At 38.0% G+C, this 144,179-nt stretch overlaps 1 protein-coding gene across 4 annotated transcripts; it reads left to right on the forward strand.

The window, feature by feature from the left end:
- The first annotated feature begins 1,157 nt into the window (after nt 1-1,157).
- Nucleotides 1,158-74,284, forward strand: AGFG1 (ArfGAP with FG repeats 1). 4 transcript variants are annotated; one of them, XM_082840942.1, is made up of 13 exons: nt 1,158-1,587; nt 19,683-19,776; nt 44,017-44,132; nt 49,801-49,963; nt 51,004-51,157; nt 56,922-57,041; nt 59,269-59,478; nt 60,572-60,752; nt 63,196-63,275; nt 63,489-63,581; nt 70,192-70,350; nt 71,233-71,324; nt 72,071-74,284. In XM_082840942.1, the coding sequence occupies exons 1-13, from the start codon at nt 1,421-1,423 to the stop codon at nt 72,128-72,130; spliced, it is 1,689 nt and encodes a 562-aa protein (XP_082697068.1). In that variant the 5' UTR covers nt 1,158-1,420; the 3' UTR covers nt 72,131-74,284. The 4 variants fall into 4 exon arrangements, with proteins under 4 accessions (XP_082697068.1, XP_082697069.1, XP_082697070.1 ...); XM_082840943.1 differs by having other exon boundaries at nt 71,239-71,324; XM_082840944.1 differs by having other exon boundaries at nt 60,635-60,752.
- Nucleotides 74,285-144,179: the final 69,895 nt, after the last annotated feature.

Here is a 144,179-nt window from a genome sequence, read left to right on the forward strand (position 1 = left end):
ACTTTGGACTCACTGGGTCTCCCTGTATTCTTTTGGAAAATGAGGGGCAGGGATGATTTTTAACGTCCTGCTGGTTGTGGATTTTTGGAGTGATTAAGAGATTTGAGTCCGACAGTCTGACTATCTGGGCCAACCCACCTGTATCCTAGGGTAAATTACTTAATCCTCCAGAGCTTTGGCTTCCAGATTTGTAAAATGGAAAGAACAATAATGCTCACCTTAACAAGAGATCTTGTTAAGATTAAATGAGGTACTTAATGCATTCATTCCATAAATACTGAGCACCTAGCCTCCAGCTCTGGGAGGGGCAGAGGGTGGAGTAGTGAAGAAGACACTGGGGTGTAGGCTGTTTTTGGAGCCTAAAGGGAGATCCCAGATAAAACATAATAAACACTAAAGGAGTAGGACTTTAAACAGCTAGAACCTTGAAGACAATAAAACACAGCCATTTCATGGAAAGTGACTTTCCAGGAACGTGGAAATATTCACATGGAAATACTGCACTTTCCAGGCTGCATGGATGCATGGATGCCATGGTCTTTCACGTGTAGCAATGGTCCGCAGTCCCGTTGATTTCACTTCCCTCTATCATCGCTCCACATACAGCAATGTCCGGGGAATTTTGGTTGCCACAGCTGTGGGAAGGGTGGGGAGGTCGTTCTGGCATCTAGTGGATAAAGGCCAGGGATGATGCTCAATATCCTAACATCGCACAGGATAGCCTCCACACCAAAAAATTAACTAGTCCAAAACGTCAACAGTAGCATGGTTGAGAAACCCCGCTATAGAGAGAACAGCAAGGGCAAGGGTCCTGAGTCAGGAGGGAGCTTGCTGTGTTCGGATACAAATGGAAATCCATTGTGGCTGAATAACCCAGGATGAAGTGAGAGAGGCAGCCTGGGCTAGATGATGCAGCGCTGTTTAGGGCACACGGTGAGGAACTTGGAATTATCCCCAAAGCAGTGGGCAGCCCTTGGAGAGCTTTAGGCAGCGGGGGAAGGTAACCCAAGTAATGCGCTTAGCCCTGTAAGCGTGGCCGCAGTAACTCCTCCTGGCCAGCAGAAGGCGCCGGCCGACACTTGGCCTCCGGCCGCCCGGGGCGGGCTTCCTCTTGCCGTCCTCCTTCCTCGTCTTTTCCCCTCAGGAGAAGTCGGGAAGGTGGCGGCGGCGGCGGCGGCGGTGGTGGCGGTGGCGGTTGTCCCAGGTGGGCCGGCTGGTGTGGCCCGTCAGCCCGCGCTCCGCAGCGTCCGCGCCGCGCCCAGCCCAGTCGAGTCCCGCCGCGGCGGCCGGGTCCGGCGCGGGCGGCGCGCGCTGACGGAGGGCGGCGGCCGCGGCCAGGGCGGCCGGTGGGACCGCGGGTCCCCGGCGCAGCGCCGCCCGGCTCCCGGCCCTGCCGGCCTCCTCTCTCGGCGCCGCAGCCATGGCGGCCAGCGCGAAGCGGAAGCAGGAGGAGAAGCACCTGAAGATGCTGCGGGACATGACCGGCCTCCCGCACAACCGAAAGTGCTTCGACTGCGACCAGCGCGGCCCCACCTACGTGAACATGACGGTCGGCTCCTTCGTCTGTACCTCCTGTTCCGGCAGCCTGTGAGTGCGGGGCCGCCGGGCGGGCGGGGGGCCCTTCCCCGGGCGTGGGGAGCGGGCGGCTGGGTGGGGGGTCCTGTGGGGGTCCGGCCGGCGGCGGCGGTTGGGGCGCGGGCTCGCGGGGCGGGGCGGTCGAGGCCAGGGGCCGGGATGCGCTGGGCCCGGGCCGCCGGGCTGGGGATGCGCTTTCGATTTCGCCGGGCGAGGGTCCAGGCCCGGGGCAGCCTTTGTGGGTGGGGCGTGGGCGGGGTTGGGGTCCGGAGGGGGCGCCCGGCGTGAGCATCTCTGGTCCTCGCGGAGCCGGCGCCGCCTCCCTCGGGTCTCGGCTCTCCCGGGCGCTGACCCGACGGGACTGCAGGGGAAAGACGGGAGGAGGCTGGGGACGGCCGTGCGGGTCCTTTGTGTGCCCCGCCTCTCCTCCGGGGCGCGGCGGTCCCGAGCAATACACCTGCCGGGCGCCGTTGGGGGGTGGGGGAGAAGCTGGGGTGGGAGAGAGCAGGGACGCTTAGCTTGGGCTTTTTTTCCTCGGGTCGAGAGTACCTAGGTCAGTGGGAGGAAGCCGGCACTTAGGAATAGTAGCGGGATTAAAATGTCGTGATGGCAGAGATGTGATTCCCAAGGGAAAAGTTAGAGAAGATTAATTGCGGGAGAGGGAGGCAGAGAAAGCAGATGTGAGGCTGCGGGGCTTTAGCTCTATCGTCCAAAGAGAGTCTTGAGGAGTTTGGGGGAAGTTTTAGTGGAAATAAGGAATTGACTCGGAGCTGTGTCATTGTAAATAGGGTGGTGGTATCTGTAAGATTTCTCTGTCAATAGCTAAGTGTCCTGGCTGTGTACAGAAATGAGGAGAGATGGAAAGACAGCGTTGTTTCAGAAAAAGGGAGACCACCGTCTTGAATTACTGGGATGGTTTGTATTTCTTCCTCTTTGCTCCATTAAGCTGCGTTTTCATAAGACTTTTGTTGCTGTGATTGAAGGTTTCTTTTGGAGAGTTTGCGGATGATTTTAGAACTGAATAAGTTGCTTTTATATGCTAAATTATTTTGTATTCACTAAGTTATTGACGAAGTGGTAGTTACTAAATGTTCGTAAAACCTTTGGTCTACCAAATATCTACTTAAGTTCTTTCACTGGTACCACTCTTTGATATAAAGTAATTTGGTACCCCACTTCTCCCCCAAAAAACTTTGTAAGAGTAATACTGAGGCAATGGGTATATGAGAAAACTCATTCTTGGAAAATGCAAGGTATGCCTAGTAGAGTATGATTTGTTTTGTTTTCTTCTTAAGTTGGGCAAAGAAGCATTATTACTCTTCCATGACTATTATTTCTTCAACAAACATTTATTGGGTGCCTACTAGGTTCTTTGTAAAGCCTTGGACTGTGCTGATGATTAGAGCAAAATCCTTGTTCTCTTGGTGCTTACATTCTAGTGGAGGAGATGGGAACACATAATAAGTAATCAAATGAGAAAAATGTCGGGCAAGTATGCACTAAAATAGTATGATAGGAGAGACCTTCTCTGAGAGGTCACTTTTATTTATATATATATATTTAAAATTTATTTCATTTTATTTTTGGCTGTGTTGGGTCTTTGTTGCTGCGCGCGGTCTTTCTTTAGTTGCGGCGAGCGGGGTCTACTCTTGGTTGCAACTCATGGGCTTCTCATTGTGGTGGCTTCTCTTGTTGCAGAGCATGGGCTCTAGGCGTGCGGGCTTCAGTAGTTGTGGCCAGAGGGCTCAGTATCTTCCCAGACCAGGGCTTGAACCTGTGTCTCCTGCATTGGCAGGCGGATTCTTAACCACTGTGCCACCAGGGAAGCCCGAGAGGTTAGTTTTAGATTGTAGAGTCAAGAAAGCACTCTGAGAAGTTGATAGTGTTGTTATTGAAGTACAACACAATCCTAGAGCTAGGTAGTATTTAGGAGATAGTCTGGTTCATTCTTTTCATTTACAAATAAAGGCTTAGTTTGTGGGCAACTTTTGGTTTTAAAATGAAGCCAGTAGTCCAATTTGTTTTGAGTATACTTGCATTATGTGCATAATAAGTATGCCAGTGTTTTTACTGAACACAAGGTCCTTTGATACATTTCAAGTATTTAGTTTGGAAAGTATGTATATATTTACTCTTCTGGATTTCTGACATTTCTGTGTAGCCATTTGCAAGTATAAATTTACTTTGTTGCAGCAAATGTGTAATATGAAAAATATTTACAAATTTCTTCCTAGAGGTCACATTTCCGAAACATTATATATGAAAGGATATCTCATTATACATGACAATTTTTTATTTTATTGGAATTTAATCTGTAACAGATAGGACTCCATATCTCTGTTTAGGAGTGATTCTGCAAATATTTATTGCTCACTTGGCTTGTGTCATGTACTGTGGGAGGCACTGGTCCTACTTGGATCCCACTATCCTTAAGAAGCTTGCATTCTAAGTATGTAAACATAGTTATGATACACTGTAATGTTTCATAGCTTTGAGCTATCCCTGAAATACGTAAATGAATAGGGAAAGCTTCACAGAAGATTTGATGCCTGAGCAAAGACCTTTAAAGACAAGATCCACATGGCAGGTGGCTTCATGTAGTTGAAAGAACAAATACTTATGAGCTAGATAAACCTGGTTTTGAATCCTGGCTCCACTTACTGTGTGGTACTGGAGAATGTCAGTCTCTTTGAGTTTGAAGTTTCTCATCTATGAAAAGGTGAGGATAAGGTTTACCTTATACATTTGGGATGTAGATTAGTTTTCAATATTAGAGATAGTGTATGTTTGACATCTCACATGATGCCTGGGATATATAATATCAAAAGCTCCCCAATATATGAGGGGCATTATTAACAAGGGGGACAGGATATTCCATGAGTAGGGAACAATATGTGAAGGATGCTGAAATGAGAAGCAGTTTTATAAAAAAATCTATCAGTTTGGATTCTTTAGATGTAACTCAAAACCTGACTCAAGTTGGTTTAAAAATATGAGCGGAGGGACTTCCCTGGCCATCCAGTGGTTAAGACTTCGCCTTCCGGTGTAGGGGGTGCAGGTTCGATCGCTGCTCAGGGAGCTAAGATCCCACATGCCTCCACACCAAAAAACCAAAACATAAAGCGGAAGCAATATTGTAACAAATTCAATAAAGACTTTAAAAAGTGGTCCACATCAAAAAATCTTTGAAAATATGAGGGGAATTTATTGTGTGTTTTTAAATAAGACTTTATCCAGTGGTTAATGATGTTGCCTCGATTTCCCTCATCCAAAGATGGCTGCTCCCAGCTCCTGGGGCTACATACTGCCTTAATTTATATCATTGTTACAACTTTTCCAGAAGTTGTGATTCAGTCTGGATTAGCTTAGGTCATATGGCTAAGTAGAACCAGTGCCCTCATTGGATGCGTTCTATCATGACATTATTGGAACAACAAGGATTTCCAAGATAGGGTTCCCAACTCAGAAATCTGGGATCCTTGTGAAGGAAAGAATGGATCCTGAATCAAATGTCTGCTGCAGAAATATTGAAAGGACAGTAATTCCTGAGGATTTTTTTCTTTGGAAAGCAATAATATAGGAAAATAAGAATAATATAACTATTGAGTTTAATAATAATGTCTTTGCTATTTAGATGCCATGGTATAATTGAAAGAATATGAATTTTGAAGTCAGATTTTGACACTGCCACTAGCTTTGTGACTTAGGGCAAAGTATTAAGGCCACTATGTGTAGGTTGGCCTGGACCCATCCCCTCAGCCTCAGTTTCTTTATTTGTGATAAAAGATGGTAATATATAGCTTAAGGTTTTTCCTGAGGATTAAATGGTACAATCCATTGAATATTTATTTAACATATATTATTTTTGAGTATGGGGCTAAGCAGTGGATGTACATATATGAACTGAGTCATGTTAGCTGCCGGTCAGAAACCTTGATGTGCCTAAAAAATGCTGATACACAGTAAAGGGTATCTACTATCATGAATTTAAAATTTTGGGATAGTCACATGCCTTTTATCATATATTTAGCAGTATCTTTGTTTAAATAAATCGAACAAGTATCTTATTGTTAATATTACTAGACTCAGAGCTGATCTTTTTTGTTTTTTTTTTGCGGTAAGCGGGCCTCTCACTGCTGTGGCCTCTCCCGCCGCGGAGCACAGGCTCCGGATGCGCAGGCCCAGCGGCCACGGCTCACGGGCCCAGACGCTCCGCGGCATGTGGGATCTTCCCGGACCGGAGCACGAACCCGTGTCCCCTGCATTGGCAGGCGGACCCTCAACCCCTGCGCCACCAGGGAAGCCCAGAGCTGATCTTTTATTTCCTGTTTTTTCTTTCAGATGACTGCACTCTGTGCTTGTATGATGCTTATTTAGAATATGTAACTGAATTCCGATTGTGAAACTTTAAAATAGACTTGAGATAGATGTATTAAACTGTCACTGAGGTAGAATGGGGTTGTTCTAACAGATTGATTTGTCACTCTTTCTGCTTCTGTCTACAGAAATATTTAGAATTATGAATGGCATTCTATTACAGCCAACATAAAATATTACCTTCATGTTAAAGAACTTACAGTTAAAGACTAGCTTTAGACCAAATTATTTATTTTGTGGAGAGTTTTAGCATTTGTGTAATCAGTAAATAATATGAGAGTTGTTTTATCCTTTAAAAATGATTCATAAACTTTTCAGAGAGAGTTTAGATAAAAATAAAAAATAACATTTGAGAAACACCGTGTCCCACTTAATACCAGCCCTTTTATGTGAACAGTGCATTTAAACTTGGAATTTCACAGGAGGATAAATGTAGACAGATAGTAACTTATACTCTATTAATTTTGTGTGCATTTTGAGTCTTTTGGTGAATCTTATAAGAATTTTGACTTTAAAGTTGGACAGATGAAAAGAGGCATTTGTTTTTATACACTCATTAACATTTGAGTGGATTGCAATCAAATACCCTTTTGGAACTGTTTATAATATTCAGTACCACATGAGCTCACAGTTGGCGGTGATTTATATCCTTAATTCCCTTTTCACTTTTTTTAGTACTCTAACATGGCTACATTCAGTGAGATATTTTGACAGTGTAGTACAACTTCAATTTAGTGTGAGTGGGAAAACTGATAACTTTTTCAATTGTGAAGGGCAGAGTTTTTTTTTTCCTTTTTTTCCCCCTTTTTAAACAAATATTCATTAAGTCCAGGCACTAGTACATGTGTTGGGGAAACAAAAATTAAAGAAATGAAAAATAAGGTAATAATAACTACTATTTAGAATTACTGACTGCTCACTCTGTGTCAGGCATTATTCTAGTAACAATCATATAAGGAAAGTACTGTTACCCTCCACAACTTTAAATTGTAAAATGTAGCTTACACTCTTAATGCTTGCTGTAAATTGTTGTGAATTCTATATTTGAGGGATTTAAATGGTAGATTTTACTTCATTGGATTTTAAGAGGCAGGACAGGTAGTTTATGGATGTATCACACATTTTTGTTTTATAGTTATGTCATGCTTTTCTTTAAATAGTTTTAGTTAGCTTCAAATGTCTGTTCATTGACTTATTTAGAAACTGTTGTTGTGTATTGTGAGTGTAATGGGATATGGTGCTGACTGGTTCTGATACTGATTTTTTTGAGTTTGGCACATAGGTACCAAGGCATTTATAACTTGCTACCAAGGCATTTTTGTATCAAGTTCGTATCTGTTCTTCTCTCATTTGTCTGTGAATTTGGATCAGTGTGATTGTAAACACTTTGACCTTTAGTCAGTTTCAAAGTATTGGTTGTACAATTTATCTAGATTAAATCTATATTAAAATTTTGTGAGTTGGATTACAAATAAAAAGAATTAAAACATTCTTTTAAGGAACTTGCTGATCTCTGGACCTCAATTTAAAATTTATTGCCTCTTTAGAAAGCTCTGTATCTAACTTCAGTACACTCTTTGGAAAATAAGCAAATCCTCAGACTGACAATTTTCAGTCTTCTCTATGCAACATGCATAATGCTTACATTCTTGAGAATCTTCTGTGAAGATATTCAGGACTAGGTGCCGTTACCCTTCCTGTTTTTTCCTCCACTCAGTAATGCATTTCCCAATCCACATGGTCAAATCGATGATTATCTAGGAATATAAACCTTTGGTTCTTCTAATGTATATTAAAAAAGTAAATCATTCATAACTTTGGGTACTTCGTTAATAGGTTCCTTGTGACATCCTTTACAGCCTCACACATTAGAGCTGTTGCCCTAAAGACACCTGATTGGACATGATGAGAATGAAATTTATTAACTTATAGGAGGGATAGGAACCTTATTTGAATTGTTCTATGTATGGGGAGTGAGTTTTTGTTTGTTTTTAAGTTAGAACGTATTTTTCCAAAGACTCCTGAGTAAGACATGGTCTCTTTTTGATTGGTACCATAACAGCTTTTTAGAGGGAGGGAAGTCATAGTTAACACTTTGCTTTTATTCTAGTTGCTTATTTTAAGAGATGAATTAACAAACTGGAGCATGGTGTAAGGCAGTTGATTAGGATAAGGAGATTTGAAATTCTGTGTGAGAGGAATATTTGCAGGGACCAGAAGTGTTATTAGCTTAAAGAAGAAAAAACTAGAGAGTGAGGGTGGGGAGCTGTTCACTTAGTCACTGTCTTTGGGTAAATTAAGGCATTTATGTGGAAAAGGTAATAGGTTTATTCTGTAGGGGGAGATACAAGACCAGGTATGGAAGTTACAGAGAAACATACATGTTTAGAAAAGGAAGAGGAATTTTCCTTGTAGTGTCAGATTCTAAAAATTCTTTTCTTCCCCCACTTTTTGGTTAAATTTTGCAAGATCTTTGATGGGAGAAGTATGAAAATCAGCAGAACTAATAATGTGGGAAGATGTGAAAACTTCCTCATTTCTCTCTTCTAATCTTTATCTCTTACTCTGTGAATCTTGGTGGCTCTAACTTGGAACAGCTGTGCTCAGTAGGTACTTCTATAAAAAGATTGCTAGTGTCTAGCAAAGAGACTTGGCATTTTTGAAATAGGAGGGATTTAAAATTTTAAGAATTCCTCATGTTTTCTAGGAATGTTTTTTCATCAAAGAAACCAGCCTACATATATGTCAGTTAAATTTGATTTTGAAGGGAAAGAACCATTTATTTTCCATTCTTTTTTATGTTTAGTTTTTAATTGAATTTTAATTTTTATCGGAAGAATATATGCACATAGTTTTAAAAAGGCCAAGACTTATAACGAGCAGCAGCAGTCGTCTCTTCCCTTTCTCTGTTTCTGATTACCATAGACAGTCGGTTCTTTTTCTCTTTACTTACCTTAGTATTTCTGGCTAGCATGCTTACAGCTATTTTTTTAATTTTTCAATTTTTGCTTTTATCTATTGACTTCTCTACTGTACAAGAGGGAAGATAAGGCTTTGGCCCTCTTAACACTCCTCTCACTCTCCACCTATACTCTGCTTCTACTCCTTCAATATAACATCACAATTTTTGGTTAAATCACTATTTAGTATTTACCTTATTGCATTATATACATACTGTTCTCAGCTAAGTCATACAGTATATTACTACTACATTTTCTTTCTTGTACAACCTTTTCCCCCTGAAGTTTGTAATTGTCTAGGTTACTTCATTTGCATTGTTTTCCATGTGTGTATCATTATTATATCCCCAGATAAATTATCTCTGGCTGAGGTATATAACTGTTTTCAATATGACCAGATATGTCAGGTACTTCTTCTTTTTTTTCTGGGTACTTCTGTCAGCCTCTGGTCTGGAAATGCTGCTCTCCAGGCCTGCTCCGCAGCTGTCATCCTGGGACTTTTCTCCTGCCTTCATTGTGGAAATTCCCGTCATGCCTAACCTGTGTTGCAACCTCTTTTTCCAGGACCCCCGCATTTCCATTAGCCTCCTGATTCAAGGTTAATGGGAGAGCATTTTTGAGAGCTACATGGCTGAAAGTGTTTTATTCTGCCCTCACATTCACAAAGGTGAAAATACTTTACCCTTGGAATTTTTAAGGCATCGCTTAATTGTCTTTAATTAATTAATTAATTTTTGGCTGCGTTGGGTCTTTGTTGCGGTGCGCAGGCTTCTCATTGTAGTGGTTTCTCTTGTTGTGGAGCATGGGCTCTAGCACGCAGGCTCAGTAGTTGAGGCTCACGGGCTTAGTTGCTCCGCGGCATGTGGGATCTTCCCGGACCAGGGCTCGAACCTGTGTCTCCTGCATCAGCAGGTGGATTCTTAACCACTGCTCTTACCAGGGAAGTCCCGCTTAATTGTCTTTAATCCTTCAGTACTGCTATTGAGAAGTTTGATTCTATTCTTATTACTCATTCTTTGTGCCCTATTTTCCACTCCCTCTGTGAGAGTATGTATGATCTTTTTATCCCTACTATTCTGAACCTATAGTGAATTGGTTTTTTTTTGTTTTTTTTTTTTTTTTGCGGTACTCGGGCCTCTCGCCGTCGTGGCCTGTCCCGTTGGCTTCCATTTCTTAGCATAGTACCCAGTAGCGATCCTCAGCTGTGCCTGAGTCCAGAGCCTATTTGGAATAGCCTCTCCAGATCAGATTTTCCTTCAGACTTCTGCCTAGGACTTCTTAGGGGTAGTCTTATGGAAGTAGGGAAACTGGGAATCTATTTTTGACCCTATGTAAATCCCCCAACTTGTGGCTTGATTCCTTTCATGAATCTTCCAGGGGTTCTGTGGTGGGAATCATCTTTAGTTGGCTTCTCCCACCTCTACAGGAGCATCTGTTTTGGCTTTCTTTAGTCTGCACAGTCAGTTCCTGCTGGTAATTTTCTAGATTTTGGTATGCCTTTGGGTTCCTTCTTTGTTCTCTGTTCTTCTCTTTGTGGGTTAATGCTTTTTTATTCCTTTGCTGTCATTTCAGTAGAGCTTAGAGAGGTAGTAAACTCTCTAAAACTTGGGTTTTGTCCACTTTTAGCAAGAATACCTTAATTAGGTTTAAATTGTTACTTGGGTGTTATTTTTTAGGTGCTTGCCCTAAATGTTACAAGGCCCTTACAGTGAGTGTAGTGTTTCTGGCTTTCAAAAACAAAAACCCAAAATAACAATTATAGTTTGCAGTGTGTGTGTGTGTGTGTGTGTGTGTGTGTGTGTGTGTGTATTTTCAGTGTTTTAAAGTTGTGTTCTGGATAAACTAACATTCTGGACTATCTAATACATATCTTGGTATCAAAAGTCTGTAGATTTTTGATAACCTGTTAAAGGCATCTTCCATTTGTTGTAGATTTTAAATGTATAATTTATTTATTAATTTTTTAATTTTTAATTTTTTGCGGTTCGCGGACCTCTCACTGCTGTGGCCTCTCCCGTTGCGGAGCACAGGCTCCAGACGCGCAGGCTCAACGGCCATGGCTCACGGGCCTAGCCGCTCCGCGGCACGTGGGATCCTCCCGGACCCCCCTGCATCGGCAGGCGGACTCTCAACCACTGTGCCACCAGGGAAGCCCTTAAATGTATAATTTTTATAATATGAAACATTGTATATAATATTTTTACTAAATAACTAAGATTGGAATAGATTTAAATGCCAGATTAGCTTTATTACTTTATGCCAACATTAACAACCACCTAAATCTCCACAGCCTAGTAAAATATTTTAACCAGCTTTTCCCCCAGCAGGAGAAAAACAATTAATAAAACTAGCTAAATAAGTTTTCTTACTTATTCATCTAGCACACATTGTAATTTGAGTTGACAAATGGCTATTTGGAAGATTGTTTGCTGCGTAGTTAAGAGTAGCATACTGATGGACATATGGAATGAGTCACACCATCTGGTTGCAGTCATACCTGGGTGGTGGTCGTTAAAACTAAAACTCCTGGGAATCTGCATATGACTTAATTATACTGCAGAAGCATGTTGGGCTCCACCAGTAGATGACTTTGGAACTTCTTGAAACCAATTAAGTGACAAACATGCTTTCAAAATATCAATACTGCTGTTATTAAATGAGTCATTAAAAAAATTTCTTTTGTACTAAACTGGAGACTTAAAACGTGTATTTTAGGATCCAGAATGGGTGGTACTTCAATATTGGCACTGTAAAAATGATGTGGTTTACTTGCCTAACACTTTCATCCAATAGTTATGACTAATGTCATTACAGTAAAGTGTTTTATAAACACTGGTTTCACATGATAGCTAAACTTGGCTTAGCAGAAAAGGGGAAGTGGCAGCAGCTTCCAGGAATATATCTTGTAAATAACTACATAAATGAGTAATTCAGATTTGATTGAGGATTTCATTCATTTAAGTGATCAGATTTGGTAGATGGAGAAGGTAGTCTGCCGATGAAAAAAATTTAGTTTGTGTAAAAATTGTGGTTTCTATAGATAGTAACATGGACTCTTAAGTTGACATACATTAAAACCAACTTTTTTGTTGTGTAATTTTAGGAGTCTTAATATCTGTATAGATTCATGTAACTACCACCACAATCAGAACATGGAATGGACCTGTTCAGTTACCCCTCAAGACTCTCTAACCCTTGTCTTTCCTTAACCCCTGGCCTCTACTGATCCATTCTCCAACAACTATAGTTTTTCTTTCTGAGAATGTCATTTATACAGTATATAACCTTTTTAGATTACCTTCTTCACTCAGCATAATACTTTTAAGATTAATTCAGGTTAGTTGTTATTGGATGGGCCAAAAGGTTTGTTCCGTTTTTTCTGTAAGATGGCTCTAGTAGCACTTAGTTGTCTTTAACTTCATTTGACACAATTTTGTTAGATTGTATGTGGCAGCTGTCATATCAGCATGCATTTAAAAAGACTTATCAAAATTGGCCATTTTAATATTGAAAATGGAAGAAAAACAGCATTTTCGGTATATTATGTTTTATTATTTCAAGAATGGTAAAAATGCAGCTGAAACACACAGAAAGATTTGTGCAGTGTATGGAGTAGGTGCTGTGACTGATTGAACGTGTCAAAAGTGGTTTGCAAAGTTTCGTGCTGGAGATTTCTCCATTGGACAATGCTCCATGGCCAGGTAGACCAGTTGAAGTTGATAGTGATCAAATCAAAACAATAATTGAGAACAGTTGATGTTATACCACGCAGGAGATGGCTGACATACTCAAAATATCCACATCAAGTGTTGAAAATCATATGCACCAGGTTGGTTACTTGAATCACTTTGATGTTTTGGTTGCACATAAGTTAAGTGAAAAAAACCTTCTTGACCATATTTCCGCATGCGATCTTCTACTGAAACGTAATGAAAACATTCCTTTTTTAAAACACATTGTAACTGGTGATGAAAATTGGATACTCTACAACAATGTGGAATGGAAGAGATCGTGGGGCAAGCGAAATGAACCACCAACCACACCAGAGGCCGGTCTTCATTCCAGAGAAGGTGACTTTGTGTATATGGTGGGATTGGAAGGGAGTCCACTATTATGAGCTCCTTCTGGAAAGCCAAACGGTTAATTCCAACAAGTACTGCTCCCAGTTAGACCAACTGAAGCGGCACTCGACAAAAAGGGTCCAGAATTAGTCAACAGAAAACGCGTAATCTTTCATCAGGATAACACAAGACTGCATGTTTCTTTGATGACCAGGCAAAAACTGTTACAGCTTGGCTGGGAAGTTCTTTTTTAAATTTTTATTTATTTATTTATTTGTTTTTGCGGTACGCGGGCCTCTCACTGTTGTGGCCTCTCCCATTGCGGAGCACAGGCTCTGGACGCGCAGGCTCAGCGGCCATGGCTCACGGGCCCAGCCGCTCCGCGGCATGTGGGATCTTCCCGGCCCGGGGCACGAACCCGTGTCCCCTGCATCGGCAGGCGGACTCTCAACCACTACGCCACCAGGGAAGCCCTGGCTGTGAAGTTCTGATTCATCCATCGTACTCAGCAGACATTGCACCTTCAGATTTCCATTTATTTCGGTCTTTACAAAATTCTCTTAATGGAAAAAATTTCAATTCCCTGGAAGACTGTAAAAGGCACCTGGAACAGTTCTTTGCTCAAAAAGATAAAGAGTTTTGGGAAGATGGAATTACGAAGTTGCCTGAAAAATGGCAGAAGGTAGTGGGACAAAAGGGTGAATACGTTGTTCAATAAAGTTCTTGGTGAAAATGAAAAATGTGTCTTTTATTTTTACTTAAAAAACCGAAGGCACTTTTTGGCCCACCCAATACATATTCTAGTAGTCCATTTCTCCTTATTGCTGAGTAGTGTTTCATTGCTTGGGAGTTTACCCGTTCCTCATTTGAGGGACACTTGGGTTGTTTCCAGTTTTTGTTACATATGAAACAACCCAGTTGTTTCATACAGTTATTTATATACAGATTTTTTGGTGAACACAAGTTTTCATTTCACCTGGGTAAATACCTAGGAGTGGAATTGTTAGGTCTTATGGTAAGTGTATGTTTAATTTTTTTTTAAAAAAAGACAGTGTTTTTGGTTGTTTTGATTTGATTTCCCCTTTATACTGGTTAGGAAGCTGTAAATTCTATGTTATTCTATGGTCACCGTTGAAACTTTATTATCCATCCTAACATTCTAGACTTAATCAGTATTTTAACCTTCCCCTAATAATACAAAGTCTTTAAAAATACAGAGTACTCTCACTTAAGTGCTATTTTTGGTAAAATGTTAAATTTGCCCCTTCCTCTCCACCATACATAGGATATTTTGAAATCAGATGCTATTTGTTTAGATTTGCCAATGTGTTTCCCAGTTTTTTTGCTCACCCCTTCGCATCGCACGACCTTCTTGGGGTTATTTTTTTTCTTAAAGTGTATACAGTCATCCGCTAGTATCCTTGGGGGATTGGTTCCAGGATGTCCCACAGATACCAAAATCTGATGATGCTCAAGTCCCTTATTGTAAGATGCATATGACCTATACACATCCTCCTGTTTACTTTAAATCATCTCTAATTACTTATAATACCTAATAAAATGTAAACGCTATGTAAATGGTCATAAGTACAATGTAAATGCTATGTAAATAGGTGTAAATGCTATGTAAATAGGTGTAAATACAATGTGAATACTGTGTAAATAGTTGCTGGGCACATGGCAAATTCCAACTTTACTTTTTGGAACTTTCTGGAATTTTTTTTCCCCAGTGTTTCTGATCTGCAGTTGGTTGAATTCCTGGATGTAGAACCCAGGGACACAGAGAGCCAACTGTATGTTTCTTTAGTGAAGATCTCCTGGGGGTAGACTCTGGTTTTTGTTTATCTGGAAATGTCATTTTGATGTTAGACTTCAAAGATATTTTTGCTGAGTTAACAACTTTTTTTTAACTACTTAAAGATAATATTCCACTATTTTCTGGTTTCCATTGAAAAGTCTTTCAGTCAGATTTTGTTTCCTTTGTCTTTTCTTTTTGAGTGCTTTTTTATTTTGGGGGGGGGGTACGCGGGCTTCTCACTGTTGTGGCCTCTCTCGTTGCGGAGCACAGGCTCCGGACGCACAGGCTCAGCGGCCATGGCTCACGGGCCCAGCCGCTCTGCGGCATGTGGGATCCTCCCGGACCGGGGCACGAACCCCTGTCCCCTGCATTGGCAGGCGGACTCTCAACTACTGTGCCACCAGGGAAGCCCCTGAGTGCTTTTAAGATACTCTGTTTATCTTTGAAGTTTCACCCAAATGTTTCTAAGTATGAATTTTATTTGTCCTGATTTTTTTTTTTTTTTTTTTTTTTTGCGGTATGCGGGCCTCTCACTGTTGTGGCCTCTCCCTTTGCGGAGCACAGGCTCCGGACGCGCAGGCTCAGCGGCCATGGCTCACGGGCCCAGCTGCTCCGCGGCACGTGGGATCTTCCCGGACCGGGGCACGAACCCATGTCCCCTGCATCGGCAGGCGGACTCTCAACCACTGCGCCACCAGGGAAGCCCTGTCCTGATTTTGATAAGCTGTGCTTCCTATATCTGTAGACGCATGACTTTCATTGGATTTTAAAAAATCTCAGCCGTTAGCTCTTCAAATATTGCCTCTCCTTCATTCTTTCAATTCTGTCTCTCAAAAGCAAGAATAGCCACCCCCACCCCTGTTTTGTTTCCTTTTCTAAAAACACTTGCTTTTTTCTGTCTCCTTAAGTATCTGTGCTGCCTTCTGGGTTATTTCTTATTTCTGTTTTCTAATTCACCAAATCTCTCTTTTGGTGTGTCTTATCTGCTCTTTAACTAATTTATTGAATTTTTAATTTCCACATTTATAATTTTTCATTTCTGAAAGTTCTGACTTTTAAATTTAACTGTTATTCTGATAATTACACAATTTCCTGTTCATTTTTAGTCCATCTTTTGTTTGTTTTAACATTTCCTACATGCTATATTTACTTTGTATTTGATAAATCCAATGGCTAAAGTCTTGGGAAGAGGTGGCATAAAGCTTTTGTTTCTACTGACTCAAGCTCAGTGATTTGTTTTTTTGTTGTGTGATGATTTTTATTATAATCTCATCTTTTATTGAAATTAATATTTTCAAATCCTGAGAGCATAATTTATATATTAGAAATGCATGTCTCTTTTTTTTTTTTTTTTTTTGCGGTACGTGGGCCTCTCACTGTTGTGGCCTCTCCCGTTGCGGAGCACAGGCTCCAGACGTGCAGGCTCTGTGGCCATGACTCACGGGCCTAGCCGCTCAGTGGCATGTGGCATCTTCCCGGACCAGGGCATGAACCCGTGTCCCCTGTATCAGCAGGTGGACTCTCAACCACTGCGCCACCAGGGAAGTCCAGAAATGCATTTCTCTTGAGAGGATTTGTATATTCTTCTCCTGTGATCTAGGGATACTACCACCCTGAAGCTAACTTAATTCTCCATCCAGGGTCTTGGGTTTAACAGGGATATCTCAGGTTTACCTCTCATCTTGTCTTAGTTATTGTTGGTATTTGCCTTCTGAGCAACACTGAATTTTTTGTATGACATGGGCCACTCTTCTGGTTTCAGCTCACTCTTTTTTTTTTTTGGTCTTTTTTTTTCTTTTGGGAAGGGGGGATTCTTTGAGAGCCCCCTTACTTTCTAGAAATGTTAACAATGAGGGTTTTTTTATTTTTTAAAATAATTTATGGGGTGTCATATTTTAGCAGAGGAACCTTTCAAAATATCTAGTCTGCTCTACTATTGTAAGTAGAAATTAATGAGATTAGATATGCAAAGTGGCAATCTAGGTTACTTTAAAAATATTAATTTCCTTCTGTCTTATTAAATTATATTTTGCCTACCAATTTGTATAAGTGTGCTTGACATCATATGGTTACTTTTTGTGGACACTTTCTTTAATCTCTTCTAAGGGTTTCTATTTTCTGCTATTCTGGAAATAGTAAATTTATGGGAAAATTTAAGTGTTTTGTTGTATATGAGGTAAATGTGTAGAATGTGCTGTAGAAGATTGAACCTAGGTAGAATTTATATCTCAGTAGTGATCCAAAAGAATTCTGCTTCTTTCTTCACTTGGTAGTTAACATATTTGGTATATTTAGAGCAGTGGTTCTCAAGTAGAAGGACTCTGCTGTCCCATCCCACACCCCTGAGGGACATTTATCACTATCTTGAAACATTTTTCATTATTCCGACTGGGTTGGGCATGCTTCTGGCATTTAGTGGGTAGAGGCCAGGGATGCTGCCCTACCTCCTACAGTGCACAGAACAGCCCCCTCATGGTAAAGAATTCTCTTGCCTAATATGTCGGTAGTGCCTGATTTAGAGAAATGAGGTAAAGATAAATTGTTGATGCTGGTGGCTATATTTGGGAGGAAAGTTTTCCAGGTTTTTTAGAAAAACTGAAAGAAAGCCTTAACAACTGTTCTCTCGTTTACTTTCTGTAATTCTTCAGCACAGACATTCACATCCATAAAGCCAGGACTAAAAGTCCAATTTTTTTGACTACTACTAGTTAATTGAATTGTTTATTATTTCTTGCAGTTTCTTTTTTTTTTTCTGTTACAGAATAAGTAACAAGTTTTCATTGTGGAAAACTTGGAGAGAATAGAAAATTATAAATAGAAAAAAAATCATTCAGTTCCATAATCTATAAGCAAAGACTGTTAACATTTTGGGGTATCTAGTTTGTTTTCTTTGCAGATATTTTTAATATAGCTTTGAGAATACTATATAATTTTCATCTTAAAACCAAGCATAAGTATGCATAGTTGTACAGTTTTATTGTCGCTTAATCACTTCCCCTTTGATAATGAAGTTTTTTTTTTGTTTTTTTTTTTTAGTATGAGTGATGTTTGATGAACATCTTGTACATAGTTAAGTTTCAGATTCCTTCTTTAGAATAGATTCCTAAAAGGTTATTACTGGGTCAAAACGCATGAATAAGGTTATTCACAGGTTGGTGAATTTATCCTACTGTCATCAGTGTATGAGACTACATTTTTTACTACAGCCTCATCAGTCTGCATTCTTCTTAAGAAATTGATAGAGTCAGCCTTCTATTTTTTTACCAAACTATTTTATAGTCATGTTATATCCACATACAAAGCTTTTGGAAGCTAAAAAAGGAAAAATTTTTGCACTGAAGATACAGTTAATCTACCAGAATTAATGGAATATAAAAGAGTAATTAGAGAAACCAATATGAACAAATGTAAAATTTCCTTGGAGTTACTCAATTTATGTAAGTAATCTGCTGACCTGCAAAATTGTGTCTACCAGTTTTGTAAATTGAATCTTATTTTAAGTGCACTGAGAGCGCATTTAAAGAAGCTCTGTAATAGGTCTTCTTGTTAAGTGGGAAAATGTCCTGTCATATTTTGGTTGTGAGTATGTTATGGTTTTGTTTGTTTCATAAGAAAATTTGTTCACTTATTTAAGTAATATGAATACCTTCTTTATGCAAAAATGGGCATTGTGGTATGGTAGCGCCTTGAGATGTATGAGAGAGTAAGCTATACAGTGCAGTGCTTTCATGAGATTACATCTGTATGTAACTTTAGGAGTCAGGGGTTCCCTCATTTGATGATTTGAGAAGTACAGGGATATAATTCATTGCTCCAAACTTTCTTATTTAAACATACACCCTTGTAGCAGTGTTTGACATTTCCTTGTTAGAAAGTTATTCCTTTGCTTTTTTTAATGAAAGGATACTATAAGAGAGATGGAAGGGTAGAGGGTTGGCTGGAACAAGGGTAGAGGCAGTATTAGGGAATAAGGAGAGACAAAGTTGCTAAATGTGAGGGAGGGAGCAGAGGAATCTGAGAGAACAATAATAAGTTAATTCCTTTTCAAATTGTTTTGGAACAAGATAGGACTTGTTAGGATAAATATCATAAATGAATAAGCTGTGAATATGATGAATTTAGTCTTATTCTCATAATACAGATGAATTGGAAAACAAAATGTCCTGCTTTAAAGGAATAATAATGACTTTGCTAAATTTTCACTTTTGGAAATTTAGATGATATCGTTAAAGCCTTAATTTGTGATTGCTAGTTGTAAAGGTACTTGAAAGTAATTCATATGGTAGTTGTTTCTTCATAGTTAAGTTTGGAAGTTTTACTAGGATGAAATTGCTGTGTTCAGTTTCTCCTACTGTGCAATCTTCATAACTGTATTTTATAACTTACCAAGAGCTGGAAGGAAAGTAATTTATTAGTTTAGAACTTAAAGCAAAACAACAAAACCTAACTTAACGTTTCTCCACTTCGAAATGTGAAACAGATAACGTCCAAACCTTACATATCATTGTCACTTTCTTAGGAAATATGAAAATATTTAAGTAATAACTTTGAATTCTTTACCATTGAGCCCCTCATATATATATTATTCTCCTTCCATCAGACATACACTAAAGCAATATTTGTGTTTCCAAGAAGCTCATGTGTTACAGGTACTGTTTGCTTCTAACTAGGTGGTTACTTGAATTTATCTTTAAATATATTATTTAGTGTGGGTCTGACTAAATTTACATTGACATAACTATTGTGGGGATTAATAGTTTAAGATAACTTTTAAATATTTGTAGTTTATGGAATGAAAACACTGTTCCAAGTTTAAATGTGCTAATTAAAAATGTTTTGAATTATCTGATACATAATTTTTAAAATACTATAGTTTGTAATAGTAAATCTGTAAAATATTTTATCTTTCAGGCGAGGGTTAAATCCACCACACAGGGTGAAATCCATCTCCATGACAACATTCACACAACAGGAAATTGAATTCCTTCAAAAACATGGAAATGAAGTAAGTGTTTTTTACAATTTTCAACTTTTTTGTTGGTAGTCATTTTAATAAGATTTAATAAGTTGCTTAGAATGGTGAATTTTCACTGTCTAAAAAGTTATTTTTGTATTCTATATTTAGATGTTGTAGAAAGTACTCATTTAATAATGTGTTTAGAATTAATGTCTACTACATAAATATTTTACCTTAAACCTGAGATGAAACCTGTGTGTAAACTTTGTCAGTATTGAATATAAAAGGCATTTTTGGAGGACATCTAGTATTGGAGTAACTGTTAGTTTTTGCTTTAAAAGACAAAATAAGAGAGGGAGAAAGGGAATTAACATTGTGGTATTGTAGTAAACTTTTGTTAGGCTGTTGTGTGATCAGCTTTCACTTGAGGACCCCTCTTTGCTTTTTACGTTTTTAACTTTAGACGTATGTGATGTTTAATATTGAGCAGTGCTCAGTAGGGAGGAGGTTCGTAGTGCTGAGGGGGCAGCCTAGCGTCATGAGGAACTCAGTAAAGATTAGCAGGGGAGCCTTTTCTTTCTACTCTGCTTTAATGGGCTTTCAGGAATTCCATTTTGTTTGCTTTCTTAGTAAAAGTGGTGGTCCTACTATTTAAAAAAAAAAAACTATAAAATTAACAGCAAAAGCAAGCATATTTTACAATCTTGGGGCAAGGATGAGCCAGTCAACCCAATTGATCAGTAATAGCCATTATTATTTAATATACACTTTAATCACTTCCTAGAAAGGAAATATTACTTTAGTTGTACTACAGTGGTTGCATGTTTTTTTTGGGTTTTTTGGGCATGTTTTTGATATGACACAGAAAAGAATTTAAGTCTTAAGATTTTATTAATTTCAATCTTCTTTTTCACCCTCAGAAGATATATGCAAGCGTTTTGTACTCTGCCTCTTTTTTTCCCTAACACTTTGATAGTAGCATCTTAAACTTGCTTGTCTACTTGTGATTCATGTGTGTATATGGTTCTAAAGTAGTAAAGAAGTATAAATTTAAGATTATGAAATATTTTTAAATACATGATTTAGAGAATTGAGCACACACTTTGAAGTTTCCAGACTTTGCCAATAAAAAATTATCTTGAGTAATCAAGTTCCAGACTGATGTAGGTACATTACAGGAAAATCTAAAGCAAGATAAAGGGCAGAAGGTGTGTAATGACAGTAAGTGTAGAAATGTATTTTTGGATTAAAAGACAATTTGAACTATTTGTATAAAGTTTGGGATTAGCCTAGTAGTGCATATTTTAAATTACTTCCTTAGAATTTTGGCCTTCTATACAAAATTTTGGACATCAGAATGGAGTCAGAAATGAAAAAATATTATCTGTTCTTAGATTAAAAATCAACTGACAGTAGATAAAGTCAGAGTAGTAGAACTGGAAAGGTAACAAACAATGCATTGGAGAAGTAAGTAAAAAACGTTCAAACCTGTCAGTAGATAAGATTAGGTGGAGACTGGTTCCAGAATACTACGATTGAAGGACCTTTTTTTTCTGAAATTGTGGTAAGTACACTTGACATGAGATGTACTCTCTTAAAAAATTTTTAAGTGTAAAATGTAGTATTGTTAACTATAGGCAGTGTTGTAAATGGATCTTTAGAACTTACTCATCTTGCATAACTGAACTTTATACCCATTGAATAGCAACCACCATTCTGTTTTCTGCTTCTGTGAGTTGGACTGTTTTAGATGCCTCATTTAAGTGGAGTCATGTAGTACTGCTCTTCTGTGACTGGCTTATTTCACTTGGCATAATGTTCTCAAGGTTCAGCTGTGCTGTTGCATATGACAGGATTTCTGAAGGAAGTTATTAAGGCTGTAATATCAAAATAAATTTAGAATATATGAAAAGAAATTTTAGGTAACTCATTATATCAAATAGTAGAAACAAAATACAAACAATAGAGATGACTGGAATGGATTTATGAATCTTAAATCCTAAAAAGAGTCATGCAAATTAATAAGCCATTTAAAGCCCTCACCATGGCAGTCACTGTACTAGGTACTTGGATACAGTTACAGAAATGTCACATAGGCTTAGCTGACATAGGGCTCATGGTCTAGTTCGGGAGACAGGTATGTAACAAATAATTACAACAGTGTGTTAGATAATTACTGATAAAGAATAAGAAGTTTCAGAAGTAATGTGGAAGGAGGGACTCAATCTGTTGGTGAAAAGGAGAGGATTGGGAAGATCTCACAGAGGGGGCTGAACATTTGCTGGCTTTTGAGGGTGACTAGGACTTAGGCTGGCAGGAAAAGATATTGCAGGCAGAGCAAACACAGTGCACAAAGAAAAAGAGATATTTGCAATGGTTCTTACTGCTAGAAAGTGTACCAACCATTTAATTACTTGTTAGGGGAGAAAAACATACTTTCTTGTGTCCCTAAGGACATCTTAGAACCAAAGTATTGGACTAGGTATATTTGATTCTTTACAATATTAGCAATATCTGTGTTCTTAAAATTTCAAGAGATGTATAGAAGGTGAAGATTGATATCATGAAATGCAGGATGATTGGTACAACTTAATAAAAAAATATAGACTTGAAGTACAAGTGCTTTATTATCAGTTTATCTTATTTAAACATTTAAATCCTAAGTATAACATGCATAGAGAAAAAATACAGATCTTTATTTTTTGTTTCAAATTATGTTGCCATATTTGCACTGTGTTTTCTCTCTCAGTAGTCTGAAAAGGACCATACTCAATCATATAAATTTTGGATTAAAAAGAAGGTACTGTCATACATCTTGTGCATGAATGGGTTCATGCCTGAAGTTAAAAGATCAAAAAGTATGTTAACTGCCAGAAGTCTTGGATCTTCTACCCCTATGAGGAAGTTTTAACGTTCTGAGGGGCATGTTTGGTTGTTACGATTAGGGACCGTTGCTGGCTTAAGCAGACAAGCACCATGGTTGCTGGATGATTCACAAGGTGTTGAATAGAGTTAACCTATATTCCATATGCTTTGGATGTTCCTCCAGACCTTTATAAGTGGGAAAAACCTTTTTACAGTCGGTCTGCATGTATAACTTAAATCTGTTTTATATGCTTTCATTAATAGCCGTGAACAACTTATTGCCAGAAGTCATGCTGCCAAGTCCAAAATCAAGTGTGGGAGGGGACTACCAAGTTACAGGGCAGAGGGCTTGGATACAGGAAGCCATTAATTGAGACCGTCGATGCAGTGACTTGACACATTTGTATATCTGGGAAAGATTTCACTTTTCATTGAGAACTTTACTAAGAATTGTTCACTGTTTTTGGCAAGTCACAAAACTGATGGCAGCACTACTCACGGCATTTGAGTCATTAATAAAGTACATCTGAATTGGTCTGAGTTGGTGACTGGTAAGCAGATGATGTTATTAGTATTTATAAATATGTATCACGGACACCCTTGATGTTTATAACATATCATTAGTATCTACAGATGTAGTTTACAAGTTACTTGAATATTACTTTAGAATTCTTAGACTCCTACAGTGTGTTCATTGGAGGAGATATGTACATTATCAGGATATAGAACATACTTGCCAGATGTTAGTAAAATATAACAAAGCACTTTGTGTTTATTGGTGTTGACATTTTTTCCAAAAGTCAGATATTTCACAAAAAATTTCCACATATTTATCTTGTAATGCTTTCTTTTGTATCATGATGTTACTTAAAAAAAATCTTTAGTGGTTTGCTCCATATGTCCTCTTTTATGATGTTGTGGGTCAACCATGGTCCTCTAGTTGAAGGAATTTCACTATTGGGTTAACTTCTGATTATCAAACTTAATGGAAGGAAGGCTGGCTAACAGATAATTCAGTAAAAGGAAAATGTAGAAGTAATTTTATTTTGAACCATACAGTTTTTCTTTTCTAGTAATAAATTAATCTTCCTAATTATGTTTCAGGACTGAGAGTAAAAGGGTTACTGCTGATGCTCCACAGGCATAAAATCTACATGTAGAAATAAAATCATGCATTCATTGACAGTATTTGATCATCTTTATGCTAGATAAAAAAAAATAACCCCCAACCCAGAAGCTAAAGCTTTAAAAAAATCCTTCTTAAACAGTAGACCCATAAGGTAAGGTGTGCTTTTTCCCTGGTTAACATTCATAATTGATTCATTCTTCATTCTTTTTTTTTTTAATTTATTTATTTTTTATTTTTGTCTGTGTTGGGTCTTCGTTTCTGTGCGAGGGCTTTCTCTAGTGCAGCGAGCAGGGGCCACTCTTCATCACAGTGCACGGGCCTCTCACTATCGCGGCCTCTCTTGTTTGCGGAGCACAGGCTCCAGACGCTCAGGCTCAGTAGTAGTGGCTCACGGGCCTAGTTGCTCCGCGGCATGTGGGATCTTCCCAGACCAGGGCTCGAACCCGTGTCCCCTGCATTGGCAGGCAGATTCTCAACCACTGCGCCACCAGGGAAGCCCCATTCTTCATTCTTGAAGCAGAGATTTATTAATCATCTACCATGTGCCAGGGATTGTCCTTGGGTGCTAGGGATACTGTCTATGATTCGTGCCCTCAGGTAAAGTTTACAGTCTACTAGGGGAGAGAGACAGTAAAAATCATTTTTTTCAGTTCCATTTGGTATAAGAGTGAGAAAGGGCTTCAGTTTAGAGTTGTAAATGCTTGGGATTATGCAGACAGTTTTTTTCAAGAAGTTATACTTATGGCTTAAATAGGCTTTATTTTATGAGACAGCTCTTTAGGCCTTTTGTGTAGTTAAATTGCATCTTTGGGAAGATTGGAGTTATTTTATAATCAGAAACAAGCATTGCCACAAAGAAAAATATTTTGATACCTAAAAAATTTAGAGTTCCAAATTCACATGCTGTGACAGTTTTGCTGGAATATTCAGGTATCATTTTATGATGTTATACTCAATCTATTATGCTGTTAAATAGGACACTAGTGGTTATTTCCTAAATCATCCTGTCTTATAAACTTATAATAAGTGATGGTCATTCTCAGTACAGAACAGTGGACTCTGTAAAGTAGAAGACCAATATCAGAAAGAGCCCGTAGGCCATTACCATAGTAAAGACAATGAGCTTTTGAATTAATCCTGAATCAGGGCATGGAGCTGTCAGGTAGTTTCAAAGTGTTGTATTCATTTCTTTTAAGTTTGATTAAAAACTAAACAATCTAACCCAACTGCAGCTCTCTAGGGAAATTGATAAAATTTGGGCTGGGCCTATTAAAAGAGTACTTGAAGTGCAGTGGTCTTGTGCAGAAAGGATTGGATTTGGACTTGGAAGGTTGAGAACGATGGACAAGATGCCTCTGAGCCTCAGTTTCTACAAGTGTAAAATAATAACAGTATCTTAATATAGAAAGGCTAGAATAATTTGAGCTCAAGCAACCTGTGAAAGTTCCCAGCATATTTCTTATTTTTTTATTTATTTATTTTTTTGCGGCACGCGGGCCTCTCACTGTTGTGGCCTCTCCCATTGCGGAGCACAGGCTCCGTATGCACAGGCTCAGCGGCCATGGCTCACGGGCCCAGCCGCTCTGCGGCATGTGGGATCTTCCCGGACCGGGGCACGAACCCGTGTCCCCTGCATCGGCAGGCAGACTCTCAACCACTGCGCCACCAGGGAAGCCCTCCCAGCATATTTCTTATAGAATAATATAGATATTCAGATGTTTGTTGAATCAGAATCTAAGATAGTAGAAGGTATAGAAGGATTATCAATATTTTTTTTTGACTTTTTGTTCAGAGTGGTTTCATTAGGGGAATTTTTCAGTTTTCTTAGAATACAGTAGCATCATTTACATTAATTTTAGGTTATGTATTTAAACTCTTGGAGCATTTTAATTATATGCTGAGCTTAAATAATATTAATAAAATTTGGCAGTTATTTTAGTAACAGCATATTAAATGTCATTATTGAGTGGCAGAGTTAAGTTACATACTCATTAATCCAGGGTCTACAGTTACTTTGCTGTCTGTACAGAGGTTGGCAAAACTGTTTCTGTAAATGGCCAGATGGTAAATATTGAAGGCCACCTACGTACAGTCTCTGTTGTATATTCTTGTTAGAAAAAATCTTTAAAAAGTAACCCTTTAAATATGCATAAACCAAATGATCAGGGGCAGTACAAAAATAGGCCAGTGACCCAAATTTGATCTGCAGGTGGTTGATTATAGACTCCTTGGTCTATGGAATTCCAGAGTTTTCAGTTCTCAATATAAATTCTTTTATAACCTTGCTTCTTTTCCTAGTTAATCTTTTTCTTGCTTCATTACCAATAGAAATGTTTGAACGCCAGTGGTTTCTGTATCCCACTTTTCTTGCCATTTTGCTCAAGCTGAATCATTTATCCTGAATCTGTTTTTCAAGACCTATCAAAGTTTTTACCCTTCCATCAAGTCTTTCAGGAGTATTTTAGCCCACAGGGACTAACACCCCCCTGCCCCCCATACTTTAAGCTTTTTTTTTTTTAATATAGCATTGACTCTAAGATTTTACACAATTTTTTTTTTATTGCTCTCATAGTTTCTTCTGTATTGGTCTTATTACCTTCAAAACATTATAGACATTTCCATGGCATAATCTTATATACTTCTTCATTATACCTAGAGCAGTGAGAATGTATGAATGTGTGTGTTTGTGTGTGTGTGTACATATATGTAAATGTGTTTATTTTAAATTTTATTTTAATTTTATTTGTTTTATTATTATTATATTTGTAAAAATTCCTGGGCTTTACTCCTCAGAGATTCTGACCCTGGGTGTGGGGTGGGGCAGAGGAGTGTCTGTCTGCATTTTCAGCCAGAAGCCCCATGTGATTCTGTTGCTGATGGCTACAGACCACCTTTTGAGAGAACCAGTACAGTAACTAAAGGCTCCATCCAGTCTAGACTCAAAATAATCTGTGGTCTAGTTTCGGCACCACTAATTGATAAGCCTTGTTACCTTGGGGAAACTACTTTTCCCTGAGCTTCATTTTCCTTTGTACACTATGGGAAATACCTGTCCTGCCTATTTGATGAGGTTGATTTGAAGGTAGTACGTGTGAAAACATTTTGAAAACTGATGTATTATGTAGATGTAAGATGTCAGTTTTAAGTGCAAATGTACTTTTTCATTGACTTCTAAGCTCAGGGGGAAAAAAGTATATAGGAAAAGGGTGTGCTTTGAACTGAATTTAGTTTAGGGAGATTTTTGCAGAATTACAGTCAATATGATGGTATTAATCAGTATGAAAAGTTAATTCAATAATAATAGTAACATTTCAAAAAATTTTAACTAAAAATATGTAATTATTTGAGAGACTAGCTTCCTAGTGAGATATTTGAGGTTTAAAACCATCTAGCTAAAATATCGAAGCATGTTCTGTATTAAAGAGGCTATTTGTTTAACTCCTGCATATTTATGAAGAAACACATATTTTAAAGTTTGGCCTCTATTTTGAAAGAAAGGCGAGGTGTTAAGTTTCTAAAAATTCTGGTGAATCAAATCAGTAATGACATAGTAATCTTTAAAATATTCAGATTGCATTCTTTGATATTAGTTGTTGGCTTTCAGAGAAATATCTAATGATACTAATTAACAAAAAGCATGTTGGAAATGTTATCTTTGTTTTGTACATATTGTAGCTTGTTGATCTTTCTGAGTGATGACTGAAAACTCAAGAGTATTGTAGAAGGAGCTGGACGGTAGTTTGTAACTACTCTGAGCATTTATTTAACTTTTTATTGCATTTGTATCCCAGGTCATATTATTTATTTCCTTCTAACTCTTTGCTTCAGCCATTCTAGCTTCCTCTCATCTCTCAGCTTTTGGTTCTTTCTTTCTTGCCATTAAGTATGTTATCTTTTTTTTTTTTTAATCTTACTTGAATCTAATTAAAAATAAAATTATTCATTCTTTTTGTTCTTTTTTAAACTTTTTGTTGTGGAGCTGCTCATATATCTACACAGCAGACAGAATAATGTACCAAACTCCTGTCCCTTTTTTATTATGTGAAGCAGATCTGAGACATACAATTTTCCTCTGTAAATTCAGGAACTAGATGTTATCTCTAAAAAAGGACTTTAAAAGAATATATAACTCCATATCGTTTTCATATCCATAGAAACTAATAGTAATCTAATTACATAGCCAGTGTTCAAGTTTCCTTTTATTTCATAAATTTCCTTTTTTCTCTTCCCTTAAGCATATGTTTGAATAGAGATGCAAGTAAGGCTCACATGTTATGAGTGGTTAATATGGGTTTTGAAACTCTGACAAAGGATTGGAGGCTAGATGGGTCAGACTTTGGCCTGCCTAGGCCTGGCTGGGACCAGGCAACTTCCTGGGGCCTGTACCAACCACTTGGTCTGTGGGATAGAGTCAGGTTTGTGCCAGGACAGTGGGGGCCTCAGACCAGGTGGTTACTCTGGGGCTGGATACACTGTAACTGGGGGCCCTTCCAGCTCAAGTCCCTGGGAAACATAGCAGTTGAGGTGAATTCCAAGCTTTGCAGTCAAACTCATAGTACAAGTTCTCCCGGTACATATCTGAGTTGTAGTCTTTCACATGTGTCTTCCATTGCTCCAGCATCACCTGCTACCAGGCTGCTGAAAATCAATGTTGCGTTCTTACTATAGAGCAGGAATGCTAGTTGGTTGCTAGGACCAACCAACAGCCAACAACTGGCATTCATCTTGGCAACAGAAGATTCCATCTGGATGCAGGGTGCTTAATGAGCTGGTAAGAAGGAACTTAAGAAAAGCTCTGGGGCCATAGATTTTTGACGAATTGGTGATGACATCGAAGGTTTTTTGGTTCTGTTTCATGAAATTCAAGCCATCCTGCACAGGCAAGATCATCTTTGGGTAGTAGTAGCCATAGGCCATGCCCGGCAGGAACTTCTTAGAGATTTAGATGGTATCTTTTGTCAGTTTTCTCCTAGACCATGGGCTCCACCAGTTCCCCAGGGATGATCTCTTACTGGCCTGTGATGCTAGGATTTTTCCAAGGATGGGGTGGGTGTGAGCAGTCATCTTCTGGCACTGGAACCTGTCCTGCCTTGTGCCACCTAACTGCAGTATGGTGCCATAAGTCTTACTGAAGGTGAGCAAGGCCTCCTGGTAGTGTGAGCGCTGTAGCTGCTCTGCTTGAGGGGGGCCTGGTTGGGTTATCTGCTAAGTTGTCTCTCATACCCCCCTCTCATGGATGGCCATAGCAAGATCTTGTCCCCGGCAGAGGCTGCTCAAAGCCACAACACAATGGCCGTATTTGGCTGTCTTCTGCCCCCTCACCTCTCAACATTTTATTATGAGAAATACATAAAACTTTAAAAATTATGCAGGCACATTAAACACGGTGCTGTATTTGCGCTAGCAAATATCTGTGTGTGTCTCCATTTGGTCATCCACCTTATATTTTTCTTGCATTTCAAAGTAATTTGCAAACATTAGTTCATATCACCCCTAAAATCTTATATATATCATTAATTAGAATTCGATATTTGTTAAGATTTTTTTGAGGTATAATTTATGCACAGTGAATGTAAAAGTCATAATTGTACCTTTGGAAGAGTTTTGATAAATGTATCCAGTTTGGTAACCCAAAGTCCTATAAAGATATAGAACATGACCATCATTCCCCCAGAGTTCCCCTAACATCTCTTCCTGTTCAGTCCCTCCCCTTTCCAGAGGCAACCACTGTTTTGATTTTTATTCATACTCGTATAAAGAAAATAATTAAGAATGCTTTTTTTGTTCTACAAATAAAAAATACTGGAAAGGGTATGGAGAAAAGGGACCCCTCCTACACTCTTGGTAGAAAGGTAAATTGGTGCAGCTGCTATGGAAAACAGTATGGAGGTTCCTCAAAAAGCTAAAAATAGAGTTGTCCTATGATCCAGCAATTCCTCTCCTCGACATATATCCAGACAAAACTATAATTCAGAAAGATAGATGCATCCCTATGTTCATAGAAGCACTATTCACAATAGCCAAGACATGAAAACAACATGTGTTCATCAGCAGATGAATGAATAAAGATGTGATACATATACACAATGGAATACTACTCAGCCATAAAAAGGAATGAAATAATGCCATTTACAGCAGACATGGGGGACCTAGAGATTATTGTACTACGTGAAGTAAGTCAGAAGACTTATCATATGATATCAAGTATATGTAGAATCTAAAAAAATGTTACAAGTGAATTTACTTACAAAGCAGAAACAGACTTAGAAAACAAACATGGTTACCAAAGGGGAAAGGTGAGGGGGAAGGATAAATTAGGAGCTTGGGGTTAACATATACACACTGCAATATATAAAATAGATAATCAACAAGGACCTACTGATTGCCTTTTCTTTTGATTATGGATCACACTCTCTTGTGTATCTAGTGATTTTGGCCTATATCTAGAGCGTCAGCAAATGGTAGGTTGTAGAGCCTCTGGGTTCTGTCTTGTTTGTCCAGAAAGTATTCGTTTTGTTTGTTTTGTTCACTTTTTACTTTAGCAAACTCTGCCTTTCCTGGTGGGAGCCAGTTGAAATCTCTGTTTAGTTCTTTTAGTCCTTAATTGAACTGCTTTGAATGGTCCCTGTACATTCCTCGATCAAGGGTGAGCCAGAGATTTGTGCAAAGTTGTTATGCAAGTTTTGCAGCTCTCCCTTCTTGGACATACCCTTCACTTTACAGTTGCTGTGGTTGTGCACTCTGTCTTTAACCTTTTAGATTTGTGGATTTCTCCTTGAGTTTTGGCAGCTCTGCTTGGCAGAGGTCTGCTTTCAAATGATGATCTTTAAAAAAAGAGTAGATACTTAGTGCTGTTTCCTTCTTACAGGTGTTGACTCTTCTCCAGAATCTGTTTACCTTGTGGTTGCTTTCTAGTGTCTTGTGATAATCCTTATAATGTGTGCTGAGTTTATAGTTGTTAATTTCTGGGAGCTGGGTTTTAATTTGAGCTACACTGACGTTACTGGAAGTGGAACCTGCTCTGCTTGTCTTTTAACTTTTTTTTTTATTCTATAAGTTTCCCCTTCAGTTATTTATTTCTCTTCTCTCTCCCCCTCCCTTTTTCCTTCTCTCAGCTCAGTCATTTTTCAGTAGTGTCCCACTATCACGATTTTGCTGATTCCATCCATGCAGTGTCAGTGTTCCTCTGTCATCTCAGTTGCCTATAAATTGATAGTCGGATCTAGTAGCTTCCTAAGATTCACATTTAATTGGGGGAAGAGGGAAGACTCAGTGTTTCATAGGTTAGATGGTGTGTTCTTTTGTGGAGAAACACATTTTCGTGTTGTTGTCTGTGTTGAGAGGGGGTGGCTGATACTCTATGCCTACGTCCATTAGTAGGGATTGTAAAATGGTGATAACTTAGTCTGGGAACCTGTAAGGGGATCCTTGAGACCTTTACAGGGGTTCTCTGAGGTCAAAATTTTTTTAATAATAATTCTAAGACTTGATTTGCTGTATTTACTCCCAGTCTCATGATTATACAGTGGAGTTTTCCAGAAGCTACATAACATAACAATGCAGAAGCTGATCAGAAATCAGCTGTCTTCTATTTAAACAGGTATTAATGAAATTTGCAAAAATATAAAGCAGTGCCACTCTTCTCACTAATTTTTGCTCTAGAAAATATAGCTATTTTTACAATTAAAAGTTAGTTACATTAACATACAATAGTTTTATTGCTGTTAAAAGTACATTAATATTGCCTAGGATGTGGGAGTAGGGGTAATGTAGAGTGACTGCTAATGGATATGGGATTTCTTTAGACGATAATAAAAATGTTCTAAAATTGAGCTGTGCTGGTGGCACAACTCTTGAATGTACTAAAAACATTAAATTGTACACTTTAAATAGGTGAATTATATGTTATACAAATTATATCTCAATAAATCTTCTAAAAAGTAAAAAAAAAGTACATTAAAACTGTTTCTCATAAATATCAGTAGAGTGCACATAAACAAAACCATTTATGGTCCTCAACATTTAACTGTTTTCAAAATGAGTTAGTTCTGTAGCATCTCCCACAGTGACCAGTCAGGGTGTGTGTGTGTGTGTGTATACAATAAATTGGTCATGTATAGATATCATTGTGAAATTGTTTATTTGACTTATTTCAGTCAGTAGCAGTTATTCTTGTTGATGTTCAGTTGTCCCCTTTGGACAATGAGATAATCTGTTTTGGAAACCAACTATAACTTCTGCAAATCTCATTTTTACTTAGAAGAGCTTTCCCTAAATTTTCCTTTTCCTCTTCTTATATTAACCTGTGAGCCATCTGTCTATTTTCAAATATTCAAAGAAAACTAAATGTTTCTTCTTCTCATGATTGATTTATGTAGAATATGGTACAGATCACGTTTACTTCAGAGACTTGTTTTGCATTTGGGCCAGTTAATCTCTCTGTTCATTTGCCAAGGGCTACATTCCCAACCTTAGTCAAGTGCCTGGCAAATGCATGCCTTCAGTCACCAGGACAACCAGACAATAGAATGTCAGTCCAAATCAATCACTATTATTGAGCCTTAGATGAAGCTAAACAGTGGATGAGTAGTGTTCATGCTAGAGGTGGTGCTCTGGTATTGATGCTATCCCTAAACCATTGATAATCCACGAACAGTTCTTCATATCAAGACAAGTAAATAAAACTTCTTAATATTCAGTTCTAAATGAAGTATCAGACCAACTTGCCCAATTCTCCCTTGCTCACCTCTGTGTTTATTCTTGTTATATTCTGAAAAATGTAAAAAATGTAAAATTTGCCCTGTAGGGAGAGAAACATAAACTTTTGGTAATTTTTCCTTCTTGGCAAGCTTGCTTATCAGATTCATACTGTCTTAGGGAATGAGAATGCTTTGCTTTAAGAGACTTCACAAATTAAGTTTAGAACAAATGGAACCAAAACGTTGGTGGGAATTTTTTTTTTAATACCATTTTAGAAAATGGTTCTAAAGTTTATCCAAAAGCTCAAAAAAAGTAAAACTAGCTGGAAAGAATTTATAAAGCAAGGAGTAAATAGGATTGGCTCTAGTAGATACTAAATATGTCTCTATGTTTATAGGCAGTAATTTGCAATGTAAACTTGAAGTAATTAATTACAGTAATCTGCAGCTAGTGCAGGGCCTAGTAGACTAGATCTGTAGAATAGATCCTGAGATATACTATAATCCTTATGTATATTAAATATGTATATGAAGTTATTATAAAATAAATTAAGTTCATCAGTCTGCTGTGGAAGGAATTCGTTATTCAATAAATGGAGAATCAATTAGAATGTTAACTGACATGGTACGCCAAGATAAGTTTCAGAAAAATTTTAGAGTTAGGAAGCCATAAAAATATAGAAAATAGTCTCAGAGTATTTCCCTACAAGATACTTATTAATCTTAAGGGGAAAAATAGTGACTTTACTGTGGAGAAATCTGGCCTATATTGTTTTAACCAAGTGATTAAAGTTAACATCACCAGGAATGGGACAAACTGACATCATGTGCTTCCTGATATGATGCACTGGGAAGGATACAACATTACTTATGTGGTATTCCTTCCCAAAATGCGTAACATAAATGTAATTATGAGGAAACCTAAATTAAGGAACGTACTATAAAATAACTGACTTGTACTCTTCAGAGATGTCAAGGTCATTAAAGACAAAAACAGACTAAGGAACGGTTCCCGATTAAAGGAGACAAGACAGTTATGGATACTGTACCAGGAGAACTTTTTCCATTTGCTGTTAAGGATACTGTTAAGATAATGGTTAGTCTGTGGATTAGATAGTAATAGTATAAAGTGTTAATTTCCTGATTTTGATAATTGTGTTACGGTTATAGGAAAGAATGTCCTCATTTTTAGGAGATACACATTTAGAGGTAAAAGGTTCATGTCTGAACCTTTAAATGGTTCCAAAACTTTTTTTGGAGAGAGAATGATAAAGCAAATGTTAATCTTAGAGACTCTAGGTAAACAGTACATGGGACTTCTTTCCACTACAATTGCAACTTTTCTGTATAACAGATTATTTCATAACTAAAAGGCAGGCAAAACTAAATGGTAGTGTTTAAGGTTAGCTGACTACATATTTAACATTTAAATGTGTGGAGACTTTATAGACTAAAAGCAATGGAAGAAATCACAAAAGTAAAAATGGCAAATTTAGCTAAAACATGGAAACTTACTAAAGACATGGCATACAAAATTGAAAGACAGAGCAATACCGGGTACAGGGTAATTTACATATGTCATCTTAGTTTGATAAAATAGGGCAGTTGATAATCTTTCCCCAAACTACTTGTCCCTTTGCTAATATACTAAATCTTACATTTTTAAAGCTGTTTATAATTTATAAAGCACATTCATGAATAGATGTGTGTTTAGGAGGCGAGGGGCAGCTTAGCAAGCTCATGCTCCTTACTGAAGAAAGGCGGGAAGTCTCCGTCTCCTGGGAAAACCACAAAACACACACACAACACACAAAACACACAGCTGTTTGGACTAAGAATGGATGCCTAACCCTAGGGGCCAGGGACTAATCAGATCCTCTCTTTTACGAAATTGAATTAAGGTTCACAGAGGCTGGACTGAAAAGGTGAATCACTTAACCGAAAAGGCAGTATGTAGTTGGGCCATGTGCAGTCTTAACAAGTAAACAGGAAAAAAAAAATGTACTAAGATAAGCAAGAGCAGGGATTAGACATAGTATGAGAAACAAAAGTGATAAACTATGTGTTTGCAGGGGGCGGGGTGTGGAGAAGGGCTTTGGAAACAGGTAATCAGACTGCCTAGGTCCCAGATGGCTTCCTGTTTGCAGTGCAGGTTCCCATGTTTTAAGTGTTACTGTTCACTTTGCATAAACTTGTTTTATCTGATCAAATGTGGCTGAGTTTTGGTTCTTTGCAACCTACCTGGAATGCAATTCTGACATTAGAGACGTTAAATGAAACAAGGCATGGGAGTGTGCTGTGAGTTGTATATACTGACTTACCGTAGGTGTTTGAATTAGATCTGCCCGTCTCCTTCACAACTCACAAACACTTGCAGTTAAGGTTTATTGCTATTTCCACTTCATTTAATTTCTCTCTAGTATCCTAAATATTTTCTTCTTCTATCTTTTCTATTTCTTTGTAATTATCAGGTTTTTTTTTTTTTTTTTTTTTTTTTTGCGGTATGCGGGCCTCTCACTGCTGTGGCCTGTCCCGTTGCGGAGCACAGGCTCTGGACACACAGGCTCTGGACGCGCAGGCTCAGCGGCCATGGCTCACGGGCCCAGCCGCTCCGCGGCACGTGGGATCTTCCCGGACCGGGGCACGAACCCGTGTCCCCTGCATCGGCAGGCGGACTCTCAACCACTGCGCCACCAGGGAATCCCCAATTATCAGTTATTTTGAAAAGTGTTACCCTCTCCCTGAAACTCAAACTCTGGTACTTTTCTCCTTTATTCTCAAGTGAATGGGTTTGTATAATAAATTGGCCCTTAGATAGTCCTCACTCTTGGAAAGTTCTTCCTGCAGGGAAGGGCTTCTTTCATTTTATGTTCATCTCTCTGTTGTTATTCCCCATGCACATTATAACACAGACCTAAAAAACAGGCTTTTATTTATTATACTATTTAAATCATTATTATTCTTGGATGCTGGGATGGTATCATAGTAAGTCCACGTTGCATGTAATTCAGGCATCGGCAAGCTTTTTCTATAAAGAGCCAGATAGTAAATATTAGGCTTTTGTATCATACAGTCTCTGTTGCAGCTACCTAGCAAAGCAGCCCTAGACAATAGATAAACAAGCGGACATGGCTGTGTTCCAATGAAACTTCAGCTTTAAACACAGGCTGTAGGCCAGATTTAGCCTGGGAGGTGTAATTTGCTAACCTTTGGCCTAAATTTGATTTGAGAATTTGGATCAGTGAATTTATTACTTCTGTGTAAGTTGGTAAGCTGAATGTTCTAGGTCAGCATGTATATTTTAGACAGAACGAAGGGGAAAAAAAGATAATTTCCACTGTACATATATTTCTGGGCTGTTAGGAAGTTGCTTCCACCCATGCACCAGATATTTATTTAGTGTCTGCTCTATGTTTGGCAGGCACTGAGAATACAGATAGTGGCAAATCGGAGAGAAGGTTCCTGCCACGTGAAATTTACATTTAGAAGTTGTGAGATAAAGGTCTGTGAAAATAAATAATACATTGTGATAACGTTTATATTAGTTTTGGTGTGGGGAATGTTACCCCTTTGGAATGGTGGTCAGGGAAGACTTTATGAGGGGGCCTTTGTGGCTGGAAAGAGCGACGATGTAAGATGAGTTTGGAGAGTTAATCAGGCGTGAGATCCTATGGGGCCTAAACAGGTGGTGATGAAGAATTTGATTCTTAGGCTGAGGAAGCCATTATAAAGTAGTTTGTGCTTAAATTAAAAAACAACAACAACAAACTAGGATTAAATAAATTGGATTTGATGTCTCATAAATCTGATACTCCCTCACATACCCAAATTATCTGTCTGGTTCACAAAGGCTCTGGTGTCTCGGTGGTCTGCACATGCAGCTTGTGCATGCCTGTTTTCAATGACTCAGTTGCATATGTTCTAATTCTTGCTAAAACGTTTTGTAAAACCAAATTTTAAGATGGAATATACCATACAGTCCTCAAAAGATGTAAATAATTGCAGGACTATCTGTTTCTTTGCTTAAGGCATATGGATAGTGTTATTTCTTTAAACACTATTAATGAGTATAAATCCTTTATAGATAGGTCATCACTGAGAAATACCTGTCAGCTGTTGACCTAGAAATACTAGCATAGTCATGCTCATGTAGACTTGGGTGAATGTAGAAAATTTTAATAATGTACTTGTTTTTTCAGTATTTAACTTAAATCATGGCATATATATGAGATATTGTTTCTGATTGTTAGTTTTTAGGACAAAGTAAGGCAAAAAAAAAAAAAACCCTTGTTTTCCCTTTTAGGGAAAAATGTTATGTTGCTGATAGAATTTGTGTAGGTCTATCGTAACTCTCCAGAGAACTTCTAATGTTAATATTTATTTCTGTTAAATTTTTCTTTCTGCTTCCAAAAAGTGGATGTTAGTTACTTGCTCATGAATTTTTTCAGTTCTTTAAGTCTCCTATTTGTTCCTATATTTTATGGACAGTACTGTTAACTGCTGTAATTATATCTTACAGAAGAAGGCACTCCATCTCTCTACTGAGGAGAGAAAGGACAGAAAGGAGTCTGAACTCTAGTTGATGTGTATAGGTTGGCTTAATGAAAAAAGTCTCTACTTCCAGAGAATCTTTCTGTCCTTTCCTTATTTTTATATCTTTGGACCTAGAGGTTGCAAGCAGGGTCATGTCACATTGTGTATTCTTTGTATCTCTTTTATGAAAATAAGGGGTTGTCTGAATCTTAAAGGTAAGTATCCATTCCAGCAAGTTTCCACTCTATTTTGTTGTCCCTGAGAGGATTATAAAACTGTAACATGTTATCTCTATTCATATCTATTTGTCTGATGGATGCAACACTGTTTTCTCACTCTTCCTTTTATATGTGAGTAATTGAGAATTAGTATGGATGTTCCCTATTTTTGGTGTTCATAATTGAGTTGGTTAAACTGCTTGCACTGCATGTATTTACTATCATGATTTAGGTTCAGTGCTGCATAGCTTTCAGCTGCCCTTCTAGCTCTGTCTCCAAGCACCTGGTTTGTCTGGATATGCAAATGGGCTTTCTTGCTTCCTGGCTTCTGGCAGGGTGGGGGTGGGGGGTTCATTCAAGCTGGTGGAGAACGTTGTCAGCAGACCAAAGAAAGGAAGGAGGGAAAGGTTAAGATATTTACTTTCTTAACTTCTTTCATGTGGGATTTCTGTAGCCTGGCTGCCTCCTTTCCTTGAAGGTCAAAACTCCCATCAAGTAGCCCTCTTAGTTTTAAGGTTGCCAACCACTTCCTCTTCTTCTACCTTCACTGCCAACGGGTGGTGGTAGGTCCTCCTGTTGCTAACCCTTGGACACTATACTCTCACTTGTGATTTCCTTACAGCCTACCTATGCTTTAAACAGTCTCTATTAAACTTCTCAAATTACCCAGATTGAGTGTGCCATCTGTTTCCTAAGGCAACCCTGACTGATAAATGTACTTTAAAGTATTTTAGATTCTGTCAGTGGTTATTGTGATTGCAATTCTAAAGTGGATTAGCACTAGAATAAGGGAAAAAATTATTCTGACAGTTTCATGAACTTATTCTGTTGGTTGATGTGTGATTTTATTTTTAATTCCTCCATAAGATGTGGTTTTGGGTAGCATTGGCCTGGTTACTGAACACTTAATATGGCACAACCCATTGTTTTAAGCATTGTGGGGAATTCAGAAGTAGGTGAGACACATGCTCAGTAATTCTAATAAAAAGCAGTTTGTGGTAAGTTTCATGTGAGAATTACAAGTGCTATAGTAGTTCAGAGAGGGTGATTGTTCCATTAAGACCACTTTGATTCCATCTGCAGCAGGACTGAAGAGAGACCTACAGTTTCCTGTGTTTCTGGTAAGGCCTGTATTTCCCAGTCCTTGCTTACTTCATCACTCCATAACACACCAATGCAAACCACATAAGATACCAGGCTCCAAAGTAAGAATAACTAATACTATTTAAAATTCACTTATATATACCTGTTCTGAGTAGACAACATATTAACTCATTTAACCCTTCCAACATCTCAGTGAAGCAGGTTCTCTTACCTGAGTTGGAATTCACATTAAGGCAGTCTTATTTCCTGGTCTAGGCTCATAACTACCATACCTACAATATTATTCTCTAATTAAAACTAATTATCCACCTCTCCAGAGAGATCATCAAAATGAATCCATCATATATGCAGCCCTTTCACATGATGGCTTTTAGGTATCCTCGTTGCTCCTCAGTGATGTTTCAAGGCCTGCAGCCCTGTGTTCCTCTTGCCAGTAGAATTTATCACTTGCTCTGTCATCCTGTTGCAGTCATACCAGTTAGCCCCCCTCATTCAATATAGATTTCAGCACTTCACGTAGTGAGTGTCTTTCTTCCACTAGTGTTAACCATTTCTGCCAATCCCAGTGTCTACACAGGTAACTCAGCCTCTGGAATTCTTTGACTTCTTATGTCCAGTAATCCTTCCTTCTGTTTTAGACTTTATTTATCAGTAACTGTATTACTTCTCAGATTTCAAGTGTAAGCATCCTGTTCTCTGACCATCATTGCTTCTCTCTTCCCAGCTCATTCCCTCTAATTTCGTACTCCAACAGTTGTGGGACAACCATAAGAGACCTCCAGTCCACTGACGCTAAATTTCTTTGTTGTGTATCATCCTTACTGTGTTTTCATTTTTCTTAACCTAGCTTTGATTCTGTGTTCTGTTGTTATAACCACTCACTTTAACTCCTGTTGTATTTTACCTGATTAAAGCCAATACTCTACCTACTTTGTACCTAAACAACCAGATGAGACTGGTGGAAAACACACCACTGTCTTGACTAGTTTCACTTTAAATACTTGTGACCTCAAAACCTTAGTGCTGCCTGCAGTTTTAGTTGGTTCACTCTCCCATTTTTATTCAGTTCTGAAAAACCCTCCCTTTTCAGTTGATGGTGTTTATTATTTTCCTTTAAAAGAAAAAAAAACCAAAACAAACATGGAGGAAGGAGAACTTTATACTTTCCTATCAGCAGATCTACAAACCTGAAAGAGCAGTTTCAGGAGAATGGTAGGAGCAGAAGCCAACTTTTCAGGGACTAAAATGTGAATGGATCAGAAGAGATAGGGACTGTGACATTTTCCCAGATGTATCTCTGGAACACTGTTTTTATTTAATGAATCTTGTTCAAGAAGAGGTTTAGTGGCTAAGTAAATTTGAGAAGTGCTGAAAACTATATATAGTATTTATATGGAAAGGAAGTTTCCATTTGCTGGCCTAGATTTTACTAAATCATTAGTTTTCAAACTTCGGCCTATTTCACAGTCACCTGAAGGACTTGATTGCTGGGTAGCACCTCCAGAGGTTCTGATTTCATAGGTCTTGGGTGGCTCCTAAAAATTTGCATTTACAACAAGTGTCTAGGTGACACTGATGCTGCCAGTCCAGGAAATTGGGGAATCCCATTTTGAGAGTCACTTCACTTGAGTAAGAATTCAGCTGCCAAGAGTGGCAGGTACAGTTAGGATTTTGAGCAATATAGCAAGTAGCTATTATGGGATAGCATAGTCAGAAGAAATAAGAGCTGACTAACAACATCATGGAACTTTGATAGTAAGATAGCAGGAATTTGTAGTGGACCCAAGCAGTGAGTTTTAATGATTTTCTCTAGTAGTTTGACCTGTCAGAGAAGGATCAGAACCACCAGCAGTTAGTACAGAATTTTGAGTGACTCCTACAGGCTGCTAATGTCATATATGTATAAAATTTATCATCAAGCACTCCATCTTTGCTTTGTATTCCCATGATGAGTGCCAAGACAGTAACTTTATGATGTCTTTAACCCATCTCCTTTTTATTTGTTTGTATCAATGTTTATTATTTACTATTCATTAATTGTTTTTAGTTAAAATTGTATATGTTAGTTAATAGGGGTTTTGGAATACAAAGACTAAATGTCATGAAGTGTCCTAAACTAATTCTGTCAATTACAGTCAATAAGTCTTTGAGCAAATTTCTCTTGTTTTCTCACTTGGGAATTTTTAAAATAAAAGAATTAGAAACTACCAGTTCTCGCTTTATGAATGTAATTGTAAAGCCACAGAATCTTTTCCTAAGGAGAGTCTCATGTGGGTTTTTGTGTTTTTTTTTTTTTTTTGCGGTACGCGGGCCTCTCACTGTTGTGGCCTCTCCCGTTGCGGAGCACAGGCTCCGGACGCGCAGGCTCAGCGGCCATGGCTCACGGGCCCAGCCCAGCCGCTCGGCGGCATGTGGGATCTTCCCGCACCGGGTCACGAACCCGTGTCCCCTGCATCGGCAGGTGGACTCTCAACCACTGCGCCACCAGGGAAGCCCTGTTTTTTTTTTTAATATTTTAATTTTATTGGAGTATAGTTGATTTACAACATTGTGTTAGTTTCAGGTGTACAGCAAAGTGATTCAGTTATACATATGCATATATTCATTCTTTTTTAGATTCTTTTCTCATATAGGTTATCATAGAATATTGAGTAGAGTTCCCTGTGCCGTACAGTAGGTCCTTATTGGTTATCTATCTTATATATAGTAGTTTGTGTCTGTTTATCCCAAGCTCCTGATTTATCTGCCCCTCCCCTTTAACCATTAGTTTGTTTTCAATATTTGTAAGTCTGTTTCTGTTTTGTAAAGAACTTCATTTGCATATTTAAAAAATTGGATTCCACATATGAGTGACATATGATATTTGTCTTCTCTGTCTGACCTCACTTAGTATGAGGTCAGACATGTATCTAGGTCCATCCATGTTGCTGCAAATGGCATTATTTCATTCTTTATTTATGGCTGAGTACTATTCCATTGTATATATATACCACATATTCTTGATCCATTCCTCTGTTGATGGACATTTAGGTTGCTTCCATATCTTGGCTATTGTAAATAGTGCTGCAGTGAACATTGGGGTGCATGTGTACTTTTGGATCATGTGGTTTTTTAAAAGTAGCTAAATATTTATTGGAGAAGCTGGCCCTCTACAGGGTTTATATAGAATTTCTAGTGTAAGTTGCATTACCGTTCCTGGGTATCTGAACTTCTTGGGCTTTGCCACTGAAATGTTTTTATAATGAGATTGTGCCATCACCTAGGCCTCACTTATGTCAGTTGTACTGCCTTAATGACTTTGTAGTATCTGTACTGAGCCTGGAGTAGGAAGGAACCACAAGAAATGCTGTTTTGAAACATGCTTGGGGTACATAATAAGAGAGGAAAAGGGTGAATCCTTTTTTCCTATCTTTATTTCTCTCTTACCCACTTCAGTGAGGACATAAGCTTGAGAAGGGTGCTACCTTTCTGTCTCTGATTTCTCAAATCTTTGTCAGGCTTTTGAAGTTAGATACTGCCTTCTTTTCACAGTGTTACAACTGGTTATTTTTTAAAGTAATATAATTTTAGAAACTTGTGGATGTGTTTTTATAGCATTACTGAGGAATAATTAATTATAATAAATAAATATTTAAAGTGTACAATTTGAGTTTTGACATATGTTAAACTGTCATTACAGTAACAAGATAACATACATTTTCATCATCCCCAAGAGTTTTTTGTGCCCCTTTGTAATGCTTCTCCTGATCTGCTTTTCATCACCATAGATAAGTTTACATTTTCTAAGATTTTAAATGAATAGAATTACGTAGTATGTACTTTGTAGGGGGTGGTTCTGAGGTCTGTCAATCAGCATAATTGTCTTGAGGTTTATGCACGTAGTTTCTTGTGTCAATAATTTGTTCATTTTTATTGCTGGATGGTATCTTACTTGGATATTCCACAATTAATCCGTTCACCTGTTGATAGACATTTGGGTTGTTTTCCGTTTGGAGTTACTAGCAGTAAAGCTGCTGTGAACATTTGTGTCCAAATCTGAGTATGGACATGTGCCTTTATATTTCTTGAGTAAATACTTAGAAGTAGGATGGCTGGATCATATCGTAGGTATATGTTTAACTTTTAAAAAACTACCAACTGTCTTCCAAACTGGTTGTACCATTTTTACATTCTTGAGAGTTCTAGTTGTTCCACATTCTCACCAGCATATGATATGGCCAGTCTTTTTTTCTTTTCCTGGCTAGAACCATTATTATTTCAGAAATAACCATCCAATGTAACTTGAGGTGGTTAGAATAGTTATTTCTGGATGACTGTAATAAATATTTGTCAAAACACCAAGTACCTCAATAATCATACACATTTCATTCATAAAAACTTCCAAAAGTTCTTATGTATCAAAAAAACTTACAAATGGCACAAGAGAGTTAATAGTCTATAGAGGAGAGAAAGAAAATTATTCTAGGGGAAATTCTAATGAAGCATTTTCTCCATTGCATTTTTTTTTTCCGGCACGCGGGCCTCTCACTGTTGTGGCCTCTCCCGTTGCGGAGCACAGGCTCCAGACGCGCAGGCTCAGTGGCCATGGCTCACGGGCCTAGCCGCTCCGCAGCACGTGGGATCTTCACGGACCGGGGCACGAACCCGTGTCCCCTGCATTGGCAGGCAGACTCTCAACCACTGCGCCACCAGGGAAGCCCTCCATTGCGTTTTTGATTAACATAGTTCATGAAAAAAGCCTTGCTTTGCCTTTCTTTAGTCTTTTTGTTTTTGGCCATTCTAGTGGTATGTCTGGGTGTCTGTGTAGTGGGGTCTGTGTTTTTTAAATTTGCATTTTCTACATGACTAATGATGTTGGGATGCTTATTTGCCATTTGTATACCTTCTTTGGCGAAGTGGCCAACTTTTCTGCCCACTCTTTTAAAAAAAATACTGATTTGGGGTCTGTTTTATCACTGAGTTTTAAGAATTCAAGGTTTTATACATTTTGTAACTACCTTTTTTCAGTTGGTGGCTTGCCTTTTCATTTAAATGTTTTGAAGAGCAACAGTTGTAAATTTTGATGAAGCCCACCTTATAAATTTTTTCTTTATACTTCTCTTTATGTTTTGTGTCTTATTTGAGTTCTGCATCATTTCATTTCTTTGATTTTATTGAAAACTTAAATCTCAGATTCTCATTTTTTAGCCATTAGGGAAAAAAAGCATAGGAGGTAATTATAAAGCTAGAGTTGTATCTGCCTTGTATTTGTGTTTTGTTATACTTTAATAGCAAATTACTTATGATTCTAGTACTTTTTATTTATTCTTTTTGGTTGATTTTTAAACTTGTCAAGGATTCAGGAAATTGCCACTCACTGGTCTAATTCCTTTGTTTTACGGGGTGAAGGAACTGAGGTTCATAAAGGTTACATGACTTTGCTGATTGTTTACAGTGTATGATTATTTTAAGACCAAACAATCTGAGGTCCTCTGAAATGCCATTTCACTGTTTGTTTCCCTGTGAGGAGCTGTTCTTTGTGATACTGTTGATAAGATTTTACTGCATGCTGTAACATTAAAATAAATTTAGTTCCTTCATTTGTTGCTTCTTCATTGATCATTGTGATAAATATCCTCATTGAAAGCAATATTATTAAAATTAAGTAGGTTATCTTTCTGAGAGAATCTTAATTATCTTAAAATTTCATTAAGTTAAGATGTCGAATTTAACACTTTTGTTTTTTTAATTCTTTCCAAAGGTCTGTAAACAGATTTGGCTAGGATTATTTGATGATAGATCTTCAGCAATTCCAGACTTCAGGGATCCACAAAAAGTGAAAGAGTTCCTACAAGAAAAATATGAAAAGAAAAGATGGTGAGTGAATAGTTTGTATTTAGAGCAAAGCCTCCCCAAATCACATTAATTATGGGTAAGATTAGTATAAGAGGAAGGAAGGAAGAAGGAAGGAAATAAGTAGGTAGGTAGGTAGGTAGGGAATAAGGAAATAGGTAGATACTCATTATACTTTGGCTTTTTATTGAATTTGGTTTCCACAGACCTTTACTTCTGCTTTATCTTAACTCATCTGTGCCTAGCAGTAGCCTGTTTCTTATCACCAGGCCTCTTACCCTTTTGGGGGAAGTTAGGGATTCTTCCTTATAAACCGTCTCTATCCCTGTTAGCTTCTCTAGACATTTTAGTCTTATAAAGCCTCCTGTATGCAGAAAATTATAAGACACTGATAAAAGAAATTAAAGATGATACAAATAGATGGAGAGATATACCATGTTCTTGGATTGGAAGAATCAACATTGTGAAAATGACTCTACTACCCAAAGCAATCTACAGAGTCAGTGCAATCCCTATCAAACTACCACTGGCATTTTTCACAGAACTAGAACAAAAAATTTCACAATTTGTATGGAAACACAAAAGACCCTGAATAGCCAAAGCAATCTTGAGAACGCAAAACGGAGCTGGAGGAATCAGGCTTCCCAGACTTCAGACTATACTACAAAGCTACAGTAATCAAGACAGTATGATACTGGCACAAAAACAGAAAGATAGATCAATGGAACAGGATAGAAAGCCCAGAGATAAACCCACACACGTATGGTCACCTTATCTTTGATAAAGGAGGCAGGAATGTACAGTGGAGAAAGGACAGCCTCTTCAATAAGTGGTGCTGGGAAAACTGGACAGGTACATGTAAAAGTATAAGATTAGAACACTCCGTAACACCATACACAAAAATAAGCTCAAAATGGATTAAAGACCTAAATGTAAGGCCAGAAACTATCAAACTCTTAGAGGAAAACATAGGCAGAACACTCTATGACATAAATCACAGCAGGATCCTTTTTGACCCACCTCCTAGAGAAATGGAAATAAAAACAAAAATAAATGGGACGTAATGAAACTTCAAAGCTTTTGCACAGCAAAGGAAACCATAAACAAGACCAAAAGACGACCCTCAGAATTGGAGAAAATATTTGCAAATGAAGCAACTGACAAAGGATTCATCTCCAAAATTTACAAGCAGCTCATGCAGCTCAATAACAAAACAACAAGCATCCCAATCCAAAAATGGGCAGAAGACCTAAATAGACATTTCTCCAAAGAAGATATACAGACTGCCAACAAACACATGAAAGAATGCTCAACATCATTAATCATTAGAGAAATGCAAATCAAAACTACAGTGAGATATCATCTCACACCGGTCAGAATGGCCATCATCAAAAAATCTAGAAACAATAAATGCTGGAGAGGGTGTGGAAAAAAGGGAACCCTTTAGCACTGCTGGTGGGAATGTGAATTGGTACAGCCACTATGGAGAACAGTATGGAGGTTCCTTAAAAAACTAAAAATAGAACTACCATATGACCCAGCAATCCCACTACTGGGCATATACCCTGAGAAAACCATAATTCAAAAAGAGACATGTACCAAAATGTTCATTGCCGCTCTATTTACAATAGCCAGGAGATGGAAACAACCTAAATGTCCGTCATCGGATGAATGGATAAAGATGTGGCACATATATACAATGGAATATTACTCAGCCATAAAAAGAAGCGAAATTGAGTTATTTGTAGTGAGGTGGATGGACCTAGAGTCTGTCATACAGAGTGAAGTAAGTCAGAAAGAGAAAGACAAATACCGTATGCTAACACATATATATGGAATCTAAGAAAAAAAAATGTCATGAAGAACCTAGGGGTAAGACAGGAGTAAAGACAAAGACCTACTAGAGAATGGACTTGAGGATATGGGGAGGGGGAAGAGTAAGCTGTGACAAAGTGAGAGAGTGGCATGGACATATATACTAAATGTAAAATAGATAGCTAGTGGGAAGTAGCCACATAGCACAGGGAGATGAGCTCGGTGCTTTGTGACCACCTAGAGGGGTGGGATAGGGAGGGTGGGAGGGAGGGAGACACAACAGGAAAGAGATATGGGAACATATGTATATGTATAACTGATTCACTTTGTTATAAAGCAGAAACTAACACACCATTGTAAAGCAATTATACTCCAATAAAGATGTAAAAAAAAAAAAAGTGGGAATAACTCAAATGTTTTTCAGTTGGCGAATGGGGAAAGATTGATTGAAAAGGGACACAGGCACAATTCTGGGAATGACGGAAGTGCAATATACAGGCATATCTCATTTTACTGTGCTTCACTTTATTGTACTTCACAGATTTTTTTTTACAAATTGCAGGTTATGGCAGCCCTGCACTGAGCAAGTCTCTTAGTGCTGTTTCTCCAGTAGCATTTGCTCACTTCATTTCCCTCTGTCACACTTTGGAAATTCTTCAGATACTTCAAACTTTTCCATTATTTATATATCTGTCATGGTGTTTTGTAATCAGTGATCTGTAATCAGTGATCTTTGATTTAATATTGTAATTTTTTTGGGCACCACGAACTGCATCCATGTAAGAGAGCAAAATTAATAAATGTGTATGTTCTGCCTGCTCCACTGAGGGGGCGGAAATCTTCCTTCATTTAGCAAGTGTTTATTTACTATCTTTTATATACTAGGCACTATGCTAAAGCACTCATGAAGCAATCTGTTCATTCACTTAATTGCATGTTGTAGTAATTCTTTGCTCAAAATATCACTCACTGCCCAACCAAGAAGTCATTTTACTCTACCTGTTTAAGAAGGAAGATTTTATACCTTTTTAACTAAATCTGTCAGATGTTAATTTTTAAAAAGGAATTAAGACAGGTATGTATTGGCTAGTAAGCCTTTTAAAGCAGAGCAGGGGGTATATTCATAGAACTAGTAGTGTTCAATTACTTTGAGCTCTTCATTTTTACCTGTATGAGTACAATTTAAGTCAGTTTACTGAAACTCAGTGATGAATTCTTGGTTGTTTCTTTATCAGTATTCAGCAGTGTATATTTTCCTTCTTGGGACGTTAAGAAGATGAGAGAGAGAGAGAGAGTCACAAATAGAAGGAATAGGTAATGAGGAAGTACATGGCCTCTTGTTTCCCTGAGGAGCTGTATTTGAACCCAGAGAATATCTTCAAGAGCTTGTTTTGGTTGAGGGAATACTTGCCATGGTTATGAGTGAGATATCTCTACCTACATTAAGTGAGCATGGTAGAAAGAAGTGGCTCTGATTTATATGTTCTGTGAACTTTGTATTCCCTAGAGGAGACTAATTTTTGCCAGGGCTATATATTCAGCATTACTAGAAACATTAAGTATGAATGTAGAAGAAAACCTATCAGTAAGATTTTAGTTCAGGAAAGAAAAAACTTAGAAGATGCAGTGATAGTAAAAACATGGTGCCATAAATGATTCTCTTAAAATGAAGTGTATAATTATCTTTTTATCATTTTAGTTCTTAATTTCTTAGACCTTTTCCTAGACCCTTTCCTGTAGTTAAGACATTTCTGCTTGATAGCCTTGGCCTAATTTTTGATTTTCCCTACAGTTTTACCAGCTCAGAGTTAGTTTGAATAGGACTTCGCTGGGATTTCAGATAGTTTAGCTTCAACTACTAAGAGAAAAGTGTGTGTGAATAAGGTTTATAGAATTAAAACCAGGAACCCCCCCCCACATTAATAATAATAACAAAATAAAAATAATTCATTCAAACAGTAAGCAAATAATTGTAAACCTCAAATAATTATAATTTGTGTTATCTTTTCTGTCCTGAGAAACAGGATAGTTAATAAGAGAATAAGAGAAATAGTTAATAAATAAGAGAAATAGTTAATAAGAGAAATACAATACAAATAAGGATAGTTAATAAGAGAAATACCCAAAACTTCAGTTGTTGGGTAGGGGAGAGGGAGTGACCAACATTCAGCTAGGCTGGGACCTGTGCATTTTAAACTCACACTCCTGCATACCTGCATACCTGTGACGTGTCACTGGAGTGGGGCAGTGGGTTTTTAACAGGGCATAAGCACTATCCAAATTCACTCTCCCTAAAAAGCCTCACTGGGCAACTGCACTTAGAACATTGAGACTGTTGCTGTCATCTAAAGGGATTTTGAAATTGTTCTTTTAACCAGTTTTCAGACTCAATTCCTATGCTATACATGCTTAGCTGTTTTACTTTTAGTTAAGCAAGCCTTTGAGCCAAAGACTATTATCTGATTTTATCCGTTAATAAGACTTGGCTATACTCAGAAATTGGCATTATCACTGATAGGCCAAATTATGGGAAAGTGTGACTTCCTGTTTTCTCCCATATACTGGAAAAAACAAAGCAGTTTTATTGTTAGTGATTATTATATAATTTGATAATTGCCAACACTTGTGTAGCTAACACCTGTACCAGAAAACTGTTCTAAGTACTTCATAAATGTTAACTTGTTTATACCTCATAACAACCATATGTCAGTGTTTTAGAAGAAAATTTGGATGCACAGAGAGTTGAAGTAGTTTGCCCTACGTTTCATAGCTATCGAGTGATGGAGTTGGGATTTGAACTCAGATTCTGGAACAGAGTAGAAAAGCTCTATTTTTCTACTTCTCCCACCTGTGTAATATGGGGAAGGAGGGTAGGTAGAACAAACCCCAGAAATACAGAGAGCAAAAGCTCTCACATAATCCCAGCGCTGGAGATTAGCGTTGCCAATATTTGGGCATTATATTCTTAACTACCTCTCTTTCCTTCCTTTACTCCCTTGATCCTGTGAATTCTTACATGACTGAGATCAAACGTGAAAGACCTGTAAAGTCTTATGGACATATTTGCATGTCAAGACAGAGTAGCTATGTATTATTCTATTATATAGATGTTAGTATAATCCTTTTAAGCATTTTTCTTCTGGTGGATTTTGGTTTATTGTCCAATTTTTAAAATTTTAAGGAGTGCTGTGATAACCTACGTATACATTTATGTGTGTACAGTTAGTCAATTATTTCCTAAGGATAAGTTACTAGAAATGGCACTTCTGGGGCACAGAGTATACCTATTTATGTATTTTAATAGAGAGTAACACAGTTTGTAAAGTTTATACTCAGATCAAATGCGAATGTCATTTTAATTTACATTTTTATTCGGTTACAAGTATTTTCATTTCTTTGTCTCCCTTGGTGAATTGCTTCTGTCCATTTAAAAATTGTGTTGTTAATCTTATAGATTTGTAATAGACCTTTATATTTTGGGCTACTAAGTGTAATATAATAAATGTTTCTCCTTCCTTCTCTGTTTTCAAACGTTATTTATGAGCATACGATACTTTGGTTTTTAAAAATTAGAGTTATTAACTATCATCATGATTAACTACGAGTCCTCTTTTTTTAAAAACAGTTATTTAATATATTGTATTTATTAGAAAAACTGTAAGTAAATAATCGAAACAAGTTTTGTGGTTAGTCTTTATTACCCTTTCTCTGAATATTTTAATTAAGTGTAGTCTTAAGCTATCAGTTCTGACGGTTTTGAAATAAGATTAATATCAAAACAGTCTTGTACAAATTAGAATTAAGCTTATCATTTTGAGCTTAGTGTTCCGTACATCTTCCTTAGTTAACTGCCTGTTTAACTTTTCGTATGTTTTAGGTATGTCCCACCAGAACAAGCCAAAGTGGTGGCATCAGTTCATGCATCTATTTCAGGGTCCTCTGCCAGTAGCACAAGCAGCACACCTGAGGTCAAACCACTGAAATCTCTTTTAGGAGATTCAGCACCAGCACTGCATTTAAATAAGGGCACACCTAGTCAGGTGAGTAGTTTTTAAGTCTTTGTAGAGGCTTCTTCTTAAGGAGGATTGAGTACCATGAATTTGGGAATTCATTAAGACAGTTGCATAACCTTATATACCAGTAGCATTGTGTCCTAATGCTTTATAATACATTAAAAGATACTTGGTTAAGTGGTTGGAATGTGTCTATGTTTGTTCTTTTTGCTATTGCGAATGCTATTGTGAATACGAGTTTGTAAAGCTGTACAGGAACATTGTTATAGCTATCTATCAACATATATGTATCATACGTATCATATAACATGCAGTGGTAAAACATGAATCTGTGGTGACCATCAGAGTTAGAACAGTATGGCCTCTGTGATATTCTTTTACAGGAAAGGATTTCTCAAGCATAGAATTTTTTCTCTATCCTGATTGTGAAGCATGTTTATCGTTGAAACGCAGGTGGCTTTGCATTACATAGCATATTCTAAAAAACTGAAGTCTTTTCAGCAGTTGGTGTCTAGAGTTTATGCTTCTGTACTTCATGATAGTCAGCGAGCTGTGACAGATCTGTTACTGTGTGGCATTATAATGTCTGTCCTACACAAGAATGATCCTGAGGCATGGTACTATTTGAATTAAATTCCACCTTTTAAAATAATGCACATACTAGGGCATCTAGATAAGTTGCTCCACTTTCATCAAAGGTCTGAGTAGAAAATGAAGAGAAGGGTAAAGTCAGTATATTGTAACTCTTCCCATGGATAAAAGATTTGTCCTATGAAAGCCTTATCATCATACTGTCTTAGCAGTAAGTCTGTCTCGTGTCATGAGGTGTAACAACTGTTGTAATTATATTTCATTGCTTTTGACTCTGTACTTAACATTGAAAGATAATATGGGAATAGATGTTGAAAATTTGTGCTTTTCAAAAAACATCAAAGAACTCAAAACTCTACAAATGGAAGATTATGTAATCTTTAAACTGTGTTTTAAGCTTGGTGAATTGGAAGTAGTGGTATAAAAATTCAGCAGATCTGACTGGAAGCTCTTTATAGTTAATATGTGGTTTATAGTCTCCTGTTGTAGGTCGCTCTCAAGGGCAGCAGCAGGAAAAGAAGCAGTTTGACCTTTTAAGTGATCTTGGCTCAGACATCTTTGCTGCTCCAGCACCTCAGTCAACAGCTACAGCCAATTTTGCAAACTTTGCACATTTCAACAGTCATGCAGGTAAGTTTTTTCCCAGCAGCTTTTGCCAGAGTGATTGAATAATCATCAAATTAAATATTGTACACTAATTTAAGAATTGATTTGGTCATTTTGAAGCAGTTTTATTTGATAATTTGAAACTTTGCTTTCTGTTTTTTGCATATATATATTTCACTGTTTTTTAAGCATAACTGAAGCCAGTGCTTACTGAATTGATTTCCTATTAGTACTTTGGGATTTATTTTACCTTCTTTTATTCACCTATGAAATTGCGATGCTATCCCACTTATTTTTTTTCCTTTCAATTTCACGTCCTGGCTTATAGTTGGATAATAATGGTACAAAGTATGTCATGTATATATGCATCCAGAAATGTGCCTTTTGAGATAGTTTGGAAAATTATGGAAAACCTGCTCTTCAGCCACATTTATTTCTATCAAGCATTGAAGGAATTTTTTGTTTTAAATACCAGTGGAAACATTTTCTAAGAATATGCTACAGAAGGAAGTTGTGGTGTGATTTATGTATGTTTGTGTGTGTGTGTGTGTGTGTGTTTGCTTTTCAAAAGGGATTCTAGGATGAGAATTTCTTTCAGGAGAGATTGTACTGAGAAGGGTAAGAAATCGGGAGGCTCGCGCTGTTAGGGCTGTGGTGGGTTTCCATCTGCTTTACATTGGCTGAGCCCAGAAGTCCAGAGGAGGCTGAGGAGACTCTTCCCTTCATACTCTAGGTGGGAAGCCAGTTCCCTCTCTGAGCAGACAGGAGCCCTAGCTTCTGTCCCCCCTCTTGGTTTTCGAATGGTGGCCAAAAGAGTTGGTGGTGGAAGACTCAGTGAATAGAGAGTGAACCTTCTGTAATTTATGAGTATTCTGCATTTATCTCAGTTTTAGGTTTATGGAAATGTAATTTGAAATGATGGAAAAGTAACTGCCAAACTCTTTTGTAAATTTTCAGCTTATTTCATGACTTATTTCATGTTTCCCTTGTGTGTGTGTATGTGTGTTTTTGTTTTGTGTTTTTGTCTCTAAACGCAATTTGTGAATATTTGCAAGTCAGGGAATTGATGTTACACTTTTCTGTGTAATCATATTAGCCAAAAATAGACAAGACAGTGCAGCTCCACAGACTAATTTGTACCGTGATTACCCTCATACTTTTAATAACCCCCTTAAAATGCTTTTTGAAAATAATTGTCATTATTTAATTGTAGAAAATGTTAAGAGAGAGAGAAATGTATGATTTTTCAGATTGATAGAAGATAGTAAATCTTAACTATTTTGTCTCTTTTCCACATATGGCAGAAATGGTAGGACAGATGTGTCTGTGAGGAAGTAGTTGAATAACCATGTAGATTAGGTCAGGTTGCCTGAGAGTAATAGTTTTTTAGCCTGAAGTTCTTTTGTATTTACAGATGACTACTCAGATCACTCTTTTCTTACTTCATTTGATTGATCCCAGGAGCATAAAATATATATGGATATTGCAAGAACAAGCTAATAAAATTACTCATTTATTTTCCCTTCTAATATAGTTGATGCCATCTTTCACATTTTACCTTAAGTAAGTTTTAAATTGGTGTCACAGTTCAATCTGAAATGTCTTTTTCCAGAGCCTTTGCAAGCACTCTGAATTTTTACTTTTCCATACATGATTCATAGATACAAAGTCATTGATAGCTGAGTTTTTACCCTGAACTTATCATTTAAAAAAAAAAATACGTTAGGTGAAAATTTTCTCCTGAACACATTGATGTGACAAATGGAACTTTTAATAGCAAACAGTAATTATTCAGATACGCCAATCTGGCCGGCATTGTTTTAAAGGGAAAACTGTTCTTTTGCAGATAGTTCAGTGGGTTAAAAGCCAGAAGTCTTTACCCTTCTTTATTTGAACATTCTGGCTGAGTTGGTGTGTGTGTGGATATGTGTCAGTGGTGGGGTCAGTATTATGTTCAGGAAAAGTCATCTTCTACAGAAATAGGCATGCAGTTAGAAACATAATTTACTACAGCATGTAATAGTTATTTTGCTTGGTAATAAACGTATCACAAAACCTGTGAACTGTAAACTGTAATTGATTTTGGCCACACCTTATATGAGGGATGTCAAACTCAATTGCCTTGCCACCCAGTTAACACAAATGAATAATATAATGCAGTGCCCCTTTCAAAGGGGGATGGTCTATAATCTCCTGTTGCCACATGAAAATACAGGCTCAGGATTACTAAATACACCAGTTTTCTTTTAAGAGAAGTATGAAAACTTGTTATGTAATGTGAAATGCTCTCTTTTTAAATGTTAGGAATTAATGAAAATAAACTATCATATAGGTGAAACAAAGTCTGTTTGTCAGCTGAATTTGATGAGGGTTGCCTGTTTCCATCCTCTGGCCTCTACATTTTTTTTTTTCCTTTCTCATGAGTATCTGTTGCTCACCGAAGAGTAAAGACAACTCTTGGCAAGATTCAGGCTCATTAACTTGGTGCCTTAAATTCTAAATTCTGAGTTGACTCCTTTGTACTTTTTGAATAAGACTGTGTAAAAAGCATCTTTATTATTTTGTCACATTCTTTTTAGTTTGGATTTCTTTGTGTAGAGATTGTTTGAGGTTCCAGATAGTAATTTTTGTTTACTGAATTTATTAGTGTTTAATTTCCAAAGTTGTGTTTATCAGTTTCATTCCGCAACACTTTACAGATTTAAAAAGTTACTATAATCAGTTGTTGAAGACACTAGATTCAGTGTCTACAAATAAAAACGGATAGAAGTATTACAAAACCCTGTCTTGCTATAGTGAATAGGTATTTGATGAGTGTGTTTGGTGCTCTGGTGGGAAATCATTGGGAAAATATAAATGTGATAAAATAGGCTTGCCCAACAAAATGGATTGCATTGAACTGATTTTTTTTTTTAAGAAGATGTTGGGGGTAGGAGTTTATTTATTAATTAATTTATTTTTGCTGTGTTGGGTCTTCGTTTCTGCACGAGGGCTTTCTCTAGTTGTGGCAAGCGGTGGCCACTCACTATCGCGGCCTTTCTTATTGCGGAGCACAGGCTCCAGACACGCAGGCTCAGTAGTTGTGGCTCACGGGCCCAGTTGCTCTGCGGCATGTGGGATCCTCCCAGACCAGGGCTCGAACCTGTGTCCCCTGCATTAGCAGGCAGACTCTCAACCACTGTGCCGCCAGGGAAGCCTGCATTGAACTGATTTTTTTCCCCTGATGTTGTTGAAACATGTTAAATGTAAAATTTTCCCATACGATGTTCTAAATACAAGTTACATGTAGAATATGTATTATTATAGGCTACACATATGTTCGAGGTTATAAGTCACAAACTAGCTTAGGGACCCAATTCTTGTTTCTACAAGGGACAGATGTTTCATTTGTTGTTCTCAACTGTACAGCTAAGTGTTCAAAAAACTTGGAAACTTGCATTTTGGAATATAATCCACTCTAAATTTGAGAATTTCCTATATCGTGTTCTCTATTCATTTGGTTTATAGTTATATTATTTATTTATTACCTATTTTGGCCTTAATAAACTTATTTTATCTTTTAGTAGAATTTTCTTCTCTTTGGCTTAGTATTTCAAAGCTCTTAAGAAATTTATTTCTGTTGTTTCATAAGTTGTAGAATTATAGTGTTTGTTGGTTTTGCTAGTAGAGACCATCTAGCAAATCTTCTCATTTTGTTAGTGAGAATACTGGTAGAGCCAGAACAATTGAGGGACTTGTCCAATGGTTTACAGTTACTTATGTTAGGATGGAGTTCCCTGATTCTTATCTTAGATTCCCTTTTCACTAAACTGTACTTTTTTACTGGTGTTCTCAGCAATGCTAAATGGTAACTATTTAAACTTATATTTAAACTGGTATAGATATTCCTTTCAAAATATTTTTTAGGAAATTAATTTTTAAAATTTATTATTTATCTATTAGTATTTCTTCCATTATATTTCTTTTGGGGAAAGTAAAATTTCAGCCTGTAAAAAGGTTGAATTTTATCATATTAAGTAAAAACAGACAAAATATTGTAGGGAGTCCAGAATACAGAATTTATATTGTTAAGCAAGAAGCAGCCTTTTAATTTAGGTTCTAGTGTGTAGTGCTTAAGGGCCAGGTCAGATGTGTTTCAAAAAGGTTTTCAAGAACGCAGTGTGAGCAGTGACATGTGGGGATAGCACTCCACTCGTCAGAAGTGGTAGGTGTGAAGACACTAGAAGGGAAGTGGCACATGTGTGTAGGAAAAGGGGGTTACTCTAGGTACATTCCTCTCCCGCCCCCGTCATATCCATTTAGATAGATAAAACAGCAATTACATGAAATACTGTTAAGTTTTCCTGATTTTCTTCCTAGAATAATGTTTTACTTTGTTAATGGAAAATTTTTTTGCTTAGTGACTTCTTTTGGTTTGTTTACAAGTAGAGTACATATTCATTGAAAAAGCTTAGCGAACTCAGGCAAACAAAGAAGGAAATGATACCTACCTGAAATCTCACTACTTTGATTTAACTAAAATGCAGATTTTCTATGCACATGATGCCATGTTTAATGACATTAGCAGATGAAAATGTATCTGGAATTTATTAACCTATTTATCTTACTTACTTAGCTGTAAGTATTTTTGTATTGGGCTAAATATTCTTTTACATGAATTTTTTAAATGGCTGCATTATATTCCATTGTATGATGTTCCATAATATATTTAAGTGATCTCTCGTCGGCCATTTGAGTTTCTAAGTTTTTCATTATTATAAAAAACACATTGTTTAGCTGTTAGATTCAGCCATGCTCATTTGCAATATTATCTCTTTACAAAAACTACCTAGAAGTAGAATTGCCTGCAGAGGGTTTAAGTGGCTCACTCACTTTGTTGGTGACATATTATAATCTTTCTCCATCTTTTGGACGTGCTTTTTGTTCTTACCACTTAGCATTCCCTTTCCTGCATACCAACCACTTCTTATTCTTATCTTATCCTCTATAAAAATCTTATCCAGCATCTGTTTTGCCTTAAAAAAAGTCTTTTGAGTTATTTCGTTTTACTTACATATTTTAACTTTAGGGAAGCCTGGAGTTTTGCTCTTAGGTTGGTGACCAGTTGGGAAATGCCAGTTGGTCTTTTTCACTGGGTATGAGGTGCATTTATGCTATGATTTTTACATTTTTATCATTTCTTAAGTTTTAATATGTGTTTTAAAATGGCAGCGTCCTAATAAAATATGAGTATCTTCAATGTATTTGGTGATCATGTCCTTCTTTTTATACACTCGAGTTTTCTTTTTTTAAATATGCTATGGTGTGACATCGTTGTAAACTCAAAAAGCAACCAAAAGATTTAATGTAATTAAGCCATCTTTGTATCATTATTTTAGGTTCACATAACTGATGAATCACTTATCACTATTTTAAATCTGAATTTTCCAAATGTATCCTGTATCCTGCATCTCTATCTGCTTTACTGTAACTAAATATTTAGTGCTCTTAATTCAGAGTTTCCTTTAATAGAGGCACTTTACTATTCCTGAGGTCACTCAAAGGCTATTGTGTACAAATTTATCATTGTACAAAGCGTTTTTGGAAATTCCTGGATACCCTTTAATAAATTGCTTGAAGTTGGGTGAAATAAACACTGGTAGAATTTAAAATCTGATTTCTAAATGAGTTTTCTTTAAAGTAAGTTGTGAGACATAGAAACTTTCATAAAATTCTTAAATTCATTTATCATATTTTTCATTTATAATTTTCATATTCATTAACATATATTGTTCCTTACCATTTACAGCTCAGAATTCTGCAAATGCAGATTTTGCAAACTTTGATGCATTTGGACAGTCTAGTGGTTCGAGTAATTTTGGAGGTTTCCCCACAGCAAGCCACTCTTCTTTTCAGCCCCAATCTACAGGTAGAGCTCTCCAGCATTATGCTTAAATGTTTACTTCAAAAAATAAAAAACTCTCTAGAGGTAGTTTTGGAACATTACTCTAAACTTAAATTCTGTGATTATCTGGTTCTAAATTAGTTCTGTCTTACAAAGCTCTGGGGAAACCTGAAATCTTTATATTTTTCTTTGTTCGTTTTTCTGAACGCTAGTATTTTGTCTAATTCACATCTATTTTCCTTTTCCTGCACATGAATCTTCCTTAAATTTCTTAGGCACAGAGGTATTAAAGTACTAAAAGTTTTTTAGGTTCACAAAACACATTACGATTTAATTCTGAATAAAGGAAGCTAGTTGATTGCTTGCTTCCATAGAACTAAAAACGTTAAGTAATTTTCAGGGCAACAAGCTTCAGAAAATAAATGTTATTAGTTGAGAAGATTATTTAACAGTCATTTTAATAAACTTTAAATAGTTTTCTGTGCAGGAATTGGTCTTTAAAAATTGAATACTCTCCCATAAACTGTATTGTTTTCAGAAACTCATTGAACCTTTGTTTAGATCTTTGGCTGATTATTTTTCGTTCAGCTTTTAACTCTGTATTGTCTTAAAGCCTTTTCTTTCAATTTTCTTTCTTTCTTTCTTTCTTTTTTTTCTTTAAATTTCATCATTTACATAATATCTGGCTGTCCAGCATTTAGAATGCTTTCATCTAGCTGCAGTTTTGGTGAATTTACTTCAGCTTTTCCTCTCCAGGCTTCCAACAGTAAGTTCTGTTGTCACGTAGGCATCTTTTACTAATTTGTATGTTTTGTGCTATATTTTTTAGGTTTTTCAATTATAGAATGTTAATCATCTTTTAACGATAATCCTTCAGAAATTCTCACTTTTACTCTCTCCACTATTGCTAAACTCAGAGAACATAGTAGTATACCATAACAGAGTTAGTTGATTTAATAATTCAGTTTTTATTAATTTGAAATAAATTTCTTCATACAGATTTTGAAAGCTCAGTATGTACTTTGTTCATCAGCTCCTTGTAACAGATCACAGTCTTTTAAATACAAACATTACTTAGTTTTAATCGAAAACAACTAGAGTTTAATTCCTGAAAGAAATATATTTGTTTTAGAATGCATAAAAAAAACTGATTGATGGAAAGTGTTTGTGGTTTTTTTAAAAAATAGGGTGTAACCTTTGTTTCTGAAATACCTATAAGTGTGCTTTGCTCTCACTTTAATATATAAATATCTATATCTATCTATTATCTTGATTGCTGAGACTAATGTTTAGGCATAAAGAATCAACATCAAGTAAAACTACTGCTCTGATAACTTCCTTGTTGACTTATTGCAGTATTTCCAATGTTTTCAGTTTGAGTCATGTAGATTTAAAAAGATTCACTTCCCTTTTGTAATTGTATAAATCAAATTTATAAGGTAAAAATAAAGTTGACTATTTGTTAAAAAAAAAAAAAAAAAAGAATCAACATCAAAAGTGTAGCACCAACAGTGTAGAATGAATATATACTGGTTTCAGTATTTTAGTAGTACCTTAGGGAGTTCTCTAGAATACAGAACAGTCTTTAAAATCTTAGCAGGATAAAGTTGATGTAATAATTTTTTCCTTGAGCTATATATTAGGGCATAATTTTACTGAAGCCATTGTGGTGTTGTGTGTACATTAAATTATTATGTGGAATTAAGTAATAGCTCTTCAAGTAAAATAAGTCTAAAGCTCAAAAACCACCTTTTAAGAAATTTGGATCAAAGTAGTACATTGTAAACATTTTAAATCTCTACCCTGGGATTTGTTTCAACCAGGTCTCTGTTGGAACTACAAAACTTCTGTAGTGTAAGATATTTTGCATCTTGCCTACAGAGTTTGTTTAGGGAGAATTGGTAAAAGGTCATAGTATACATAGCTGAATGTTCTATGAAGTAACTGAGTTTCAAATTAGGTAGCATGGAGACGCTCTCCTGTGAATTATTTTCTTCATTCCAGGATAGAAAATTACACACAGAAACTTGTTGCCCTGTATGTTGCCAGGGCCTTTGAAAATCTAGTTTTGTAAATTATGGAAAGTCACGTGTAGATAATAAAAGTTGAATGCCATTTGCCAGTTTTTAATTTTAAGAATTTAGGATTGTTTATAGAACACTTAATTTAGGAAGAAATGATCATATAATCTTTATCAAAGGATATTGGGAAAAATCTAGCAATTTCAAGTTTTCTGTCTGTTCTGTTACAGGTGGAAGTGCTGGATCAGTAAATGCTAATTTTGCTCATTTTGATAACTTCCCCAAATCCTCCAGTGCTGATTTTGGAACCTTCAATACTTCCCAGAGTCATCAAACAGCATCAGCTGTTAGTAAAGTTTCAGCGAACAAAGCTGGTCTACAGACTACAGACAAATATGCGGCACTTGCTAATTTAGACAATATCTTCAGTGCCGGGCAAGGTATCAACCTTTAAACAGACGAATACAAATTTGTATATTAAACAGTCCTCTAAATTTGGTTGTATTTATTAAAATCTGAGGATGTGCTTTTCTTAGTTGTATAGATGTTTAGTTTACACTAAATGTTCATGACTATTTGGCACATTTTGGATCTGAAATAACTACACAATGGGAGGCCTAGAAACTACTTGTAAACGTCTAGATTTAAAAGAAAATAATTAACAAAAATTTAATTTTTTCTTAGAAAGCATGCTTTATTGTTCTAAGGCCATAAAGGGCCAAGAAATCCTATTAATAAAGATGACTAGAGGATTATTTGGTAGGTTCTGTGATATATTTGTTTTGAACTACGTTCTATTAATATTTTTGTATTTATTTAAAGAAACAAGATATTTACAGTGTATTTTTATACCTAGTTTTGGTCTTAAGGCTAGTATTTTTGCCTCTCAAAGTGCGTAGTGTAGTGGGGGAACAGCAGGGGTCTACTTTCAGACTGGATTCTGCATCCTAATCTCTGAGCCTGATTTCTCATCTACCCTCCGAAACGAGGGCAATAGTAATAGCATTGAACTTAAAAAGTTGTATTATATGTATTATTGCATGGGAGGCATTTAGAACAGTGCCCGGCACATGGTAAGTCCTCTGTGAATGTTTTCTCTTACTACTGTCTCTAATTTTTTCATGAACAACCCTGGGAAAATGATATTATTAATAGACTCTTCACATAGTTCAAGCATTTTATGAGTGTATATGTTCACTTGAATGAGATGTCCCCGTCTTGCAGATTTAATGTAGCACTTTGAGAATTTCTTCTTTATGTGTAATCTAGACATGTTATTGGTACTGGGTCTTAGTTTTTGTTACAGAAACAGTATGCTGTCTTTATCAGAGTGGTATGTATAGCACTAATCTTGTCCAATATTTTCTGGATTATTTATTGGATAAGACTCTAGAATCATGTCCATTTATTTGCTAAGCTCCAGATCGGTTTTAAATTTACATGTGTTTCATGGCAAATGTGGTTGTAAGTTGAAAGCATTAAGTTAAGCATCAGTTAAAAGTTTTGATGTAGTATGTTTTTGTTTGTTCACAGGTGGTGATCAGGGTAGTGGGTTTGGGACCACAGGTAAAGCTCCTGTTGGTTCTGTGGTTTCAGTTCCCAGTCAGTCAAGTGCATCTTCAGACAAGTATGCAGCCCTGGCAGAACTGGACAGTGTTTTCAGCTCCGCGGCCACCTCCAGTAACGCATATTCTTCCACAAGTAATGCTAGCAGGTAGCTTGTCTTAGTCTGTGTTCCTGCTTTGTGTTTTATCTTTTAAACTTTTTTGCAACGCTGAATAATAATGCTGTTAAGTAATGACCATTTGGGGCTTAAAGATTCCTGAATATTTTTGTAAATTTGAGGAAACTGTGTTTAAATTTTCTAGTTAAAATATAATCCTTGAGTTAAGTGCCATAGTTTTATTTTTTTATTTAATCGAAGGCTTTGTTACTTTTTTCCCTTGAACACTAAAATGTGATTTAGAGTATATACACATCTTGAAATGGATAGTCATATACAAATTTAATTGTACTCAGCAGAGACTCCATTTACAGAATTATTTGCTTTTAATGTACAGTTCTCAGTCATGAAGATTAAACACTTAAAGTAGCATGTTATAGCCTTAGTTGTAAATAAGCAGTTTTAGAAATGTTTGCACCAGAACCCAAGACCAATTCTGTACCTCTTTTGTCATACTGGTATTTATAAACAGACATATCTGTTACTGTGTTCAGATATATCGGGTGTAAGAAATTCTTGGCAGCAGAAAGTCTACTGCATTTTAACAGTGTTCGGTCTTTAAAAACTCTCCTAGTTTTGACTTTTTCATCTTTGGGTCAAGGAAGCAGACCTAGAAGTACAGGTGACTTACCTGTACAGTGTCTTACCCATCTCTTAGTTTTCCATTCCTACAGATTGTCTCTTCTTTTTTGTTATCTGAGTAGCTTTTTATTTCCCTTTAGCACCTTTTCCAGAGAGAAATGGTAGGATTGTAACATTAACTAGTTTGGCTCATTCTTCAGTAACAAATTTTCTGTATGGCAGATGGGAAAAATTGAATCCAAAGAATAAAATTTAGAGTATTTATATATTTTTTGCTTTATTAATGTTGTCTACATTACACATATATAATAGTGGACTATAGCAATGTGGTCGTAAAGTCTGCAAACATAGACAGGTATATGTAATGAAATGGTTTATTGGTATTACATTATAATCATAAGTGGTCCCCCAGAGTGTAACCCATGGAATGTTTGAAGTACCTGAGACCCATTCAAAAGGTCTGTGAGGTTAAAACCTAAATTCATAATAATTCTGAGGGTTATTTGTGTTTTCAGTAATTGACATTTGTTTTGATGGTGCAAAAACTATGACAGGTAAAACTTGCTGGTGCCTTAGCATTGATTTACAGCTTTGGCACCAAGCTGTACAAATAGTCATCTAATAGTCATTATATTCCTTACCACCACACATTCAGTTTTACTTAGGAATATTTTTGATGCAGTTTTTATTATGAATATGCTGTATGAAGCAGTAAAGGAATTTAAGTCTTGACCTTTAAATATGTCTTCTTAATTTTCTGTGTGTTGAAGTAAGGTATGCATCAGGTAGTTCTGCTATGTACTGAAGTATAAAGCTGTCTTGAGTAAAATCAGTTTGTGTGGTTGTTTGAGTTGTGGAATAAACCAGCCACTTGTTTTATGGAACACCATTTTTTCTTGAAAGTATGATTGATAGACAAACTATGGTTATTCAGATTTCGATATTTGGTAGACATTTTCTCAAAAATGAAATTTTAAGTCTGTCACTTTAAGGAAAATAACTACTTAAAATACATACTCTCAAGCAAATAGAATTTTGGAAAATTTAGGGGCCACCGTGGGCTTAAAATTAAACTTCCCATTACTTTTCTGATGAGATGGATGGTGATATTAATGATTGTAATTTTTTTATTTTGCATAGGGAAATATGTTGACATTTTGAAGATTTGCATCAACTATTTTCCAAATGATATAAAGTTAGTAAAAGATTCATTTAAAGTGTAAGATAGACTAGTGGATGTTACTTTACATAAAAGTCCATTGATATGGTTTCAAATTCCATATTGCAGCTAACCTTTAGGAAACTATCCCTGGTGTTTTTTGTATGATGTCAAGGAAAATATCCACAGTTATCTGGAAAAGGTGTTAAAATTCTCCTGTTTTGTTCAACTATGTTACCATGTGAGGCCAGTTTTTCTTCATATGCATCAACCTAAACAACATATCACAAGAGATTGATCATATATTAAGCCAGCCATTAAAGAGATTTGTAAAAATATCAGTGTTACTCTTCTCATTAGGTTCCTTTTGTTTTAGAAAATATGGTTACTTATGAAAATGCTACTTAGGTTAGCATGTAATAGCTTTATTGTTATTTTTAAATGAATAAAATTATTTAAATTTGTTTTAATTGATGTACTATATATTGGTAAATATAGCAACTTAAAGTTCTTTGGGGTTCTCAATAATTTTTTAGAATGTGAATGAGTTCTGAGACTTAAAGTTTGAGAACTGATGTGATACATGATATGTTCAGTATTATTTGTTTCCATATTTTATGGCAACCTTGTAGATAGATTACCGTTGCTTTTTTTCTCCCTCAAAACATGAATTCTTTCAATACTTGTTTTCAGTAATGTTTTTGGAACAGTGCCAGTGGGTGCTTCTGCACAGACACAGCCTGCTTCTTCAAGTGTGCCTGCTCCATTTGGAGGTACGTGTTTCTGGTATATATATACTGGTTTTTATAAAGAACCCTAATATATATTGTATCGCATTTTCGTAGGGATACCAGAAGACAATCAAAGCACCAGTTTATTATCAGAAAGCTCTAGTTTTCTATCTTCATAAATATATGAACAAATACTTTAAATAATTGAATACAAATGCATTAGGATTTTATAGTGTATTTTATAATTTTTTAAAGCTACACCTTCCACAAATCCATTTGTTGCTGCTGCTGGTCCTTCTGTGGCATCTTCTACAAATCCATTTCAGACCAATGCCAGAGGAGCAACAGGTAAGAAATAAATATAAATTATAGAACAGTAAGCTTTGGAAAAGGTATATATTACAAAGACACCATGTGAAGAGCATCAGAAAATAAGGTTCCTTTCTTACTGAAGTGACTGTAAAGTGGATTAGTTTTGTCCGTAAAGACATATAGTAGCTGAAAGTTTATAAAATCCTTCAATTTAATATTTGAAAATGGACCAGAGAAGTTATCTAGCACCCACCACTCAAAGCTTTCGTTTTTCAGGTGCAGAAGCCCAAGCATGGAGATGAGACTTAAAGCCTTAAAGCCCACAGCCAATATATGACAGAGATGGTACTTGAACATTGTAATTCTGACTTATTTGTTGGTCTGGTTTCACAATTATTGGTTATAACTCAATCTTAGTAGAAAAAAATGTGTAAGGTTTTTTGCTTTTTTCCTTTTCATGGGATTGCAAGGAATAGATGGGTATTATTAACATGAGATCTTAATAATGAGGTCTTTTTGTAGTACATATTTCTTTTAGGTGTTCACATTTTTTTAGGTTGTGGGAAACTGGTTTAATTTGTGGTATAACATTTGGGTATTTTCTCTTCTGATAATTTTTTAAAAATCCTCTTTATCGCTCCCCCTTTTTTTGGTTCACAGTGTAAGCCAGCTACATATTTCTTGTATTGTACCTCTTTGATTTTTGTCTTATTACCCTGAACACCAGAGTTATTTGCCAGTACCTTGGAATATTAGCAGGTGCATGTGGTATGGCCCAATACCCATTAAACTGAATTTGTCAGTTCTGTTTTTAGATTTAGATAATTTTACAACTAAAGCTTTGAACTTCAGTTATAGCCTTTGTTGATGTGATATTTTGAGAGAATAAGGTGTTTGTAACATCACAATAAATTTGCACCATTTAGAATTGGTAATTACTAGCATATCTTTTTGTCATTGGCAAGGTTTGAGAATATGTGATATTGGGAGTTTGAACCATAACTTTCCTTTTCATATAAATGTCTTCAGTCATAATCTGTTGATATCTCACACAGTAGATGTTTAATAACTATTTGAATTTTGCACATAATTTGATTTTTAAAAATTGTTTATTTTAATCCAAATATACATAATCAGTGATTGTTTCAAATTTCTGTTGTGTTTTGGACAAAATATTTATACATCACTTGTGATATATGTAATATTTCTGTTTCTAAGCATATTATTTTGACTTCGTGGAATGAATTTATAAAATGTCTCATGACACAGGGTTTTCTACGTTTTCTCATTTAGTCCTCTTAACTCTCATCAAATAAATGTTTTACTCACTCTTTGACAGCTGAGGTAACTGAGGCTCAGAAAAGTTAAGTGCGTATGTTTTGGGTACAGCCAGATTTGTGTTCAAATGCTGATTTAGATTTACTTGCTAGGTAATCCTAAAAATGCTTTCTGTATATTATTTTTTTAATGAATGGAGGAAAAGTGATAGGAAGATATATTATTTGCAAGATACCGTTGAGATGTTTATAGCTATTATAACCCCATTTGACAACTGAAGGATGGAAACTCAAGTTATACCTTGACCAAGGTTATGTTGATGTAACTCCTCAGAACCTTATTGTTGTCCTTTTCTGTAAAATGTGAACACTATTCTCTGGCAGGGATGTTGTGAGAATTAGATGATGGAAATCGCCATGCATGGTCTTTGCATTATTGTGTATACTTGGTAAATCATTCCTATTATTTTCCTTTCATGACTGTACCTCCAGACTGGTTCTGTTATTAGAGCTAAGGGCCCACCCCCCCCACCCCCCCCCCACCCGCCCCAATTATTTGGAGTATGAAAGTCCTTTAAAGTTAAGGTTCTACATGGGATGTGAAATAATATAAAGTGTACAAAGTATGTTCAGATGATATAATTTTAATATTAGCCTAAGCAAAATTTATTGAAAGGTAAACCTACTGTATCCACAAATTTTTATTTCAAGGTAAAAAATTTTTTCCCCTTATAAACCATTTTGATTTAGCACATTGATCATCTTTACTAGGTTATTATTGAATTGACTAAGTCAAAGTAAATGTTAACTATATAACATGTTTCTGCTGAAGCTGAAATATAAATAACACTTTGACAAATACACTGTGCTTAGGTATTTCCAGTGTTTTCATACCATCAAAATTAATATTAGTTTTTTAGAAATATTTTGTGTTCTTAAATATATTAGTATTGTTAAATTCCATTTGAGGTAGCTTTTGAAAGAGGGTATTGATAATAGTTCAATGTGAACTATTTAAAAAGTTTTACTGATGTATTTCATTCTTAAAATACACACTTTAGTAATAACTTTTTTCCTGCATTTACAAAGCTTTTGGGCTTTCTTTTACCATGTTATATAGAAACCTTCAGTAGACTAGCCAATGTGGCCTAAGACCTTTTTTATTTTAGGATTCTATAATTAGCATTCTTTTTCCAGAGCACTTGAGCCCTTAAATCTAATTAATAAAGTTAATATAATTTTCGGTTATTAGGAAATTCTCTTATAACTCTTAAATCTCTCCTTTGTCCCTGAATGAGTACCTTTATTTTCTAATATTCATTTAATGAAAAAATGATTTTAAAAGATTCCCCCCCCCCGCCCCACCTTAAGGGTCCAAAATTAATCAATGACTAATCTAGTGTTAGTACCCAGAGTGCTTCTAAACCAGCACTGTTTCCACTGGTTCCGCTCATTCCACTCATAGGAAAGTAAATGAAACATATATCCACACAAAAACTTGTATACAAATGTTCACAGCAGCATTATTCCTAATAGCCAAAAAGTGGAAACAACCCAGGTGTCCATCCACTGATGGATGAATAAACCAAATGTGGTATAGCCGTACAGTGGAATTTGTTTGATAATAAAAAGTAATGACGTGTACTGATACGTGGTACAACACGGATGAACCTAGAAAACATTAGGCTAAATAAAGGAAGTTAGTCACAGAGTGACATATAATGTATGATTCCATTTATAATCTGTCCAGAATGGGCAAATCTATAGAAAGTAGGTGGGGCAAAATGGAGAGCTGATAGGTATGGAATTTCTTTTAGTGAGGGGGGTATGAAATGTTCTGAAAGTAGATTGTGATGATGGTTGTACACCTGGTGAATAATGTTAAAAAAAGAACACTGAATTCTATCTTTTAAGTGGACAAATTGTATGATATGTGAATTATATTATCAAAAAGTTGTTAAAACAAGTCTAAAATATTTTTATAGCAGCCCAGGACTAGGCATCATTGTTGCAGATTGAGGTACAGAAATTAATACTGGTTAACAATCACTGTGGACTAAAAGTCAGTTTTTGCCAAAGCCTATTTTGTAGAACATGTGTCCTGAGATGGTGTTATCAGTGCTTCATGGAAAGGGATTCTACGCCCAAATATATATGGGAAATGCTGAGTTAAACAAAATTTAACCAGTATTATTAATGCAGGATTTCTCAGAGCTTATAAAGTGCTCTAAGAAAGGAGATAAAGTGACCAAGCTTGTTTCAAAACCCTTCCCCCTCAATCAGCCTTTTGTTGAATTTAGAACATGCTGTAAACATCTTTTTAAGTTAGCAAGAAAAAATAACACTCCTTGGATATTTACCCTGTAGCACTTTTAATCACAGCAGCTTTGTAAAGTAGATATGTATTATACTATCCCTGTCCCTCCACCCCCTGTTTGCAAATGACGAAACTGAGGCTTAAAGAAGTTGTGGTATCCTGTAAGTAGAAAACTACAGAACCGAGACAGAACCACTCTAATCTCTCAGTCGCCTTGTTTCCCTAAATTTAGTTGGTGTTAAGTATGTTAATTTAAAATGCATGGCCATATATTTTAGAAACAACCCCACTCCAGATGGTTAAAACAGCGGTTCTGGTACTTAACAACCTAAATTTGTTTTCTGTTAATTACATTTATTTATATGTAACCTGTCTGACCTCAGTCATGCCAGGTAAGATCTGCACAAGATGTATTTTTCTTTTCTCTCTCTTTTTAGCCATCATATTTTAAACTGAAAGTGCTGCTCGCCTTTCTAATGAACTACATTGAATAATTTTTCCTGCGTAATATTTAATTCACTTGAGTTATCATTAGACTTTTCTAGTTAATGTATGGAGTCATAAATAAAACAATCAAACATTATTCAAGTGCTTTCTCCAAGATTTGAGTTTTATTTTATTTTTAGTTTTTTAGATTTGAATTTTTAGATGCTAAAGGTAGATGCTAGATCATTTTAGATGATCCTATGAATAGCATTTTTGGGTGTAAGTGGTGAGGCCTAGAAAGTCTTTTTATGGGTATTATTGTATCTTCACATGAAAAAAATGTTATTTGTTTAAAAGATGGATTTCCTAAATGTTTCTTCATTTGATATTTTGTTTTTCTGGTATTCTAATCTCCCCTTTATTTCAGACAGTGTAAATACTACTGTCATGAATATAGTTGAAATAAAAAGACTCTGTTGGATGTGTCTTTATTATGTATTCTTATGCTATCTACTTTGCAACAGTATATTCTAATTTTAGAACATTTTAATGAAACAAATTTACTTTTATTTTGCCAGTAGCTATTCATAAGTTAATTGACATTGGTCTCTTTATGGCTTTCCATAAGGCCTTTCTGGAGCAATGCATTCTCAAGTGTTTCCTCACGCTCATTTTGGTAGGTGGCCACAACTAATATCTAGATTTGTGTGGCAATTTGTCTACCTGCTTGTGGAAGCTTCTGCTGGTGTTCTGGATCCCTGCATGTGGAATTAAGTTTTTTCCATGTTTTAAAATGGAGTGGTCATGGATGTGTGGCATTGGGAATACATTATATTTAAAGTTACATGAAAATCTTCTGTGACGTTTTAATACTGAAAAGCATATTGCTTACCTCCATGGTAACATTAGAATGTTAATGGCTTTCTCAATTATTTTTCTTAAGTTTGAATTCATAGTACTTTGAGTGACACACCTTTTCGATGCACCAAACCATTTTACCACATTATTCCATGGAGTTTGGTTTTGCTTAACTGTATCCAACTTTTGCTTTATACTGCTTTCTTAAAAAGTGATTTGTCAAAGTTATGTCAGTGCATTGTTGTCTGTTCTGAAACCCTCCTGTTTCCCTTGCAGTGTGCTTATTATTCTTTAATTCACTTGCTTCCCAGTGGCTTAGTTCCCCTTTTTTCTTATCAATAATAAAAAGTAATATTTAAAATTGGAAAATCTAATTAGGTTCATTGCGGAGAATTGCACTGTTGTAAAAACTAGGATTATGAGAATTATGTTGGGCAACATCCGTAACATGATTTTTAGTTTTTTTTTTAAATAAAAGATAATTATGTGTAGCACTTTTAGTATTAATTTCTTGTGCCTTAAATCAGCAATCAAGTTGGTAATTTTTTCTTAAAATCAGGAAATTCAGTGAGTTATGTTTTTTGATAGCATCATGCTGAAAATATTTCAGTATGTAATTTCTAGTGTTCTGTATTAAAAGCACCATTATTGGCTCTTATTTCACTTAGGCTTTTCCTACAACATATAGTTGGAAGGTTCCATTTTGAATCTTCACTAGCAAAAAGTAATATACTGTTCTGCTATGTGTGTTTATATATAAATAATATATAATATAATAACATGATAATATAAATAATATAATAACATGATAATGTAATAATGTGAATTAGTTCATAAGTAATTCGTAAATGGGGGGAGTGATGGCAGCATACCATGTATATATATAGCTGTAGTTCACACGCGCATTTCCCCAACTTGTGAATGAATGCTTTATTCCATCGAGTTATAGTGGCTGGACATGGCAAGCCATGGAGAAGTTATTAGACACAGTGTCATTCACCTTACATTCTTTGTCTCTTGTAAGAATGCTTATTTCACTTTCTGTTCAATTTTTATGTACTCTGCCCCAGTTTCTATAACTCATCAGTCCTAACCTAACCTTCCTTATACCCCTTGTCCAAAGCAGTGCTCATTTACTTTCCAAAAAAGGAATGGGAGTCCATATGTTTTCAGTTTAATTGTGTTAGTGTTTTTATTAGGACCGCCCCCCGCCCCACCCCTTCTTTTTGCCTTGGGTTAGAAAGCTGCATAGGTTTTGAGTGGCCTGCCTGTGACCCCATTTCTCCTGTAAGTTTTATTTATAGTGAATTATTTTGCAGAGGTTTTAAATGTTTTTCCAGGAACACATATATTACATTATAGCAGACAATTCACTGGATACAATTAAATGTTTGACTATTTTACTGCATATAGCAAAACAAAACTTAAAAATGTATATACGAGTATACATGTGAATAGCATGATGATGGACTTTAAAAAGTAGACTGCTGTTTAGACTCAAACTGTATATAATTACTCTGAGAAGTTTTCTTGTGATTTCAAATGATAGCTTTATTAGTTTCATTCTGGTCATTGGTTTCAGGAGAACAAATATAGATTATGTTAAACTGGAGCTAAAACTTACTATTAAGTTTGTTGGGAGTTTTGGAGTTTAAAATACATCATACTGTTTTTAAGGTAAATGATGTCTGTTTCATAACTTTGAGAATGCGTATATATACGAAAACCTACCCTTCGTAAGTGACCAGCCTTTCTTTTCTCCTGCCAGCGGCGACCTTCGGCACGGCATCCATGAGCATGCCTGCGGGGTTTGGGACTCCCACGCCCTACAGTCTTCCCACCAGCTTTAGTGGCAGCTTCCAGCAGCCTGCCTTCCCAGCCCAAGCAGCTTTCCCTCAGCAGACAGCCTTTTCTCAACAGCCCAATGGTAAGATCTAACATTTGGCTAGCTGTAGGTCCACTGCAGGTATCCTTTATGTATCATAATATGAATGTTTGGACAAAAAGACTTACCTAGAGAATGCTGTAGCATTATCTGCTGAATGTTTACTACACAAATATAGAAAAGCCTTTGGTGATTTGGGCCACAGAAAATTGAGTGATTTCGTAGTTTCTGTGACCAGATTATAGGTTTAGGAGAAATCAGGGACTAAAGAGTACCTCTTCTTACTCAGAATCTCCAGTGTCTTTCTTATATCTTCTGTGTTATTAATATGCCTCTTGATTTTAAAAGGAAACTTTATAGACCTAGAGTGTTTTTGTTTATTTTGCATTGGAGAACTGTTTTTGTTCCATTTTGTGTACGTTTTTTGTTGTTGTTTTGGGGGTTTTTTGGTGACATAAACTCATTTTCTAAATAGGTGACTGTGTTGTGGTTGGAGTTTGTTACTTGTTTTCAGGAAAATTCACTAGAGACCAGTTTTTGTTTTTGGGGTTTTTTTGGGGGGTTTTGTTTTTTTTTGGTGGGGGGGGAGCCCATTTCACTCATTTGCTAAAGTTTGAAATACCTGGATCACAGCCCTTCTCAAATAGTCACAAGCTTATCTCTTCATTAAATCCTTTGTCAGCAGTTTACGTAGCTGAGACAAACTGGAATTAACCATTTCTGGAGAGTCCATGTAAGTTCTTTAAGACATGCCAGTGGAAGTTTAACTGCTATTTGAAAGAGCATGAGACTCAACAGTTTAACATTGATTTTTTTTTATTATTGTTGCTCTGGTAGGAATTTTTCTGAAACTCATTATGAAGCTTTATAAGCATCAGATTGTCTCAGAGGTATGGTTATAATTGGTGGGTTTTTTTAAACAAGGTGCAGGTTTTGCAGCATTTGGACAAACAAAGCCAGTGGTAACCCCTTTTGGTCAAGTTGCAGCTGCTGGAGTATCTAGTAATCCTTTTATGGTAAGTGAGATGCAATTTTAAGCACTTTCTAAGTTGTTGCATTGTTTTCAAATTGGGAAAAGCAGGATGTGATTCCTCCTAGATGCTCTTTGGTATTCTGCAAGATTATACAGATCCGAGGCAGCCATTGTGCACGATCCCTTTTTAAGAAAACACATTAAAGCGGGGGAAGTGGCGGGCTGGGGGTGTGGTGTGATGAATTGGTTGGGAGATTGGGATTGACATGTACACACTAATATGTATAAAATGGATAACTAATAAGAACCTGCTGTATAAAAAAATAAAATTCAAAAAAATACCCCAGAAAACACATTAATCAGTTGCAAATCAAAGCACTGACAGTTAATAAGCTATTTTAGACATGAAACTTGTCTGCTTTCTAGTCAAAATAATGCTTTATGAGAGGCTGTAGATTTAGTGAACAATGTGAAAAAGGAATCCTGGAGTCAGGTTTGGTTTGAATCATAAATGCATTTTCTTAGGGCCAGGTCCCTTCTTAGAATCTATTATGAGAATTATATGAAATAATGGATATAAATAGGCACAACACAGTGCCTGATACCTATCGCTTTATTACAGTATATTGCTAATAACAATAATGAATAAATATGATTGCCAATAATTATGAAATAATTCCTAATCTAAATACTATTTAATTAAATCTAGTTTAATTAAATAACATTAAATATTTTCATATTTTCTCCACACACTCTTATTTATTTATTTTGTCTTATGTTTTCCTTTAGACTGGTGCACCGACAGGACAATTTCCAACAGGAAGCTCATCAACCAATCCTTTCTTATAGCCTTATATAGACACTTTACTGGAACGAACTTTTACATGGTCACATTACATCTCTCCGCCTCTTGCACTGTTGTCTTGTTTCACTGATTTTAGCTTTAAACACAAGAGAAGTCTTTAAAAAGCCTGCATTGTGTATTAAACACCAGGAAATATGTGCAAAACAGAGGGCTCCAGTAACAACTTTTAACCTGTGAATTGGCAAAAAAAGTAGCGGTATCATGTATATTAAAAATTGGCTAATATTAAGTTATTGCAGATACCACATTCATTATGCTGCAGTACTGTACATATTTTTCTTAGAAATTAGTTATTTGTGCATATCAGTATTTGTAACTTTAACACATTGTTATGTGAGAAATGTTACTGGGGAAATAGATCAGCCACTTTTAAGGTGCTGTCATATATCTTGGAATGAATGACCTAAACTCACTTTAACCATTGCTTCTGGAAAGTTACAGAGTCAGAATTGGAAGGTTTTATTCATTCTTGAATTTTTCCTTTCTAAAGAGCTCTTCTATTTATACATGCCTAAATTCTTTAAAAATGTAGAGGGATACCTGTCTGCAGAATAAAGCTGATCATGTTTTGCTACAGTTTGCAGGTGAAAAAAAATAAATACTAGAAAATATGCTATTGTTTTTGTGTTCTTGCTGCAATGCCTTTACCAAAGTGGCCTTAAATATCAGTAGTGAATTGAGAACATCTTGAATTCTTAAATTAGAATTTCAGAAGACTTCTAGTGACTAACTTTTATGTCTAAAAGAGAAAATTTTATAAAAAGGCCATGTAGAAAATTTATTAAAACTGCTATGTTCAGGAATATGTCAGTGGTAAAGCATTTAAATGTAGCTTGTTAGATTCACCGTAATCCTTCTGATTTCTTTGCAACTTCTTAATTTTGTGAAAATTTGTATATATGAAGAATTTGCATGTATGTGTATTTACAAATTTTTTAAAGTATCTTGAATTCTCAGACTGCAAAAGGCTTATTTTAACTATTGATTTTTTTTTTTTTTTAAATACTGTCTTTGAATGTATTGGAAGCAGACATGCATTAACTGTGACATGATTGCACCTCAGTTTTCTTTGTTTGGACAAACTGATATTAATAGGACATTTGTTTATGTTCATTTCTAGGGGGAAAGAAACTGGAACCCAGTGTTACCTTAAAGTTATAGAATACTTTGTTTAAAAAGGCAACAATACTAATGTTTAGTTATAGCTTTATGTTAATATTCAAATGAACTTGTTTAAATATTTATATAATGCCTCATTCATCCAGCGATAATCTGGCAATCTCATCAAAACAGAACACAACTGAGAAACTTGTAATATTTTTTTTAAAAAAATGCCTTTGAGCAGCCCATATAAGTCACAATGTCTATACATTAGAGCTCATGCATTTGTCTTTATGTGAAGTTTTGATTAATAGATTTCCCAGACCAAAAGAGCATATATTGTCAAAGACCAGTTAGTGTAGGGACAGCCAGCCCAGCTTAGAGGGCATCAGTATATTACATCTTCTTCTGATAATTGTCTATTACTGTGACTCTTTGTCATCAAGAAAAGGTGAGGTTACGTATATAAATATGTGATACATGTTTGAAAAATTTTCTTATGATGATTTAAATTGTTTCTAAAGCTTGGTATTAAAAGAGGTGAACATCAGTTTCCTCAAACATTATTTATTCATGTTGACTACCTTTTCGAATGGTGACTACAGGAGTTGTTTTCATACTATATTAAAATCTGTGTAGAGTTCCAGACTTCTTGAAACATTGCTGTCCAGTGCATATCTAGCTGAACGTATGGTTATCTGAACTATTTTGATAAGCAAGAAAATTGGGAAATCTCTGCCCCTTTTCTGAGCAGTATGCCTCTTAGAATTAAATGAATGCTGCAAAGGTCTGGGTGTGTCTTGGTGTATACTTGAAATGTCTGCATTTTTGGGGTGTCCTTCCAGACCCCTTCTCATGGAGGGAATTCTTAAGAAATGTCTTTGAATTCCTGTGTTTTAGATTGTATTGGGTCCCAATCAACTCATGTACAAAGTTATGCTATAAAATTGTAGGCCATTATTCAATTAACCTCCCAGGCTTTCCATCTGAGAAACAAGTAAATTAAACAGTTGTTAATAAAATAATTTTAAAGACTATTTTTTTCTGGGTAAATCTTGAGGTTTGTAATTAAGTGGGAACTCTTGTTGACTTTAAATGAAAACTTGTGAAATTGAAATGCTTATTGTAAGAAGTGATCCAGATTTGATGTGGATTAAAATCTTCAGTTAGACTTTCAGATTTGCTTCTGGTTTTGCACAGACCGTCAGAATTGTGTTGAACACTGAAGAGGAGAAAATACTCAGAGGTGGTAAGGATGAAGACTCGAGTTTCCTGATTTACTAGTTGAATCAGGTCTTCTCTCCTGTGTTTGCTGAGGAAAGAAAATTTTCTTTTCTTTTAGGGTGACAAACTTCATTGATAAGTTTAAAGGCATATTTTTCTCTCATTTTTGTGAAAATAGAGATTAGGTAATCACTTTCTTGTGTCGCATAATTCTTTCTGTAAATGTGAAGAAGCACATCGGTGCTTTCTTTACTTGTGACTTGCCCTGCTCCCAGTACACGTCCTCGTTGGTACAGTTCCTGTCAATTGGTAAAATGGAAGCAGTAACTAACTGGCTGCTTTCCTGTCACAGTACCAAGACTTCTGAAACAGTTTGGTCTCAGGACTATTATTAACTCTTAAGTTATTGAAGATCCCCAAAGAGCTTTTGTTTATGTAACTTATATCGCTCAGAATTTGTTGTATTAGAAATTAATACTGAGATATTTTAAAAACATGTTTATTCATTTAAATATAATGATAATAAACCCATTACATGTTAACATAAATACCCTTTTTGATGACAAATTACTGTTTTCCACAAATGTTATTTAGAAGACCATTGTTTTACATTTTGCACATCTGTTTAATATCTGGCCTAATAGAAGCAGTGGGATTCTCATACTACTTCTGCATGACAGTTCTTTTTATGTGACATGGCATGTGGGCACTGGAAAACTCCACTGTGCACTTGTGGAACCATGAGTGAAACAGACATAACATTTTAGTATTATGAAAATAGTTTTGACCTTGCGTTTTGGGAGGACCCTCAAGGGTCCTGAGACCACACTACACTTTACGTTTATATTTTCTGGAACAACAGTGTTTAGTTTCAGGGTAAATATACTACTCCCTGAACTTCTAAGTGTTTTTGTTGGCTTGGTGGGGAGAATTGAAATTTCATTTGAAATTGTAAACTTTTTAAACACTGTTTTCTGGGTTTTCTTTTTTATTTGACCGTATTTCAATAATGATGAAATTAGTGAATAGCTCCTTTTTAAAAGGGATATTACAAGTTCTGACTCCTGGTTATGAGTGTTTATTTAGGAATTATTTACTATTCTGACCACTTTGAAATTGTTTTGGGGGAGTATCAAATAGCTATTTAAAAATTGAAACACCTTGCTAAAGAAAGTTCAAAACGAAGAATAATTTCTTCTCTCTCCTATGCTTATAGTTAACAAAGAATTTTAGCTTTGTTTGTGTCTGTGTGTGTGTGTGTGTGTGTGTGTGTGTGTGTGTATATATATATATATATATATATATGTATGTATATATATAAAATGAAAGTTGGATTTCTCTAACAGAAATCACTACCCTCCAGGAAGTTGGCTACAATTAAAGGAATGTGTTTACTTCTTAAGAAGGAGGTTTGCTATGGTTTTATCCCCCAGTGTTTTTTTTATACCTTGTCCATTTTTAGAGAGAGCACTTGTTGCTTCTCATTGAAACAGAATGTTTTAAAATTCTTTTGAAGACAGAGTGACTTTGTAAAAGGTAACTTACGGTACATAGTCACCACAGAAAGCTCTGGCTCTGTTGCTGCTGCTGCTGCCACACACTGCAGAGCGCGCTGCCGTCCTCAGGCCGGCCTGTGCCTTCCCTCTGGGGCCTCCTTGTCCATACATTTGTGCTCCTCTGCTGAACTCATGTTCAGAATGACTCACCTCATGTTTGGCCTCCACTTGTAGTCTCAGGCTTACATCAGAAAATTAATCTCTAGGGGAGTTTATAAAGATATATTTCTTCAAAAATAATGACTTGAAAAGAACCTGGTGGTGGTATTACAGAGTGTGGCTTATTAAGCTCTTTCAGTGTATCAGAAACTTGCTAAATGCGTTTCGTGTATTATCTCATACAGTCCTTAAAGTGGACTCATACTTTAAGGATGAAAGAAGCAAGGCACAGGCTAATGACAGAGCTTTTGCTCTGGGGAGCAAATATTATATTGTTGGATTAAAATGCTGTCTACATTTATGTGTAAGTCAATTTTTTACAAAATCTTAGGAAATTCTGAGAGAATTGCTTTCTATATCCTATATACCTAATTAAACTTAATCATTTTTAATTTGGGTTCTTTTCATAATTTGCTGATATCAGTACGGTTTATTCTCTAGGGTTTTATTTAAACTTCACAAGTAAATTAATGGGATAATTAGTGGATCAGGTTTTAAACTAAAGAGACATCTGAAGTATCACAGGGACTCCTATTTTGTGAAACATTTCAACTTTATTGATAAAGTCTGTGCCCTAGACAGTAAAATTTACTTTTGAAAGGATGCTGTTACTAGCATTTGTGTTACATTAGCCTGTTGTATTGAATTTATCTTCATTAGTTAAAATTTTTTCTTTGTATATTTTAAAACGTCATTCATTAAAATTTTTATGTAGTATATTTGAACAAATGAAAATATGACCAAGATGTACTGGTCATATATTGTGGTGGTGAATGCTTTTCTCTTATGAAAAAGTGCCCTGTTTTGTAGTGTTTACTGACATTGTGGTTATAAATACTCTCACCATGGCTGATTTCACCTTCCAATCTGATATCATTAAATTTGGTGTTAGAAAGAGACACACACCAGTCTTTCTTTGCAGGCCAGCTCTAGCACACAGCACTGATGTGTAATCCCACAACCCAGTTCATTAAATATACTGGTTATTTGGTGATTGTATCCAATATTTGAAGAACCTTTTGTTTTATGTTGTTAATCCAGAAAATATTTGAACACTAGTTTACTTGTAGAAATGTACTGGGCACTGAAGTATTTAATCTGGAAAGACCCAAGTATTGTGAATTCTGGTTTTAAAAAGTCCAGTTATTGTGCTAATGTAGAGGTTGCACATTCATGGCATATACTCTGAATTCTGTTTGCAGTTGGGTTTTGTTTGACCATCACAGTGTTTTAAAAACTCCGATTTTATATAGTTTGAAGGGTATTCACACTCTCAAGGTGGCCACTAGCCTACCACTCACAGTGTTCTGAGCCTCAAACGTTCAAACGTGTTTTAAGGCCTTTGAATTGGCAAATCCTGAGTAGACATAAAAGGGCTCTTCTTTTGCCACCTCTTAGCTGTTCTAATTTTGGAGTCAGTCCTGTAGGATTTGAATTTATGATGATATTTTCTGGTGAAGACTCTTGCCAAAAATGTATTTTTCTTTCAAACTTGATAACCTCTATGTATTTTGCTTATTTTATGCCAATGGATAAAAACTCAATATATATTTACCTATATTTTTGAAATCTGTGCTTTTGTCCAACTCACAGGGCTGTAGTTTAATGAAAACAGTGCACTGATTCAGGCTTTTGTAACAAGGAAAAGTGATCCTAGATAAAATTGGCGATTCAGATGTCCATTGATTAATTTTTAATTACAGTTTAGGCAATGAGAGTTAAAGCTTAAACTAAATTCTCAACATTTCCCTCAATCTTGAGTGGAGGGACAGAGAAAGCAAACACCCCAAGGAGCCTTCTAATTTTGACTTAAATGACCATTAAGTAAAAGGCAGCAGAGGATTGCGAATTGATGTTATACAGTGTTTCATAGAATGCTGTGGGTACAATCAGGTTTTTTAAAGACTTTAAAGGTTTTTTTTATATGTTACCATAGAATAATACATGTTTATGATGTTTAAAAAGTATGCAGTATACAAAGTGAAAAAGTATGCCTCCTTCCTGGGACTTGATTCCCACATCCCAGAGAAATACAGTTTCTTGTATTTTTATATAGTCTTTCAGAAATGTTAACATTTATTTTATATACCTCTTTCTCTAAATGCCTCTCACTGTCCTCCCTATTTTAAATGTATGGTTTTATAACTTGGTTCTCTTTGTTTAACTTGGTTATTTTTCCATATATTTCGATGTTCTCGAAATCCATGTTGGTCTAGCTTGGTTTTAAGACAGTATTTTTTGTAATTGGATTTTAGTTACTCTACTACCTATTGAAATTTAAAAGGCAAATAGTGAACTAGTTTTAGTTTTTCACACCCCTAATCTTATTTCCTGGTAGTGGTCACCATTATTTTTTCTATATCCGTCTCAGTTATTCTATCATTTTTGTTGTTTAAATTATTTTCATTAATCATCACCAGAACCCAGAAGAAAATTTACTTTCCTTAGAATCAGTAATTCCACCACCACTCCCACCACTCTTCCCTCCCCTCCCACCAGGGGGAAACTAATATTTATTTTAGTCTCACTTATTTAATGAGGAGAGATTCAAATTCTTACTTTTTTCTTAAGTAGTATGCTAATGGTTGTTTTTGTTTTTTTTTTAACTGAACTTTAGGATTGGGACTCTGGAAAGTACTAAACCAGAGTCAAGTTTCCTGTGTTTCAGTCTTAAATTCTGCCGTTAACTGGCATTCAAGCAGGTAAGTTAGATGCCAGTTCCCCAGCTTTAAAGTGAGATCTCTTCCAAATGGTAAAACATGGTAGAACGTCAGTCGTTTGGTATACATGTTTAGAGAACAGTTAAGCTTTGGAGATTGGAATGAGACATTTCAGAATAACAGCTGTTCGGTTGAACATAAGAAACTTGTGTTTTTGTAGGTTGAAAGTACCAGGTATCAACAACATCATATAGTTTAATGTTATGACCACTATTTGTTAATTACCAACTTAGTGAGGCGCACCTCATATAATTGATATCATTTAATGGCCACAACAACTTCCAGGCAGTATTTGTCACAAAATTGGCATTTAGGTGTCTACTTCGCCGAGATTATACAGCTGTTTAGTAAGTGGCAGGACTAGAAGTCTACCTGACTTTAAGATTCATCCTCTCATATTGTATTCCCCCCTTGAAGCTCTTAGTTCCAGCAGTTTTAATAAGAAGAGTGTGAGTTTAAAAAAAAAAAAAAAAGAAGAACTTTCACAAACATTTAATGGAACTCAAACTCAGCGTTCTTATCCCCAACGGTCTAATTTTGTTTTTTTTCTCTCCATATTTGCTTTTTGCCCATATGAAATTTTGCATTGTGATCATAGCTGGTTAATTTTTAATATTGTACTTTTCCCAGATAATTTTCTTCCAAATTGGAACTACATTTATTATTTTTCCTGATTGTAAAAATAATATATGCTCACTGTAAAGAATCTGAAAATACAGAAAATTATTTTTTAAAAAACTATAATCCTGTGCAGGTATATTGTAAGTACTTCTGGATTTTGTTCCATGTATAAGTGAATATAAAGACTTCTTCCAGAATGGAATTATGCTATGCTTACTACTTTGTAACATTTTCCTCAGTATATCATGGGTTTCTTTCAATTTCAAATGTAGATCTGTATTCTCTTACAGTGATGTTTCATCCCTATGATAAACATTTAGATTGTTTCCAATTTTTCAACATCAGAAATTTTACCTATACTTCTGCACACTTGGGGTTTGGCCTCGTGCTTCTTAGAAATGGAATTGCTGAGTGAAGAGTGTACATCTTAAGAACTTGGGTACGTCTCAGATATTTTCTGTATTGCTATGTAGTTTCATGGTCATTTAACATTTTTCATAGTTTAATGTTAAGTGAGTACCTTGCTGTATATAACCTTTCATTTGTGTTATTTCTTGGAATAAATTCTGAAAAAAAAAATCACACTGATGGCTTATAAGGATTAACATTTTATCCTCTCAACTAAATTACTGTTTAAAGGGATTATTTTAATATTTATAAATACGAAAAAGACATGTGGGCCATTCTTTCTTCAATCTCCAGTTGTCAGAGGGAATTCCTTTTAATGATTGCTAATTTAAGGCATATGAAATAATGCCTTTATTTATTGGTGGGGTTGATTTTACCATAGTTTACTAGTTGAATTTTCTCATTTATGAATTGTTCTAAAAGTTAACTTGGAACTATTAATTGGATCACCTAAATCTGTATTTTTATTTATTACATTGTATATCGTTATGAAATTACAGAGGCACAATCAAGGACTTTTCTATTGTTAATAATGTCATTTAACTTTCAGGCTGAATAACGTCATCTGTAATGGAATTTCAAATCTAGAAATTTCCTCTTAGTTCCATAATTTTTTTCCCCTTTAAACTAGTTAGAGAAGGATGAATGTATTCAGACACTCTAGTTGAACTGATCATTATTCAGGCTCAGAAGCTCATCTTTTCTCCCTACCCTGTAGTTGCGACACATAGCAACCTAGAAATGGCTATTGGTGGGGGCCTGGGGGGGCAGGGTATTAGTTTCACTACGATGTGTCTGGATGTGGGTGTTTATTTTTATTTTGTGCTTGGAATTTGATGTGCTTCTTGAGTCTGGATCGCTCTTTTTACCAGTTCTGCAAGTTTCTTGACTTGTTCTATCTTCAAATGTTATCTCTGCAGTATGCTCTTCTTAAAAACCTTTAAGGTTTTTAAGAGAATTTTTGATGAGGGAACTAAGTAAAATTTTGTGGAATCATAGCATTTCAAACATTTTAATGCTTATGGTTATAAATAACAATTCAGACTAAATTTCTATAAGGCTATCACCGAAGAATACTGTAAACTTATAGAATACAGTAGTTAACGATTTTAGAACCGTACAGTTCCTTTCAAGCCTTATTGTTCTTTTCATTTACTAAATATATTTGGGTAGCTCCCTCAGAGAAGAGAGGAATTACCAGGCTTTCCAGATAAGATGTCCAGTATCCTAAACTGGGAATTTTATTTATTTATTTATTTATTTATTTATTTTGTGGTATGCGGGCCTCTCACTGTTGCGGCCTCTCCCGTTGCGGAGCACAGGCTCCGGACTCGCAGGCTCAGCGGCCATGGCTCACGGGCCCAGCCGCTCCGCGGCATGTGGGATCTTCCCGGACCGGGGCACGAACCCATGTCCCCTGCATCGGCAGGTGGACTCTCAACCACTGTGCCACCAGGGAAGCCCCTAAACTGGAAATTTTAGATTAGAGGACCTTGCAAATCCTAGTGCGCCATGCAGAGACTTCCAATATTTTCAGTTTCCCCTATTCAGAAATAATACCTTTTAAAATGCAGAACAATTTTGACTTTTTAAGTAACGTTTGAGAATTTCTCATGTGAAAGATTATACTGAATGCTGTATGTCATTGTCGTAGTAGCTTCCATTTAGTCGGTGTTAATTTGGTGCCACTTTGCTAAATGTTTTGTAAACATTATTTCCTATAATCACAACCTTATATGACTTCTGTTTTACCAGACGAAACTAAGGCTAATATGGCGGTTTACTTGCTCAAGGAAAGTAGGTGGCAGAACTCTCCAAACAGATGTTCAGAACCTCTCCACCACAGTGCCCTGGAAGAACTGATCGTCTAGATGGGGGAAGGCTGATGTATGCAAACACGCAAGCCAAGGGCAGGGAAAAGGGCTCTGGAGAGTAGGAGGGATCTCAGTCTGGCCTAAGGCAGACATATAAAGGAGTAGCCACCTTGAAAGGATAGTAGAATGTAAGACTGAGGGCTAAGGCTGAGCAGAAGCTGAAGGAAGCAGGGGAGACAGGCGTTTATGTTGTGGGAACTCCGTATCGATGGAGAAGCTGCTATTTGCTGCACTTTGGACAGCTTTGTCCTCCCAGCATTTGAATAAAGGATGGGGTATGTGTGTGTAGGAGTACTTGTTGCAAACACTTCCAGGTTCCTAGGGCATGAAGAACATGGAAAGCAGTGTAAGAGTCAATAATAATAATTGTATTTAAAGTTAGTGTAAAATAGTATTAGTTGGAATTCTCTAAATCAGGGGTCCCCAACCCCCAGGCTGTGGACCAGAACCGGGCCACACAGCAGGAGGTGAGTGGCAGTCAAGCAAGCGAAGCTTCACCTGCCACTCCCCACCGCTCCCCATCGCGCACGTTACCGCCTGAACCATCCCCAGCCACGTCCGTGGAAAAATTGTCTTCCACGAAACCCGTGTCTGGTGCCAAAAAGGTTGGGGACTGCTGCTCTAAAGCATATATATTGCACCTATTGCATTAAAGATGATTATGGCCACTTGGTACTCAATGTGTGATCTGAGGACCTACAGCCTGGACGTTGCCTGGGAGCTTGTTAGCCATGTAAATTCCCATCCCAGGATAGTAATCAGAATCTGCATTTTATGCAAGGTAGTCTGTAGAGAATGGATAGTTGTGGCTCGCGGGCTCTAGAGCACAGGCTCAGTAGTTGTGGCGCACGGACTTGGTTGCTCTGTGGCGTGATCTTCGCAGACCAGGGCTCGAACCCGTGTCCGCTGTATTGGCAGGTGGATTCTTAACCACTGCGCCACCAAGAAAGTCCTGAATTGTATACTTTAAAAAGGAAAAGTGTATGTGAATGATATCACAATTAAGAATGCAAAAATAAAATAACTATGCCCGGGTAAGTCATTCAAATGTTTAATCTCCCCTAACTGGACTATGGGGACTTCCTCTGTATCCCTAGCACCAAACCAGTGCTAGCAAGTAGTAGGCACTCATTCATTCTTTTTTTTTTTTTTTTGGAGCCATTCAACGAGTGAACTAAATACATATGTCATCCTAAATTGAATTCCTTTGACTCATTTCCCAGGGGCGATGAAATGGGTCCCTGTGACTCATTTCCGAATGATGATGTGGCTGGCGGTTCCACTGCTTCCCTTCCTGGAATGGCTTTTGCCATCAGCCACTTAGCAAATATTATCTACTTGCTCAAGTGATGTTACGAGCAGTCTGGTCGTAATTGATTGTTTCAGCACTTTATTGACGAGTATTCTCAGACTTCATATAAGATGCTCTGATAACATGGTTGAAGACATCAGGTGGGTTGTGTCTGTGATGAAAGAAGCTCACGACTTTTACCGGGTCACGTTTGGGTTGAGGTGGCATGGGACACGAAAGAGAAGCTACAAGCGGCAGTGAGAAAAGCAAGGGATGGACTAGCTAAGGTACAAAGGGAAAATCGTCCTGTCCTCGGCTTGGAAAGAACCTGATATCTGTGTTTCTTTGCTGCTTTTAATGTGATAGAGCGCTGACACAGCTCAAATCAAGAAAGAATTTAGCTGGCCTCAAATATTTCCTGATAAATTGATTGTCCTTATCCAGAGAGAATGAACAGTGCTGGTAGTTACTGCTGAAATATATGGAGGCGTCTGGTCACCCCTACCCCACCATTTGCCCAAGTTTATCCAGCAACCCACTGTTTCTGTGACCCTGCTGGTGTTGGCAGTGCAGTAACTGAGAACATGGGCTATAAAAACTCTCAAATCTGGATCGAAATTCCAGCTCCACACCTCAGAAAGCCTTGCACCTTTAGCAGCTTATTTAATTTCCCTGAACGTTAGTTTTTCCCTTTGTAAAATGTAGATCATGATATTGATCTGTCAGGATTATCATCGGAATTAAGTTAGATTGATGTATGTATGCTCTCTGTAAGTGGTGACTTATACCTTCATTATTATCGTGGGTTTTGTTTTCAAGTTTTTACTTGTGCAGAGTCTAAATTTCTTTTAGATCTGGTCTAACTTTTAAGAATAAAATTTGGGTCTATATGCTTATATTAAATTACAATTCTAGCATCATCTGCTTAACCTCATCATATAAGTAAATTTGACTGAAATCATTTCACAATTACATAGTTGTATACATTAAGTTAAAAAAAATGAAACCATCAATCCAGATCAAATAAAAGTAACTTCTGCCCTCTTTAGATAAATCAGTAATTCCCTTTATGAACATATATCTAGAGAATAATTTTTAAAATGGATCATTCTGTATTATCATTAAACTCACAGAAGAATTAAGAGCTGGACGGGTCCTTGGGAGAGCCTGAGCCCAATGTTTACAAGGGAAGAAATGGCTGTTTAGAGAAGTTTAGTGACTTATTGACAGGCAGACAGCTGCACTGTGATATGGACAAAACCAGATGGCTCTGCCTGCCGTGCCCACTCAACGCTTGTTCCAAGGCACCAATTCTTGTATTAAGAAAAAGACAAATAGTGATACTGGTCACTTGCCCTTAAGGCCTTACTTTTATGTTATCCCTTCAATTACCTGTTTGAACTCCCCAATCAATGTACATCTTCCATCTATCACAGCCTCCTGACCCATCCTAGCCCATCAGTCTTACAACACTCAGGTTCTTTTCTGACCTCAAGTTTAAAAGGCATCGTAGAGCCACCAGTGGTAATTATAGCCTCCCACCCTTTATTCCCAGAGTCTTATGAACAATTACAGAGCTGGTGATTTCTGGGTAAAAATACTCAGCCCCATATTCTATGGTCTTGTTGAGAAGTGTTTGATGAAGATTTGGTCCTACCTGCTGGCTCCTGGTGGGTTAGTGATGTGTCCCAGACACCCCTTTTTTGTTCCTTTCAGTGGCTCTTAGTTTCTAATTTCTTTATTCTGTCCTGTGTCAGAATAGCTCAAAGGGAAAAGAATATCCGCGAATACTCTCCTTGAAAAATAGTCAAAAGTCATTTTGAAGATCTTGGGTCCCAGGGAAATAGGCATATCTCTTTGGTCTTGCCTTGGTTCTGCTGGTAAGTCTTTTTACCCCAGGATGAAGAGGCTGGTGATGGAACTGAGCGGCGGCTCTGCCCCTGGGGCTAGGTGGGGCTGGGTGAAGCTCGGTCTGCAAGTGTGGAGCTGGTGGGAAGCACCGGGGGTAAGTCTTCTCTTTGGAAGCCGAGTTTCTGGCCTGTTGAGACACTTAGATGGAGGGTGTTAAGAAGTATCCACATAGATTAGACATTTTAGGTACCTCATTCCAAAGGTTTTCTTTTTATTGTCCAACTATGGGGCCTATCTATATATATATATATATTTTGGTAGCTCAGTTTTGCTTGTATCTAATTACGACACTTTTTTGTAACAAGCAACAAAAACCACAAAAAAAAAAAAACTCTAGATGAATTGGGAGATCATCTTAATGTCTTTTTAAAAGGGCATTAGCATGATCTTACGTTAGCATGGGTTTAAAAAACCCATTTGGCTTTTAAGATGACTTTATTCTCTGAGTTTCCATCATCCGTTCTGGTGACCTCCCAGAAGCAAGGTCACTTGGGCATCCCTTATGAGAATCACTGATTTAATTTTGAATGAAATTTGTTGTATGACTATTATGGGGCTTTCCTTTCCCTACTGTTTTAGATGAGGTACCTTTTTAAAAAGCATTCCAGTTTAAAATCTTTCTAGAAGATGCAATTGTGCTTTTGGTTTTCAGCTTTACTCCTTTATTTTGTGAGTTTTCTGTGAAGAATGTCTTTGGCCAGAAGCTTAAGGTCACGGCTGAATTGCGTACTTTAATGAGAAGGGAAGTGTCAGGTCGTCGGTGTCTGACCCTTATACCTCACGTGAGACACTGTTCAATACCCATCCTCGCTGACCTTGTAAATGGCTTTAAATGGATTCCTGGGGTCGTGACCACCTGGTGTCATTCCCTGGAAAGGGGATCGTCCTTCATTCATCAAATATTAATTGATGCCTCATACTGTGAAAAGACCTGGGAATTCAAAATCAAAACATGTGGCTCCTGCTCTCTAGAACTGCAAGGTCTTGTAAACAAGCACGTGCGTGATTGTGTTGATGTACCAGTGAGATCATGTAAAAGGCAGCTGCTTGCCCAGGTAAGGGAGTAATTGACTCTGAATGATGGGGAGGAAGCCAGCTGGTCAGAGTCAGCCTGCAGAGCTCCCTTTCTTTCTCTGAGTGGGTGTTGACTGAGGGTGTGCCTGGCACTGTGGTGGGCACCAGGCACACAGCACTGATAGGCAGGTAGGACTCAACTCTCAAGGAGGGAGAGAGAAAAACAATAAGGGCCAACGGAGAAGCAAAATTCTGGTGTTTACAAACACCATACCCTAAGGGCTACTTCAGAGTGAGTGATCAGAAAAGATCACTCTACAGAGGTGAGGTTTAATTTTCTACCTGAAAGTTAAGCAGGAATCAATTGTGCAAAGACTTGGAAAACTTTATTCCAGGCATAGAAAGCAGCGAGGGCAAAAGTGTGCAAGTTGGAACATACTTTATGTATTTGCGAATGGAAAGAAGGCAAGTGTGGCTGGTGGGTGGGGCTGATGAAGGGAAGGGGAGGGGTCAATCATGTAGCGCCTTGTGGGCTGGGGTAAGGGATTAAGACAAACCCAGAGCATGAAGGGAAGCCATTGGTGGGTTGTCAGCTCGGCATGATGTGGTCCAAACTCTAGCTGCTGTGTGGAAAAGGGAGTTTATCGGGGGTAAGGGTGAAGCGTGGAGAGTAATTTGGAGATTACACCTGTAGTTCAGAAAAGAGACAGTGGCTAGTGGCGGGGTTGATGGTACTGGAGAAAGAATTGGATGTTGTTGAAAGAGAAATTCACCAAGTGTACATGGTGAAGGTAGGACAATCCAGACACAGGAGGAAGTGGGGGAGGAGCATAGTCTTCACAGTCTAGACTGAGAATGAGCAAACGGAGTCGCCAGAGAGGAGCTGGAAAGGAGGGCTTTAGGGGTCTCAGGCAGCCTAGGTGCCATCTTGATCTAGACATGTTCTTTGCAGCTTAATTTTTTTTAAGCTTTTTATTTGGTGATAGTTGTAGATTCACATGCACTTGAAAGAAAGAATGCAGAGAGGTCCTGCACACCCTTCACTCAGTTTCCCCCAATAGTAACATCCTGCATAACTGTAGTAGAGAATCACAGCTGAGAAACTGACATTACATTGTGTTCGGATTTCACCAGTTTTACAGGCACTCATTTGCATGTACTTACCTCTATGCAATTTTATTGCACGTGTAGACGTGTGTGACTACCGCAGTGAAGACACAACTGTTCTGTCACCAGGACCCCTCCCATTACCCTTTTCCAGTCACATTCACTCCCTTCCCTCTCTTCCTCTCTAACCCCTAGTAACCACTAACCTGTTCTCCATCTCAGTACTTTTGTTATGGCAAGAATGTTATACACATGGAATTATACACTATGTATCCTGTTGAGCTGGGCTTTTCCCTCAGCATCATTCCATCGAGGTCATCCACGTTTTGCATGGAGCAGTAGTTCGTTCCTTTTTTATGACTGAGCGGTATTCCGGGGATAGATATACCATAGCTTGTTTAACTCTTCACCTATTGAAAGACTTCTGAGCTGTTTCCAGTTTGGGGCTATTATGGATAAAGCTGCCATAAGCATTTATGTATAGGTTTTTTGTGAACATTAAGTTTTCATTTCTCTGGGATAAATGTCTGAGAGTACAATTGCTAAATTGTATCGTAAACACATTTGGTTTTGTAAGAAATTGCCATATACTTTTCCAGAACGCCTATACCATATTTTATTCTTGCTCACAGTGTATGAGTGACTCAGTTTCTCTGCATCCTTGCTAGCTTTTGGGTTGTCACTATTTTGGTCATTCTGGTAGGTATATAGTGATATCTCATTGTGGTTTTAATTTGCATTCTTTAATGGCTAATGATGTAGAACACCTTTCCATGTGCTCATTTGCCATCGGTATATCCTCTTCAGTGAATTGTCTGTTCACGTCTTGTGCCCATTTTCTAATTGGTTGCTTGCTTTCTAACTGTGGAGTTTTGAGAGTTATTCATGTATTCTAGATATAAGTCCTTTGTGGGATATGTGGTTTATAAATATTTTCTCCAAGTCTATAGCTTGTCTTCTCATCCTCTCAACAAGGTCTTTAACAGAGCAAACATTTTTAATTTTGATGCAGTCCAATTTGTCAATTTTTTATTTTACTGTTCGTATTTTTGGTGTCAAATCTAAGAACTCTTCATCTAGCCTTAGTTTCCAAAGATCATCTTCTCTATTAAAAAAAAAAACTTCCCTGGAAAAATGAAATAGAAATGGTTAACTAGATGCCTATTATAATGAGATGGTTCTCTAAATCTAAATGGAAAAAAGCTTCTTCTCCTATACTGATACAGTCCAAAGGTCTCAAATTCAAGCATGCATCAGAAACACCTGGAGGACTTGTTAGAACACAGATTACTGGCTTCACCTCCAGACTCTCTGAGAATTTACATTTCTAACAAGTTCCCAGGTTATGACAATGCTGCTGGCTCCAGGGGCTACACTTTGAGATAGACTAATATATTCTAACTCTACTGAAGGTTAAAAATTTGAGGTTGTTGCTTATTGGGGGAAAAAAAAAAGACTGAAGACTGCCCTCAGGTCTATAAAGAGTTTTGATGAGCAGACTCTCATCTAAGTCTACAGTGGACCAGGGGAAACATGAAAGCAGGGAAGGTTTCAGTTGTACATCTGGAAGATGTGAAGTACCGGGGTGAGGGTGCATTGGGATAGGCCAACAGTGGAGGACACGGGTTTTTTATACCTGGAGTCTTTCTAAAGAAAATAGGCCAGAGGCCATCCTTTGCTCTGAATTGTTGAGAAAGTCTCTTGTTTAAAGGTAAATGATTAAGTTTCTAAAAATGTAGGAGATGGCACAAGTCAGTGTAGATTAATTCTTCCCAGTTTCTAAAACTACTAAGTATAGTAATTGGATCCTTCAATTTTGTAGACGTTTTCTCTCTATGTTAGACTTGCATTCACTTAGTTACACACAAGGAGAATTTTCCTGGGTCCTGACAGTCAGGTACTCATGGTATATTCCTGGCATTGCTTGGCTAAGAGTCATTGTAATCCTTATCCCCATATCACACAGAAATTTCAAAAATCTTCATCCTCTTGCACATTAATGTGCATAAAACGAGTGGGGGGGGCCTTGATCAACATCTTAGATCTGTCTTGCTCATTTATTTGTTCTTCTCATAAGAATGGGGCGGAGAATCACTCTCAGAAACTGGCAAATGCAGAATTAAAATATTTTCACCATTTCTAAGAGTAGTACCAGAGTAAAAAAGAAATTAGGACCTAAATCTTCAGGTGCAGGCCTAACCTTGGGTCAGTGAACTTTGGTAGCACCTGCATACACCTGTTCCCAATCCATCGCAACACATCCTGGCACCGAGCCATTGCTATGTAGGAGCCAGAGGCCATCCATGGTCATGGCCTCTTACAAAAATCACTCTCTGTGATAAGTGTTTTGTGTCAGAGGCCATATACTTCCAACTGAGGTTTGAAAAGAAAAGATTTAAGGCAGATTTGGAAATGTATTACATTTGTCTTAAGAATATCCTTTGCAGGGATGGGGTAGGCTGATGTGGGGTGAAATGCCAGCTGTTATTCTGGAGTGGCAACAACTCAAGCTGGGTTCATGTTCTTTCAAACCAAGGTGAGATGTAGGAATTTTTGGAAAGAATAATAACATTCCCATTGACTTCAAAGAAATGAGTGTCACAATGAGATAAGGAGACAGAATGTGGTAAATCAGGCTGCTCTGAGACCTGCTTGTGATTGTTCCTTAACGCATCAGTGCAACTGATGATCGTAAAAGGAAAGAATCTTACAACTGGGGAAATCCTTCCCAGCAAGGGTTTCTTTATTTAGCTTTCCTGAATTTAGAGACCACAGAAGGTCTTTTCGTAGCAAGACAATTAATAAAAGTAAAACAAGAAAAGGTCTTTAGCCATCAATGTATGGTGCATTCTATTTAAGATTTCATTTTTGGCAGTACAGCACTGCTGGGCAGAATACAGAAGAAATGGCATGTAATGTACGGGCACAGTGAAAACAAGTGCGGGCATTGAAGTTGTGTAAAAGAATTTCAGAAAAGCAAAAAAGTAACTATGATTCGATTTTCAAGTTTGTTCAATATGTCAATTGTCAACAGCCGCTGGGCTGTCTTGTTTGCACAGTTCTTATTGTTCACCTCAATAGCAGGGTCTTTTGAAATTATCAATTTGTGATGTGGCAGAGATTACAACCCTTGAGTGCACAAGAGTGACTTCCAGGTCACGGAAGGAGAGACGGGGAGGGCTGGAGGAAAGACTTGCCAACAGACAAACCCAATCCCTGCAAACGCCGCCAGCAGCTGAGCTGGCCCACCCGGCAGCAGCGTTGCTTCTGGCAGCAGCTCTGGTGCTGGCAGCAGCCCTTCCACAGCCGCAGCCACACGGGCTGCAGCTCCAGGTGCTGCGATGGCGGCAGACCGCAGGGACGCTGCAGCAGCCCCCAGGGCCGCTGTAGCAGCAGGGGCAGCAGCTGGGGCAGCAGCCGACCCGGGAGCATCTGCACGGGGCGCAGCTGCCGCCACCCCAGCCGAGGCAGCCACCACAGCCACAGCTGCCCATGGTGTCAAGTAGGGAGGACGCGAGAGAGATGAGGAAGGAGATGCAGGAGGGGAGGGAGGTCTGATGCCGCCTTCTGCTGGGGGAGGCCCTTATATACCGACTCTGGGGACAGGAGAGGGAAGACACATGACCATTTCCCTGTTGCTATTTGGCTTGATTTACATGGAAGAATCCATCATCTCTTATTACTTCCCTTTTAGATATCATCTCTTATTACTTCCCTTTTAGATATCTTTGTCTTCATCACATTTTCAGTTTTGATAATTTTTTCATAAAACTATATTCCAATGCAATTTGAAAAGGCCTAAAAGTTCTAGGGAAGCATTCTGGGAACTGGGCTGTCAACCGGGATGGGCAGACTTCTCTATCATCCCTTACTGCCCAGGGAACATTACTGTGTGTGTGGGTTGTCAGGGGGTCTGCAGACCATACCCATCATTGGACAGCCCCTAGGCCAGGTGGTCTGTGACCTTCCAAGGGGGTCAGTACAGTGAAGTTTAAGGTATAATCTTTGACCTCAAAGAGTTTGCAATAAAGTGATGTTGGGAGATGGGGATGTGAAAATGGCAACAGAGTCAAAGTCCACCGCCAAGGCCAGAGGCCATGATTACGCTTTGTGACCAGTAGGAACTGCTGAGGCTAGAAGCTTTTATTCTTTTCATCTGAAGCATACCATTGTGATTTGTCTTCTCCCACCCAGGCTGTAATGATTATTTTAAAAACAGAAATACATCCTCTGACGAGTCTGAATTTTGATGATGTAGTTCTTGGTATGTTTAGCTTTGGATGAGGAACTAATTTTGTCTTTGATGATACGACATCAGTTGATGTCTGAGAGAAACACTATGCTAAGTAGCCTGACTTAGGTGATTCTGAGAGCAGGGCAGGTACCCTGAGGAGTGCAGGGGCAGAGGCCAGAGATGCAGGGGAAGTTGGGAAAAAAAGGACTCTGGCTATGAGGTAAAGCATGTAGTTGTTGATCCTGGTGAGATTTGAGGGTTGGTGATCAACATGGAAGCTGTAAAAATATAAGGTAGGAAAAATGGAAGTGCAAGTGGGCTATTCATCACACAAGCTGGTGTAGGAGCATCTCTAGCCATCACTGAGACTTCAGAGACCTTGGTGGGGATGTGTGGTGGCTGACTTTCCCCCAAGCTTCATTTGCAACAGACTTGCTATTCAGAACCCATTTTGCCAATCTGGTAAGATTGTTCTTCAGGAATTTGAGTGAGAGGAAATGCTGTGTCGTCCCCAGGGCTGATTGTGGTGTTGTCAATGATCCCAAACCATTTCTGTGGTATGTGGACCAAAGAGCATTTCAGCTGCTCAGGGGGTGCTTGTACAGGGGAGAGCAGCACAGTGGAGCAGAGATATGGGAATAGGTGTGAGAGCTTTTAAAGAGGCAGAATCAACAATTTGGTGAAAGACTAGATACGGGTTGAGAGAAAGGAAGGATTCAAAGATGACTTTTTTAATAGATTGCCAGTTTGATGGGTAAGGAACAGTGGAGAAATTTACTTTTTGTGGGGGTGGGGTGGGCAGAGAAGATTAGGACTTGAGTCTGGGGCAATTGACACTGGAAGTGCCTCTGAGATACCTGCAGGGAGAAGCTGGACTGCAAGTTGGCTAAGTTCGGAGTCTGGAGAAGATTCCAAGCTGGACGTGCACACTGAAGGAACGAGTCCAGGCATATACATGTGGAAGTGGAAACCATGGGTGTGGATGTGAGCACTAAGGGAAAGATTGCAGAGTGAGAGAGGAGAGCTTTGGATCCAGGCTTTTAATAGACAACTTTTTTTTTTTTTTTTTTTTTCCGGTACGCTGGTCTCTCACTGTTGTGGCCTCTCCCGTTGCAGAGCACAGGCTCCAGACGCACAGGCTCAGTGGCCATGGCTCACGGGCCCAGCCACTCCGCGGCATGTGGGATCTTCCCGGACCGGGACACGAACCTGTGTCCCCTGCATTGGCAGGCGGACGCTCAACCACTGTGCCACCAGGGAAGCCCCAATAGACAAATTTTGAGGTTAAAAAAGAAAAGAGGGTCATTTCATTTGCAAATTTTATTTTCATTTCATTCCAAAAATTTTGGAAATATAGCTGTGAACATGTAACTTCACAAGAACGAAAATGGCCAATTTAATGAGGTGGAAGGCACACAATAGTAACAAATGGGAAACTTTTGAAAGAGAATGGCTTCTTCAATTTGTATATTCATATTTACTCATCTGCATCTCGAAGTTTCTGTTAAAGCAGGGTGATTTCAACTGAATATTTGGAGAGAAAACCATTGAGGAGAAACAGAACAGGAGCTGGTAGTAATCAAGTGCCTTCTTGATTCAAAATCTCAAAGATTCAGCTGTGTTTCTGTGAAAATGAAGATCCCTTCCAACATGTTAGCATCTCTTGGTTTGTTTCTAAAATGACTTTAAAGAGAAAAGCTAAAATTAGCAGATGTATTGGGTCAAATATAGTCCATAAGAATGTAAACAAGGAATAACCCCAGACAACCCCATTTGGAATCTGCAATGGCAACAACGAGGGAGTGACCACTGGTCAGGAGTCCTGGGTTGCTCCCTCCCCCTTCTCCCAAGATGGTACATAAGGGCTTCGTAGAAGGCGGCATCAGACCTCTCTCCCCTCCTGGGTCTCCCTCCTCACCTCTCTCGAGTCCTCTCTCCCGACACTGTGGGCAGCTGTGGCGGTGGAAGGGCTGCTGCCAGCAGAAGAGCTGCTGCCGGAAGCAATGCTGCTGCCAGATGGGCTGGTGCTGCTGGTACCCATTCTGTTGGTAAGACTTCCCTCCTTCCCATTCTGGTTTTTCCTCCATTCTATGGTCCTGGACTCTCTTCCTGGCTTTCTTTTGTACCTCAAGTCTTCCCATCTGCAAAGTTTCCAAACTAATAGGAAACATCTAATGGAAAAAATAGGTATGCAGCCCAGCACCTGAGTAACTGTGCAAATCAGTAAACTCAGCTGAACAAAAATCATGATTCCTAATGTTTGGTTTTATGGATATGAATACATCCAACTGACTGCCATTCAGCTCCATCTTTGCTCCGTTTTTGCCTGTCGTCATGCATGGTTTTCTTTTCTTGTTTTCCTTTTGTATTCTTAGTTATCACAGAATATTGTCCAAATTTCCTAATAAAATGAAAACTAGATGCCCATAAGAAAACATTCTTTTTGTCTTCGTTGTATTTGAGCACACTGAATCCTGGTTTGTCTGTTCTGAAACTTGAGAGAATTTATCTTTGAACAAAGCCTTTAAAACCCTCACAGCGGCAGCATCACAAGCAAAGGTCGGATAGGAAGCTCTGCCAGGTCAGGGGGGACTAACCTCTCCTCCCAGTGAAGCAGCACTTTGCCTCAGTGACTCCTCCCTCATACCCACGCGTGCAGCCTCTTCCCTGTTTCACTGATGCAACATGACACGGCCCATCAGCAGCTGGTCCGCAAGCCGAACAAGGCCATTCCCTTCAGGACCCAAATACAGAATTCAGTGGTGGGACTAAGACCACTTGGGCTTTTGACAGGTTTCTTTTACCGACATATTCAATCTGTTTCTTCTCCTCTTCCTATTCTTTGTGTATGAAGTTTTCAATTTTTTCAGTACACTGCAACATTCAATAAAAGATATTGAAACATTTAAAAATAAAACACATTAGATTGCCACAAACTCTCCCAATGCCTCTGTCTTCTCAGCTATCTTTAGCAAAAGTAATAAGTGAAATGAAGGCCTGATGAAAGGAAGCCAAGGGGAAAGGGGGTTTTCAATGCATTTTTTTCCAGGAGGAAGACTTTTCCCCCACTCTTTCAATTTAATTAAAAGCAACAGGGTAACCACTTATTTTCTTTTTCCTTACCTTTCTATTCTCTTCTTTCCCTCTCCTCTTCTTTCCCTCTCCTCTTCTTTCCCCTCCTTTTCCTTTCCTTTTTTCTTTTTCTGGTTCTTCTCTACACCTTTCTCCAATTGTGGAGATTTTGCTGTTTTATAAGGAGTAGAGATCGTAGGCTGAGGAGATTTTGGATAGCAGTGGTTCAGTATTTTCACATTGATGCAACCTCTATGTTCAAAAAAGCAAAAAAAGATCTAGTGTGGATAACAAATAAAATAAGTTAATAGTATAGCTGGACTCAAAATCAAGATAAATATCCCCATGGAGAAGACACAGAATAAGAATGCAGAACGCAAGGCTGTTCCCGTGGCCTTGTCGGGTTCTGGGCCTGAAAATGGGCTATTAAGAGACTGGGGATATGATAGCAGAGACTAGATATCCCACATGAGATGGGAGACCAGAGCCACGCTCACTTTCAAGGTTAGGTGCCAGGGTGGGTCCTCTTGGGTCTTGAAAAATATCTACTGCTCTTTGCTGCCTGGGGCTGTGGCTTCTAAACTATTGTCCACCAGAGAGACTGGAGGATGGACACAGTCCTGAGATGGCAAATCTTTTCCTCCTGCTTCTCCTCCTCTTCTTCCTCTCCCCACCCCTTCCCCCTCTTATTCTTTTTTTTTTTTTTTTTTTTTGTGGTACGCGGGTCTTTCACTGTTACGGCCTCTCCCATTGCGGAGCACAGCCTCCGGACGCGCAGGCTCAGCGGCCATGGCTCATGGGCCCAGCCGCTCCGCGGCATGTGGGATCTTCCCGGACCGGGGCACGAACCCGTGTCCCCTGCATTGGCAGGCGGACTCCCAACCACTGCGCCACCAGGGAAGCCCCTCTTATTCTTTTAAATATGAAATGTTCCATGACTTTGCATGTCATCCTTGCACAGGGGCCATGCTAATCATCTCTGTATCATTCCAGTTTTAGTGTATATGCCGCATTTGAGACCACAGATTGACTTAAATCATCTGTGGTTTGAGGCTAATCTATGATATCCCATGACTGCTATGGGATGGGGCCTGGGGGTGGGGCAGGAAAGATAACTACAAAACTTCCAGACAGGAAGAAGCAGGGTGTGGGGAGTTGGGGTGAGAAGAGAAAGAAATGAAAACAAAACCATAACACCTCTCACTTTAAGTAAGTCTGCAAACAAGTTTCAAACACTCTTTGTAGTAGGAGCCTCTAAGATGGCGCCCAATGATCCTTGCCTCCAGGTGTTGACACACTTGTGAAATCACCTTCTCTTGAGTATTGGTTGGATCTAATGGCTAATGACCACAATGCCACACAAATCGTAGGATGTCACTTCCTTGATTAGGTCATAAAGTCTGTAACTTCCATCTTCAAGCTGACTCTTGATTTCTTGGCTTGTACACTCTGATGAAGCAAGCTGCCATGTTGCAGAGACCCACATGGCACAGAATTGAGGATGGTCTTCAGTCAACAGCCAGCAAAGGATTGAAGACCTCGGCTCAATGGCCCACAAAGAACTGAATTATGCCAACAGTCACATGAACTTGAAATGGATCCTGACCCAGACAAGCCATGAGGGGACCACAGCCCAGTCAATACCTTGACTGCAGCCTGTAAGAGACTCTGAAGCAGAGGACCCAGTTAAGCTGTACCCAGATTCCTGACTCAGAAACTGTGAGATAATCAACGTGTGCTTTTTAAGTCATAAAGTGTTGTAGTAATTTGTTATGCAGTAATAAATAACTAATGCACATTTGGAAACATCTAATGTTGAGAAAGAACAATGAAATAAAACTTAGGACATGAATTCATTTCAGATGAAATTGACTTTATAGAACTGGCAATGTCTTTTTTTTTTTTAACATCTTTATTGGAGTATAATTGCTTTACAGTAGTGTGTTAGTTTCTGCTTTATAACAAAGTGAATCAGTTATACGTATACATATGTTCCCATATCTCTTCCCTCTTGCATCTCCCTCCCACCCTCCCTTATCCTACCCCTCTAGGTGGACACAAAGCACCGAGCTGATCTCCCTGTGCTATGCGGCTGCTTCCCACTAGCTAGCTATTTTACATTTGGTAGTGTATATATGTCCATGCTACTCTCTCACTTTGTCCCAGCTTACCCTTCCCCCTCCCCGTGTCCTCAAGCCCATTCTCTAGTAGGTCTTCATGACCATTTTTTTTTAAATTCCATATATATGTGTTAACATACAGTATTTGTTTTCCTCTTTCTGACTTACTTCACTCTGTATGACAGACTCTAGGTCCATCCACCTCACTACAAATAACTCAATTTTATTTCTTTTTATGGCTGAGTAATATCCCATTGTATATATGTGCCACATCTTCTTTATCCATTCATCTGTCAATGGACACTTAGGTTGCTTCCATGTCCTGGCTATTGTAAATAGAGCTGCAATGAACATTGGGGTACATGACTCTATTTAAATTATGGTTTTCTCAGGGTATATGCCCAGTGGTGGGATTGCTGGGTTGTATGGTAGTTCTATTTGTAGTTTTTTAAGGAAACTCCATACTGTTCTCCATAGTGGCTGTATCAATTTACATTCCCACCAACAGTGCAAGAGGGTTCCCTTTTCCCCATACCCTCTCCAGCATTTATTGTTTGTAGATTTTTTGCTGATGGCCATTCTGACTGGTGTGAGGTGATACCTCATTGTAGTTTTGCTTTGTATTTCTCTAATGATTAGTGATGTTGAGCATCCTTACATGAGTTTGTTGGCAGTCTGTATATCTTTGGAGAAATGTCTATGTAGGTCTTCTGCCCATTTTTGGATTGGGTTGTTTGTTTTCTTGATATTGAGTTGCATGAGCTGCTTGTAAATTTTGGAGATTAATCCTTTGTCAGTTGCTTCATTGGCAAATATTTTCTCCCATTCTGAGGGTTGTCTTTTCGTCTTGTTTATGGTTTCCTTTGCTGTGCAAAAGCTTTTAAGTTTCATTAGGTCCCATTTGTTTATTTTTGTTTTTGTTTCCATTTCTCTAGGAGGTGGGTCAAAAAGGATCTTGCTCTGATTGACGTCATAGAGTGTTTTGCCTGTGTTTTCCTCTAAGAGTTTTATAGTGTCTGGCCTTGCATTTAGGTCTTTAATCCATTTTGAGTTTATTTTTGTGTATGGTGTTAGGGAGTGTTCTAATTTCATTCTTTTACATGTAGCTGTCCAGTTTTCCCAGCACCACTTATTGAAGAGGCTGTCTTTTCTCCACTGTATATTCTTGCCTCCTTTATCAAAGATAAGGTGACCATATGTGTGTGGGTTTATCTCTGGGCTTTCTATTCTGTTCCATTGATCTATATTTCTGTTTTTGTGCCAGTACCATACTGTCTTGATTACTGGAACTTTGTAGTATAGTCTGAAGTCAGGGAGGCTGATTCCTCCAGCTCCGTTTTTCTTTCTCAAGTTTGCTTTGGCTATTCAGGGTCTTTTGTGTTTCCGTACAAATTGGGAAATTTCTTGTTCTATTTCTGTGAAAAATGCCATTGGTAGTTTGATAGGGATTGCATTGAATCTGTAGATTGCTTTGGGTAGTAGAGTCATTTTCACAATGTTGATTCTTCCAATCCAAGAACATGGTATATCTCTCCATCTATTTTTATTATCTTTAATTTCTTTCATCAGTGTCGTATAATTTTCTGCATACAAGTCTTTTGTCTCCTTAGGTAGGTTTATTCCTAGGTATTTTATTCTTTTTGTTGCATTGGTAAATGGGAGTGTTTTCTTAGTTTCACTTTCAGATTTTTCATCATTAGTGTATAGCACTGCAAGAGATTTCTGTGCATTAATTTTGTATCCTGCTAATTTACCAAATTCATTGATTAGCTCTAGTAGTTTTCTGGTAGCATCTTTAGAATTCTCTATTTATAGTATCATGTCATCTGCAAACAGTGACAGCTTTACTTCTTCTTGACAATGTCTTTTAAATAATATTTTTTTTGGATTTTCAAGGCGATAAATAAAGGTATGACTTCCATAAAAAAAGAATAAGAATTTAGAAGGCAAATACAGGTAGAAATGAAATAAGAATAGGTTGATATCAAAACAACCAATCTGAAATCTTGGGAATAAAAATATGCAAGTTGAAATAAAAACTCAAGCAACAAAATAAATGTGGGCACCATCAAAGAGAGAATTTGTGAATTGTAAAATTGATATGAGGTGTTTACTCAGCACACAGCAGGGAGAGATCAAGGCCCATAGTAGAGAATAAAGTCATTTGTCTCAACATTCTATCTAATCTGGGAAGAAACATTTTGAAAACTCTCCCAGTGGAGCTGCCTCCTATGCCCAAGCATTTCTTCCCACTACCCCTAAACTCATTCGCCTTGGACTTAAATTAAAGACACCTGGGTGGATTAAATTTCAGGCATCTTTTATCCTTGGGTGGATTAGTTTCCAGGCAGCTTTTACTCTACTAAAAACATCGGACTCCAAATTATCACAAAGCAAATGTCAGTGTTTTCCATTACAACTTTGAGTGAATATTGAGTTGCTTAAAATTAATTTGAACACCTCTGCTTAGACAGATCAAGTAAGAATTTAGTCGATTGTGCATCTGTTTCTTTTCTGGGGATGCTAACTAGCCAACACCACAGGTCTCTGTGAGTTAGGCTATTCTGATCACTGCTTTGGCTCCATTGTGGTAACCGTACCATCTTGTCTTTGGCAATTAAGTGACAGCACTTGGCCTCTGCTACCCCAGGACCCCATTATCTCCATTGCATTTAAGTATCTCATTTCAATGGTATCAGCTCCTACTGTAATTTCTGACCTGCAGAGAAAAGCAACCACAGAGTTCTTCAAGAATGCTGAGCTCCCCTCACAAATGTATTTCTCACAATCATGGTAGCATTTTTTTAGCAATAGTGTATTTTTTAGCTAAGATTTGTACATTATTTTTAAAGACAATGCTATTGCACATTTAATAGACTACAGTATAACTTTTTTTAACATCTTTATTGGAGTATAATTGCTTTACAATGGTGTGTTGGTTTCTGCTGTATAAGAAAGTGAATCAGCTGTACGTATACATATATCCCCATATCCCCCCCCTTTTGTGTCTCCCTCCCTCCCACCCTCCCTGTCCCACCCCTCTAGGTGGTCACAAAGCACAGAGCTGATCTCCCTGTGCTATGTGGCTGCTTCCCACTAGCTATCTATTTTATATTTGGTAGTGTATATATGTCCATGCCACTCTCTCACTTTTTCCCAGCTTACCCTTCCCCCTCCTGGTGTCCTCAAGTCCATTCTCTACGTCTGCATCTTTATTCCTGTCCTGCCCCTAGCTTCATCAGAACCCTTTTTTTTTTAGATTCCATATATATGTGTTAGCATACAATATTTGTTTTTCACTTTCTGACTTACTTCACTCTGTATGACGGACTCTGGGTCCATCTACTTCACTACAAATAACTCAATTTCGTTTCTTTTTATGGCTGAGTAATATTCCATTGTATATATGTGCCACATCTTCTTTATCCATTCATCTGTCAGTGGACACTTAGGTTGTTTCCATGTCCTGGCTATTGTAAATAGCGCTGCAATGAACATTGTGGTACATGACTCTTTTTGAATTATGGTTTTATCAGGGTATATGCCCAGTAGTGGGATTGCTGGGTCATGTGGTAATTCTATTTTTAGTTTTTTAAGGAACTTCAATACTCTTCCTCATAGTGGCTGTATCAATTTACATTGCCATCAACAGTGCAATACAGTATAACGTTTATATGCACTGGTAAACAAAAAATTCATGTGACTCACTTCATTTTGATATTCACCTTACTGAAGTGGTTTAGAACCAAACCTGCAATATCCCTGAACTATGCCTGTATACAATACTAGTATAATAATAATAATCACACATTGATCACTTAATATGTATTGGACCTGTGCTCTGTATTTCTTTATTATCCAAATCAAAACAAATCACACTTTTATGAGGTAAGGCACAGACAGCTAATATATATCATTCACTCTAGGATATTTCATCTTCCTGCTCTTGGATGATCCAAGTTGTCTGATTTCCATGTTATTTTGGGGACAGACTTGAAAGTATTGAAATGGTATTTTGGGTCCCAGTTGCTCACTGAGACCATACAGATGGTTTGTTTCAGTTTCATCAGCTCCATCTTTTGGTTGTATCCTGTTTACTGGCCAATAGCTGAGGCTTTAATGTGATGTTGATGAGGTTTATGATGGTCCTGTCTTTCATGGTATCTTAGTCTAGGATAAAACACTAAAGAACCATGTATTTTAGCACCACACATATTCAGGAAGCCTGTCCTCTGAGTCCATGGTGGGAGAGACCAGACTAAAACTGTGTTACTGGGCTCCTGTCAGGAGTTGAGTCCTCTGATTCGTTTAGTTTCTGACTCATAGTAGAACTACATTTTCCCTCTCTGTATTTGGCTGAATAGATTATGTAAATGCTTATTATTAGGAAAAGTCCAACAATGACAGAAAATTAACTCCCCTAAACTAAAAACTAAAAAAAAAAAAAAAAAAAAAAAAAATGAAAGGAAAAGAAAAGGACATTAATGAGTCACATAAGTCTGACACTGAATATATGTAATGATATTTTACTACAAGCTGAGAGAGCTTCCGCAGGTGTGATTCTCTGTCTCGGTTTTCTCATTTGTAAAATTAGAATAATAACAATACCTACTCACACACTTGTTGTGAGGATTAAATAAGTTGTTACATGTAAGGCATATGGAAGTGTGCCTATATGGTATGAATTCAGTAAATTTTAACTTTGTATGCTTCTGAAAAACTATAACTATATAGTTATATATACAGATATAGTACATATTTACTATATCTATATAGTTTATTCTTTTCCTAGAATGTAATATACTTGAAAAAATGGCAGTGTTTCCATCTAGAACCATTGAAATTATATTAATAGACCTATAAAAGTTTAGAATTACTGTATGTTTCTAATGAAATAATTGAACCCTTGTTTTAATGACTCTTTTATATGTCTAGATCAAGAGGCCTTAATTATATTTTATATTTTAAAAATTTAACTATAGTAACTTAAAAATTTTTTTGTATGGTGTGAATTTTTTCTTTCCCCCATCTCCCCCTTGAACCTTAGATGTCCTTGTATTTTAGATGTGTTTTCTATAAATAGAATATATTTGGAATCATTTATAATGATTCCATTTATAATTGGAATCCTGTCTGGCAATACCTTTTAGTATTTTATTTTTTTTTACTGGGTAATTTAACTTAAAATTGTTTGAATTTAATTTTTAGAAAATTATAAACGTTCACAAAAGTGGACAGAATAGTTTACAAACGCCTATTTATCCATCACCAGGCTTCATCAATTACCAGCTCAGAGCCAATCTTGTCTCATCAATGCCCCAAGCACTTACCCTTTCCCCTCATAGATTAATTTGAATCCTGTATCATATAGCTTAATAAATATTTGTGCGTATCTTTAAAAATAAGGACTCACGAAAGCATAACCACAAACTACTATCACACCTAAAAACATTAATAATTCTTTAATATCTCTAGTCAGTGTTCAGATTTCCCTGATTAGTTTCTTGGTATGAATCAGGATTCAAATAAAATTCACACATGACAATTGATTGATAGATCCCCTAAGATACTATCAACTTCTTTTTCTTATCCCCTTGAATTTTATTTGTTGAAAAGAACCATAGCTTCCCAGGTTCTGGTGTTTTTGAGTGATATCCCTGGATGTTATTTAATGAGTCCTTGTACCTCCTCTATTTTCTGTAAATCGGTAGTTCAGTCTAGGAGCTTGTTTATTATTTCCTACTACTATATTTTTCGTATTTTTTCATGCTCCTGAATTCTCCTCTCCTTTCTTGAATTCTTTAGGGTTATCATTTTTCCATAATATGTTGTATTCCTCTCTTCTGTATATAAATTATGTAATCTATTTCTAATTTTTTAGTAGTTACACTTGACATATTCACCCTTAAACAAAGCGGGGGTGTATAAGAATGCTGGTGGTGGGAGTTGTCTGTCCTGGGTGCAGTCAGTAAGGGGGAGAATTGTCCGTAGAGAATTTAAAAGCAATAATAAAACTGATTAAAACTCTGTTTGCATTTTATTATTGCCATGATCCAGCAATTCCACACAATGATGCTGATAATTCTTTTAAAACCTTTGTTGGTCTGATTATGCTGTTTATTATTTCAGTTGATTTGCTTATGATATTTTATATCCTTATATGATTTTGGATTTTGTAATCATAAACTCATATTTGGTGGAATTTCATCTGTGGCAATATTTTGATTCTTGTATTGAGGGACACTCTTCTAGAGAGCATCTGCTTTTAATACATATATGTGCCTGCAACCATTGCCAATCCGGACCACTTTTTTAAAAAAATTTATTTATTTATTTATTTATTTTTGGCTGCATTGGGTCCTCGTTGCTGAACACAGGCTTTCTCTAGTTGGGGCGAGGAGGGGCTACTCTTCGTTGTGGTGCGCGGGCTTCTCATTGGGGTGGCTTGTCTTTGTTGCAGAGCACGGGCTCTAGGCGCGCGGGCTTCAGTAGTTGTGGCTCACGGGCTCTAGAGCGCAGGCTCAGTAGTTGTGGCACACGGGCTTAGTTGCTCCGTGGCATGTGGGATCTTCCCGGACCAGGGCTCAAACCCGTGTTCCCCGCATTGGCAGGCAGATTCTTAACCACTACGCCACCAGGGAAGTCCCCAGACCACTTTAAACTAAATTCTCAGTTTAAAAAAGAAATTAGCTTGCAGGAATTGGGTTCTAGAATTATGTAAGTGCTGGCTTATGAAGACAAATTCTTAGAGTTAATTCTTCCAATTCCACCCAGATTAATCTTCTTTGTTAGGGTTCCCCCCCCCCTGTTTTATTCTATTTCACCACTCACTGAGAATGTAGCCCTTTGGGGTACCACTGAAACCCAAACTCCAGGTCACTGGGAGAATCAGCAGATGCCTTGAGCACATGACAGACACAGCGCTTCCTTTTCTATCTGGTTTCCTATCCTGCTTTGGCCTCTGAGGAATTTTTCTTACTTATTACCAATTCAGACATTTATTTTTAAAAGTTAAATTTATATCCACAAGTTTTAGGTGTTTTGTAGTGTAAGGATTTTCCTGATATCTAGTCTGTTGTTGCTTTAATGGAAGTAAGCCTTTAATATTTTTAAAAACACTTGTTGAAATTTGTTTAAATATCAAACATCACTCTCTTCTCCTTCTTCAAGTTCAATCCCTCAATCCTATTCCCCTGAAGATAACTGCATTGAGGCCATCTCCACGAGAATAGAAAGGTAAGAAAAAAGTTGTCCGAATGATCAGGGCCCAAACACGTTGGAAATCCATATAAGTCATTGTTTTGTTTGATATTGAAAATCTGGCTTTCAACTTCAGCTATTCTTTGAGTTGACTCCAAAATAGCTTATGAAATAGTGAAGCCTAAGGCTGAGCAGCTGTACCCATCACAGGTTTGGATTAATGGATGTGAAGTGAAAACACTCATCTGAGCTACCTGGGCTGGCAAATATTACATGCTTTAAACACATCTGAAAATTTTCAGTTTTGGTGTATGTGAGGCTGCCCCCAATTTGAACACAACCCTATTTCATGCACTTAAAATAACAGCATCACTGCTCTACTTTCTGTGAGGTAATCTTTCTGTTTAGAGTGTCCCTCCCTTAATTAAGCCCTTTGGGGTTATAACTAAAAATCCATTTTCATGATCCTACTTTTATTTAATTTAGGGTAGACGAAGGCACCAGTTATCCTAGCTAGATAACCTAATGGATTGTGTAATCAGGGTCCATCTGGCAGGTCCTAGAGTAGCTGAGTGCAATGGCTTTCTGCCAGGAGAGCTAGAAAGGATCATTTTGCATTCCCCAGGGAGGACAGGAAAGACAGAGCAGCATGGCACTGTGATTTTCATGACATCAGGTGACCACTTTGCACCACTACTCTTCTCTTCTTTTTCATGTGTGCTTCCCAAACTTGGTGGTAATGGGGTTTAGGAATGCTACCCCCAAATATGCATCTTGGCATACTAAATATTTTTTTTAGTAGGTTCTCATTTGTTATCTATTTTATACATAGTAGTGTATATATGTCAATCCGAATCTCCCAATTCATCCCAACCCCCATTTTCCCCCCTCGGTGTCCATATGTTTGTTCCCTATGTCTGTGTCTCTATTTCTGCTTTGCAAATAGGTTCATCTGTACCATTTTTCTAAATTCCACATATATGCATTAATATACAATATTTGTTTTTCTCTAATTTTTTTTTTTTTTTTTTGCGGTACGCGGGCCTCTCACTGTTGTGGCCTCTCCCGTTGTGGAGCACAGGCTCCGGACGTGCAGGCTCAGCGGCCATGGCTCACGGGCCCAGCCGCTCCGCGGCATGTGGGATCTTCCCAGACTGGGGCACGAACCCGTGTCCCCTGCATCGGCAGGCGGACTCTCAACCACTGCGCCACCAGGGAAGCCCCTCTAATATTTTTAATAGGAATTTGAGACACTGCAGGAAGGACTTTCTGACCTTCCCCTGAAGCAGGTCATTAGACCCTCATGTGAGAGGTGCCCGCCCTATACCCAGAGGAAAGGAGCATCCTTACCTCCAAAGACAAAGGGACACAGAAAGGAACCTGAATAAGCAGGCTATGCTAAGTTTCCCCCAGTTTACTACTCTTAGCTCATATCCTTTCTGTCCTATCACATTTTTTTCATGACTTTCCAGTTTTCATCAAATCTAAGATAAAAACACACAGGTTTAGATATTTCTCTGGGTTTTCTTTTCCTTATGAAGGCTCCTGTGGCACATAAAACTTAGATCGAATAAATTCGTATGCTTTTCTCTTGTTAATCTGTCTTTTGTTACAGAGACCCAGCTAAGAACCAAACACGGTAGGAGGAAAAAATATTCTTCTAAAATTACAGAGTTGCTTTTCATATCTTAAGCCTCCAGATCATCCAGGGAGGAGGAGGGCGAAGGCAATGAGATTCGTGAATGAGAGGAGGTCCTAACTGTCAACTCCCTCAGTCGGGAAGAACGGATGTTCACCCAATCTGTTCCCCATTCAAAAGAGTATCTTTGCAAGTTGGAGGGTGGAAGGATGTGTGTGTGTGTGTGTGTGTGTGTGTGTGTGTGTGAGAGAGAGAGAGAGAGAGAGAGAGACAGAGAGAGAGAGAGGTGGAGAGAGAGAGTAACAGGCAACCAATTTGTCAATAGCTGGGTGTTTGGTGTGAAACTAGTGAGGTGTTATTACTTCATTTACTTAGCTAAAGGGTTATCTGAAGAAGTTAACCTTTATTGAGAGGTTGTGTGGTTATTCATCCACTTCCTCTAACACCCTGTGCCCCACCCCCCATATTTTAGACTGAGGAATTTCATCTATTAAAAATAAGATTCCCCCCAGGAAATTATGTTATATCATCTATATATCACAACATATTCTTATGCTTTTAGTAAAGATAGAGACTTTACAGTTACCACTCCTTGCCTAATTGGCTGTGTATTTAAAGATTATTATTAAATTACTCCTTAACTCTTTCTAGATGAGGTAAAAAGATTCTTTTAGCTTTTCTCATGGGCCTTTTTTCCCCCTAGCTTTTCAGTAATCTTTGAAGATGTGCTTGAATCATCTTTTTAAGCTCTTCATGGCTTTTTTAAAATTGCAAAATTCATAAATAGCCTATGTTGCCATAACGGTTTGAGAAATGCTGAGAAAATAGAATTACTTTAGGATGTTTCAATGCAGTCTTCTCTCCGATAAATCTCTGTGTCATGTGGAAAATGCTGACGTGGTACTTTCTATTTTTTTAGATTCCAATCTTTTAAAATGGCATTACATTAAAGAGCTCATGGGATGTCATAAGTGCATAATCAATGATAAATGAACGTTTATGATGGAGATTAGGGAGTTATTAATCAATATATCTTTACAGTCTTGGCACTTAGAAGTTTAATTCAAGCATATTTAATTAGATTCCTACCAAAAATCAATTTTGAAGAAGTTTGCTTTTCAAAACCAGGGATTTGCAATAACACATTTTTGTCTAGGGAAATATTTTATTGAAATAGGATTTATCTTCTATTATGCCTTTGGATTGTGTGTTTTTTTGCTTACTCTGCTCTGGCCCCTGGGTAAACAAGTCCGTCCTTTGGGAACTGAGGTTTAAAACAATTTTCAATGAAAGAACCTCAATGAAAGTTATTCCTAGTGCTGAGGATGTTGGCAGAAACTAGAAGAGAAAATATAGAAATACAAAGAAAGATCTTGGAGAAGTTTCTTAAATCTAGATTTCCCTTGGTTGAGAAGTTAAAAAGATGAAAAATCTTGTATCGTCAGGGGAAACAAGATGAAGCTTGACTTTTTCTGCCAAATTTAATTTTTTTCTGAGTCTTTGATATTTGCATAAACTCCCCAGAAAGGTCAAAATGATTTGCCGGCAAAGCAGACATTGAAATCAGGTTATACAAAATAGCAGCAGAAGGAGGATAGACAGGTTGATGGATAATTTTCATCTCAAGTTCTATTTTGCCTACTTCAGTCATAGGAATATATTCATTTCAAATTAAGACACAGTGGGTTTGTGTAAAAAAAAAAGGAACTATCTGGAGATGATTAATGTAAAAGTCCTTAGAAAAAATAAGTACATCCTAACAGTGTGACTAATGTGAATATTTATTCAATTAGGAGAAGAGAGAAACACACCCATGTATTGAATACACTGTGGGCCAGGAATCATGTGTTTAACAGGCTGGTATTCCGTCTCTGTAAAACTTCATGAAGTAGGTGTTATATTCTCCATTTTATTGATGATAAACTTAAATATTAAAAAAGGTGAGGAATTGCATGAGGAGTACAGATGAAACAAGATTGACCACAAAATGATCATTGTTAAAGTTGGGTGAAGTTGCACTACACTATTCTACTTTTTAAAGTGTATTTGAAATTTTCCAAAATTAGAAGTTTTAAAATAGTTACTAATAAACTTGAATATTCAAATCTATATTTTTCTGATTTTAAGCTTGTATTCTCTCCATCACACACTTAATAATTTCTGAAAAACAGGGGAGAGAATTGCAAGCCAGATAATAAATCGGGAATTCAAATTTAATTTTAGAGAGTAAAAACTGCTTGCTTTATTATCTCAGAAAGTACTGAATCTATATGAGTCTTAGTTTTAATATTTACTAAATGCAGATATCCTTCCTTCTATTGAACAAGTAGGAGGTTAAAATAGATTTTTTAAATATCCCGGTGTTATTTTATTTAATTGTGTTTTGTGAAATGATTTCTTTTTTTTGTTTTCAAAGAAGATAGTTCAATATTCTAAATATTTTGTATTACATATTTATAGAGATATGTAAAATTGACCATTTTGTTCATGAGATTGAGTAGGCTTATGGAATTTGTGAACTAAGCTTTAATGAGAATGAACTTTAGCCAAGGCAAGGAAAAACCTTTAGCTGTGGGAAATGGGAACCACTTAGATGGGAATGACTTTATGGTCCTATTTTAGGTAGTTCCTTCATTCTTCCACCTGTTTAATAAAAAGGTCATCTGTTTAATGAAAAAGTTTCTTAAGAAATAGAATGCATCTTAACTACATTATATTTCTATTTCTCAATACAGAATTATTCCATCTGAAGACACTATGAGAAATGGAAGAAGCCAGAAACTAAAGGCTATATACTATTATAATTCCATTTCTATGACTTTCTAAAATGACAAAGCTATAGGGATAGAAAACTGATCAGTGGGCTGGGGAGGGAGGTTGAAAGAGGAGACTGACGAAAAAGGGGCATGGGGAACTGTTTGGGGTGAAGGAACTGTTCTTGATTTTCACTGTGGTGGTGACTACACAGTTGTATCTTTGCTCAAATTAATAGAACTGTACATAAATTTATTTATGTGTAAATTTATTGTATGTAAATTATGTCTCAATAAATCTGATTGTAAAAATATATATATTTTTAAAGATATGCCTCTGTGTCAGTGCAGGCACAGAAGCAATGCACTTACCTCAATGTGGGCTGGAAGCCCTGGTCCCTGGTTGTCAATCACGGCCACAGTCAGGATGGTTTGGGTCAGCAAGGCAATGAAGGCGTTGACTCCCAACACCAGGGCAGAGGGTTCCATGCTGAGATTAATGGCGATCTGAAATCTGACATCGTACAAATGGGAAGAGTTTTGAAAGAGCACATATGTGGGCTTTTAACTACAGAGCAGTAAATCGAGTTGCTCTGCTCAGGAAGCCAAGCCTTTTGTTGCCACTTTTTTGCTAAAAGCTCTTTTAGCAGAGAAGAAGGAAAGGACAAATGGAATAGTGAAATGTTGCATTTTAGCATTACATGGGGGGATGTGATAGATTATGATAAGAATTTAAAACTAGTTAACCTGTTCTAAAATTAAGCCAAATATTCCAACTACTCTGCAACTAGAGGATATTGAATATTATGTGATGTAGATGAGGTTCAGAGGTCACCTTTTTTTTTTAACATCTTTATTGGAGTATAATTGCTTTACAATGGTGTGTTAGTTTCTGCTGTACAACAAAGTGAATCAGCTATATGTATACATATATCCCCATATCCCCTCCCTCTTGCGTCTCCCTCCCTCCCACCCTATCCCACCCCTCTAGGTGGTCACAAAGCACTGAGCTGATCTCCCTGTGTTATGCAGCTGCTTCCCACTAGCTATCTATTTTACATTTGGCAGTGTGTATATGTCAATGCTACTCTCTCACTTTGTCCCAGCTTACCCTCCCCCTCCCCCTGTTCTCAAGTCCATTCTCTACATCTGTGTCTTTATTCCTGTCCTGCCCCTAGGTTTATCAGAACCATTTTTTTATTTTTAGATTCCATATATATGTGTTAGCATGTGGTATTTTTCTCTTTCTGACTTACTTCACTCTGTATGACAGGCTCCATCCACTTCACTACAAATAACTCAATTTCATTTCCTTTTATGGCTGAATAATATCCCATTGTATATATGTGCCACATCTTCTTTATCCATTCATCTATCGATGGACACTTAGGTTGTGTCCATGTCCTGGCTATTGTAAATGGTGCTGCAATGAACATTGTGGTACATGTCTCTTTATGAGTTATGGTTGTCTCAGGGTATATGCCCAGTAGTGGGATTGCTGAGTCATATGGTAGTTCTGTTTTTAGTTTTTTAAGGAACCTGCATACTGTTCCCCATAGTGGCGGTATCAGTTTACGTTCCCACCACTTTTTTTTTTTTTTCTTTTTTTTTTTCCCACCACTTTTTAAAGGAGCTGTATCAGTGAGTGAAAACACAGGTCCATTGATGAACTTGTACTTATTTGGAGATTGTTCACTGGATCACTGATTGTCTAAATTAGCAGTTTCAGAGTCTAATAGGTGACTTTTTCTCTGGAAAAGTCACAAATTACTTCCTTTCACAGGTGATAATATCTGGCAGTTAATTCATTTTAAATAATCTTACTGGTTTTTAAATTTAGTCAGGCCAAGCTAACATATACCAACTAGAATTCTTCCATGCAATTTACTCAAACATTTGTAACTTGAATCTCTTTAAAAACATAAAACCAAATGAGAAGTTTTAACTACTTTTATATCCCTTCCAAAATCCTCACATTAAAAACAAATGCAAGCTATTTACAATAGCCAGGACATGGAAGAAACCTAGGTGTCCATGGACAGATGAATGGATAAAGAAGATGTGGCACATATATACAATGGAATATTACTCAGCCATAAAAAGAAACGAAATTGAGTTATTTGTAGTGAGGTGGATGGACCTGGAGTCTGTCATACAGAGTGAAGTAAGTCAGAAAGAGAAAAACAAATACCGTATGCTAACACATGTATTTGGAATCTAAAAAAAAAAAAAAAGGTTCTGATGAACCTAGGAGCAGGACAAGAATAAAGACGTAGACGTAGAGAACGGGCTTGAGGACACAGGGAGGGGGAAGGGTAAGCTGGGACGAAGTGAGAGAGTGGCATGGACATATATACACTACTAAATGTAAAATAGAGAGCTAGTGGGAAGCAGCCGCATAGCACAGGGAGATCAGCTCGGTGCTTTGTGACCACCTAGAGGGGTGGGATAGGGAGGGTGGGAGGGAGACTCAAGAGGGAGGGCATATGGGGATATATGTATACATATAGCTGATTCACCGTTATACAGCAGAAACTAACACAACATTGTAAAGCAATTACACTCCATTAAAGATGTATAATATATATATATATTTTAAAAAAACAACAAATGCAAGCATTTAAAAATTATGTGATTCAGTGAAAATGCACTACTTCAGGGTAAAGAATTACCAACTAAACATAACTAAAATCAAAAATAACCCTAGGTCCCACAAAGAGAACAGAACAGGTGGTCCAAATGAGCCTTATAATTTCAGGTATTTCTTGTTAAGCTAAAAATTTTTCCCTTGAACAAATGTTATACTAGATTGATGTTTTGAAACCTAGATTAAATCAAATGGCAGATTCCCATTTAGTGTGTAAATTATTCCAGGCTGGAATGTTGATTTAATTTGTACAGATGCTTAAACAGCTTGTCAGTGATGACTTGGTTTTGGATAAGACCTATGCACATGGTGGTTTCGGATGAAACCACAATTCTGATGGCAGACTGAGAGTGGCATTGACTACTAAGATTTCTCAGTCTAAACCCAGAAATTACTTTCCCAGGTACCTGAAATTACATGTAATCATATTATCTAAGACCTTATTTCAGAATTCCTGCTGGGTCATTTCTCAATGGCATCCACTTGTTTACTCTGGAGCCATAAAGCTACCATGCAGAGTACAAGGCCCCAGCTAGTAAGTTCTTTGGAAAAGAACTGTATTCATGTTCTTTTGTTAGGCATTTAACACTAAATACAAGTGAGCCTTTGGGATAGTCTATAATTTAAAAGATAGAACCACCTTGAAATTTTATTTAATTGTTTATGCCCCATGTATTATGGAATCATGGGATTGGCATTTACCAGCTTACCCTGTAACCTAAAGGAAAGTAATAGGAACACTTTCTAAAGCATTAAAGAACATTAATTTGTACCTATATGAAAATAGAATGGTTAAATTTTAAAAAATTCAATAGCCCAAAGTTTTAAAAATATTTTATTCGTTCTTTTTTTTTCTGTAGAAAGGCTGGTCAAGTGCTCGCCATAGAGCAAGGACCAGGATAAGTACCGGGTGTATAATCATGAACAAGCGTGACACTATCCTCACAGAGCTTGCACTCCATCAGAGAGTAAGTAATTGGTACTAGATAACTGTTTTGTCTAATATTTAATTAAATTTATCAGTTTCTGTATTATGAAAAAGAAATAGGAATAAATGTATTTTTATAGAAGAATCACAATCATTTTATGTGAACGTTTTATATCACATGATGGTTGAAACCATGGTCAATAATTTTTAGAATTTCTTCCAAACCTGAACACTAACCTTTTGCATTATAGATACATTTACTCCACACTTGTTAAGTTTATTTTAAAATTTGCCTAGAAGTTAGAGTAGTAATTAGATATGAGTGAATTTACAGAGATTGGATCTTGAAGAGATATTAGCACTCCCATGTTCATTATAACACTATTCACAATAACCAAAATATGGGAACAACCTGAATGTCCATTGATGGATTAATGGATAAAAACATGTAGTACATACATGCACTGGGATATTATTCAGCCTTTAAAAAAGAAAGAAATTCTGCAATATTGGACAACATGGATGAACCTTGAAGACATTACACTAAGTGAAATAAGCCACTGACAGAAGGACAAATACTGCCTGATTCCATTATTACAAGGTATCTAAAATATAAAATTCATAGAAACAAAGAATATAGTGGTGGTTTCTAAGGGCTGGGTAGAGAGGAAAATGAGGAATTGCTAATCAACCTGTAAAATTGTGTATGTTTCAGTAATGCAACATGAATAAGTTCTAGAGATCAGATGTACAACATTGTGCCTATAGGTAACCATACTGTATTGTACACTGAAAAATCTGTTAAGAGGATAGATCTCATGTTACGTGTTCATACCAAGAAAGAAAAGGGAGGCACTATGAATGAAAAAAATCAATAAAATGATTCTGTTAAATAAATAAATGGAATACCAAAAAGATAAAAAATCAAAACCTGAAAAATATATCACTGTTTATTAATTGTGAGAACTCTGATTTTTTTTTGCCTGATTAATAATTTTAAGTCCCAAGAGAAAGTTCGTTAAAATAGGAATATAGTTCCGTTGTCTCTTATACAAAGCATTAAATATAACAATGCAAAATGCTATTTAGAGGAACTGGAAGAATAAAGAAAGAAACATATTTTGTTGCTTGAGATTTAGATGGTTAAAGAAAGAAATGATACATACATAAGCTGCTATAATTATAAGAAGCATGTAACTTGAGTTGAATATCAAAGACCAGCAGAGCACACCCAGCTATTAGCTGTGGACGCATGAGAAATAGAGATCGTGCATCAGCTGCAGAGAAGATTCCCAAAGCCAAGATTCCCAAAGCCACTCTCCCAGAAGATTCTAGTTGACGTTTACATGGCCCACTGCCATGTACCCCTGAAAAGAGAGGAAACCCCAATCATCCTGTTATTCTGTGCATAATAAAGTAGTGTACTGTTTTGCTAAAATCTACATTGCATAAGCACTGAAGCATTTCCAGGCTATGGTAAATAAGGTTGACTTATTGTGAACTTTGATTGAATGAAAAATCACTTGATCCAGCTCTGCAAACTGTACCTATCTTTTTTCTCTCAGCGTTTGAAATAGACCAACTATGTTTGGGTTTCCAAAAATCATAGACTGCAAAGGACCCCTAGAGGTCACTTTTTCTTTCCTCTTCCCTTTGCAGAAGGTAAAACTCAGGCTCAGAAGCCTGGTGTCAAACAAAAGCAAATCCAGACGTCGACAGGGAGAGGCTTATTTATAAGAAAAACGATTGGAATCTGGAGAATGCTGCAATTGCCCAAATCTGAAAGTATCTTAAAATCAAACTGAAAAATGTTTTTCTTTTAAAAGATAACCCTTTGCTATTGGGCAAGCAGAGATATACAGGATCTTTGGAGGGGAAGTTGGACAAGCAAGGGGAAGTGACCAATAGAGTCTGACAGGAAAGTGTCCCTCTGTGGTCAGCCAGTTCCCAGGAGAAACAGATAAGGCAGGGGGTGGAGGCCTGTAGGAAAGAGAGGAGCCTGATTGAAGTTTGGTCAAGACAAGGCGATAGGTAAGAAATGGGCAATTGTTAACCCTTGGTGACCGAGTGAGGTACCAAGTTCTTCAACACAAACACTAGCTCTTTCTAGCACACCCTTTCTCTGTGCCATGTAAGGATGCTCTAGTAAGAACGGCCTCTCTCTTTGTCCTTGTCTCTGTTTTTCTCTTTCTTCTCTGTAACATTGTTTAAAAATTTTTTCAAGGTCCCTGACAGGTACCAAACTTCCTTTCCAGAATTCTTTCTACACACTTCTTCCCCATTTGTGTGTTTGTTCATTCCCTTCTTTATTTGGTCATTCATTGACTTACTTGCCCACCAAGCATTTTTGAGCTTCTCTGTGGGAAAACATGGTAGTAAACTATGAATCCTTGCTCTTGAAAAATAATACACCCTACTGAAGAAATGAGACAAATAAGTTTGTAGTTTTTTTAAAGAAAAATGTTTTATTGAAGTATAGTTGAATTACAATGTTGTGTTAATTTCTGCTGTACAACAAAGTGACTCAAATATACATATATATATTCTTTTTCATATTGTTTTCCATTATGGTTTATTACAGGATATTGAATATAGTTCCCTGTGCTATGCAGCAGCACATTGTTGTTTACCCATTCTATATATAATAGTTTGCATCTGCTAATCCCAAATTCCCCAATCCATCCCTCCCCCACCTTTCCTCCCCCTTGGCAACCACAAGTCTGTGTCTGCGAGTTTGTTTCTGTTTTGTAGATAAGTTCATTTGTGTCATATTTTAGATTCCCCATATAAGTGATATCATATGGCAATAAATTTGTAGGTTGTTTTTTTTTTTTTGCGGTACGCGGACCTCTCACTGTTGCGGCCTCTCCCGTTGCGGAGCACAGGCTCCGGACGCGCAGGCTCAGCGGCCATGGCTCACGGGCCCAGTCGCTCCACGGCATGTGGGATCTTCCCAGACCGGGGTGTCCCCTGCATCGGCAGGCGGACTCTCAACCACTGTGCCACCAGGGAAGCCCAATTTGTGGTTTTAATAGAGTGTGACAAAGATTGTAAAAGTTCTGATCCTAACTCAAATCGAACGTAACCCTAACCCAGTGGTTCTCACCAGGGGTGTTTTTGCCTCCAGGGGACAGATGGCAATATTCGAAGACATTTTTAGTTGTCATGACTGGGGGAGGGGCTGGCCACTGGGATCTAGTGGGCTGGAGACTGGAGATTCTGCTGAACATCCTACAATGCACAGGACAGGCCCCATGACAAAGAATTACCCTGCCCAAAATGTCAACAGTGTGAGGATGAGAAACCCTGACCCAAGCCCTGATCCAACTAATGGAGTGCTTGGGAGCATATGCGGCCACAGGACAAGCCATTTTATAATGTGCATAATATAGACAAGCTTCCAGTGTGTTCCCACAATGTGCTGGGAGCTAAGTAGCCAATTGTCAGATTTCTTACTACCCTCAGCTTTCTTTCTTAAAGACATAGTTTAATTTGCGTGAGGCCTTAGGTCAGCAACCCAATCCTACCTCACCTGGTTTTGCCTAAAAATTTGACACTAAGTAAGGTCTTCGCTATCACCAAGAGACTGAAGACTATTTGTGTTTAAAGGGCTTGTCAAGAATACATTTTATGAAAATTTTATCTTTTCTACACATTACCTGGAGAGAAGAGGAATTTTTCCTGCTTCTCCCCAGGAGCAAGTACTTACAGAGGAAATAAGTGAAGGGGAACCAATTCCTAGAACAGTTTTCTAGGAGTCAAAATAGAATTTCCAGAAAGGGAAACGAGAAGAATATGAGCTCAACAATGGACCCTGATATGTTCAATAAATACGTGGGTGTGGAACACCCCAACTTCAAACGTAAGTATCTTCAAAGTCTTATTTGATGTGAAGGCTTTGTTTCATCAGGAAGATCCGTGTGCATTGTTGGGCTAACTTCAAAGATGGCTCTGGGCTCTGCCTTCTGACGGTAGAGTATTAACTTCTGCATCAGCCCATCTTCCCTCTCTCTCTGCAGTTCCCTCCTTTTGGAAGTGTTTCAAATTTCACAAAATATGTTCTGGGAAAAAGGAAGAGTGCTTGGACATGCATCTAAAAAACCCCAAAGACTGTAGCTTCTCAGCTGGGAGGGAAGTTTTGCCAAAACCGAAAGCCCAGGAAGGGTTGAAGGGTGACTCCTGTAGCAGAAGCTGGATACCCTCCATCCCCTAGAGACCTTCTCAAGGCTTCTCCAGGCCACTCAGTCTCCCTGCCTTCTTCCTACTGGACAAGATGCAATATCAGAAATCTGTAGTAAATAAGGATGAAACAGACACATACCAGCCAACTCAAGGAAAAGCCATAAATGCTCAGGGACACCATATCCTCTCAGAGGGCCTTTCCCTTTCCAGAAGGCTCTTTGTCCTCTGCTGCCATTTTCACCAAAATCAAGGATTACTGTTTATTTGTTAAGGGTGACTATGTCCTCAGTTCTTACTAATGACAATTGAATGAAAGTATTATATGCATGAAAGGCCAGAGAGAAAATTATATGGGATAATACAGTAACTTGGTTGTGGAGAGACAATTGGATGGAGGGTTGTTAGAATCCGGTCTGGATGCACTTTTATTCTAGCAGATAATTGGATATGGGAGGGAATGGGGTAAATGGGTATGGAAAATAGTCTTCATAGAAGGCAACAAACTTTGGCAAATCCCCACATGTATAGTTAAGGAAAGATACAGATATTTAAGTTGTCTCAACTGTAAAACTTTGAAGTGATAAGACAGATTCTAGAGCAGTAACTTTCAAACCTCTTGGACTAAAGCCTGAGAAAGAAATATCTTCCATATGTTGACCAGTACATATATATGTGTGTGTAAACTAATTTTCACAGAACAGAATTTATCCTTACAGGCTGATACGCTCTCTATTCTACTCCATTCTATTCTGGTTAGAAATCCACTAAACTGATTTCAAGATCTGTATGCTATAAAGGGCCAGAGAGTAAATATTTCAGGCTGGTGGGCCACATATCTTTCTTGTTTTTATTTGGTTGTTTGGCGGGATCTAGTTATTTATTTATGTATTTATTTTTTATGTATTTATTTTTTAAAACCCTTGTCATATATTCTTTTTTCCCCCTTACAATGTTTTAAAAATGTAAAAACTATTAGCTATGGTAGCCCGTGGGCCTCCTCATATTAATGGTTTGCAAATCACAGTTTAAAGACTAGAGTTACTAAAAGGTTAGAGAGAGGAAAGAGTTTTGATAGTTTGACTTTGAACCACCCAACTCGCCATGGCCAAACCATGTTTGACCAGTGGGACACCAATTTGCAGCCCCTGTTTTTAGGAATGAGTGAAACTCTATCTTCCATGCATAGCTTCATCAAAGCCTTTTGTTATATTGTTTCTTTTAAATTTTGTGACAATAACTCGTTTCTTTTTCAAAGTATCTGGTATTCAATGTTGAAATCACTACAACAAGATTATCCAATAATACAATTTGAAAGAATACATTTCTTGCACAATGATAAGATATAACTACACATACCCCTAAAGATAAACTATAGCTACCCCCAAAGTTTGCAAGGGCTTCCACTGCTCCATTATATATTGTGGAACTCTGGGACAGTGCCTTGTAATCTCACAGGATTTGAACATAGTTTAAAACCTGGCTAAAACCTGCTGTAGAAAAAGCCCACCATAGGGACCAGTAAAAAATATGTGTTGAGGCGCTTCCCTGGTGGCGCAGTGGTTGAGAGTCTGCCTGCTGATGCAGGGGACACGGATTCGTGCCCTGGTCCGGGAAGATCCCACATGCCGCGGAGCGGCTGGGCCCATGAGCCATGGCCGCTGGGCCTGTGCGTCCGGAGCCTGTGCTCCACAATGGGAGAGACCACAACAGTGAGAGGCCCGCATACTGCAAAAAAAAAAAAAAAATGTGTGTTGAGGAGTAACACTCCTTCAAGTCCTAGAACTACTGCAGACACTCTCAAAGCTACACTTTCTGGCTTTGGGCTGCTCAACTAGCCATCATCCAGGTCCCCTGAAATAGGGATTTGTTCTTGGAAGACTGGTTTGTGATCCTTTTGAGGTTCCTCTAAGACAGCATCCTTTCCTGATGGCTTTGGAGGAGCTTCTTTGCTGGGTTTTGCATGAGAAAAACATGCTCTTCTTAGGCATCGGTAGGAAAAGTGAGAAAAGGAAGGCCATGGAGACAGAGGCCAAGGATATGACGTTGAGGTAAAAGTACGATAGGCTGGCCAGGGATACCAAGAGTTGGGCCAGCACTGAGGCCGCCGTGTAGGCCACCAGCGTGGCACTCCTGCAGTAGCCACTCACTTTCTGATAATGCTCTGGGCTGACCATGCTGTACATGTAGGCATAGTAGGCCGCCTCGGTGGCAGTGACCATCCCATAGAAGAACTCTACGACCTGCATGGTCTTCACTCCTTGGCCAAACAAGAGCAGCAGCCAGGTAATGATGAAGCTGATCCCTTGTAGGTTGATGGCTGGCTTGTACTGGATGTGATCGGTGAGATTAAACACCAGGAACAGCAGCAGGTAAGAATACAAAGTGAAAGATGTCTTTTGTGATCTATAAGAACAAATGGGCAGGACGTGAGGACGAAACCCCAGGAAGAGAAATGTGCCATGGCTGTCTGACATATGCATTATCCGGATGGAATGTATCAATCCGAGGACGCATTGCTTGGCCCCTGCCAAAGTGGGTCCACTTTGTTACCTCACATGCATTTCTGACAGTATAATGAAAAGCAAAGGAAAACTGAAATTCAAGGAAACAAACTGCAACGATGATAGATGTTCATCACATGTGGATTTATTCCTCCAGGTATAAAGAAAGGGCAGCTATTGCTCTTAGTTGTTATCTGCTTCTTACATTTTAACATGTAATTTGATCTGCATAAGCTATGGAGGCTGGGAAAAGAGTCCACGATGCATACATTCATCTTTCACACTGCATGGTGTTTCCAGGGCAATTCAGGGCTGCTCAGGTACTGTTGCCTGTGAACACTTAATAGTTTACTCTTCTTCAAAGTCAGAAACACAAGGGTAAAAAGGAGGTTTCAGTCCTGAAGAACCTGAACATCTTCACCTTTGATCTGCATCAGTGTGCAAGGACAGACCATCGAGATACCACCGTGGTGATCACGCAAATGTAAAACAAATGGTCAGTTCAAGATCGAGAGTCAAAGAAAGAAATATGTTTGTGTATCTTGCTCTTCCACATTCTTGGCCTTATTTTACTGGGCTGCGATGGAGGAGCCGTGAGAAATTGCTTAGTAGCTCTCTTGCTTAAGTCAATTTGGGTCACAGTTTCCCACAGAACACTGGCTGTATTACCAAATTATCTGACCCCATCAATAGCACATGATTATTTCCATTTCCATAAGAGTAATGTATAGTGGAGGGGAGATGACGTAGAGGACGTTGGGGTAGACCCTCTCGAATCTCAGTGTCTCTCAGACCTCTGAAATAAACCCACTGATTTACTAAGCCTGAGAATGTCCTTTGTTTTAACAGAACCTGTGTCCTCACCTCTTGAGTTCCCCGGTAGACTTTTTTTTAAAAATTAATTAATTTAATTAATTTATTTTTGGCTGTGTTGGGTTTTCGTTGCTGCACGTGGGCTTTCTCCAGTTGGGGTGTGCGGGCTTCTCATTTTGGTGTCTTCTCCTGTGGCGGAGCACAGGCTCTAGGTGCGTGGGCTTCGGTAGTTGTGGCACTCGGGCTCAGTAGGTGTGGTGCAGGGGCTTAGTTGCTCTACAGCATGTGGGATCTTCCCGGACCAAGGCTCGAACCCATGTCCCCTGCATTGGCAGGCGAATTCTCAACCACTGCACCGCCAGGGCAGCCTTCCCCGGTAGACTTTTATCTAAGTGTTCTTAAAGTTTGGTAGAACGTTATTCTTCCTCTTTCTGGCCTTTAGGTGTAATTACCAACCTGGGAAAAGCTGCATTCCAGATCTGCTTTTTATGACAGTCTGGAGTCTGAGTTTGGAATCTAAATTTAGCTGAGATATCTCCCAGCTAAACCAGTTTGCAGTTAACGGCATTCAAAGTTGACATGTACTTGTGTTTGGTGTGAGGAAAAAATGGTGGATTGGGTTAGGGGGCGAGATTTCCTTGGTGTGGGGTGGGGGGATGCGGATGGTGGCTGGGCAGGGCAAGGAAGCAAAGGGAGATAAAACTTCATGCCCCGTTTGCTGAATCACCAGGATGTAAATCGGATGGTAGTGATTTTTTTTTTTCCCCTAAAGAAAAGTGAACTGATTGAGTTCCTTGTCTGATCTTTTCTTTTTTTTTTTTTTTTTTTTTTGCGGTACGCGGGCCTCTCACTGTTGTGGCCTCTCCCGTTGCGGAGCCCAGGCTCCGGACGCGCAGGCTCAGCGGCCATGGCTCACGGGCCCAGCCGCTCCGCGGCATGTGGGATCTTCCCGGACCGGGGCACGAACCCGTGTCCCCTGCATCGGCAGGCGGACTCTCAACCACTGCGCCACCAGGGAAGCCCTGTCTGATCGTTTTATTGCTCAATGGTTCAAAGCAGTGGTTCTCAAATTTCAGCATAGCTCAGATTTACCTGGGGGGATGGCTAAAAACAGATATTCAGATTCAACAGACCTTGGGTTGGGCTTAAGAACTTATATTTCCAACAACTTGCCACATGATGCTGATGTACTGGTCCGAGGACGACACTTTGAGATCCACTGACTAATGGGCTTCTTGAGATTAGATCCTATCACCTGACAGTTAAAACTGCCTTAATGTTTGCAAATAAAGAGGGGAAAATCTTCAGAGGATTTCTCACATGGTTTTCCAGTAACTTCTTCCCCTCTAAATCTTACACTATCTTCTGAGACTTGTGCTCATCACTAAGAATGACTTTATTTTAGGTTAATGATAATAAGCAATGAAGTCCTCAAGTATTACTTTTGTATAACTGAAAGATTGAAGTTGTTCTGCACCCACCCTATTTTTGTAGTAGCTTGAGTTTATAGTCTTACATGACAAATACATGAAAATCATTCAGGCCCATTTGTTCACATTTGAGATGTAGGAAGTGCTGATACTTTGCTCCTACCCAAGGCTTTAGACATTGGTTCTAACTGGACTTAAATCTAAGATCAGCGTGGTAGCTAACTTACCACACTGAGGCTTATATTTTCTTCCGGTCCTGCTGAGTAAAATATGACAAATGGCTCTGATAATGTCATCATTGAGAAAAATCCAAATAAACAGAGAATGATTGGGGGAGAAACCCAGGAATGGCTTGGTGACGTTGGGCACCAATTCAAGGATGGTTAAACCACTGCAGAAAGAAGAGGAAAGCAGGTAAGAAGAGTGGTCATCAATCTAATTGACTTCTTTTCATGAAACTTGCATTCTCTTCCCCATGCTCCATTGTGACAGGGAGAATATATCACAGGTCAAAACACAAAACTTGAGTCTTTTCTTTTGGATTTCTTGGTCTAAAGAGAAAACTAATGATTATTGGAAGACACTGTAGTAAGGGATTAAATTTCATCTCAGATGGAATGATGGGGTCGCTGATAGAAAAGTACTCTCAAGCTTTGCCTGAGTAAGTCAGTCACACCCTCCTTTTGTCTTTTATGGTAGAAAACAATCAGGAAATTTCTCCTGAGGCAGAAATCATGGACAGAAGATAAGATTGGTAGAATTTAGGTAGAAAAGAGAGTTTCCAACAGACATAATTGCTAAGCAAAAACATCTACTTTGTGCCCCACCCCCCCATCAAGAGGTTATTAACATGTAGCTGTTGATAAACTGGAAATTCATTTTACTGAGTATTTAGAAGTGGTGAATAAAATGGCCTTTGGGAAGTAAGGATTTATAAAGCAGTTAGACCCCTTGCTTTTTCTAAGTACAGTCGTCCCTCGGTATCCCTGGGGCATTGGTTCGGGGTGGAGGGCAGGGTGGGACGTGGATACAGGTGCTCAAGTCCCTTATATAAAATGGCACAGTTCAGTCAACACTCGGTATGGATCTGAGGTTAGTTGAATTCAGGGATGTGGAACCCGCAGATGCCGAGGGCCGACTGTATCAAACTCAAAGTGAACATTGATTCTGATTTAGTGTAAGAAGCCTTAATTAACTTTAGCTGTCATCCATTGAGGTGAATTGATTTGTTTTTAATACCTGTTTTCAGAAGAAGAATTATCCCGCCATCTAGATAATATCATGTCATGGGTAAAATGAAAACACAACACTTAGAAGTATTTTTGGGAGTTGATATTTAGCCTGTGCCCTGTTCCTATTTTTTTTCCATTTATGTTGCTAATACTGAAAAGTGAGAACTTATGTTCTGGGTGATAAGCCTTAAGGTTGGCTGACAAAAAGGAAAGCCGTGGGCATCCGTTAAGAAAGGCAATACACAGCTCCAGGCGAAATCTCACTCACTTGGTCATTGACTGGGTTTTCCTCTCTGAAGCCTCCTGACTCTTGCCTGCTTTTCTCCCTCCTTTACTCTGTGTCTCATCTCGGTTACAGCCCTGGGCAAGACATTACGGCACAGCAGTCAAAGACAGGGCTCTAGAGTCGATTAGGTCCAAATCCTTCTCTGCTACATACAGCCATGTGATCTTAGGCAAGTTCCTGGACCTCTCTGCACAGATTTCTCATGTGTAAAATGAGGACGATAATAACTACCTTATATGGTGAGGATTACATGAATCAGTACCTGGTAGAACAATGCCAGTTCATAAGCATGAGCTATACAGTCTGTAACATTGAGAGCTTTGAGAGGCACTGATGTGTGGACGTGCAGTTCTGCTCCGTGGCCTGGGAGATCCTCGGGAGCAGGGGTTCATCTTTGTCACCCAGAGTCTAGCACAGGATCTGACACACTGAAGGTCTCCTGGAAAGTTGTTGTAAGTACAGCCATTGGACCAAATGGAGTTTCTAACTGACCAGAAGAATTCGAAATAATGAGAACAAGAAGTTTTCCAAGTGTTCAGTTATTTAAAGTTGTTCTCTGGAGTGGGAACTACACACCATTTGATTTTCAAAAATATGTAGTTACTCTTAGAGCAGTTTTGGAATAAGGAAAAGAGGATTTCCCGGTTGGAAGACATCGGCTTTGTGGTTGAGCAAATTCAAATCTCGAATCTGCCCTCTCGAGTCGTGTGACTCTGGACAAGTTTCTTAGTGTGTTGGGACCTCAGTTTTCTTCACCTGCACAGGTGTATTGTAATGTCCATCACATGAGTGTAGCTGAGGGGAGACTTCCTGGTATAGTGCCTGTCATTGTTGCAGGTACATAACATGGACTAGATTCCTGCCTCTACCTGGAGAATCCACATCCAGCTTCTGTGGCAATGGATAGGGAAAATACTAGAGAGTGGTGGCATTTGGCACCATTGTGCTGGTTTCTGTTGGAGTAGGACATGCTTAATCTGCGGGTAGGTTCTAGAACCTGGGACAATTAGGTTTTAAGTGAGTGAATTTAGCCATTGAGATGTTTTTTACACAGAGGAGTCCTGCTGGCAGTTAAGGGGAACAGCCAGGGGAGTTTTCTATTCATGAGAAAGTAATCCCTGAAAGAGCAACATACTAAATAATTGCACACTTTATAAAAATTCATAATTTCTCACTGTCAGACCCACTGAAGTTTTTGAAAGTGTTTTTGAGAGAGTAGTAATTCTTGTGATACTACTAATAAAATGCAGAGTGGAATCAGATAGTTTCTAATAGAGGTTGTATCGAGGAAATCTCAAATCCCCCTCCTGAATCTATGCCTCGATTGTTGGCAGGGATGAAATAGCGTCATTTCTGAGACCAGGGACTTTGGTTCCAAAGAAACCATGTCTCAGGTTTTTATGTTGAAAAAAGCTTCCGATTCTACCCCTAATGTCGGCAGCCAGTGGGTAAAAGCAGAATATTGGACTCAAAATGTGTGGATTGGTTTGACTAGATTGTGGAATCCATTACCACCACCATGAAAAGACTCCTATAATAAGTGATCGCATGGAGAAATAGTACAGCAAATCCTCTCGAATGTGAGATTTCCACTACAGTACTTCAGTAACGACAGGCTCCAAGTTTGCCCCCTGCTGTTATCTTTATTTATTGCAAAAAGACGGTGTGTTTTTATTTTACCTATCGATGTTCTGCCTGCACAGCCCCTCTGAATTGAATGACTTTCCTATGGTCTCCGGAAACCTAATGGCTCCCTAGGAAGGACTTTGAAAACATGAGGAGTACAGTAGTCCTTGATCTGTTGTCTCTGCTAAGATTGAAGGGAGCAAAAAAACTCAACCTGAAAGATGAAACACACCTTTCTTAGAGCTCTTTTTCTAATTCCAAGGCATTATTTTTTCAATTTTAAAAATTAGGGGTGGAGTTGTAACTTTAAAAAAGGCCAGATACTGAATTTACAATCCCAGATAGTCTTAGTGGTACAATTTTTAATATTTCAAGCAGGTGATAAGTTTTAGTTAATTTTTAACCCATTGCTTCAAAGGTTACTGGTAATCAGTTAAAATGTTACCAAACAGATGCCTTGATATGCTCCTAATTATGTTAAAATGCAAAGTTGGGTGCACTGAAAGCGGGGGGCTTCTGTTTCAGGACACTGATCTATCCTAGCGTCATTTCAGCTCTGGAGTCTGGGAACCCGGAGGCCCTGGCTGTTTGTGTAGCTGGCTCACTCCATGAGTGGGTGGGAATTAAATAAATATCCCAGCTATTATGTGATGTGGGCCATCAGACCACATATATATATATATTTTTTCTGTTGTACTTAATCATAGTTAGCTGAACTTAAATCCCTTAGTCTTTCTGAGTCCCACTGATTAAAAGAAGATAAAAATTATCTACTTTAAAATGGTAAATAAAAAAGTAGATAAAAATTATCTACTTTATCATTTGTGAGGAGTCAATGAGCTCAATAGGAGAGGGCTCAGAGCAGTGCCTAACACAATAAATACCAGTGTCTTTCCCTTGCCTTTCTTTGAGAATCTGATCTAGTCTCCATGACTCAGGAAATCACAAGGGCCAAAGAACTGCTGATAAAGTAAAAGCTCATATCAGAGCCAGCTAATTTGGACTGTGGATCATTAGTACAAAGTATATAATTAAGGTCAAGGTTATTTCAAGACAATAAGGAGAGATTGAAAAAGTAAAGTTACAGTTTAATAAGGTTGCAAGAAAAACTATTTCTTGAAGGAATTACCTTGTCTGAAAACCCCTTATAAATACCAACTTACATTAAAAAATCGTAAGTCATATTTATCTGCCCTTTAATCAAATCTTTATGATCTTTCACTACAAGAACACTTGGTCAGTTTAGTTAGGTTCTGCTCAAAATGCATGTTGTCCACACACATATTTCTCCATTCAGATGTTTTACTAGTTCATTTAGATTCTTCTCCTTATAGTCTAAATTAATGAACATTTACTGTATGTACTTTTTAAAGAATTGAAAGGAAATGATCTCTATATTCCAGCTCATCATGACTCAGTGCTAAAAATATTTTTTACCCAGGTTACGTATATCAGCATTCCATAACAGCATTCTCCGTCTGGACCCTGCCTTGCCCTTTTTAACCAGTAGTGTTGGTTAATACACACTGACTATGTAGCCTCATCATTTTTTAATGGTGATTAGACAGATTTTCTCCTAGTTCACTTTCAATGCTCAGTTAACTCATCTCACTATGTCCATGCTATGAGCTAGCTGTAGGGACTCATTTCAATTGCATGTTTCCTTCGTACCCAGGAAATCACAAGGATTGATGAATTGTTGATACCAATTTTGGTACTGGGAAGTAGGATGCTGCTGTGACAAACACCTAAAAATGTGGAAGTGGCTTTGGAACTGGGTAATGGGTAGAGGCTAGAAAAGTTCTGAGGTACTTGATAGAAGAAACTTAGAATACCTTAAAGAGATTGTTGGTAGAAATATGGACATTAAAGACATTTCTTGATGAGGGCTTGGAAGAAGAGAGGGGCTATAGAGAAAGGGTCTACTGTCTTAGAGAATACATATATCATCATGAACAGAATAGTTAGAAATATGGATGGTAAAGGTGCTTCTGTAGAGGTCATAGATGGAAAGGAGAACCGTGTTATTGGACGCTGGAGGAAAGGTGATCTTTGTTATAAAATGGCAGAGAACATGTTTGAATTCTGTTGTATTGTTGAAAGTATAATAGAACTTGTAAGCAATGAACTTGGGTATTTTGCTTGGAGATTTCCAAGCAGTGTGGAAGGTATAGTTTGGCTTCTTGAATTTTTGATAATTTGGGCAAAATGTAAGATGTATTTCACATTAAAATATTTTCACTAAATATACTCTATCCTGGATTTCCATGTATACATACTTTCATTATTGTTAAATATAAATAGAACAAATGAGTCTTTATTTATATGTGGAGTAAAATTTCCCAGTTTGTTTTTACAGCTATGGATAAATATCTTTAGCTAAGTAATGAACATCAGTTACACCCCATATGGTGGTTGTTTGAAAACTTAAGTATTCTCATAAAAGACTGAAATGTTAGTTTTTAAAATTTGATGTTATATGAATTGCAGAAATGATACTGCCTCGCCCTTTTAGGTGACCTGCCTTTTTAAGCAAACCATAATTTTCATATAAAAAAATTATAAATTTACTTATAGCTTAGTCATTACTCCACTTGTAAAGTTATCTTATACTGATTTTCTGCTTGTGAGACTAATGTGTATAACCATTGCTCTGCTTTTTACTGGCTCTGTTGTCTTTGTCAGATAATCAAGTCTTGGAAACAAGTGTGCCATGGTGGCAATGAAGGTGCCTCTTGTATGGGAGGCTGGTGCTCCCAGAGCATTTAGTGAATTCGTGCTTTCAGCCGACGGAGCCCTCATCCATCCTAAGTATTCAGGCAGCCTCTGGGGGAAGGAAGAAGGAAGAAAGACTTTTTTTCTTGTCGTTGTAGTGAAATTGCTTTAATCCATTCATGCACCTTTATCTGGTTTCCCTGGTCATGAACAGAACATAAATTCACGATGGCTGGCCAGAAAAAAAAACTTATGCTGGAAATACCATCCTTTATTCATCTTATCATAGGTCAGCTTTATAGGGTTTTCACCACTACTTCACAATGCAAACCCTGTTTTTTACAATGGGTGTTATCACCACAGACATTTTCTTTCAAAGTAAAGTCGATCAGATCCATTCTAGAATGTTCTTTTGTCATTCATGGCAGTGCTACAAAAAAATTGGGTCCAGTGATTTGTTGGAATAGATGCAACTCCTGTGGCATAAAGTGAAAACTGCTGAACAAATGCTAAGTATGGAAACTCTTCTGTTTATGAGCTTTTGGGTTTTCAACAGGCTGCTCCCAAGTTCATTTTTCCTTAATTAAAGGCAACATGGTGTAAAAAATTGCTCTCCACCTGCGAGTGATAGGCTGAGTTGTGATTTTGCTCCTCATGTGGGAGGCATGTTTAAATGCTGATTTTTGGGTCCCTCCCCCATTAACTGACACAGTGGGTCTTGGGGAGGGAGATGTGGGTTCATACTGAATATTTTCATTTCTAACAAGTTCCCAGGTGATGCTGATGTTGCTGCTTGGGGACCTCACTTTGAGAGTCACTGCTTAGCAGACAGTCATCTTGGTCAACTCTTAGGTCGAAAGTTTGAAAGAAGAGATTTCTGTACTAATTTCAGCTTTACTTTCTTTGAAGATTAGACACTAGAGGGCAGTGTGACCACAGTACACACACTAAATCGAGCCTAGTGATTTCCAACTAGTCTAAACTACTGCTTCAGCCCAGGCATCTTTGATTTTAACTGTTTTGTTTATTGATGTTTCACATTGGAATATATATGTAAGAAAGGTTCTGCTGCTAAAAATAACTTTAAAAGCTGCACTCTCTCCAGTCCCTTCTTTGTAAAGTCATAGATCCTGTTATCTGGAGAGCTGGGGCTCTGGGGGGAGTGTGTGTGATTTTATGTCCCATTATTCAGACAATTTTATTTTATTTTTTTAATTTTTAAAGAATTTTTTTAAATTAATTTTTATTGGAGTAGAGTTGACTTACAATGTTGTGTTTCTGCTGTACGACAAAGTGAATCAGTTATACATATACATATATCCACTCTTTTTTGTTTTCTATTCCCATACAGATTATTGAGTAGAGTTCCCTGTGCTATACAGCAGGCAGGCCCTTATTAGTTATCTATCTTATATATAGTAGTGTATATATGTCAATCCCAATCTCCCAGTTTATCCCTCCCTGGCACCTTTCCCCCTTGGTAACCGTAAGTTTGTTTTCTACATCTGTGACTCTATTTCTGTTTTGTAAATAAGTTCATTTGTACCATTCTTTTAGATTCCACATATAAGTGATATCATATGATATCTAATTCAGACAACTTTAGAATTGAAAGATGGGTTAGCTCTTTGAGGCTAGCATTTCTTAAGTGCTTTCAATGAACCCAAGTTCAATTAACAATGGAAATAGGGTTTTGAGACCAAGTAAGTTCGGAAACATTGGGTTAAATAAAGTTATACAGGTTCCTTTACTGGAATGTTCCTCAGAGCCTTTATTTGTCAACTGGAAACCACTGCGAGGGGGTTGTAGAATGCAGGGTGACTGTGGGTATTTTGGACAGGAATCAATGATCTGGTCCTAATCCTTCATCTTTTCCAGAAGGAATCAGAGACCAGTAGATAAAATGACTGCTGGGCAGGGACTTTCCACAGGATCAAACACCTACAGGACTGCGTGCAGTGACAGTGCCCAGCCCAGTCACATGCAACTCCCTGTGGGCCCTTGGGTCTTCATTTCCACTTGATGGAATATCTTTCCTCCAGGTACCGGCAGGCCATGCCCCATCTCTTGGTACAGACTGTGTTCAAATGCCCCTTATCAGAGACAACTTCTCAGACCACCCTGTTCAATATGGCCCTTCTGATGTCATCCTCTGTTTTCTTGCCTTGCTTTGTCACCACCTTTTATATATTAATATGCTTAATCATTTTTTATCTGTTTATTCCTTCTAAAATAGAAGTGCTATAACGGAAGGGATTTTTTAAATTGAAGTATAGTTGATTTATAATATGTGTTAATTTCAGGTGTACAGCTAATGACTCAGTTTATATACATATATGTATAATCTTTTTCAGATTCTTTCCCATTATAGGTTATTATAAGATGTTGAATATAGTTCCCTGTGCTTTACAGCAAATCCTTGTTGTTTAACAGAAGGGACTTTATCCATCTTGGTGTCTGCTATATTCCTAAGTAGATGCTTATTAACCTTTTTTGGATAAACTAACTAATGCTATCCAAGTATATAAGATTAATTATTGTATCAGTCAGGGTTCTCCAGAGAAACAGAACCAACAGGAGTTCAATATTATGTGTTAAATGTGTTAAAATGGTAAAAACTGGAGTGCTTTATGAAATAGTTCTAACAGGATCCAGATAATCTGAACACTCTTTAAATTTATATGAAAATTTCCACTTGCATTTCTGGGGTTAAAAGTCCAATAATATCTAACACTTTTTAGTTTAATGGTATTTAATTTTTATACCCTCTGGTTATGTTAGAGAATATTCTTACAGGCTTCAGGAAGTTTGAATTTAAATATTTTTAAGATAATGGGTATTTACATTTATGCAACGGCATTTCTGAGAAGGAAGTCTACACCGGGTTTGACTGGGATTAAAAATAATGTTATAACCAGTGTTATTTCAATGAAAATAAAATAAAAATAAAAATAGCAGGATGGGGCTTCCCTGGTGGCGCAGTGGTTGGGAGTCCGCCTGCCGATGCAGGGGACACGGGCTCGTGCCCCGGTCCGGGAAGATCCCACATGCCGCGGAGCGGCTGGGCCCGTGAGCCATGGCCGCTGAGCCTGCGCGTCTGGAGCCTGTGCTCCGCAATGGGAGAGGCCACAACAGTGAGAGGCCCGCGTACAGAAAAAAAAAAAAAAAAAAAAAAAGTATATATATATATATATATATATATATATATATATATATATATGGCAGGATGAACATAAGGAAAGTATACAGTTGGAAATAATTAAAAGCAGAAGTTAACAAACAGAAAATAAAGAGATGACAAAGGATTAAGAACTCATTGTGACTTAATGGGTGGCCTTAAAAGACAATGTGTTCAAGAAAATCTGCACCAAATTTTTCAATAAGCGTACAGCTTTCTTAAAAGAAAAGATAACTGCCTTGGAGAACACTGGTCATTTAAAAACCTTCCCCTCTAGGAACGTCACAGGAGTGCCTCGAATGGGCAGACTGACCTGCAGCCCTACAGGGAAGTGAACCCAGGCAAATGTCTTTCCAGGCTTCTCCGATGCAGGAGGGAGGGGCCCCCGGAAGGTGGTGGTGGTAGTGATGATGCTGAGTTGCCAACAAACAAGGAAGCACAGGATCTTTCCAAGTTGTTTTTGAGGTGAACTGCCTTACAGGGATAAGGTCTACCTTGCCCGCCATGCTGAGTCTCAGAGGGCTTTATCTTTTCTCCTTGAATCACAAGACCCCTCCCACACTTCTCCTGCTGACCATGAGGTAATAGAGTAATAGAATTGAGGAGTGGAGGGGTGTGTGTGTGTGTGTGTGTGTGTGTGTGTGTGTGTGTGTGTGGTCTCCGAAATAAAAGAAAGCTTGAAAATAGATGTGGTGTGTCAAAGAACTCACCTGTTAAATACCTGGCTTCTGGTATTAGCTGGAGCAATCCTGTCTACATGAGAGATGAAATTACCTTTATAAATGCATTTATACTAACTTGCTAGTGACAGTCGATTAGTCCTCTGGTAATTTTGCTTTGAAAGGAGGTTAGAGATAATGTTCACTGTGAAAAATGATACTCACCTGAACAAAGAATGAGGGTGGTTCCAGCTTTCAGCAGAAGAGCTTTGGGAGGGATGGACCTTCCAGGTCACCCTGTATTGTTCACCACCCACTCTACCCTTTTACAAGCTGGGTCCACATGAAGATGCCTTATTTGGGGACCTATCAGATGAACTGACCTCTTCTTTGAGGTAAAATAAATACTGATCCAATTTATATCAACAAGGCTCTTACTTAGAGTAGGTGGCAATGACAGTCAGAAACAGGATTATGTCACTAGAGAACAATGACAATGAAAAAAACTTGCCAATGATTAAGTGGAGGTGACTGCTTTCCATCTACCTCTACTTCACAGAAAGTAGGGAGTTGCTCTTCTATGCAGGATGCTTCTGGGGTTTTCCAGGTCTTTCTTGTGTAAGTAACTGATGAGTCATTGATGAGCCTTACTGGGATCATCTCTTTTCTGTGCTTCTGGAAGCCCAGTCTCTTCTTTTGTCCATTATATTTCTATCTATTCTGATCATGAGTTGTTTGCCCAAGTCCAAGGTTGAATTTTGAGCTGAACTTCTTGTCTTTTATTCTCCATGTCTCTCATGGACCTACGACTATTACTGCTGTCCTGGAGATGCTGAAATTCTGTCTTTTCTCATCTTTTTGTCGATTCTAGCATTCTTGCCCTCTGAATTTGGCTTGAGAAAATCAGAAAGAAACCTAATAGAAAAAACATAATCTCCCACTTTGATGGGGATGGGAGAGGACCAGAGCCTCCTTGAAGAGAGGAGAGGTTGAATAGGAAAAGGTGCCAGGATCAGGCAGAAATAGAGGAAGATGATCTTGAGGAAGAAGGGAGATGGAAGTTATTTTGCCCAATTGATAAGGAGACCGATAATGTTGCCAGGGTTGTTCAGGTTCTTGAGTTCAAATACCAGCTTCACCCTTTTCTAGCTGTGATTTTGGGCTTTTAACATGTGGTAACTGTTGTTCTCCTTGCTACTCATTGCTGCTCCAGTTATTCCCAACCTCCTTAAGAAAATATCAACAAGCTCATTTTCTGGTAACTCATTTAACTTGACCACTTTCTCCTAGTTGCTGGTATCTGTGGACCTCCTGACCACTTTTCCTTAGTCATCAACCTCTTTGGCATCAACTCTTCATCCCAAGACCTGCTATTATCTTGCAATTCTTCAACAGCCACATGAAAATGTATCTTGACTTTCCAGTTCCCTGAACTTCTTATTTGCAAAGACCTCTTTCTTCATTCTACTTTAGCTGTCCATTCTCATGGCCACACCCTATTCCCCGTGAATTAGAGAATTCGGTCATCTGGCTCTGACTACACTCATCTCTTCTGGCTTATTACTTGATCAACTAGTTCCATTGCACCATTCTTCATCAAGATACCTCTATTCTCCTTCCAATCTCCCAGGCTTCTCCTTTCTTTCTTTTCCTTATTATTTCTATAATAATCACACCAATGCCCTAAATTCCCTTGCCTGTAAATGTTTTGATCACACCTGTGTGGAAAACCCCCAATTCTGGGGTTTTTACAGAGCCCATTTCTTGGTGGTTTTACATTCGTTATTGTGTCTATTGGATTAATAGCTGAGTTCTCCCTTAGGCTGTAAGCTCCATGACATCAGGGATTAAGTGTGTTATTTTATTTGCAAGTTTATTCGCAGTGCCTAGGAAATGGTCTGGTAGAGTATGGGCTTAATAAATATTTTTTAAATGAATGGAAAATCTACTGAACCCCAATTGCCTCATTTTTTTAAAGTAGGGATCATAATATAGGCTCCAGAGTAAGGCTGGTGAAGATTAACTGAGATCTGTGCATGTAAGGAACCCAACACAGTATCTGGCATAAATTTACTGCTCAATATAGTTTTCGTTCAATCTTTTTCCTTCTTCCCCCTTTTTCTTCCTCCCATTTTATAACTAGCAACTGTTTACTTGCCTGCATGAGTGTGTGGGTGTTCTGTGGTCCAGACCCTGGTCTTGGCGGATGAAAACAATGAGTAGTGGCCTAGGGAGGGGTGGGGGGCTCATTGTTGACCTCTGGGGAGGTTCAGAGGCTCCCTTAGCCTATATTTCTCCGGACCCTTGACCACGTCCACTGTGCCTAGAGCAGGTGTTTCTGCCAGAGGGAAGTGACAGGAAGACCATTTGCTCAGACCAGCCAACAGACCTTTGATCTTGGGAGGATGGGCAGAGAGGCCAGAGTCCAGGACTGCAGAGAAGAGCTGAGGTTTTCAGCAGTCATCAGAGGATTCCTTGGTAAGAAGCAATTTTATTGGCTTTGACCTTCAACCCCAGCTCTGAGTTCTGCTGGGAGGCTTCTGAGCCTGAATCCTGCCTCTCAAATGCTCAGATGTGGGCACTCCTCCAATTCTACCTTTATTCCAATGTTTGGGTGACTGTCCCAGTTGATTCATTTATGTGCCGGCCTTATCCTTTGATTCTCTCACACACAGGCCATTTACCAGGACTGTAATGAATAGCTTTTAGCATTGTATTCACTTGGGGAACTTGGTAAAAATATAAAGGTCCTGGTCTTATCTCTATAGCTTCTGATTGAATAGATAAAGTTTGAAGTCCAAGAATCTGCACGTTTACAAAGCAGTAGTTTTACTGATGGAGTGGTCACAGTTTGTAGCAGCAGACCAAGGGACACTGCATTTCATCCTCTCCATTGGCCCAGGTCTCCCAAAGACAAGCCCCTGAGGTATGTACGAGGATGGCCATTCACAAAGGTAGGAGGTGAGTTTATTACAACATTGTACTTTGCATTTTCCCCATATCTCATGGAGATCCTGGAGTGCCCTTCCAAGAGGAGGCACTAGAATCTCCTATGTGCAAGTTTCAGCTTCGACTCTGTGATTCTTCTGTTTCTGATGTGCTCCACCCCTAAGCTGAGGACCACTCTGGCGCCCCTGCCCAGATCGCTTTTCCAGAAAGGGATCACCCGAGTGTCAGGTCTGCATGCTGTCCTGGTTTAGTGCTGCACAAAGTGGTGTGGCAGGGCTACACTGGCTAAAGGAGACATGCACATAAATATCTGACACTCTTCAGCCCACAAAAGACTTCTACCACCTACACACCTCCTGGAAGTCCCTCTTTAATTTTAATAACCGCCTATAAATATGGCTTCTAGCAACCTAATTCAGTCTGCTTGTCCCTGTCCGTCCACATTTCTTGAGATTCTGAGCGTTCAGCTTGTCTTCCAAGTACGCAATTGTCCATCAAAACCAAATCAATTCTGGGAATTCCCTGGCGGTCCAGTGGTTAGGACTTGGTGCTTTTGCTGCTGTGGGCCCGGGTTCAATCCCTAGTTGAGGAACTAAGATCCTGCAAGCCATGAGGTGTGGCAAAAAAAACAAAACCCCAAACCCAAAAAAAACCCCAAATCAATTCTTCCTAACGAATACTATCAACAAGCTCATAAAAGTAACACTGCTGGTAATTGCCGTTTTTTATTTTTTTACTTAATTCCTACTTGGACAGCTATTTATACCACTTGCTTTCCATGCCTTGTCTCTAATCCTTTGAAAAATTTGCAAAGTAGCTATTATCTCCATTCGGTGGATGAGAAAACAGAAATTCAGAGACAGATAATGTGGCTTGCCCAGGGTCATAGAATTTTAGAATCCAGTTCTGTAAGTATGTAAAGCCTGAACTCTTTTTTTTTTCCTACTGGGTTAGGACATGATGATCTCAGTTTCTTTCTCTTATTCCTTTCAGGCTGATACACAGCTTGTTTACTTCCTCTGTCCTTGCTGTCTACTCCTAGAGATTGAACCTGGGATGAGTTCCCAATTTAAGATTGTCATCTAAAATGATGAGTATCATAAATGTTCATGTATCACCCCAACTGATAAGAAGTGGAGCATGCGTTCTTGAGATTATTTCAGTGACATTTATAGAAGATCTTTGACTAGTTTAAGCACCCCATCCCCCAAAGCTGTTCTTTACACCAAAGTGATACTTGACTATACTGCTGGTGACATCTACCAGTTGTCAGGCTTTTAGTGATAAGACACTTAATTACCATCTGGAAATGTTCCTAAATTGAAAGTTCAGATGAAAGGGAAGGAGCATTTACACTGAGAGCCGCCTGTGTCTGTGAGGCCTGGGGATGCAGGAAGGGGGAAGACCCCTTTTCTTCCCTTCCCCCAGGACCCCTGTTCCAGTCTGCTGCTGGTGCTACTAACAGAGTTTTGGAGGTTGCTTCGAAAATGTTTTACCTTTATTATTGCACCTAATGGTATATAATTTTGAGTATATGTTGCAGACCCTCTCCAACCTATGGCAGATTACAAGATCAATGACATTTAAATCATTATTTGACTCATGTAAAGACCTTCTCCCTAACAAACCCAATGAGGAGTAGAAATAAGAATTCATACAAATTGCTATTTTGCTATTGCCCTCTCTGTTCTGATGTAACAGTTTTTCTTCCCTCTGGAATGAATAATTTTTCCGTACTATATTTTACCGTATTAAGATCAAGCAAGAGTGGTTTGATATTTGGTGAAACCAATGTCTGAAGCAAAAACTAGAAAGATGTTTTTCATCAACTGCCTCTTTCAGCAGATTAAGTCAAGCTTGTCTGGGCTTACCTTTGTGGTCTTGGAAGAGAAGGCTTTCCACAAAGGGAGAGTGTTAGCCAAAAAAAACCCAAAAACAGAATTAACAAGGTGAATGTGGAGTTCTGTACTCTGCTCCATTGGAACACAAAGGCCAGCCGCAATCAGTCACGATCTCAAAGTTCCCATCTATAGGGCAGATGGGATAACACTTGCCACAAATCTTTATTGAGCAATACGTCAGAGTTCCATTACCACAGGTTAGTGAAATGTCTGCAGTTGCGTTGGAGAGAATTGATTTTTTCCTTGTATTAAAAATAAATTACTACTATTATATCAACAACTTCTTGAAGAAGTTAAGTTTTTGGATTTTCTCAGCATCTAATTTTGTTAGTGACCAGAAGAACAGTCCCATTCTTACTATTTCACTAGCTTCATATGTTAATCTTATGCCATAGGGCTTTTCTAAAGTCACAGTTTTCTTCCTGGAACATTTAATTGGGTTGAACTTCTAGAAGTCTGCACACTTGTCTTTTTCCTCTATGACATTTTATTAATTCCTATCTCCAAAGTTGGTTGTGTTTTTTCCTCTACCATTTTCTTTGCTAAAGTCTTCCTTCCAGGATCGCAAAAGCATTTTGGTCTTTTAGGATTAAAACTTAGACATCTACCTCCTTTTACTGCAGTTATTAGTGTGCTGCCTCATTTTTCCTGTTTTAGCACTTACAACCTGTTCTTTTTGCGTGCTTCCCCCTGCTGTGGGCTCTCCTGTTGCGGAGCAACAGGCTCGGGACGCGCAGGCTCAGCGGCCATGGCTCACGGGCCCAGCCGCTCCGCGGCATGTGGGATCTTCCCGGACCGGGGCACGAATCCGCGTCCCCTGCTTCGGCAGGCGGACTCCCAACCACTGCGCCACCAGGGAAGCCCACAACCTGTTTTTGAATCACCTCCTTTAAGACATTTGCATTGGCTCCAGGCCAGCATTCCTCTGTCTGAACATGGGTATAGCTCACAGGGCTAGATGTTTGCCTGTCAGCACTATGGATTTTATATAATGACCCTGAAGCCCACAAACATTCTTAGGTTTGGTCAGCTGTCTTTATACAGCCATCCCTCGGTATCTGTAGGGAATTGATTCCAGGACCCCCTTGGATACCAAAATCCACAGATGCTCAAGTCCTTATATAAAATGGCATAACTTTTGCATAGAACCTACAAACATCCTCCTGTATGCTTTAAATCATCTCTAGAGTACTTATATATCTAATAACAATGTAAATGCTATATAAATAGTGACCAAGGAGTGGCAAATTCAGGTTTTGCTTTTTGGAACTTTTTGGAATTTTCTTTTTTGGCCTCACCACATGGCATGTGGGATCTTTTTTTTTTTTCTTTTTGGAATTTTTTTCTAATATTTTCGCTCTGAGGTTGGTTGAATCTGCAGATGTGAAACCCTCAGATATGAAGGATCGACTGTAATCATTTTGAAAGATCTGAAAGAGAAATGACATTCATGAAGAAAACAAAAAGGAACAACAGTGTTGCCAAGATTCCAATTTGTGCAAAGTAGAAGGGAACAGGATGTGGGATGTACATTCCGCCAAATACACTTAAGAATTTGCTTTGGGGAATTTTAGCCTCCCCTTGCCCTTCAAGATTCATCCCTTATCTTTCTGGGTCATCCTGGGAGAGAGACTCAAATGCAGTACCTCTAATAATAGTGTCTGTGGAGTGGACACAGCCAAATGCCCCAATATTTTTTCACTCCTCCCCTCCTTTTTAATTCCAAATGTCTAGAGGAGCTAAGCTGGGGATAAGAAATTTGTAAATATTGATTTTCATTGCCCCAAATGCCCACCTTATTTTGGCAACAATGTTTTACACCCTTCTTCATAACCCACTATTTCCTTATACTGTCCCCAGAATAAACTCTGACAATAAAGTTATAGATTGGGGGCTGGGGGTAGGGACTACAAAAATTGAATACCTAAAAATGGAAATTTAAGGATTTAGTTGAATTTCATATACATTCAAATAAAACAAATTTCTAATTTACTCCTAGTGTTAAAGCAAGGAAAATCTCCCATCCATTTAGATAAAGCAATCATATGATGTCCTAATCTGGGCCAAGATCTAATCTGGTCCAGTTGAAGCAGAAGAGGATGTTAAGGGAACAGAAGAGACCTGTTTGATTTCTATTTCTCTGCTGAAAATAGGAAAATGGAAGGTGGTTCTGATTAATGCAGGACCTAGAACAATGACTGGTTCATATCAAGCACTCCATTTATTACTAGTACATAAAAGGTCTTACTTTCGATGGGTTCTTCTCCAGAGCAATTCAGTATTTTCAACCTCAAGCAGACCGTCTCCTTTCAAGACCTCTAATTTTCCCATTAGTGCAGTGACAATAGTTTCCAAAACCCAAACTACTGCTCTGCTATGTAATTACTCAGCACAGTGAGATATCTGAAACTTTGACTGTCCTAGAAAAATGCTAACAATGTGGTCTCTGAGTCAAAACTTGGGTAGCTCGAGAAAACGTGTATGCCTGAACATCTCATATTTAGAGAAATAATCATTAACAGTAATATTAGCCAAGACTTACCCAGGGCTTACTGTGTCCTGGGCCCTCTTGGGTACATGACATGTATGTCTTAAGCCATTTAATCCTCACAGCAATCTTATGATGTAAGATCATTCTTGTCCCCATTTTGTAGGTGAGAAAACTGAGTTACAAAAATGTTAAGTATCTTTCCCCAAGTCATTCAGTGCACAGGGATGGGAAGCTGGGCAGGTTGACTGCACAAATAAAACAAATCCCCCTGAAGCCCCATCAGAATACCATAGCAAATCACCCGATTCCCTCTTCTGTCGTCAAGGAAGACAGGAGGTTGGCAAACGGATGGAGTTACTTTTTCTCAATTCTGCCTGTTTTGATTCCTTTCTGGATGAGTTCTTATTTCTGCTTCTCCTGCTCCCAGTATCCATGATCGCCCAGCTTCTGAGACCCCCATAGTCACCCCCACTTCACTGCTAAACTGTAAGGGCATAGTGTGGGCACTGATGCACACACCCGGCTGAAGTCAACTTCTTTTGTAAAGTCACACAAAAACTTGATTCTTGGGTCCAGTTCTTTCTGGAAATACGGGTAGCTGGGGAAAAAAGCATAAACCAAGATTTCCCCCAGACTGATATGATCAAAGAAACCTAATTCAGAATTTCTTTGGAATTTTGTGTTCAGCGGCCTAAAGTCTCCTAGAACCTCAGATTTAGAAAAGATTTCCAGGGTAGCTTCCCGCCCAGAGTCACTGCCACCAGAATACTCCCCCCACCTCCCCGTACCCCCGTGATGTTTTTCCAGCCTCTGCAAAGCAAAGGGACACGGAATGGTGGGGTTAGAATGTTGTTGCTTTTATCTGGCCTTTTTCTTTTCAGTTGAATATGAGGTATTTTGACATATAGGGAAGAATTTGTGCATCGTAGAGAACTAGACATTATCTAGACTCTAGAGCAGGGGTCCCCAACCTCTGGGCCGCAGGCTGGTAACGGTCCATGGCCTGTTAGGAACCCGGCTGCACAGCAGGAGGTGAGCGGCGGACGAGCGAGAGAGGGAAGCTTCATCTGCCGCTCCCCATCGCTCCCCATCGCTCACGTTACCGCCCAAACCATCCTCCCACCTCCATGCTCCGTGGAAAAATTGTCTTCCACAAAACCGGTCCCTGGTGCCAGAAAGGTTGGGGACCGCTGCTCTAGAGCACATGCCTTCCAATTACCTGATTCTAGCCTTTCACTGCCACGTGGGCTATTTCACAGAGCTGTATATTGTAGATAACTAAAAGCAACAGGAAATAATTCTCATCTGTGAACGTGCAAATGAATTCTGTCCAGTAGAGGGACCATCCTTCTTCCTTGTGGTAAAAACACTTGAAGGGGAGTTTCTTTTGGAAATTCTTGGTTGACTTTTATCTTCTACTGTCTCCTGACTTTCATTGTGTTGCGATATCTGCCTTTGATTTAGTAATCATTTCTTTGTAGGTAATTTTCCCTTTTTTCTTTTTTTAACTGGCTATGTTTAGATTTTATTTTTGTGTGTTCTTCAGTTTCACTATGTGAAAGTGTGGATTTCTTTGATTTTCTCCAACTTGGTATTTGTTGAGATACTTGAATTTGAGGATTGGTATCTTACATCACTTTGGAAAATGACCAGCCACTACCTTTGAATATTAAGTCTTCTCCAACTTCAGTTAGATATTTATTAAACTAATGTTTCTCAACAAAAGTACTATTGTAAATTTGGATAGGAGATTCTTTATTGTGTGAGACTGTTCCTTGCATTATAGGACATTTTACATTCTTGGTTCCCAGACACTAAATGTCATTATTGTGATGAAAGTGCCTCAGACATACCCAAATACCCCTAAAACTAAGTATCTCTGCTTGGGGGCCACTGTGATAAATCTTCACTCTTTCATCTAAGTCTTTTCACCTTCATAGTTTTAATCTTTATGCCTCTCTGTGCTGAATTGTAAGTAATTTATTAAGCTGTGTTTTCTGTCTCTGGTTTTCTCCTCAGCTGTGTCTAATGATCTGTTTAACCTTTCTGTTGGGTTTTAAAAGTCAGTTATTTTTCATTTCTGGACATTCTAGAAATTTGCTTCTTTTGTAAATGTATTTAGTAATCGTTGATAACCTTGTGTTCCTTTGTCATATTTATATTGGCTTCTTTTATTTCTTTATACATATATTAACCTTTTTATATTTCTATATGTCATTGAACCCAAGATATCATTGATTATAAGAAATACCACTCATTCATTTATCACTAAGAAAGATAAAAGACTCTGTGTGACAGACAAGTAACCTTACAGTACCTCTCTGTAAATAAATATATTTTCTTCTTCATTCAATATCTTGAGGGCACGGACAGACTCTTACCCATTTTTGGAAACTGATCAAACATCTAGCACTTTTTCTTCAGATTCCCCTGTAATCTGAATTAAGGCTTACATTTTTTTAAGGCTTACATTTTAAGACTGTAGTGGGAGAAACCAGAGAGATTATGACTCTCATAGAATTCAAAATTCAAAGGGAAACTTGGTTCAGATACAAAATAAGATTTCAATTGCACAAGTTATTTCTATAATTTCTTTAATTCTATTTTGTCCATCCATGATCATCTTTGTGTTTGCAAGTCAACGCATCAGATATGGATGACAGGATGAATGACATTGCCATATTATTGTCAGAAGGATATGTGCTTTCAATTGTGTGTCTAGAGGTGGTACTTTCAATTGTGTGTCTAGAGGTGGTAATGATTTGCTCTGAGTAATACACATTTCCTCGCCTAAGTCAACCTACCAACCCATGGTGTACATTTATAGGACGATAGGGAGATTTAGATACGGTCTGTGGTTATGATGATGGAATAAAGATAAGTGGCCTACATATGAGTAAAACCTGTTCTCTGGCCTCAGTCAAGACCCAGTGGTCCTTCCTTGATGACACAGCCCCAAGTGGGCTTTCTCTGGTGCCGCTGAAAGCCTGGAAGATGGGCTGTATCTCCCATTTGATCATAATCCTGGATGTCTGCCCTCAAGTCCTTACTTCCAGGATCATTTTACTCCTGCCCAACCTCAGAACCCCTGGCAATCTCAGCAGCTGGCACAACCAGCTCTCCTCCTCGTACTTCCTCAGTGCCAGGGGACACTTAGCATTACTCTCTCAAGGTGAACAGAGTACTCCAGGGAGAAGGTAAGATACACGTCCACTCATTCTTTCTACCGCCATTTTTCTTTCTTTTCTTCTCCCTGCAGCGTCCCTGTGGTCTGCTGCCACCATCGCCACACCTGTAGCTGCAACTCGTATGGCTGTGGGTTTGGGAAGGGCTGTTGCCAGCAGAAGAGCTGCTGCTGGAAGCAATGCTGCTGCTAGGTGGCCTGGCCCGGCCCTGCTTCTGGGGTAAGAGATGCTGGAAGCTGTTCTCTGCAGTTAAGGAGACTTCCCTTCCTCTTCCCACTTGCTGTCACCTGGATCTCCGGGGACTTACTCTTTTGGACAATATCTCTGGTTTTTGAACTCTGTGCTCCTCTCTTTCAAAATGATGGTCTTAAACCTTTTTATTTGAAAAACATTCCGAACAAACAAGAAATGGTTTGAAAAAAAATTCCAAACAAACAAGAAATGGCCATTACAGAGCTGTAAACCCAGCCAAAGGGATCACAGTTCTGAGTGTTCTATCTGATGGGTGTTTTGCAGCCTTCCAACTTGGTACTTCTACCTCTCTGTGTGCACACTATGTCTATTACTCTTACCTGCTCTAGTCCTATTACTATTGTTTCCAGTCATCACATAGCTCCTGCCTGAATTTCCTAATAAAACATGAAAACCGACCCTCAGGAATTCTGCTTTTATTCTGCTATGGCAAAAACAGCTTTCCATCTTCTTGAAAAATTTGAATGACCCACATGCAGAGACAGCAATGCACGCACAGGGCTTCTGGGGTCCAGGCCTCCCAGCCACACGCCGTTTTCCCATCTCATGAGATGGATGATTCCGTAAGATAATTCAACTCCTGCTACCTTGTGTACCTCTTCCCTAAAGGCCCTGTGACCCTGCTTATCTGTCAAAAGTGCATCACATTCCTCCAGTGACAACTTTCTCAACCAGATCTACAGATTTCACCTATGTCAAGGCCTAAATATAGGCAAAGGGCAAGTCCAAACAAGCTAGAACTATCACCTTATTTATTTCTTCTCAGAAATGGCTATTGTCTTGCCATTTCTATCCCCTTATTTCTGTTATTTGTCTATGAGTTCTGTTTCTGTTGTTGTTTCTGAGTCATTCTATGTACAAAACAAAACATTTAAAATATTTCTCTGTAAGGTGTTCTTACCAGTCACAAAACCCTACACCTTACAAAGCAAACCTATGTTTTAATTCAAAGGAGTAATAATCTTTCTCTTTAATGAGATACCAAATAAAAATTTTTATTTAAAAAATATTTGATGTTTTTCTTCTGTTTGTTCCTTTTAATTATAAATGCACATTTATTTTTTCATGCATATTGCCAAAAATGTAAAAACATCAGAATGGTTACATATAAAAAACTAAAAAATTCTAGCTCCTTATTCTCCAATGTTAATTTATTCCCCAAGACTTTAAACGCGTTTTTGAAAATTAATATTTTAATTTGGGGGTGGGTAATTTATATGGTGTGAACATCAAAAACCATGATGAGATGACATCTCCCTCTGTTTCCCATTACCCCACAGCAGGGAATTATTATTATTAGGTGTTTGGTTTTTTCTTTTGGTACTTCCAGAAAACTTGTATATGTATATAAGCCAATATAGATATTTTCTCCTTACTTTTACACAAATGATGAGCTATTGCATTCATTATTATTTTGGCATTTGACTTTTCTCCACTTAATAATAATAATAAATTTTTATTATTTACTTAATAATAATAATATATTTTAGAGCCCATTATCACTATGAAAAGATATTCCTCATTTTTTTATCTAGTTAATATTATTACAAGTGAATATACTGGTGTCCCATAATACATCTTCCCTGTCCCCATTTAATGAAATTTGAATAGTTTCCAATACTTTGTGTTTAGAAACTTTACTGTAATGAAAAACCTTTTAAACAAATCAGTTCTCAGGCATGCAAGTATATGAGAAGTATATATTTCTATCAGAGAAATCTGTAGGTGGAAAGGCATACACATTTCTAATCTTAAGAATGCTGAATTTTCCCTTGTAGCAATGAAATTGATGTACACTCCCACCAAGAATCTTCGAGACTGACTGTTGACTCATTCTGAGAGAACAAATTCTGTCATCACACATTTACATTATTTTCTACTCTGACAGGTGAAAAACAGTGTTTCTTTGTTGTTTTTTTTTTTTTATACATTACAGTTGGGTGTTTTTTTTTTTTTTTGGTCATACATGGGCCTCTCACTTTTGTGGCCTCTCCCATTGTGGAGCACGGGCTCCGGACGCGCAGGCTCAGTGGCCATGGCTCATGGGCCTAGGTGCTCCGCGGCATGTGGGATCTTCCCAGACCGGGGGACGAACCCATGTTCCCTGCATCAGCAGGCAGACTCTCAACCACTCTGCCACCAGGGAAGCCCTACGGTTTTTTTTAAAAATAGATCTTTATTGGAGTATAATTGCTTCACAATACCATGTTAGTTCCTTTTGCACAACAAAGCAAATCAGCCATATGCATACATATGACCTCATATCCCCTCTCTCTTGAGCCTCCCTCCCATCCTCCTTATCCCACCCCTCTAGGTCATCGCAAAGCACTGAGCTGATCTCCCTGTGCTACGCTGCTGCTTCCCACTAGCCAACTCTTTTACATTCCGTAGTGTATATATGTCAATGCTACTCTCACGTCGCCCCAGCTTCGCCCACCCACCCCATGTCATCAAGTCCATTCTCTATGTTTCCCACTTTATTCCTGCCCTGCAACTAGGTTCATTAGTACCATTCTTTTTTTTTTTTTTTTTTTTTAGATTCCATATATATGCATTAGCATAAGGTATTTGTTTTTCTCTTTCTGACTTCACTCTGGATGACAGACTTTAGGTCCATCCACCTCACTACAAATAACTCAGTTTTGTTTCTTTTTATGGCTGAGTAATATTCCATTGTATATATGTGTCACATCTTCTTTATCCATTCATCAGTCGATGGACATTTAGGCTGGTTCCATGTCCTGGCTATTGTAAATAGTGCTGCGATGAACATTGTGGTGCATGTCTCTTTATGAATTATGGTTTTTTCAGGGTATATGCCCAGTAGTGGGATTGCTGTGTCATATGGTAGTTCTATTTTTAGTTTTTTAAGGAACCTCCATACTGTTCTCCATAGTGGCTGTGTCAATTTACATTCCCACCAACAGTGCAGGAGGGTTCCCTTTTCACCACACCCTTTCCAGCATTTATTGTTTCTAGCTTTTTTGATAATGGCCATTCTGACCGGCATGAGGTGATACCTCATTGTAGTTTTGATTTGCATTTCTCTAATAA

Source organism: Leucopleurus acutus, assembly GCF_964270905.1.
Source record: "Leucopleurus acutus genome assembly, chromosome: 6".
Classification (NCBI taxonomy): domain Eukaryota; kingdom Metazoa; phylum Chordata; class Mammalia; order Artiodactyla; family Delphinidae; genus Leucopleurus; species Leucopleurus acutus.

Coding starts and splice junctions, on each gene's coding strand:
- AGFG1 (XM_082840942.1), top strand. CDS start 1,421: ATGGCGGCCAGCGCGAAGCGGAAGCAGGAGGAGAAGCACCTGAAGATG. Junction 49,964..51,003: donor ATAAGGGCACACCTAGTCAG/GTGAGTAGTTTT, acceptor TGTGGTTTATAG/TCTCCTGTTGTAGGTCGCTC. Junction 57,042..59,268: donor TTTTCAGCCCCAATCTACAG/GTAGAGCTCTCC, acceptor GTTCTGTTACAG/GTGGAAGTGCTGGATCAGTA.